The sequence below is a fragment of the Gasterosteus aculeatus genome, chromosome 21 (assembly GCF_964276395.1).
Source record: "Gasterosteus aculeatus chromosome 21, fGasAcu3.hap1.1, whole genome shotgun sequence".
Classification (NCBI taxonomy): Eukaryota; Metazoa; Chordata; class Actinopteri; order Perciformes; family Gasterosteidae; genus Gasterosteus; species Gasterosteus aculeatus.
In genome coordinates, this window is record NC_135708.1 from 14634162 (window position 1) to 14778340 (window position 144179).

General features: G+C 45.1%; 2 protein-coding genes across 7 annotated transcripts in view; one reads left to right on the forward strand and one right to left on the reverse strand.

The window, feature by feature from the left end:
• Nucleotides 1-11066: 11066 nt before the first annotated feature.
• sema5a (sema domain, seven thrombospondin repeats (type 1 and type 1-like), transmembrane domain (TM) and short cytoplasmic domain, (semaphorin) 5A) lies at nucleotides 11067-103851 on the forward strand. 6 transcript variants are annotated; one of them, XM_040167027.2, is made up of 22 exons: nucleotides 11067-11602; nucleotides 37515-37732; nucleotides 44392-44491; nucleotides 46502-46547; nucleotides 54058-54120; nucleotides 56516-56614; nucleotides 59713-59926; nucleotides 61013-61298; nucleotides 63158-63293; nucleotides 67067-67271; nucleotides 70471-70678; nucleotides 72385-72502; nucleotides 74523-74707; nucleotides 75461-75604; nucleotides 78776-78923; nucleotides 86631-86856; nucleotides 94115-94324; nucleotides 96425-96595; nucleotides 96799-96954; nucleotides 98541-98585; nucleotides 99060-99271; nucleotides 102008-103851. In XM_040167027.2, exons 2-22 carry the CDS (start codon nucleotides 37585-37587, stop codon nucleotides 102125-102127), a joined length of 3240 nt encoding a protein of 1079 aa, XP_040022961.2. In that variant the 5' UTR covers nucleotides 11067-11602; nucleotides 37515-37584; the 3' UTR covers nucleotides 102128-103851. The 6 variants fall into 6 exon arrangements, with proteins under 6 accessions (XP_040022961.2, XP_040022959.2, XP_077952683.1 ...); XM_040167025.2 differs by having other exon boundaries at nucleotides 11079-11602; nucleotides 99057-99271; XM_078096557.1 differs by having other exon boundaries at nucleotides 11079-11602; nucleotides 98544-98585; nucleotides 99057-99271.
• A 31996-nt stretch (nucleotides 103852-135847) lies between these two features.
• The window catches only part of mtrr (5-methyltetrahydrofolate-homocysteine methyltransferase reductase), a 19626-nt gene continuing 11294 nt past the window's right edge, over nucleotides 135848-144179 (reverse strand). Inside the window, exons 13-15 of the mRNA XM_040167041.2 lie at nucleotides 141503-141595; nucleotides 137692-137892; nucleotides 135848-136629 (exon numbers count right to left, since the gene is read on the reverse strand). Of these exons, the coding sequence (XP_040022975.2) occupies nucleotides 136485-136629; nucleotides 137692-137892; nucleotides 141503-141595 (439 nt within the window). The 3' untranslated portion in view covers nucleotides 135848-136484. The remainder of the gene's footprint in view (nucleotides 136630-137691; nucleotides 137893-141502; nucleotides 141596-144179) is intronic.

Sequence of the window (144179 nt, forward strand, 5' to 3'; positions counted from 1 at the left end):
AAAACTAGGATCTTAACTCAAATAGCAGTGAATCCCAAAACTTCCCCCAGCATTAAACTCCGCTGCATGAGGGCACAGGTCACACACTAACAAATGCCCTTTTTATGAGCAGACAAGGAGGAGTTGGAATGCAGCTTCTTGCTGATGTCTGATGAGGGGCGATGAGGCCTAAAATGTCAAAACGCTTAGGTGACAAAATTGAATATTTTACGAATAAATATCGTCAGATTTCCACGTGTTCTTTTTCTCCATCACCATTTGTTTAATTCGCTGAAGGGTGATTCCCTCAAGCAAAGTCAGCATCTAATGCTGACCTACAGAAGGGGCTCAAAATGTCAGCCAGAGAGCCCTCCAGCAATGCATCAATGATTTGGCAACGGGACAGAACTTGACCCTCATGGAGTTAGCGGGGGCGCGCCTCGAAGTCCGTCAGGGTGCAGATTGGTTTGTGCCTCAGAGCCTGGCTGAACTCCGTCAGGGGAGGTAACACCCTCCTCCACTAAGAGTTGGTGCAGAAACAGAAATTGCGGTTGCATTTTCCCTTCAGCGTACGGTAATTGACGTGATGCGCGTATGCCGACTGTGGTTTTTTTCCACTAGTGGAAGAAGCGTGTCAGCTCCTTTCAAACAATCAGTCTCTCCAACCTGTGCAGTTTTTGGAAAGGACTTCAAAAAGGTGCAGGTGCAGAGCAGATTGAGTTTTTGTGGGAACTGTCGATCCACCGAAGGCGGGTGTTTGTGCAGGAAGCCAGAGATGCGGCGAGGGGAACAAACGCAAATCCCTCTGAATGGCCTGAATCCTGCCGACCTCTGACCTCACGCAGACTTTGCATTTTCCCTCTCGCTGCTCGCCCGCTGTACGCCTCTGCAACTTCTAAGTCGCTCTGTAAAAAAAGCCTGAGAAATGGAGAGGACTGTTGTTTCCCGTGTATCAGCTTAGTAAGAATTTACATTTTAATTGAATCCTGATGTTTGGGTCGAACTTTCTGCACGTCGAGTAACTGGAACTCCCTCACAGAAACTACTTACAAGCCTGAAGTGAGTCCACACAAGATGACAGGCCGTCAGACACGTTCACATCGGCTGTGCAGAATTCAACTCCATGTGCCAAGATTCCTTCGGCTGCCGTCACCAGGAATATTCTTGAAGATATTTTGTGTGTGTGCGTGTTTGGAATGTCAAAAAACTACAGCTGGCTTTATGTTCATGTTTTCATGTTTGCTTCGATTTAATGAGTTTGAATGTGCCAAGATTTTTCATGCCTCCATTGTGAGGGACATAGGCAGAACGTGTGTGTGTGCAGACAGCAGGGATGCCGAGTTAGGATAAGGTGTGTGTGTGTGTGTGTGCACTTGGACACCCATCTTTATGGGGACCATTTTTTGGACATAAACCTTGAGGACAGTTCTCACTTCTTCAGAGCCGCGACCTGGTTTTAATGTTCATGGCCTAGGCGAAGGGTTTGGGTTGGGCCTTCAGTTTTGATTGTTCCGTATATGGAAGGAGGCAAGGAAATAGCTCATGTCACAGTGTTTGTGTGCGAGAGATAGAGCGCTCTATCACACTAATTAGAATGGACGCGTCCAATCTCTTTGATGTGGCATGTTGGCCAACTCTGCTGATGTTAGAGATTCTGTCTTATAAGATATTAGATGAAATATATGGTTTGTCAGCACCTGTCTTTGTTCACTCTACCTTTTACTTTCTTTTTAGAATATTATATTGGACAGGATGGGCGCATACCATTGGCTCCGAAGGGACTTTGCAATGCTTGTTTTTTTTTTTTTTTACCTTGTTACTCTTGCAGTGTATTAACGGAGATGCTGTGAGTTACTGAGATTGAGATGCAAAATGCTTAATGTCAATTCCTCTGCAGGTTAGTTGCTCAATTAATGTACACAATAAACAATAAATAAATTGTTGTAAACAATAAATTGTTTTATGAAATGTGTTCCCAGAGCGTAAAGCTCAAATCATGTTTTATCTATAGTGAAAAGTCAGGCGATCAGCAAAATCATTATGCATCTCCTGCGCACCTTGAGTGTCTTTATAGATAATAGAAAAACCTTCACACAGCCAACTTTCTCATCGACTTATTGATTGATTCATCAACTAGCTCTACTAAGTGTATTAACTACTATTGCAGGTCCAACTAGTCTTTTTTTCCACCTTTTTTACTGAAATAACGATGCTTTAAAACCCAGTTTTCCTTCACTCTTCCAACTTTCTCATTACACTATTTCAAAGGCATTGCTTTGTGTTTCCACGACACATAGAAGCAGGTAAAAGACCGCACTTACACAATGTCTCATTTGCGCTGGTACGGGCCGGAGCCCCACCCGTTACATTGCAATTAAAATGCATTAAAATGCTAATTTGAATTGTCCTTATTTCATTATTTCCAGACAGTGGCACCTGCAGCTTCCATCCAAGTGCCGCGCACCGCAACGAGATGGTGATTAACTTCAGCATTATCGCACTGATGAAGAGCAACTGAAAAGTCAAGAGCGTAAATTGAACGACGGGCTGCCAGCGCCGGGATCCAACAGAAGTCATTAGGATTCCGACTAATTACACCGACTCTGACCTTCCGTTCTCATTGCTTCAACGGGGACAAATAGATAGTACAGTTTCCTCTCTCTGCGTGTAACCCGCGCGTGGGGAAGCGCAAATAACGTTGTGTTAATAAACGACGACATTGTCACGTCTGCTCCGGCGTGATGCGGGAGACCGTTGGCGTAGTAACATCAGGGCAGACGAGGGTTAATTATCTGATAATGGCAATCTATTCATTCAAAGTCCGGGAATAGAAATAGATAATAGAGATCACCAAGAAAATTAGATCATCCTATTCCTCTTGAATAAGTTTGGCAATGCCAAAGAACTCGGAGTAATCTTCCTTTCAGCTGCCACGACAATGAACTAAACCAACAAGTTATGATTGGTAAGTTGTGATTTCATCATGTCTATTTCTGTACAAATTGCACAACGGGCTTCTTGGAGGAAAAAAAAAACACTTGTTAAATCCGAGCCCTTGATTTATTCCACTCCTCTTCTTCTGAAACCCGGCAATGAGACAGCAGAACAAACTGATGACAACAGCCCAGAGAAACCAAAAGACCTGATGTTTTGTGGGGAAAAGCCTCCCCCATGCCTGGAATGTGTCTTACTTGCTGAAGTAAACGTAACTAGGAGGCAAAAAAAACAATAATAATAATCTTGCTACACGTATGCATAGCTTTGATCAACTTTCCAGTCTGGGATTTTATCGGCTCCGATCCTTCTCCCTCGCAGAAGAGAAACAATGTGCTTTATTCCATTACACTGTAAATCCAATCTCATGCTTCACGCTTTGCGGAAGAGTAGCAGAAAGAGGGAACGAATGAGGGAAATGTTGACACAATCCCACAATCCCCACGCCGTCGCCCGTGGGGTCACCGGGCTACCGAGCAATTAACCAATCAATCAGGAGGGGCGGGGGCTGATTGGGCCGCTTGTAGCTGTTATGTTAATACACGTGTCGGTGAAGTAAAGAGCAATGCCCTGGACGGAAGTCGGGTTATTTACTCATCGGCTCGGCTGCAGCCAAGATGCCACGCTTGGAAATCAGAGGGGGAAGCTTGCAGGCGCACGAGGAAATTATCACGAACGCGCTGCTCGGAATGGAGACTTGTGCAGATGCTGTGATGCAGCAGAGCACATCCTGAGCTTCTCATAAGAGAAAATACAAATGACTTTACATGATGGGCTTCAGAATGAATGTCTCCATTTCCACTGTTGACTCCCCCAGACATCAGATGAACACCAGAATCAATAATGGATTGGGAGGGAATGTGTATTGAATTCTTTGAATCTGTTGCAAAAAGCGTGTAATATTCATTGATCCATCGTCTGCATGATTCACAAAGCAATCTTTTCAAAAAGCCCACAAGCTATTTATCACTTCACCAAATGTCTCACATATGGAGCAGTCTCCTTTAGGTGTTGCGTGCAGGGGGAGTTGATTATTCCTACTGATGCACAAGCTGCTTCCACCAGATGAAAAGGACCCAGCTTGCGATCTAATACTGATACTAATGTCAAAGCAAGCTGCGAATATTATCAAACGTCACCTTACTTTTTAAAGTCCCCTCAGTGGTTGATCATAATCTGTAATCACACTCGTGTTAATAATAAAGTAGCAGGAGTTGGTTCACGTGACGCTCCCTTTGCTTTTCCTCTAACGCCACCATGAGGTTCACATTCGTGGCTAAACGAGAAATTTCTTCAAGATGGATTGTGTTACAATTTGGTTCAGGCATTCATGCGCCATCAGCACGTTTCAACGACTTAACTAAATACCTGTGAAGCTAATTACAGCCAGACCTTTGTTGTTTTAGTATGTTATTCATCAGCATAGAAACCAGCCCTGTGTTAAAACAATGCACGCGACTGTATTTATATTGTTGGTTGGTGTTGTTGTACGCAGTTATCTGGAAAATCCCAAAACGTTATAAATACAATCATTTATAATACTCAAAGTTGTTTGAAACAACCATTTTTAGTCACAAGATAAACAGTGACTGTTGTAGGCGACGCTTTGCCAGATTGTTCTGCTGCATTGTCCCTCACGCTGGTTCTATTCCAACCAACGGGAGCACGTGCGTTAATTATTCCCTAGCATAGCTGTATACGTTCTGTTTTTGAGCAAAGCATTCAAAATGAGAAGTCTAGAGCAAAAAGAGATCTGCGAGTAGGTCGGGTTGACTTATATAAAACATGACAGGAGCAGAACAATTGTTTAAAGTACGAAGAAATTACCAGAATTTATTAGTTATGTAACTTTAATATTCAGCAGAGCATCATGCCCGCTTAACAAAATTACCCCCCCCCCCCCCCTCCTGCACAACAGAGTTTTGCTTTTAAAAAATCTTCCACCCAGTGGGGATGCTTTTTCAATTTAGTGCAAAAGTATGCAGTCTGGCTAATGCCATTAACGCATCACAAACTGTTGGGGGTCCCTTGTTCAGGCATTTTACTTCACATGAGCTGTCTCCATATAGTTTGTCCAGCGTATCCTATCCCATACTGAAGTGCTTAGACATTTACTTTCATCCTGTGCAAAGTCATCCCTCAAAGATGGTTAAAGGTGAAAGTCACTTTGGGAGGCGGGAGGCGGGAGGGGGCGAGGGGTTGCTGTTCAAAGCAAAAGAGAAAAAAGCCTTTTATTCCTTTTTGCAGAGTGGCCTAAATTTCTTGAAAACTAGCCGGTGCTTCCATCTCGCGATGCCATTTTGACGGTTCCCGTCTGCACTGCGTGGTGATCTCACCCTCTCGTACCAGCAGGTAAGAGAAGCTCTCACGGCAACTGCAGAGAGAAGCCTGTCCAGACATCCAGACAAAAAGGTGCAGGTATTTCTTGTGATGAATGTAGAAATAAATAACAAGCTCTACTTCCTCCGAACAGCCCCGTCCAGGATTGACTTCTAACCTCCAACTCGGAAGCCGTTAGTAATTAAAATTAATTAAGTTGTCCGAAGTGAGACAAAAATAATCACCCATGAGCATGAGAAGAACAGGCATCTTATTAACGTTTTTTTCTTTTTTCTGTTGGCCCTAACGGGAGACGTAGAGAGATGATGGATGTCTGTATTTACAGTTGTGCCGTCTTTCTAATGAGTTTGTGTGCCATGTCGCAGCTTCATTAATAAATAAAAAGGATCTGTATTACTGAGAATAATAAGAGATGAGAATATCACAGCAATGTTTTGAATCAGTTGATGCAAGTTTTGGCTGCTGTCGTCAGCCTCGTTGCTTATTTTTCTTACATTGGGCCGGTTTATGAGAGCCGATGTTATGAGAGGAATATGAGGATCAGCTCTGTAATATACAAGGCCACCGATGTGCTGCGTTTACTCAGGGAATACAGATTTGAGCAGAAGTTGAATATTTCTCCCAAAGCAGTCTGCACGCTTTAGACGGGCAAACTGAAAGCGCTTCGGGTTTTTCATACGTTTCTCTGCCTCTGCAGACCTAAGAAGCACACATAAATCAGGGTTTCCAAAACCCTGGAGATAGAAAGGCAGCCTGGCGAGAAGTCCAATCTGGATTTCCTGCACACACCTGCTTAGAGTGCATCACGGTTCACACCACTAAAAACTCCCCTTCTACGTCTGAAAGTGCAGCTCCGCCTCGTGTTTGCATGTGAGAGTGAGAAAGACGGAGGCACGGGCAGTATTTCGTGCACTTTAATCTGCTCTTTGTGTACGCAAACTCATTTTGGAGAGTATGATGTGCCTTCCCTCGCCGAGGACGGAAATCGTGCGCAGAGAGAAGAGAAGACGCCGCGCGGGGGGGCGGGGGGGAGGCCCCTTGAAGTCATCCTGAAACACAGAATACCGTTGAAAGGAACTGCTTGTGCCCCGTTTGGAATTAGGGGATTTGAAGCTGTTTTCTGAGACGGCCGGGCCAATGCTGGTAAACAGTCACTTCGGGCCCCCTGCGGCCCCCGAAGAGAAGCAAACAGTTTGTTTGTCTCGCTTAATCTGGGATGTAAATCTCCACTGACTATGAAGTGGAAGTAGGCGCGAGGCTGTGACTGCAGGATGATTTTCTGCAGATGGGGCTTTTATTTTAGCTGATAGTATCCTTTTTCCCCCAAAAATAACATACAATGTGGTGGTTCATATGTTGGACAATGTTGAGCTGTATGAATTAAACATGAATTGTTTAATTGAGTGGTAGTCCCTTTCACACTGTGGGTCTGCCTCCAGAAGATTACAATGCACAGGAGATGATGGTAGTTTTACCCGCTGTGGCTTCTCCGGATTATATGCGCCTTGAGTACTTACATAAGTGGCTTTATTTTTCTAGCCATTTAGCCATGGGTAGCTTTTGCCTACTTTATCCCCCCTTAAATTGCTTTTGGCTTCTCAAATTTACTGACTGGGAATAAAATAAATTCTTAACACGGAGGAAAATCAGCAGACTGCACTCTTTGCTGTGATTGGCGAGCGCCATGCCCCGCAGTCACATACATAATTGTCCTCTACAGCCTCATCCTCTTCATTTTGACATTAATTAATCTCAGGCAATCTCCAAACTGCCCATGGGGCCGAGACCTCACGCCTCCAAACCTTCAATTCCCATGATTGAATTTCACAGAGTTCATATCTCGGGCCCTTAACTTTGCCACTTTGCTAATAGTGATCCAAAAAAAAAATGGAAAGGAGACACTAAAAAAAGAAGAAGAGCAGAAGAAAAAGAAACCTCTCACCGTCAGCCATATTCTTTTTGCTATCCATCATGAGCGATGGAGGGGAGGACAAAGACAAATACAGCCAGCCAGAATCTGGGCAGAAAGCGAGCCAGATGACCCCACTGGACTGCGGCGCTGCATTTCATTGTCTCGCGCAGCCCACTCATTCACTACCGCTGGACGGACCGGGCCCTCCGACACTCGATCACCCCGCTACACGGCGGCGTGGCGGGCTGCCGCCAACCTGTGACGCACGGGAATAAGATGAAGATGGTGTAAACTTTTGTAACGATGTTACTAGTGAGACCAGGGAGTATAGACCTCACTCAGTGAACTATTCTTTTTTCACAGCACAATCTGAACTGGTTTAACCTTCTGTTTTTTAAAGCTAAATAGTCCACCGCCATGCTATCGCCTCTAGTGGCTGAAGGCCCCAGCTGGACTAATGATTGGTACAACACTTGCTAGCATGAGAGGCTGAGATGTTCAAATGTTTTTAGCTGATGGTGGTACCGGATGAAAATTGAATGTAGAGCCGTTGGATACAAATCTGGACTCAAACCGCAACGTATTCCCCAGATATCGTTGGTTATTCATTCAATGGTTGAACGCAGCCCGGGCGCCAGGAAAGGATTTTGACACCTCGGATACTTTTATCGTCAAAGTTTGCTTGCAGGTAGAAAAAAAACGAGTACGGTAGCGAGAAAATCCTTTAAGGATGGATGGGAAACAAACGACTTTCACACACAAACCGCTGTTCGTTTCTCATTTGGAATCAAAACTCAAAACTCAAAAGTTATGAATGTTACGTTGCTTTAATGCTGAGAAGGTTGTGATTTATTTGTGCGAGTTACACTGGATATTATTATTTGAACTATGAATTTCTTTTTTCTAGCCTGAACCAAGCAGCCTAATCCAGCCCAATTGTTTCAAAAGGTTAACACGTGGTATTGTGCACTTCTACAAGGGTTATACAAGGCGAGACAAATGTCAAATGTATCAATGAGACTTATTTTTTAGTTTGGGAACATAGCGTTTGTATTTGCTGCCAGCCAGATGGTTTTTGAAGATAATTTTTAATTTTCTCAGTCTTGTGAGGGATCAGCTTTCAGGATTCATCATCGTTTAACCGTGAAGGTGTGTTTTGGGACGACATTTTGAGATATTTCACAAGTTTCCATCAGTTAAAAGTTGAATACCCTGGTGTAGCAGTGAATCATCAAGGTTCACCCGCTGGGCACCACGAGTATCTCAAATCAAACAAATAAATGTATAAGTATTTCATTGTGGACCAAAGTGGTGGACAACCCCTCAGACTTGCATCCTTAGATTAACACAGAAGAAAAAGTGAGGGGGGTCAATGTATCCTCTCGGATCTAATAAAACTCGTGCTGAGCCCGTCACCTTCCAAAACTGCCGTCCCTGCTGTGGCAGACATACTTCCTCTGACACCATGACAGTTATGGCATCGTTGCCTAATCCTTCCTCCTGCGGAGCGTGGCAGTGAAAGTAGACTTTGTGGAGTCGTGGCTCTACAAGGCCCTGGCTGCTGCTGCTGCTGCTGGGCCCCAGTAAGGCTGAGTAAGCCTGAGAAATCGCACGGCTTTGGCCCTGCTGCATCGTGGGACGGCTCATTGAGTCTGCAGGTATGAAGCTCAGAGTGAGGAATGACTGCAGTCTCTCACAGCTGGCCGGTTTAGCGCTCTATCCCCCCCTCTCTCTCTCTCTCTCTCTCTCTCTCTCTCTCTCACACACACACACCCTTGCTATCTTTTCATGTTCCTTCATTCGCTCCCCTTCTCTCACCTTTCCGAGTCACTCGTTGGCATTATTGCACCAGCGTGCATATGTCCGAAGCATCGAGTCGCGCCAACGTCTCGGCCCCCCCACATGGGGAAGTTTGCCGTTGAGGTGTCAGTGGGCGGGTTTCGCGTGTACCAGTGGCTGGCTGGTTGGCTGGTTTCTCTTAGCGAGGTATGAGCTGACCTTGTGCTGGGTAACGGCAAATAAACTGCACAACAGATGGCGTGTTTTGAGGGAGGCATTCTGGGAGCTCGGCTGCTTCCAACCAAAAGGTTTGGCAACATTGAAAGAGTTTGGGCTGCTGTAAGCGTCTCCCCTCCTTCCATCATTGTAGATAGTTCGTCCACAGATGCCATCACAGGTACAAGAACCGAACGCAGCAGTAAGTGGTCACGCCGGGGAATATATTTTCGTAATAGTGTCACGTCCGTTGTGGCTTTTCCTCTGTGACGTCAGAGTTGGCCTTCAGCTTCTTTCAGTGTGACATTGCTTTGAAAATATGATTTGGTCACTTAGCAGACTACAAAGAATATAAAAAAAAGCTGAGAGATCAAAAAACTATGCAAAGCCACACACCCCACTGAGATCTTATACAACCAGGTGAAATATAGGAGGCTTCTTCTGAGACTAATCTTGTTTGTGTGGTTGCCTGGCAACTTCAGTTTGTTTGCTTGACATCAAGACAAGAATCCCGAGCAACAATGATGGTCACACGCACGCACGCACGCACACACACACACACACACACACACACACACAGAGACACGCCCCAGAGGAGACTTGAAAGAACAGTGTTGGTTTGATTCGTTCTTTCTCAGGCCTCCCGTCGTGAACTGATGGACTTCAAACCACCCGTCACTCAGTCTGACGGGCAATTCAGAGACGCCGCATTATTTTGACTGATGAAAGTTGATCTCTCGCCGCAGCTCAGAACTAAAGCCAAGTTCAGCTCAATAACATCTATTCTACGGCAGAGCAAAACAAGCAGGCGGCAAAGACTCTCCGATCCCAGAAGCGAGAAGAAAGACGTTCTGGTGGTCCCATGGATGACACTGCGTTTGATGATTTTAAAGTTATAGCATTTGAAACTTTAGTTTTGTTGTTGTGCCGGGTGCCGTCGCAGCCATCGGCGTGCCATACCATCAGCAAATCTGTTCCTATTATTTAAGAAAGCTCCCCTCGCAGCGACAGAAAAGAAAAGGTTTCCCACGCATTTCACACGTGCGCCCCTTTGGGTGTCGCGACGACTCGATTTAAATACAGATGTGGATCCAAGGCCTTCCCAGAAAGCACGTTCCTTTGGAACGAAGAGGCAGATCAATTGTTGACTCCACTTTGTGTCTGTCAAAGAGACAGACACACACTCGCTTGCCACAGCCCTAAAGCTCTGCACGGCACTCTTTGGGCTTCCGGTGCTTGACAGACGCTGCCTTCATTAACCAGAGGATAAATAAGGAATTAAATTAGGGATGTCGCAAATAAAATACACAAAGGCAAAGAAACACATTTCAACCACTCCCCTCTTCAAACACACACACACACACACACACACACACACACACACACACACACACACACACACACACACACACACACACACACACACATGCTCCTGTTTTTTTCTGTTAAAGCAATTACAAAAGCCTTCATCGGCACCACTGGACAGCCGTGACAGATATGCATGCCAGGGTTCAAGCCTCTCTTTCGCTAAGCATCCTTGAAACCGAATCCTTATCTGTCACAGAGTGTGCAGTTTTCCAGGATTCACAGAGGGGAGGGGAGGGGGGGGGGGGGGGGTGTCAACACATCTGTCTACAAGCAGGGCCACACGTTTCAAAGACTCCCAGATTAACATGCAAATGCTCTGTAGGCGCTTCAAACGCATATTGGAGGTAAAGAGGTCAAAATGGCTCAACTCGTCCAAATGCCATCCCTCCCGCTGTGAGCGCGCTGCACTCCTCTCCTCCACCTGCAGGACAGCTGTGCGCCGCTGCCACGTCTCTTCCCCGACGCGCAAAGTGGGGGCGCACTCCTCGGCTATCAAAACCCGCGCTCGTGCGATGCGCAGCTGAGACCGGGAGCGAGCCTCGGACACGTCGAAACCACCGCAAGCTCCGCTCGGCCTTTGGACCGTTTTAGTTGAAAGGACAGGTTTTTTTAGGTTTTTGGGGGGTTTTTTTTCGTATTTGCGCCGTTGTTCTTGTTGTTTTTTGGAGGCACAGTGTCCGATTACAACCCGTGCGCGCTGCAGCCCGCCGGCGTGGAGCGCTTCTCTCGTGGAGCACAAATAGCTCACAGGGTTCCGGAGGGGGCGAGAGAGGAATCTCCGCAGAGAGAGAGAGAGAGAGAGAGAGAGGGAGAGAGAGGAGGAGGAGTTTTTTTTGTTGTTTATTCTAACCGAGGTCAATTCCTGAGAGAGGAAGAGACACAGCAGAGCCGAGGATATAAATCTTCTTCAGCTCTTCTTGGTTTTTTGGTTGCTCCGTGCCACTCTCTTCTGCCCGGGACGAGACACGCAGCTTCGCTCCCCGCTAGATGAGCGGGAGTTGGGCACCTTACTTGGTAAGAATACGCGTATTTTATTATGCCATGTGCTTATTATTATTATTATTATTAGGATATAACCTCTGAGTTCGGCAGACATTCCGTTTTTTTAACAGCGAGGTGTTTGTTTTTTCCCCCTGAAGATCAACCTATGACTCGTATACTCTCATTTCACAGTTAAAACGAGTTCATGCATGCGACAGAATGGGAATATGCCAGAGTGTCCCATCTTAAATGAAAGTGATCCACAAACCCTGACCTGTGCAATATAAATAATCACTTTGGAGAAGTTTTGCGTGTCGCTTTGCTACGTCTGACCACTTGGTGGTGCTGGCAGAGTGCAACCCACCACCAGGGTGCCTGCCCATTCATTTCCCTTTCAATATCCATTTTGACGTCCGATCACGCCCTGCTATCATAATTGTTTGTTCCAAAAAGTGTTTCCAAGCATTGGAAATGTGGCCACCTAAATATCGTCTCCTGAAAAACTTCCGGGCCTTGAAAGTTCCGATCGAAGTTGGGAAATGTTTCTGAAGATAATGCTGCTTGTGAAAACACTTCGGAATAGAACAAGTGTTTTCGTCAGTGGCTGCAGATCACTTGTCTCCTTGCGTGACCTTAAAAGTGAAGGTTAAGTTGGGCCTTCGGTGGAGTGACGTCACTGTTTTGGGGGATGAACAGTGTTTGTGCCCTTTACAAGACTTGCTGATTGTCTACCGTTTTTTATACTAGCTTGCATTTCACGTTTAATGAAGGTGAATGGATTAGCCGAGTTTCTTTCATTCTGCACAACCCTTTGTTGAGCTTGAAGGACCTTCCATTCATAAACCTCAAACGCTCAATTGCCAGAGCCGAGTCCTTAAAACTTTCTAAATCTATCCCCGAGAGTTTTTTTTCACAACTATATTCCTTACAATCCAAATATAAGCGGGAACATCTCAGACACAAAAGCCATCCCGACACAGCATCCAAAGTAATATTTTCCGTGGGCGGGTTCAAGAAGAGGACACAACGTAGACACGCAACGGCTTGTGTCGTAGATAAAAACAACGTGATTGGTTTAGTGAAGGAGATCAGATGTGCGGTTGCAGTTGGCTCCTTCCGGTCCCGCATTTAGATGAACGTTAACCTCCGGTCCTGATCGCGATTAACTGGTACAATTGTCCACCTCTGTTGTTTGTTTGTTTGAAGCCCGAGGCGACCACCTTTCTAGAGAACGTGTACGATTCCTTCTCAGACGTCGTGTCCCGAGTTACAAAGCAGCCAGCGCACTCGCTTCCTCTCCGTTGAGATTCGCACGCTGGGTCGCTGGTCGTTTTGGTTGTGCTGGCTTTCAGGACTTGACAGCTGCAGTTGTGATAAACACAGTCAGCTTCCTCTGATCTTCTGGCTTCGGACCCACGAGGATGCCGGGGCTCATTGGTCCTGTCACACTGTGCTTACCATGGGGAAAAAAAAGGGACCCTCAGCCGCATGGTAGAATTACTTTGGACTCACAGCGGCCGGGCCTTTTATTAGAAGCTGGATCAAGAAATACTAAGAAAGAGAGAGAGAGAGAGATGAAGATGCTGAATCAAGGAACCATGTGACATGATGTCTTTTGGCAGAAGTAGCCTGTTTTATATTGCTGCTGGATCTGCAGAATAAAGCCGCGGGAAGGAGGAATAAAAACAGATTTGCTACAAATGATCGTTTTCCTGTTTGCTGGTTCATTTAATGTTATTGTACGCAATATTTGGGATTGAGATTATTAAATGGAATAAACAAGAAAATTGATTACATCCAGTTGGGAAACTGATGGGGATTTCCTGACACTTCACAGACAATAATTAATTGCTTAATTGAGAAAATAATTGACGGATCAATCAATAATGGAAATAATGATTAGTCGCAGCCCTAAACAACATAACCACTTACACTCCTGCCCCGAGATGAGCCGCGGATACAGATGAGCCCGCGGTAATGGATTCCGGCCACACATTCCAGCGCCTCCCCGAAAAGCAGCATATGATTAGCGTGATTGATGTTTGCACTGTGTTGGGAATTTGCCCGAGCCGCTGACACAGAACGCCGGCACAAACACAGCAATTAGTCCTAGCCAGGCGGAGTCCGTGATGAAAGTGACCCCCAGTGGCCTGAGCGGGGCTGTGGGGTCGCCATGGAAACCCGGGTTGAATGACAAGCCCATTGTCGTCGACCTTTGTGATTTGGCGTCCCTTCGGGGGGGGGTCGGGCCCCGTTGGCAGTGAGAGTGAAAGGCATTGTGGTGCACGTGTAGAGCAAACAGCCATTACCCTCTGGCCCCCGGGTGCTCTTTTAAGGCCTTTTGGTTACTTATTTATCTGACACCGCAAGATGGGGCTTTTGGGACAGTTTGTCTCAGTACACACGGCCCCACAAAAGACCTTTGGTTTATTGGCCCGTGAATTGCGTGGAAGCCCCGGTTGTAGGGCCGCTCCTCGGCGGATGATTTAAACCTGGAGACTCAGACAAAAGCTCAAGAGGTTTTCTGTTCCTCCCCGCTGTGCTTTGTCCTCTCGCCGCCGCGGGCTTTGAACATCGCAACCACGTCGCCATTATCTCATCCCTACCCTTCTATTTGCTGCCGCTTATGATTTCAAGTCTGTAACTCCAGAGAATCATCGCCCATGTGAGAAACGTCCAGCGGCAACATGTTCACATTTTTTTGCGAGTGAAAATTGAACAATTCTCAAGTAAGATGATGTGATGTTGCTATGGATACTCCAAGGTTTCCTGCAGTGGATTTGAGTTCCCCGTCACAGCCAAAACTGATCATGTTGAAAAAATGAAAAAGTTAGTCATTCGCAGCACTTCTGTTCTCTAAAGGCCAAATTGTCACAGCGGTTGCCATGGATATCGTAAGGAAGCTATGAAGTGGGACGTACACGGTGACCCCGTAACATCTGTCGTTTATCTATAATAAAGTCTTTGTTACGGATAAAGGGGAGTCTCCTCCCATCAAGGTCAGCTCTCAAAGATTCGTGGCCTGTATGGAGGCATTATTTAAAACGCATAGTGATTGTATTTCTACATAATATAATATTATAACATAATGCCACGCAGCTGGAGTTAAGTGAGGCGAAGTAATAACACTGCACGCACACACAAGGAAAGCAAACAGGTTTATATAAAGAGCCGGAAATTAAGTGTTAAAACACACACACACACACACACACACACACACACAGAGTGGTTCTCTAATGGGAGAGCTTCTTGTATAACAAGACAGGGAAAGATGTGATCATTTCACACCGCATGCTAAACAGCAGAAACAGCACACAGGTGTGGGGAATGATTTGAGTTGGAAAGCATTATTCCCGCAGCTCGGATCCAAGAAGAGACGTCTGTGGTCTGAGTACGACAACCCGAGGGAATTAGCGGCGTTGAAGCGGCCGTCACTCTCCTGCGCTGTTACGCCCCATTTAGCTCCGTCCCTTTCTGCGCTGCAACCTCAAAACCCACTGCGACAGCAGGGGGATCTGTCCTTTTAACCAGCAGTGCAGGGGAAAAAGCGGGATACTATATTTGGGTCACGATTAAATAATCCCCAAATCCTCTTTTTCACTGGGGATTAAAGCCAAGACCATGTTTGAAAGGTTAAACAGAGATGGAGCACAACTTCTGTAACGGGAGAAGAGCCATTCTTGTAAACTTAGTTTGAAGTTTGGAGTTTGTTCTACTACTTAGGCAACTGAGAGAGTAATCGAGGAGAGAGTGTGTCTGTGTGTGTGTGTGCGTGTGTGTGAAAACAAGACACTTTCTCAAATGAGAACTAGAGGAAGAGAGAGCGAAGAGGCTTTGCTGGTCTTTGTTTATCGACTGAAAGGGCGCCACAGGGCCATATGAAGGGTGAAATGAGTCATGAGTTGTCACCAAACACACACACAGAGAGCAACACACTCCCAACCCCCCCCCCCCCATCCCCTTCTACTCCGGAAGATGAATGACTGTGAAACGTGAATGAGAGCATCATTTGATAGTGGCGCTCAGCTCGTATATTTCTCTTTCATAGGAGCTGCTGCATGCTTGTACCTCTGAGGTGAGACTGTGACACACTATGTATATATGTCACTGCAGAATTAGCAGCCTCCACCTATTACTAAAGCGGATGCATGGATTATGTGTGTCTTATTTGTGTGTCGCGCATTTGTTTTAATTTGTTTGCCAAAATGTTTTCCACATCTTTTTTCATTTTTTTTCATCCCTCGCGGGACGCTCATCGCGGCGTCTTATCTTTACGCAGCATATCATCAGACGATAAGAAGCTCGTTTGATGTGATGTGTTTAGAACTATCAGAGCTTCATCTATCGCCCCGCTGCAAACAGCACAGAGAAGCCCTAATTTGATCAATGAGTGGATGTAAATGCAGAGAAATCCTTTAATCTTCAGCAATTGAAAGCATTTATCTGTACTTTGAAATCATTAGGAGGAGCTAATCTGAGAAATACTCTCCGTGCAAGAAAGAAAAAAAAAATACTCAAGTTGCAAAAGGATGTTTTCCTCAATAGATGAATGAGAAAACAAAATGACATCGTGCGCTCTTTTCTTTCCACCCGACCTTATATAAAAGTAGATAGTAGGATAACATCTAAAAAGATAACTGCTTGTAGTTCGGCCACGCGGGAAAATTGGGAGCGGAATGGAGATCCAGAGTGAGATTACAGGGAGAGGTATAAAGAGAGGAAGTGAGATAGAGGTGAAAAGATAACAACTTAAGTTTCACAGACACAAAGCAGGGCGGCGCCTGCTGTTTGAATAGAAAAAGAAAGGGCGAAAAAGGAAAAAGGGAAGAGGAATTAAGCACAGATGGAAGGAACGGGACGAGGATTGTCGAGCGAACGGGCTCACCGGGCGGCTTCAAGGGAAATGATTTCATGCGGCCCAGCCGCTCCCCGATGCATCTGTCTGCTGGATCCGTCTGTCAGTGCCAGAGGGTCCTCGGAGGGGGACGGAAAGACAGACGGACCGGACAGGACAAGAGAGACAAAGTAGGCACAGGCAGCAAGATAAAGGAAGACAGAAGAGGGGAAAAGAAAAAGCCAACAAGATGAAGCGAAAATGTCCCTGTGATTTTGAATATTAGACTCGTTTTTGCATTTGTACTCATGATAAGTGAAAGATCTCAGAGCTTCTTCTAGTCCTGCATTGCCGCCCTTATTACAGGAAGTCTCTGAGGCACCACACTGTCCTTCCTTCTCCTCTGCGGCGTTATGTTGCTAATAAAAACAATCAAAAAGAGCTAAATGTTTAGTCTCTAACAAGGTAAGCTAAATGGTATTTAAGGAGAAGCCGCGTTAACGATGCAGCAGTTTACGAAGCAATTAACTGAAGGACCTTTGACTCCGTTGTGTCTCTCACATCAAACTCCTCTTTTCAAAGAGGAGGAAAAGCGAGTCAGGAAACACAGCCGTGGAAACACACACCTAGTGTTTTCTACCCCCCCCTCCAAAAAAACCCCACTGCCCACACTCCAGACTCGTGCCCCCCCCCCCTCCGTTTGTGGTCTGCGCGTGGCACCAATGTGAATGTGTAGTCTACTACCCCTGTTCGCCAGACACAATGCTGCCTCAGTTCCGACGCTGAATCCACACTCGGGACGCGCGGTCTGATCTGGGCCACCAGCCGCGATACGGCAGACCGCGCATTACTCCTCCAGTAACACCTCCTTCTGAAGAATGAGCCCTCAGCTGCCTTGCCGCGTTCCAGCGGCGAACACCTTCGCTGGTTTATTGCACGCTACTCGCGGCTGACTCGACTTTGACATTTTCAAGCTCTTTGCACAAGAGGTGGTGGTCATTCGGAGTCGAAAGCTTATTATGAACTAGTGGGAGTTTGGTTTCAAGGGGTATTTTGTTATGGCACATTAAGTCTGCTAAAGGTCTTGCAAGGTACCGGCTCTAAGTGTTGAGGGCATTAGCTGCTGTAGGAGACAATGGAGTTATTCTGGCCGTGTTGCAAGGAGCGTGCTTCTCTTGAGTCTGATTATGCTTTTCATGAAAAGACAGAAGCTTTTCTTTACTCCCGCTCGGCCCACTGCGTTACCCCCGGAAAAGTTAGCAAGAGTTGTGCTGACTCTCAAGCGAGTTGTTGAAAAGATTGTTTGGGATGAGATGCCTTTTTTGTGTCTGGTATAGAATGCAGAAGGCAACACTAAAAACACACATCCCAGCGTGCACGCGCCTTAAGGTGGCACGCCGTCTTGCCCCAACAAACCGTCTCACGTCCCACTTTGGAGGAAGAAAAGTATTCATGACGCACAAGCCCAACGTAATTGTTGAATTTTGATTAGTATCGCATTTTGTGATCAAAACCCATCAATCCTGAATAATAAGAAAAAAAACGAAATTGCAATTGCTTTCAAGTAAACTAGATTGCTCCATCAGACGAAAACGATTTAAATGTACAACCATCATAACGACTATTTGGCAGAAAATTGTTTATTGTGGCTGCAATTAACCTGTTTTGCACTGAACATCTTTTCAAGATAATAACAAGAAAGTGTGAGCTGTCAAAAACAAAAAAAGTAAAAATATGTGGCAAGATAAATAATACGGAAAAAACGTGTTTTATCTGTTTTGGTGGCTGCATTAAGCCTGCTTTCCACTATAAATCTTTTTAAAACAGGGTTGCAGACTTGACACGGCCACTCTCAATGCATGCTGGTTTTGAGCGAGGCAAAAGAGGGCCGTGTACTTTGTACTTTTGTAGTATGGAAAGTATCTCAATAGATTCATACTATTCGACTATTCAATAGTCGAATAGTATAAACAGAGATACGCAGGAAGAGGCGGTCAGAGAGACAAAAATACTCCAAATATTAATAGTTTTGCTGCTTATTTCACATGCGGCAGCTCTCGCGTGCATGTGTCAGGCCTCCCGAGGTCAGCCGGGGTCACTGAAAGGAACGGCTCCGGTGTCACTTTCACAGAGACGGGACTGTTGACCTCAGCCTGAGCAGACCTGACCCCCCCGCCTCCTCCTCCTCCACCTCCTCCTCCTCTGACGCCCTTTTAAATAGTTACACATGCAGGTGAGGAGGAAAGGTGCGCCGTTACGAGCGCGCGCACACACACACACACACACTCTCTCAGTGGCAGACTAAAAGAAGAAAAGACAATTGGCTGAATTAGGCTGAGCCGAGATCAGCGCCACTAGTCAGTATGAATGAAGGATGACATGGATTTGGTTGCACCTCGTGTTGGACTCAGTGACTCCTACGCAGGGGATGCTTTTCCAACTTTTTTGGAGTTCACTTCTTGTCATTAAAAACGGACCTCTGCCCTTGCGCAGCGCGGGGCCTGTAGCGCCTGGATTTATTTTGAGCTTCACGCCGTTCCCCTAAGGCTCTCTAGGTGAAGAACACTCTCCTCCGCTGCAGTTAAGGGGCGAGAGGGGATCCTATCCAGCGGGGTCAACGTCTTTTTTATTGACTTGAGAAAAGCACACAAAAAGGAAGTCGTCTCTCACAGGGAGGAGGAAACTGTTGCTCGAGCCCGCCGAGCGGCCGACACTCAGGAGGTAATTGCGCGAGTAAAGACAGCTTGGATGTCTGTTTTTTTTTCTTTTAATGCCTCAGCTGGTGTTGCAAAAAACGGGAAATGTGTACCTGGAGCCCGGCAAACCCTTCCAAAAGAGGAGGGTTGTTGTTGTTTTTTGTTCAACCCCATTACAGCTCCTGTAACCTTCTCCCTCAGCGCGGAATATTACAATATTAACACAATACTTCATTCATCCCCGGAGGGAAATAACCTCCGATGGGAAGGTCGGAACTGCCCGGGCAGATTGATCCGTGCGGGAGGCAGTAACTTACTCAAGGACGCTGAAAACTCTTGTGTGTTCAGTTGTGTTGTTGTCATAACAACTGCACTTTCGGCTTCCTGGAACTGGCTCATCCCCACAGGTGGAGGCATGCAGGTCTATATGAACACAATCAGACCCACTATAACCTATCATTGTCCTCGTCCTCAGCTCCACACCCACAGTACCTCCCTCTCTGCCCCCCCCCCGGGCACCATTCATCCTAATCAACGCATTCTCTTTGCAAGTATACGTTTCTGTCTTGGCTCGGGGTGTTGTTTTATAATTGCATATGAGTGCATGATAATTTCAGGCCGTTTCAGATACCCAGAGTTACCCAGAGTTAATCTGTTCTAGCTGAAGCAATTATAGTAATTGGCAGGTTACAGTCACTGTTTCGGGCTTTGATTCTCAGCCCGTGCCGCTTCTTTAGACGTCTTTTTCCTCTCCAGCGGTGCGAGTTGATGACAGTCCGACTCCTCCCTGAACTCTTTCAACCGAATTATGCTTTAATGCAGCTGCAAATCACCGTTAGGTCAGGTGAAAATGATATAAAAAGCAGCAAAGGCAAGAAATACCTTTTAACACAAGTGATCTTGATCAAATTATCATATTTAGCCACCGAGCACAATTACTGTCAAGAAAATGACGTTAATTGCAGTTTACATTCACATGATTCACTGCTTTTGTTGTGTGGTTGCACAAGCCACCCGTAGAAACATTTACCCAAATCGCTCCGTTATTTCTCCCTCAGCAGCTGGACTGTAGTCTGCGCCAATGAAAATGCCGCATTTCCGTCCTTTATTGTCCCTCCATTCCGTCTCCAACACATGGCGGCCACTTCCGCACGCGCTCTGTGTTCACAGGAAGGCGGCTTGTTCGGGTCCATTAACGCAGCTCAGCTGGCCGCATCGTTCCCTTGACGACAGAAGGCTTTCGCACATGAATACGTTTCAGGGATGGCTCGACGGTGACGGCGACAAAGGGTGGACGAGGTAAAAAGATGGAGGTCCACGGTGAGCTGGGAGGTTAAGAAGTAACAAGAGACGGAGCCCGGCGCACCTGGAAGCCACATGTGCCCTCCCCCCCCCTCTCCCCCACCCCCCCCCCCCGCCGTCTGCCCCCACCGGCATCCCGGCTCGGAAAAAAACGCCATTGTCATCGTTACAGCAAAGGGTGGAGGGGGATCATTAAGTCATTATTTATGTGCTTTCTGCTGTTTTATCACCTCCAGACACAGTCTCTCAATGCACACACCCACACTGCCCCCCCCCCTCCTCCCCCCACCTCCCGCCCCAAAGAATAACATAATTGTACGAGGCAGCCAGGAGATCCCGGCTAATAGAAAAAGTCAGCCAGCTGCACAAGCCGCTAACCCAACTTTTTTATTTCCCTGTTAAGCTCATTTACACCTTGTGTTGTTTATGTTTATTTACACCGCGCTCACACAACGGCCCTCTTCTTCCACATTTCTCCACTTTGAGGCATGTGGCAGCAGACTGGAGGTCTTTACGAGCAATTTCCCCTCTTTTTTTTTTGCAACAGCAGTAGTTAGCCTGATAAAAACAAGGCATAGGAAGCAGGATGCTTTAAACTGCCTCTCACCCAATTTAGGCTCTTTTGCCTGCAACATTTTCAAACCTGGGAAAAGCAGCATTGTTATTAGGTACTTTTCCGCAAGCTCGCATCAATTTCCGCCCGCTCTGTGATCATCTCTCACCGAGATGGACGGTAACAGTCACCGTTTACGCGAAAACAAAAACAAAAAGCCCGGTGTGCAGGTGAAAACACAGATGGAGGCAAAAAGAAAAATTCACAAGGATTTGGAATCTGGTTGGACGTTAAAGAGACCTGTCAAAGGCCGTGTAGAGTCAGCTCTCTGTTCGTCCCAGACCCCCCCCCCCCCCGTGTTTTTCTTCCCTGTAGTTTGAAAGGGGGGAGGCGGGGGGGTGGTTGCTTTTCCAGCTGTGCCTGACCAGCTCGCCCTGAGTCTGTTCCACTGTGGTTTGCGTTCAATTACCTGAGAGGGACCCCTCTCCCGACACACGGCATCCACACGGCACATGTGAGGAACTGGGCGTTTCTTTGGCGCGCGTTGTTCGCGTCGTAGCCCGGCCTACCTTTCCGACCTCCTTTTTCTGAAGTGACTCTAAACTCCTCTCCCCCCCCTCCGTCGATCTAAACTCATCTCTCATTAATCCTCTCCATTCTCCTCCTCACTCAGCTCTCTTTGTGTTCCCGCCTAACCTCTTTAACCCGCGCTCTCCCTGCTTCCCTCGAACCTCCTCTATCCAAACCCGTCCGTTCGTTTAATCTCATCCCAAGATTCTTGCTCTTTTTTTTTCCTCACTCTTCATCCTCCACCGCATCTCCTCGATCCTTTTGTTCCTCTCACGCCTCTCATTATTACCAGCCCTTCTCCGGTAATCTACCTCAAGTGACCCTAAGCGACTTTCTCGAAGCCTCTTCCTCTGCAGTCTTTTGCACCTCACCATGTTTCTGAAGAGCGGGTCAGTGCGAGCCCGAAAAGCCATTACTGCTTCACAGCAGAACACTGCAATCATTCACGTGCATGTTCCTTCTTTTTTTTTTTTTTGCTCCCTTATTCATGCGTAGGCCTACTCTCCCGGACAAAAATAACACACTCACAAATATAATTCATGCAGACATCCAAACACATTTGCCGGAGCGTAAATGGCAGACGAGCGGCGGCGCATTGTCACGGACATATGCATTTAAATTACCTTTGACTGGCCACTGACTGCAGGCAGCTGAACAATACCAGCCAGTCTACCCATGTGATAATGCATTTGGGGAGTTGTGAAAGGCATAATACTACGGAGCCCCTAATAACACACGACAGAAAGAAAGGCGAGCTAAAATGTCTAGCTTCTCATCTGCTTATATTTCAAACTGCAACATTGTTTTAACTATTTACAACAAGGGCACGTGGGTAGTAATCATAGAGAGCAGATCTATTGCGCTAATCTGGAACACATGTGCACTATAAGCGGAATTTTGTTCAGATGTTTTAAGAGGGAGATAAAAAGAAGTTAGGCTAACAGGATGCGAAAAAAAAACGCATTTAATATCTCAGGTTGATAAATTGTTGCCATACAAATAAGAGTAATCCGGTAGTCAAATCCAAATAAACCCCAAACCTTACTAAAGACTGGTCCAACCTAAGCTATTATCTCTCTTTGCCGGGACGTTTTCTCAATTTCTTGGAGAAAAAATGGTCATTAACCACCCTGTCCATAAAAATATCAGTTGTTAAAAAAAAGACGCCTAAAATGTCCACAATCACGAGGTGATGTCATAAAATCCATCAAAAGGTATTTAGTTATAGTTTATATAGAACAGAAAAAAAAGCTTATCCTCACATTTAAAAAAGATGGGTTTAGTGGTTCTTAACCTGTGTTCGATCGAACCCCAGGGGTTCGGTGAGTCAGTCTCAGGGGTTCGGCGGAGGTCAAGACACACACCCGACTCATATGATTCGTGATGACACGCCCCGCTTGGCCATCATTGGCTGCAGGTGATCACGCAACATCGCTTGGCCTATCTGTGCTGCAGGGAATTTGGCGCGCTCAGTAGTCGAATTGTGACTGTCGTGATGGTACGTCGTGTGATTTCTTTCTTAATATTTTAATCCCTTCATACTAACTATGTTGAGCAAAAAAAGAAAGTGGTCGGACGAATATGTACAATATGGATTCACATGTATCAAGTGGCACTTGCCAAGGTGAAGCCACGCATTTCTGAACTGGTCTCTGAAAGGCAACAGCAGAAGTCACACTGATTTGCAGTAAATATTCATTATTATGTTTTTGTTTTTGTGTGAAAATCATGTTTTAATGGTTTTGTTCTTTGAACACTGATGTTGATGCACGGTTCATTTTGTGCACCAGTAAAATATATACCTATGTTTTGAATTTTATTTTTTCAATTAAGAAGGGTTCGGTGAATGCGCATATGAAACTGGTGGGGGTCAGTACCTCCAACAAGGTTAAGAACCACTGGTTTAGAGAATGAGAGTAATCAGTCAACCACAAACACACGAAAAAAAACATGACAGACAAATAAACAGACGCGTGAACACCCATAAATAAGCTAATTCGCGCAGCTGTTGGGATACAATGTAAAAATACACGTAAAGAGGCACAGATAGAAACACGGCCTCACAGAGGAACATGCAAGTAAACATAAACGAGTACAAGTTGGTACAGGCGCACACACACACACACACACACACACACACACACACACACACACTGAAAATGAGCTGTTTGTGCAATAATAGATAATCATGTCGACGTAAATGCAACGCACATCTGACACACAGAAACACACACGTATGCATACACGGCAGGGACAGCTGTTCTTGGCCTTCAATCAAGCCCAGATGGACCTCGGGGCTGGTGCGTCAACACCAGCGCCGACCACACACCAAATACGCCCGGTGTTCTTTGCGACTGACCGCGGGGGGATTAACCAGGACCACAACCTGTAATCGCTATCATAATGATACAGGAAGTTATTTTCCAAACACACGCCATTCATTTGCAGGAAACGAAGGAAAGTCTTGTGCGTGACTCGAGTCTCACAGGTGACGCGTACGCCACGCTAAGGTGCATTGTGCGGAGAAGTCCACCTTTCTCCTTTTCTGTCTGCAGCAGTACGAGGCAGAACCTAAACATTGAAGGAAAAATGAATATATTGGAGTTTAAACGTGGTGGTATGATCTTTGATGTTAAGCCATCAAAGGCCTCATGGAGCTCGGTTCAGAGGGGCAGCTCTGGAGCTGTACCGTATTTAGCCGTGAGCTTAAATTAGACCTGTCACGTCTATAGACACGCGCCTCACCGGCTTGTGTGTCCTTTCATCTCCGCTAGGTTGGTGTAGCCGTTCCGGCTGATTAGATGGTATTGTGTTTGTTCCCAGGTGGCATTTTGGGCGGGGTTGTGGCAGCATGTATGTAGTAAAAAACTGGGAAAAAAAGCAAAGAAAGATGGCGGGTTTATGTCGCTTTGAGTAACTAATGTGTGTGTTAGTTGTTAGGGATTTAAGCAGTAGAGCACACCTAGTGGTTGAAGTTATAATACATTTAGCGATGTTTAGTGTTGGAATTGTAGTTTGTGTGTTATTAGATATTAGTTATTACATTAGCTTGTTAGATTGCAATATGAATGAAAGACAATTTATAGTAATTTAAGTCATATCATTTCTGTACACTGTAACATCCTGCCACAAAATAACATTGAGACCTGGAGACGAATGCTGAATTTGTCTTGGATTTCTCCCAATTTTCTCCCCAAAGAGTTTTTTTGGGGAGTTTTTCTCCTGTCAGGTTGTGAATGAGAAAAGATGTACGACAGATATTCTGATTTTTCCCCCCTGGGAGATTAGAAGAGCTGAGCTGGAGAAGGAGCAGCCAGAAGCCTCCTGTGAACCAATATTGATGGTCATATGAGACCAGGCGACTTCTCTATTTCGCGAAATAATAATATACCATTCATACTTTATTTCACTTTAACTGTATTGCTTATTACTTCTACTAGTTATTAAATTCTTTATCATTTTTTAACTCAAGCCAGTTGACTCTTCATGACTTCTCGTCTCATTTGGGGCGAAACGGTAACCGTAATATTCCTTGATCGGAGGTTCAGAACTTCAGCCCGCACCTGCCTCATTAAGTTAGGAGAGGAGCCGGCAGCATTGGAGAGTTAATACCGGCCCAAATACAGACTATGAAGGATCACTTTTATCCCCGAAACCTTGGAGTTTCCCCCCACAAAACTCATTAAATACCAACATGAAGCCTTAAGCCGCTCATTTAAAGACACACACACAGACACACACCTGCCCACTGCATACCTGCTCTGCTGACAATCGCATTCTTGTAGCAATCATAGAGCTTCCACACCTTGTTCTTGGATAATTCCATCTTTGCTGCTTCACCCGGACCAATATTTTTTTTAAATGCATTCTGCACCTTTGTGACATGTTGCAATTTGCAGGCTTTTTGAGTCACTTCGATACACGACTCGTCCCAACGTTGAACTAACCCCTCGCCGACTGTGACCGACAGGATGTATTTTCTCCCTCTTTGACGCCTTCCATCCTTGTCGCTCTCTCAGTTTTTTGAAGGAAGTGATGACACATTATCAGAGGGATTTCTGTTTGTTACATGGCTCATTCAAGTCAATTAGAGGAAACTTGTTTTTGTGTTGCCTTTGATTTGGGGACCAATGTTTGTCGTGTGGGGTCTTAAGAGGCTTCAGTGTTGCTTCACAGCTATGACAGAGAAGAGACTTGGCTGCCCGTACGTGTGCGTGTGTGTGTGTGTGTGCGTTTGTGTAGGTGTGTGTCTGTGCATGCTCTTATGAAAGCTGTTTTTCCTATTTAGGCACAGGAGGAGCATCCTGTGCGATTAGCTCCTACTGGTAGACTGCTAGACTTGTGTATGCGTGTGTTTGTGTCTTTACTTGTGCACACCTGTAACACCCGTGTATTTACATTCCCTCCGCCCCTAATCTAATGTTGCACTCTGATGATCTAGTAGCTGTCGGAGGTGATTAACTGTGCAGGTCCCGCTTTCTGTCTGAAGTCGCGTGCTTTCAGAGGAGTGTCATTGATCAGAGAAGGAGGCCGCGTGGAAACATTACAGTGAGACCTGATTAGTGAGGGTGCAGCGTGACGCGCCGAGGGATCAGCATCAATAACGTCACCGGCAGAAAATCAGCTTTGAGTTTTTCTTGATGTCTCCCCTCCCGTCCTTGACGGGATCTTAAGTGCACCACTTCTCTGATTCTGTTTAAATATTACGACCTACTGACGCCCCCCCCCCCGTTTTCTATCACCACGAGCACCTTCCTGCCTCATCAAGACCACTGTGTCTCTTTCTGTCGAAGTGTCTCTCTTATTTACTTGCTTCTCTTGACCTTTCAGTTGGCATTCACGGAAATAACCTACCTGCACAAAGGGCTTTGTCACAGGGGCTAATGAGCAGAAAGGGAAGGACAACCTGATCATTAAGCCTTTGGACCTATGCATGAAGATTATGGCTCCCTTTCATGTGGGAGAGAGGATGTCGGGGGATTTTATTGGTGTGGTCTTAAGTCTGAGAGTCCTTGATTGACACTTGAGACTTTTAACAGCAACATTGCTGGAAAAATCTTTTAGAAATTGTCGATTTCAATTCAAATAGTGTGTCTGTGTGTGCGTTTAGAGAGAGAGAGAGACACAACTGAAGGGCACAGATGTGTGCGTGCTTGTGTTGTGCAAGCGGCCTTGTGTTTTTAACGATGTTTGCGCGGGCGACGGGTTCGCAAAGCCGCCGCGGCTTAGTTGTTGCCTCGGCGTGCAACTTTTAAATAGTAGGTGGGAATACCCGGATTACCTCTGGGTATCTGCACATTGTTTTAAGCTTACAGCAGCACAATAGCTTTTGGGGGTGGAAATGAGAGTTTTTAATGACATCAAGATTAATGTGTTATTTTTAAACAAAACAAAACTGAAGAACGCTGAAGCCACGAGGCGGTTTGTGCTGCGTACTGCGGCGGTAATGATGAATAAAATGCGCGGTTTGGATTGAGGTTTTGTGGGCTATCTGTGGGCACACAGTCAAAGCAGACCACGGCCGTGAAGCAGCCCCCCGTTACGATGCACGTCTACCCATCTATTAATATTTGTGATTGTTGCCCCTGCGTCTCCTCGCTTTTGGCAGTTTTACCCCTCAGAGAGTGTGTTGCAAGATGCGTTCGCTGTTGTGCTTCTTCAAAAACAGCCCGGCTGCTCTCCTGGGGAATACAGGATGGATCACGCAGAAGGAAATGCAATTACCGCTTCCCAGCTGAATCTTAATCACTGAGCCCTGATGTTAAAAGTTAGCCTCTTTTAATGCGCTGCATTTCAAAGACACAGCACAAATCATTTGATTTACTCGCCCCCATCTTCACAGGGTGTTAATAAGCTTATTAGCCAGCAATTTTTGATGTGAGCATAGCATGACCTCCAGAGGAGCCAGTGACTTTATTCAAATAGGATCTCTAAAGATACACCAGTGAAATGATTATATTCAGAGCGAATGAGTTTCTCTAAAATTCGAAGAATTATGAATGCAGAATCAATGCGTTTCATATAAAGCGTTTCAACTAATAAAGTCGTCTCCTGGACTCCAACCGGGAACGAAATGCCCAATTAAAGCCTTTCCCCTCAGGCCCTGCTCCCGCAGAAGTGAGGCGGTAGAAGTAGGATCCCTGAACCGAACCACCCCGAATTAGTTTTTTTGCCGTTTCGTTGCCATAACAGGTCCAGAGACACGTCGCCCGGGGCTGAGGTGTGCAGGCCGGATCTGAGACGGGACCTCAAGGTCTCGGGTTCCTCTATTTTTGAGGAGGCCTCACTCTCAGAGTGGACTATCCCATTCAGCTCTCGCTGGAAACTCAATCCTTTTTCATGCTCCTCACCGGCACAAGGAAGAAAGAAAGAAAGAGGCAGACAGACAGAAGGAAGCGTTGGAAAGCGAGACAGAGGGGAGACGCTTCATCCCACACACGTTGGCTCGGTATGTTCGCGATCGCATCGGATGCCCGAGGGCTCCGTCTGCGACTCCGCTCCTTCTGTTGTTCCAGTTAACCCTTGGGAGACATGTTCGGAGGGGGGGGGGGGGGGGGGGGGGGGCGGAGACTCGGGGCGGGCACGCACGCGAACAAATGAGGAGCGCCTCTGCAGCTTCCTCCCTGGTGTTAAGGCAGCTGCTGTTAACCAAACCCATCGCTCCCTCTCATTAAATCTGTAACTTTCTGCTGTTGTGTCTGTCTCTGGCGTTAACGGGGGCAAATTACCAACAGAGTCCAGGCACTCAGACACACACACACACACACACACACATACACACAAAGACACTCACACCCGCTCACACACGCGTAATTAATTGGTTCCAGTGGAGCCGAGAGCTAATTTACTATCCCTCCCGCCACATTTCTTCAGATACTGCAAGACGAGTCATCCAGAGGCGGCTTCCTTGAGGCCCCCTCCCCATCTGTAGGTCCTTTACGTCCTTTACGTATTAAGTTATCTGCTGGATGTTTTTGTTTTCTTTTTGCCACAGAGGTGGTTTTTGTTGTTGTTTTTCAGGCATATCTTTACTGCGCTATAGGGTTTGCCAGCCTGTCATACTTGTTATCTTGGTTATGTTGAACATGTGGAAAGACTGAGTGCAGTTCACGGTCTCCCTTTGGGTTTGACCCATTGGGACTTACGATGGGCCAGATTTGAAAGGAAAAAGATTCGGCCCTATAGTTCGACAACTTCCAACCAAGTAGCAAAAGCAGAAATCCACTCGTTTTGTGAATATAAAGACAGGTAATATCGTCACTGACCTAATTTCTCTATAAAGTATAATCCACTGTTAAAATGGGCAAAAATGAAGTTAGCGTTAGATAATTCCTCCTTTGCATATTGTAATATAAAATGTTCTTAAAACACGTAATCAGCGTGGAAAAACGACACGGCGGAGTTCATCTGTTCCCCCTTTCCCCCCCTGTGGTGTCCTGCAATATCGTTAAAGGTTATTAGACTCTGAGCTACACGTCACCACGTCACTACCACTCGCACTGTACTGTCAAACCCTTCGCCTCTGCTGCAGAACACCCAGCAGCAGTGCACACTTTGTACAATTACAGCAAATAGAACCAAAGAGACTAACCCCCCCCCCTGCCCCTTGCATCGGAATCCATCCGTATGTGATTTCATCCGTCATTCCCCCAGTCATATCCTGTCACCGCTAAAGTCGGTGTGATTGATTATCATATTAGTAATGAGATGATTCAAAAGTGCAAGTTTCTGCGCCAAGCGCCCCCCACCCCCTTCACGCCCACTCTAAATAAAAAAAGTCTCCCTTCGCTGATTTCCCATTCTGAAACCGAATGAGAGGAACGTACCCTTGGATGAATGTCATTTTCTTTTCATTTACAGTCTGGTTAGTTTGCATTTCGTGCTCGCGTGCGGCGCCTCCCCGCCCTTTTTTCGAGATGACAGATCTACGAGGTCGGTCATGTAAGTCGGTCGTCACTCTTGATATTTGCAGAGCAGCGGGTGCAATCACTTTGCTCCTTCGCCCCGGAGGTGCAGGTGTGTCTGTGCGGAGGGCACGTCGGCGCACGCGGCTGTAATACCATGAGGGTCTCATTTTGCAAATACGCGTTGGCCGAGCTTGTAATTGGAGCTTTACAAACGTCGCCGTCACACGTGCTGCCACGACGAGTTCCATCGTTTCGTCTCTTCCGGTGTTCTGGCCATCCCGGGAAACCGCTGCCTCGACCAGACGTCGGGCGACGCCGCTGCTAATAGAGCAAAGGCCCTGAAGTGCAGGACGTCTTTGATGCCAATGCAGCTTAAACATCGAGAAAAATGGCCCGATCCTTCCAAACCGCCATCGGTTGGATCATCTCCAGGGTGGAAAAGAATCTGTTCTTGTGCTCGCAAATCAGTCGAAGGGATTTCAGGGGGGGGGGGGGGGGGTTGTGTTTATTCTTCTGCGCTAGCAGTTAAGCCAAAGCCATCGATCACATTAGCATTGAAGACGTACCCCAAGACTCTGTAGGAGGGAGCTGGTAGCAACCTAACATTTGCTTTTCTGCCAGGCTCGTTTTTTTTTTAGTGCACGTGGATGTGGAAATACTCAACTCTTCCCGAGATTGTTCTTTTGGGACAGAGGGACAAAGTCTCGGCATCTTCTCCGACATTTAAGCCTCCGCACAGCTGCCAGGTTGTTGTGACAATTTGCTCCGTGTGAACAGCGCTGTCGCTTGAAGGGGGCCCCGGCCTGCGTGTTAGGAGGTGGGGGGTAGAGGGGGGCCCTCGCCTCAGCAGGCGATCGGTGCGTGCGTCCTCCACAGGATTTCTTCACAAGTTCTCACTGCGCTGAGTCTCTGGTAAACCGAGGGTCTCGGGGTGCGGTGCTTGTCCACGGATCCCGGTGAAGCTGATGCTTTTGTTCATCTGTCTGCGCGGCATGTGGCCCTTTTTCAATTTTTGTGTCAGGCTTTTTTCTTTGTTCTCAACAGTTACCAGGCAACCGGCACTCGATAGTTACCGGTTCTCCACCAAAAAAAAGTGTTCCACTAATTGTTTTTTTTTTTGCTATTAAAATTAATGATCTACTAAATTTATTATTTAAGTCTGAAGATATTTTAAAATATTCTTATTTTTTAGATGAAATGGGACACTATGTAGTATGATTTTACTCTAATTTAAATGCATATGCAATAATATGCTTTACTCAAAGAATAGAAAGACTTTGCACCGTGGGAGGTGAACAAAGAAACTTTAAATGATCCCAAAATGTTTTCTTATATTTTGTTGTTTTAGGTTTCTCGTTAACCATGTGCTGTAAAATGAGACGTGAAGAGCTTAATTACGACACATAAAAGCTTTACCTTGACCCAACTGTTTTAAAAAGCCACGCTCTTTGTTCAAGGGCCTTTCCTGCTGAAAGCTCTGCGAAGGTTTCATGTCACAGGTCATTTTTATTTACAGCACCTCAAGCTTTCACGGAGTCAGCAGAAGCGGGCGACGTCACGCTGCTGATCTAGTGCCTGGCGAGGGGCTCTTGCACACACACACACACACACACACACACACACACAGATGTTTATCTCTTTCCAGGCGTGATGTCACTTTGTACGCTATATTGCGTGTTGTTGTTGAGGCCCTATCGTGTTGTGCGGGAACGCAGACCACGTTCAGGCGGGTGGTAACGCATCAGCATAAGTGCTGGAGGGTATAAGCGAAGTAAAAATAACAGCTCTGGAGAGTTTGGGTGGAACTTAGGAAGAAATTGCTAGTTGTCTTTCCCAACAAGTCAGCAGAGTGTCAGTGTGCACATCCGTGTGTGTCTGTGTGCGGAATGTCTGTGATATATACGGTAGGGCCGCTCACAGAAACCTGTTTCACTGTGTTTTTCAGCACGAACCAAAAATTTTAAAAAACAAAATACCAGAGAGGTGTTTGCAACCATTAATCAAATACACAGGGTGATGACATTTCAGCTGAATTAGCTTTTTTTAATGTTGATTGTGGTATCTGTGACATTTCGGTGCGAGAGGCGAGAGAAGCTCTCTGCTGTTCTGCCCCAGCGCCTTTGTTTCATCAGCTCCATCACGTCTCCGCATATACACCCGAAACCGAAAACAAGTCGCACCTCTGCTTTCCAAATCATCTGCAGCGATGACAAACTAAACAACGGATCGCACGCTGGGAGCATCATTCCGACTCGGGGAAACTGATCCACTGTTTGTTTGATTTAATGTTGGTTTCGATAGAGAGCTGTTTGTGGAACATATTGGATTCATTGTCAGATTATATGCAGGCAGAAATGGAGCAGAAAATGCTTCTGCATTTCTTGGTCACAAAGGCGAGTTTCCACTGGGCTTTGAAGTTGAACCCGTCTGAGGTTCTACATAAGTTAACATATGTACGGAAACTCAGCTTCAAGTTGCTCTAAAGCTGAGAGGCGGCACTCATCTTCGGTGAAAACAAAAATATTTCTTTAGTGTTCCCGAATTACATTTGTCTTCAGAACACCATGATGATACACGAACACAGAATCGCAATCGAAGACAATAAGCAGCTACCGGCGACATCACGCTCACACACAGACGCAATCAGAGTGACCAACTGGAGCCAAATGCAGAGAAATATTGGGTCAAAGTGAGGAAGCTCAAGTGTGAAATGCATTCTGGGCTGGAGAGGAAACTGAGAGCTTTCTACTCGGGCGCATGTGTGTGCGTGTGTGTGTGTGTGTGTGTGCGTGTGCGTGTGTTTCACAGACAGAGAGAGAGAACGAATGTGAGGATGTTAAGGACTGAAGAGATAAAATGCACATGTGCACATTTGATTTTGCGCTTCAACAGCAACACTGTGCATCGCAGATAAGCTTTCGAAAAAAACAAACAAGCCATCTGATCCAAATGCGCTTTTCAATCCCACTCTTGGTGAGACACAAGCATTTCTTCGCGGGGAATTAACCTGCGACCCCCCCCCAACACCCCCCCGATCCCGGGGTCGTGAGGCGGAACGGGCCCCTGCTGTGTGGGAATGAGCCCTTGATGGCGATACCGTCGCTCCGTCAGTGTCTCGGTCATCCTCCAGCGGACCGAAAGCATAAATAGTGAGGGGGGGGGGGGGGGGGGGGGTCAACGACAGGTGGAAACAGAAGAGGGAAACGATGGAGGGAATCCGAGGAAAATGCTCACGGCAGCTGGAACAGAAGAGAAGTCACTGGACCACCTGGTCCGTTAGTCGTGTCGTGTTTTTGAGCGTCGGTCGATCGCTCATTCGAGGGCCGCCAGCAGCCTCTCCGTCACTCTTGTCAGATCGTTTGTCCCTCAGTGCGATTGACTGACAGTCATCTACTTGTTGGTTTCTCGGGCCAGTTGAACTTCATAGCCATCTTTCTTCTCTTTTATCCATCCATAACTTCAATCATAAACTAATCGGCTGTCAGTCTCGGCCAGACGGAGAGGCGGCATAAAAGAGCAAACATCTCATTTCTCTGTGTGCTTTGGGATTTTGGCCTCTTGTGTTTTGGACAAGAACACCAATTGGAAGACAAAGACTCGGAACAACAAACAAAAAGCGGCGGCAGCTCGTTTGATAGACGAAGTGACAAACAGGCAAACACCCGGGCAATAACACCCAAACACACGCACGCGGCGACACGAAGCTTCGTGTTTATGTGCTCTGGGTCCAAAGCAAAGTCTGGCTTGATTTCTTTTAATGATGTGGCCTGTCTGAGAGAGAGAGGGAGAACCAACCCTCCCCTCACTGTTTGGACAGATGGATCATCACTGCACCACTCACGTTTGACAAACACGCTTGTACGTGAGCCCGTGCGCGTACGCGTCGTGTGTGCGTGCGTGTGCGTGCCTGTGCACGTACGTGTCAGCGTGACGGGTCCAAAGCCGGCGTTGATTACACGGCGTGTTCATTATATATGGTGTAATTCGACCATCATGAAGTCCCCTTCAGACAAAATCAATAGCGGTGTTAATATGATCCTCTCTCCGCTCGTTACTGCGGGGAGACTTCAATTGATTAGTTAGCTGACACTTCAACTTCCACAATGCAAAGATGCATTAGGTTGTGTGTGTGTGTGTGTGTGTGTGTGTGTAACACTGTCTATACGCAGGTCGATGCACTGTTATATAATGTCATTAACTATGCAGCAGCATAGCTGTTGGTTGTTCAATCCATTGTCCAGCTCAAATGCTTTTTTTTTTTTAACTGCAGGTTATTCTGCGTCTACTTTTGTGTGTGTTGGACGTGTATTATGCAGTCTTTAAATGTGTTTTTTAATGGGGACCTTACACCACCGCAGTTAAACCAGCTGCACAGTGGTTCAGTGGATTAGCTTTGGCGTAAATAGAAGAGATATTGAAATACGAATGAATCACCTTTTTATGGATGTTTTATGGATGTGGCTGCAAATATTGAGGAAGATTAATCCGTCATTCGTTCATTAGTTGTTTTTTAATTTCTGAAACTCATAAAACATTTATACTTGACAGGTTCGGCGGTTGATGAACTTGTAGATCATCGGCAGGGACATTTACTCACAGGAGGCGGACGTTTGTGCGAGACCACAAATCATTGTGGATCTCACACCGTTTTTAACGGCCGTTATGCAAGAAGGACCGTTAAGGGCGATTGTCTTTTATTTGCGGTAGTTATCTTGCTACCTTATGGAGCCACGTTGTTATTTTTTCACAAACTAGGATCTTCTTTCCAGCCTTCACCTGTTGGCGGGAGCAAACCGCCGGCTGCACAACACTAATCCCCTTTTCTGCGGTTGTGATACCAGGCTGAGGACCAGGAATCTTGGCTACGAAACATACTTTTGATTCAGAAATACTGACATTGGTTTGCAGAAACCAAAAATGCAAAAACTAATCTGCGCTAACTAATCCTGCCGTCTGGGCTGTAATTAGAGAAGCAGTGTAATGGATCGCTTCAGGAGGCAAATTAGGAAAAAACAAGATTTTCTTTGAAACAGTTGAGGGTTATCATCAAGACTTTAAAAGATATTACACTTTGTTTGCACAGAACAATTAAGATTCAAACATTTTAACCTGATATCTATGACTTGTGATGTTTTGTCTGTCTTGTATTAGTGAATAGTTCTATGAGTCGAATGAATAACTGATGCCTACAGGTGAGACAGTCTCAGGTGTCACCGTCACGGGCAAAACAAAACAAGGGTATTAAAGCGTGCACTTTAGACAATGGAGTTGTGTTGCAGCTCATCTCGGTCCGTGTCTCCTCTTCTTCCTGGGAGGAATAAATGTATTGTGCAGCCTCATCTGTTCTCCACATGCATTTCAAATGACAACATTGTTTGCAGCATGTATCATTTTTTTAGTACGGCTCTGGTTCCCTCTGCTAAGTGCCTGGAATGCGCCGGTGTGTTATGTGTGTTATCCATCACTGGGTGTGCCAGGCGGTTCTCAGCGTGTACGTGTGTGTCTGAATGCACAGGCCCTGTATGTGTGTCTTTGTGTAGAGAGAAGTAGAAGCAGGAGGGAGAGGGTGGGGAGGATGCAGTGGTGGAGACCTACTAATGCCCTGGAGATGATTTAGAGTTTAGACCACCAAACGAGCAGAGAAAGGCTGGTTCAGTTTTCTCCCTCAGGACCAGTCGTTGGCGTGTGGTGAAGTAAAGACAAACTAAGATCCACCTGAGATCGCTTCAGGGGGAATGAAACAATCTAATGTTTTTTTTATTTATTAAATCGAGCTGCAGCTGTCTGTCTCTGCTGCGGTTACTTAAAAGTCATGATGCAAATGCATGTGTGGGCATAAATCAGGTCTTTAAAGTGGCATATGCATATTTCTTTTAATTTATGGCTCATGAATATTCACAGTATTTTAGATTTCATAGATCTTAATTGTTTCACCATTGGGCAGTTCATTGGAATGCAGGAATGGGAGTAAGATTCATTGAATCCAGATGTTGAAGGGGAGGCAAAAACAACCAGGGGTTTTCTTTCATTTTAAGTCTGATATTAAATATTCAACAAAATTGGATTCCTCTTCTTTTTGAATGTTTATTTGTTGGTGAAGTATAGGTGTATTAACACTAGTTTTGTCGTTTTGTTTTTGTTGTCAAATGTCAGAGCACCTTTTTATTATTAAATGAAACTACTTCACGCGGGAAAGGAAAAACATCCCGTGAATCAGTAAAACCAGGAGAAAGCATGTTGCAGCCAAATGTTGTTCTTGCAAAAGAGTTTAAAAGTGAGCTCCAATGCCAGTGTGGAACTTTGCGCAGGTGTTGTGTGTATGTACCTGCGGTGCAGACACATACGTAGAGTACTTTTACCAAAACCATGCCCACGCGACTGTAAAAACAGCAATAATCTCATTTCCTACGTCAAGAGACTGAATTAAAAAGGAGTAATGTCCCAGGTTCAGACTACCTGACATGCTCACTTTCTCTTGCAACGGGTAAAATGGCTTTTTCGGAGAAGGGAATGAGTCAGACTGTCAAGGAAACTAGCAGACAAAGAAAAGTGACGTCCACAAACGACAGGTTGACTAAAGCAAAAGCAGCCAGAGAGCGCTGAAGCTGCCGCGTGAAAGGGAGAGAGAGGGAGAGAGGGAGATCTGTCGCTGACTTTCTCCCGCCGTGGATGACAGGTGCTTTGCATTGCTCGGCGGGTGACGCCAAAATCACACCTCCTCGCCGCCCCGCGCCTTTTGTACGCCGGACTTTGAGCGAATTCCGTGTCGCCCCCCCACCGTGAGGTCATGGATCCCGTCCGCGCACACTGAAGGCAGAATGAACTTTCCCTTCGAGGGGGGAACGGGAAATGAAACCGCCACACCTCACAGCATGAGGGTTTTCATGTGGGAATAGTAGCGAGGTGCCGTACTGTAGCCACCGAGGGCCGCTCATGCTTCAGAGGCGCGTGGAGACTTTGTTCTCAGGCGAGCAAAAAGTTTCCCCACCGTTGTCCTTTTCTGGCTCGGGTTCAATTTAGTCTTTAATCTTCACATAACACATTGCCATGACAAACAGGTTATTCATAGTTTTTTAGCAACCCATTGTCACTTAAAACCAACACTCTTGGATCGCAGCAGATGAAAACCCTGTTTCATAAGATGCTGTTTGACTGCTGAATAATATGTTTCTGTTATGAGCACCAAAGCAAAGCAAAGGCTGCTGCTCTTTACAGCAGCGATCCTCAGTTACTCGACTCACTCCACCACACACAGCCTGGTGATGGAGGGCGGAGGGGGGGGGGGGGAGGGGGGGGGTCTTCGGCGCTCGGTATGAATCATTCCTGGTAATAGCATCACATAAATGATTAACAAGTAATGATGTCGGCGGTCTAGAACACTCATCAGTTCACCCCCACACAGAAAAGAAATCAGGAACAATTGATTTGTGGAAACTGCTTTGTTGTTCTCGCAGGGAATGACTTTTCTGGGAAACACAAAACCGCAGTAAGCATTATATAATAATCACATCCAGCAATTTGAGTGCTTATTAGTGAAAACAAACAAATCAGATTTAAAGCAGCTAAGTGACCCACACAGAGTGCTGTGCACGGCGGCTCCCTGCAAACATCCTTCACACGTTCACACAAACAGACTCTTTGACAATGACAAACCCGCACACAGCTGCTGCACTTTTACACTCAAACAAAGCTCCTGTGCAGTGGAGACACAGACGCGCACAGAGGGCCCGTCGTTTCGGTGACTTCAGCACACACGTCAGGTGTTCGCGGTAACGCAGGGGCCCGTCTGATGATTCATGCGTCTGAGTGTCAGAGGTGTGAAGCACACAGGCTGGTTTCACTCAGCGAGACTCCTCAACACTTTTTAACCCCAATCAGTCACACGTTCTCCCTCTTTACACCTCTCTCCCTCGCTCCCCTTTATTCACAATTTATTTTGCAGGCGTCTCGTCTCCTGCGGTGAATCCGATGCGCTCGTGGCGAATCGCTTTTGCCGCATCAAGCTTTTCAGTGCTTTGATTAAAACTAATGTGAAATAAGGCTCTGATTAAACCCCGAAATCCGGCTCTTTCTGTCCTTTCAGGTGTGTCTCTCCAATGCTCTTGGCCCTTGAGGCCTGAGGAAAAGTGAGCCTGACCCAAGGCCTCCCCCCCATGGGACGACCCGTTACCCAGCATGCACTGCTGCTGCTGCAGTGCATGCTGGTCCTGTGGCCCGCAGGCGTGGCCAGTAGGAGAGGGCCGGTGCTGCTGCCCGAATCTCCCTGTTATAAGACGGAGCACCCGCTCGTCCCACATTCAGGTAAACACGCACAGACTCCCGGGGGACGCCATAATTATGTGCGCTGTATGTAATTAAGCTGTTATAATTGTCTCCCTGCCTCCGTTCTTTCGATCCAACCTTCATGGCATTCTTTCCTCCATAGAAATCTCTCTTTTTACCTTCACAAGGTTAAGATGTCTGAACAGCTCGATGGGACTTTTTCCTTTTGCTAGGAGACAAATACATTGAAGACCACATAAAGGAAAAGGAGAGCAGCGTAAACATGTGTATTATTTTTTTAGTATCCACTAGTTGGTATTTAGCTGTGGAGTTTTTTTGTCTTTTATCGCTGACACAAAACAAGATATTTACTTAAATGCTGCTTGTGTTTTTTCCACAGCTTTACTTTACAACGTTACACGCTAGTTCGCTCAACCAAATGAATCTAAATCACCTCATCTACCACCCGACAAATCGCTCTTACTTACAATCTCTTAAACGCTCCCCTTCCTTTCCCCCGCCCAGGTCATTCGGACAGATTTCATGAATGCTGCTATTCAAAGCAATGACTGTGATTTTCAAACCACTTAACGTCGGCTTACTTTGCAAACTAACGACGTCCGATGCCTCCCGTTGCTTGTTGCTCCTTCCCCCGACACACAAAGCAGACACAGCCCTCCTCGTATGGCTTCACTCTGCAGTTTTTAGGCACAGTGTTTTTCCGCATTAGATTTATCGTCCTCGCCCTTTATCTTTTATTGCTACCGAACAAACTAAACTGTAATGAAATGATGTCAAACTCAGTCAAGAGAAAGTGTCAAAGGCAATCGATGCGGTTCTGTCGGCCCTGTGCGAAGGAGCACGACGTCGTCAAGCTGTTTTTCGGCCCAGCGACGTCCCAGTCAGATAATCGCATAAGGTTCCGTCAAAAATAGGAACGAAGTAGGAGACCAAGGTCGCTGTGTTTGTGTGTGTGTGTGTGTGTCCACAAAACCTCAGGCGCGCCTCATCAGATGGCGCGCCCCTCAGACACAACCTTTGTGGAGGTGGCACTACCCCCCCTCTCCCCCGCCGCCGCCAATCCAGTGCAATGATGATGATGACTAACTGCCCAGCTAACATAATACGCCCGTGCCTGGTGCTTTCGGCGCGAGGGTCGGCTGCGGTTGGCGCGTTTGTGTTCTCTAATATACAAGAATGGCCCATTAAGCTCCTGTGGCTTAATGCTTTGGTTGAAATATAGGAGCGTTAATGAAAAAGGCGGTTGACATTTCAGTAGGTAATCAGACATGGTTCACTGAGACAAAGATAACTGGAGGAGAGAACAGAAAGGGAGGGGAACCCTTCACCGTGTGTGGGCCAGTGGCTGAATGATCAGCTGTGATGATGCAGAGGTCTCCTACCCCAACAATAGTATTGTAAAAGCTAAAGTTGGTAAAGAACATAGCTTCTTTTGTCCGACGAAGCCACGTGGGGAAACGAGAGGCAGGGAACTCCGAGTCCCACAGAGCTGCAATTAGTTAGTTCAGAAAATACACTTGCATGCAAGCACATGCACATGTCAGTTTCATTGGCTAAAAGTTCAGCCAAGCTACTGAGCTCGTGAGCTCGTTGCCCCGGTTTCAGAGGTCTCGAGCTCTGCAGACTTTGCAGAGTTTGTTTTCTTTTTTTTAATGAAGGGACAAATAACAAAAAGTTTCCCTTATGATGCTGGTTTTTATCTGTATGCTTTTTTAAAACTTACATTCCAATCCTATTTACTCTGAACTAAGTTAATAAGCAGCCGCTGCTACGTCGTACCCATGGTCTCATGAAAACAGTCATTCGTCTTGGCCCTCGCAGTTATATTCATGGATATTTATGGCCTGATGATAGTCTTTGTGCACTTCAGACACATCTCATTGTTCTCTGTCGTATAGTATACACACTGCCAAATTACAGTTCTTGCTTTGTCCGAATGAACGCAAAAAGAAAAGCTTTGAGTCATAGCAGAATATGCACACGCACACACACACGCACGCATATGTACACACATAAACAAAGAGTGTGTGAGGACAGAGTAACCTCTCATTATACCTATTATGCTTCTTCTTGGTGTGTCATTGTGCGCCGTGTAATGCAGTGTAATCCCAGGTTGTAGAGCGAGGCGGCCACGCTTCTTCTCCAGCCAAGTTGGGAGGACTACAAACACACATTTTCCCCCTGTGCACCACAACAGCGCAACACGTCTGCACTTTTCCGCTTGGAGCATTATAGCTGGGATGGAAAGTCGATTGAGGAAATAGTTAGAATAATTTTGCTTAATTTAGGTTAGACTACTTGCTGTGGACAGTGTCAATCGTCTTGCCAGGTAACCTCGTCATTCCTTCAAAAGGAAACAGATTTTGTGGCAGTTTGTGGCACAAGACAAATTTGACAACATCACGTTGAACCCACATATTTTTATAATTTTTCCTGACATTGTAGAAGTCAAACAATTACTTGAAAGAAAAGCATAATTGAACTACAGTTAAAATAATCCACTCTGGCATGTGGTGGGAACACAGTCTTTTTATATGCACGGTCGGGCCGATAGTAAAGGAGCCGCTTTTATTTTGTAGTTCTTGGACCTGGTTGTTTGTTCACCTTTCTGTTTCAACGCAATGATTCGATAGTTCTAAAAATAAAATGCTTTTTGAGGCTGTGACCAGAGGTGCCGAGGTCGCTGAGCCTCTGATGAGCGCGTTCTGGTGACAGCATTTCTTCCCCTGTGTGATTGTGGCCTGTCTGTGGAAGGGTGTGCCTCACATGGGTTGTGTGAGGCACACAACGGTGGTTTTTCTGACTCGGCTGACAGACTTTGCTACTGCAGTAGAGTGGATGCTATGGCCCTAAAAAAACACTTTCTGCTTATACAAGTGTAGGTCAGGAAGAAAGTAAACTGTACAGCTCGGTAGTTACGTTCAGAAAGTTTGCACAAAAATGCAGCTTCCTTTTTGTGAGAGGTTTGAATATATACCTTCAACGGGAGCTCCAACATGTCATTTAGCAAATTATTTTAGAAAGGGTTTTTGAAAGACTATCCCTTCAGTCTTGGCTGAGACATTTTTCTTGGTGAAGGTCCTTCTGACCCAACATTTGTACTGCTGTAGTACAAATCTCATGGCCCCTGAGATGCTGTATTAATAAAGTGTTGTCCTGGATAAAGGCTTAAAGGCTTTTAAAGGTTATAAACCGCGATGTAAACGGAAGGCCACGTCTCTGAGGAGTGTTTCACTTGTTTTACACCCAAAGACCGAGCTCAGCTTTTATCATGCCTGGATGGCTAACGCATGGTTACAGAGACGGGAGGGTAAGCAGGTACATCAACAAAATGGCCTCATAGCGTTCATAAACACAACAGGCTACAACTAGTTTTAAAGATTTTTTTAATTGGTCATTCGGGGGAGATTATTTTAAATGAAAAGCCCCCCAAGGTCTTATTAACATCAATCACAAGACATTAAGACTGCTTGATTTTAGCCTGAGGTCAGCTATGTTCCAGACATGTTTTATTTCAACGGATCACAGGCTGTCGATTTGCATGAAGCAGTTTTTTTTAAGTGTCCTGAAGAGCTCTGGTCATCTTCTTAAAACGTTGTCTTTTTCTCCCGAGACCTCGAAAACCAAACAACACCTAAATACACACTGAGATTTAAATATTTTATTGCACGCTTATTAGTGGTTTCACGGTGGTTTGCTGTGCATGATTTACTCGCTGTCCCGGGGCCGCAGCACTGCCCCAATTATAAAGCGTGCTTGTTTTTTCTTTGTTTGAAATAATACGAAGGGCACAGCAGCACGGGAAGGTCTTAACTCGCCCTGCCTTTTGCTTTTGGGCTTTCGTCAAACTGAGCAGGTGCGTCTGTTTGTTTTTCGACCCGCTCGGCCAAATCGTTTCCTCCAATCAACTTGACACAATAGGTCACTCCTCCGACCCGCCCCCCACCGCGCCGGCGCTGCGTTTAACTCCTCCACTCCTCCGCACAGAAAAACCATTCATGTTTCAGAATTGGTTCCACGTGTTGCCATTGTTTGCCGGCCTGAAGACGCTGATGCCGGGGTGTAAACATTTACACATCCTGTCATTCGGTCTTTGCGTCAACCGGCCCGCGACACGGCGTGTGGAAGGGAGGACGGGGTGTGTGTGTGTGTGTGTGTGTGTGTGTGTCTGACTGTGTTTGTTGTTGTTATGTTGGCTCAGAGCTCTGGCTTCTGTCTTCTTTTCCAACCCAGTCTGTCTGTGTGTGTGTGTGTGTGTGTGTGTGTGTGTGTGTGTGTGTGTGTGTGTGTGTGTGTGTGTGTGTGTGTGTGTGTGTGTGTGTGTGTGTGTGTGTGTGTGTGTGTGTGCGATTATTTCTCAGAGGAGTCCAATCCCCTGATTCAACTAGCATGGCTGTGATGTGATTAAGTTATCACATGCATTCGTGTAGTGGGTATAGAGCTGTGTAACATGCAAAGCAGGCCTGACATTTCGGCAGTGAGATTGGAGGTGGGATTTGTTTTTTTAGTGATAATTAATAGCCGCAGGTCGTCGTAATGTGTTTGTTTTCTATTGGATTAAAAAGAAGGTTTTATTTCGTGGGATCATTAAAACCTCCCCGGGTGCCGCTACACTATAAACTACCATTATAGCCCGTCTAAAAACAAATATATATTACAAGTTAGAGTTCACATAATAAGTCTCACCGGTAAAGCAAATCAAATACCCTGCGTAGATGCGTAGAGTTTTAAAAAAGAAAAGAAAAAGTGTGCCACAATATTATATCCACATGTAGTAAACCCAAACCATAAGCTGCTAAACCCCCAAGAGGCTGACTTAGTGAAGCTATGCGTATTTAGTTGCACGGCTCCGGGGGGGAGGAGGGGGGGGATGGGAGGGGGAGTCCGTGCTGGTTTATGAATGGTCCTTGGCCCATGAATCCTTTCAATTGTTGTTCCGTTCAATTACAACCTTTTTTCCCTTTTCCATACCACAAAAATAACCTCTCTTCTTTGCTTCTGTCTCGCACCCAGACTCTCGCACACTCCATCACCCCGTTAGCTACCCTCCCCTGGTGAGTCAGGGAGATTTATGGGGAGACGCTGGATTCGTCAAGCGGCGTCTCCCCCCCCCCCGCCACTGCTACATTTGTATGCCAGAGATCCTCTGGATGGTGTGAAAAACAAGCTCAGCGGAGCCAAACGATTGGCACATCCCAAACTGTGTGTCTCCCTCCAGAATAAGCTGTGCAGCAGCCATTAACCAAAAAATGAAATATTTTGGGGGGTGAAGTTGGTCCCGATCTCCCACATATTTATTCCAGCTCTGCAGATGAAAATGTATCGGCGCTACAAAAACCAGACGTCGGACGTCGTGAGGCTCTTTCCGCTGGCGGATCCCTTGTACCCGTCACTGAGGACTTGAAAGAGAACAGGGGAGCTTTTCTTTGCACACAGCGGTGCTGTCACGCAGCAGACGGCGTTGCTTTGTTAGGAGACCAGGTATTTGGTCCCGCAACGTGAGCTGGAGGAGGCAGATGCTCTTCGGAGGCCCCCAGTTTTTTCTTCTTTTGTTTGTCTTCGTTCTGAATCGCCAAGAAATCCTCCGTTTGTCACAGAAAAGCCCAGAAGTATTTGTGTTTGATGCAGTCGAGGCAGAGCGTACTTTCATTTGAAATGGCAGGTGTGCGTGAAGAGGCGGATAATGTGTTGATAGATTCAAACTGTCATCTCCCTCTGTACCGGCCCTCGACGGAGAGCTCCTTGGTAAATTTAAAAAGTCCCTTTGAATGTTGTAGTCTGCAAATAAATTGGAAATGAAGTGATGAATGTTTTTTACAGTGAATGCACTGTAGCAACCACTACTGGAAATGATGCACGAGTTCTCTCACCTCCCTCAAAGCTACTCATTTCAAGCTATCCTGAATGTTTTTTGGAAACCAAAATCCGTCTACTACTGTCGGGTTAAGTTATTACGACTTGCAGATTTACTACGTGATGGGGTACAACACGACGCTGTCATGACCGACTAAACCTATCGGGTAACCAGGCGGTAGACAGGCCGGCCTCATCGCTCGGCAACCATATGGGGCCTGCGCTTCGATTGGTCACGGGTTAATGGGATGGGCGCCATGAACACAGGCGTGCTGTGGATAAGATGTCAGTGTCTGTCAGAGATGTCTCTCTCTCTCTAGATACATGTGTGTGTGTGTGTGTGTGTGTGTGTGTGTGTGTGTGTGTGTGTGTGTGTGTGTGTGTGTGTGTGTGTATTAACATACCAAGGTCGACTCTTGGAAAAACTCAGACCATCAGAGGTCGTCATCTCTTATCCGTCGTGTACATTTACATGAAAGCGGTCAGTCAACTGTAGTTGTGGTTAACAGTAATCCGAGGACTGCCCGTTTAGTCTTAATAAGCTGGATTTCAGTATTTTGAACATAATTTATGGATGGAGGTGTGAGGTTTGTTTTTGCAAGGCTGAGAAGCACTAATGTAAGAGTCCTTTGATCCGTGAAAATGTGCTTTTTATATAAATGGATTTTTTTCTACCAATAGCACCTCCAAGAGGTTTTGTTATTCATTCAATCTCCTTTACATTTTTTTTTTCAGAGGCCATATTTGTGTCACGGCTGACATAAAAAATAGTAATTGCGCTATGCTAACCTTTGTTATCCCGTGTCCTGTGATGTTGTTGGCAGAGATGGAGCCGTGGATCTTCAGGTTCAAGGCAGAGGGCACGGTGGATTACTCACAGCTGACCTTCGACCCTGGCCAGAATGAACTGATCGTCGGTGCCAGGTAACCAAAACCCGAGCGTGTTTTTTTTCACCTTTTGCTTTTTCTCCTCCTTTTTGTTTTTTGTGTCTCTCTGTCTTTCCTCCCGTCTCTTTCATTTATTCTCTGTTGTTTTTTTTGTCTGTTCTTGATCAGTGATGATCAGTCAGTAATTGGTTTCTGTTGTTGGCTTTGGAGTTTCCAAGTCCGTTTTCCCAGCCAAGTGTGTGTGTGTGTGTGTGTGCGTGTGTGTGTGTGTGCATTCACACTATGTGAGTCCCTGGCTGACTCTGGATGAAGTGCGGTCTGCACTTCTCTTAATGGCTGGCTTGTCAGTAGAGACAAACACTCACCACAATGTGAACAAGAGACAACAAGAGAGCCAGCAGGAAGGTGAGCAGCAAAACAAACAGATTCAAAGTGAGCCCAGGGAATTTACTAATGCATCCTTGGAACTTACGTGGAAAAAGCTAATCAAGAAGAGAGTGTGTACGTGTAGATGGATGAAGATTAAAAGTCGAGGAGGCGAGTGGATTCTCACTTTAACTGCTGACGAAATTGTTTGCTGCTAATCTTTTCTTCTTTAGCTACAATTCTCCCGGTTCTATCAGCACATTATATTTGCAGCACAAAAAAAAAAGAAAAAGAAAATCTAATCTAATCAGAGATTAGATTTGATTCTCTTGCCGACTCAACCACCAACTGTGAAAGGTGTTGTGCCGGGATGGAAGGCTGCGGGCTAGATTACGAGTATGAGTGATAATGGAAGGAAAGAGAGATCGATGCGAATATCAATACAGTAAAACGGGGGGGGGGGGGGGCTGAGACCTGGCTGATAGACACTCATCGGGCGATTGATGGATCTCCATGAAAGTGTTGTATGAAGGTCTTGAAGGTATGGAATTAGTTTTCTATTTCATTAAAAAAAACTATTATTTAAACATTATTTTAAAACAATGGCTGATATAAAGACACGTCATGGGTTGTTGTTCAAGCTATTCCAAGATATCCGCCCGCCAAATAGTTTTTAAGCACTGCAAAGAGAACAAGCTGTCAGGGCGAATTGCGATGAATTTACCAAATGTTAAAGATTATTTTCGTTTGCTTGCATGGAAGTCTCAAAGGGGGAAGGAAGTCACAATAAATAATGCTTATAGTCCAAAATTGTCAGGTTTCGTACGGCATCATTCTGTTGATGATGCATAATGTTTTGGGGGACAGCCTGAGACATCATTATTAGTCGGTACGCTGAATGTTCTTCCTGAGGGGGCATTAATGAGAACCTAAAGTTTCTTGAGAAGTTATGAATGCCAGTGAAAGTTTTTTGTTGGTACAAATGCAAAAGGCTTTCAGGCAAAGCACGATACAGAGCTCACAACCAGGGTTGATTTTTTTATTTATTTGTCTGTTTTTCATACATACACAACTCCCGTAGGGCACTCTGTCAAACCTTTTAGCACTCCTTCATCCGGTCTTCTTTGCGTTCTAATAGTTGAATCCAGCCATCCACCGCATTTGGCCCTTCTGAGAACCCTGATTCATCTCCTCCAGCTTCTTATGCCACCAGTGAAAAGATCACTTTGACTTTTGAGGGGGGAAAACTGAACAGGAACTAGACCAATGTTAGACATAAAGTGTGTTTTGAGGGCTTGGTATGGGGTTATGGGTTAGAAATAATACTTTAAAATGTGACAGTTCAGTCCTGAAATTCAGGCTCTGCTGCAGCAATTTAGATCATATTCCAAACTGTCCCTCATGCCCCCCCCCCCACCCCCCCCAGACCCTCCCTGAATTTCAATTCTAAGCAGTTTAAGTCTGTACGCTCTATTTTTGGAGGTGGAAATCCCTTGGTACTGGTGACACTGGGTAGCAGGTTGAAATCAAAGGAGCCATGAGACATAACAATCACAAAAAGCTGTGCAGAGCTTCGGCGTGGAGTAGAGAACCTGCATTAATCCAAACATCCTGCTTTCTTTGAAGTAAATGGCTCCATCAAACTCACACACGCTCATTTTTTTTTTCTTTTCTTCACAGAAATCACCTCTTCAGGCTCAATCTGGAAGACCTGACACTGATTCAGGTGAGTGCTAATTCGCTCCGTCTCCCTGGTTCTCACCCGACCCGACGCGACGAATATTCCGAGTGACAACACGCGCGTGTGTGTGTGTGTGTTTGCCCTGCGTCTGCTCTCACGCGGTCACACGCCGGCGCAGGCACCCGCCCGCCCGCCTCCGACCCGCTGCCGCCGGCTGCCACGACTTTGAAGCCGTTACGGTAAAATGGTTTAGCGCTTCACATGTCACAACAACTTCCCATCCAGGGGAGTGACAGTGGGTCGGGCCGACTGTGGGGTGGATACACAGAGTGATGTTATGAGGTTTAGACAACATAAATGCCGTGCGTGGTTTAAGTCCAGTTTACAACAGCACATGGCACTTTGCACATGGCACATGGCGCTATACGTTTCCTCATTTTCCAGGGCGTCTTGTTGCAGGTTCTTTTAACATTTTGGTTAAACTCTCCTGCTGTAAAATCAAATGGTCTGAAATATAAAGCAGAAATGGAAGATTAACAAGTTCAGGGAAAGAGCTCTGCTTACAAATTTGCACAAAAAAGACCTAAATTATTATTTTCCCCCCTTCTGCATCCTCTAATTTTTCTTCCTTTTTACCCGCATTGGCCCACATCCCCACTGTAGTGCCACGCATTTTATTACCCGCTGAGTTACCACGCAGACATTGACAGATGTAGGGGTTGTACTGCTCGATGGGAGAAACCCAGTCTGCTTCCATGCTTTTGACAACTCGCGGTGTTTGCCATTTACACATTACAACCATGAGGAGAGGAGACAAAGAGTATAGGATGGAACAGAAGGAGGACTGGAGGGGATGGAAATCCGCCTGTAAAGGGAAAATGAGAAAAACGTTCGGGACCAAATAAGAGTGAATTTCGTGAAGGAGTGGAGGTTCAAGAGACACAAAGGAATCGGGGAGCAGCGACACAGCACACAGACAGAGGGAAGCAACCCGCGATGATTCACGCAGTCTTTTGTGGCCCGCTCAATGGGTCACAAATGCTTTTTAAACATGCTCCGTGCCGTCCGCGCGCACCAATCATCCCTCCTCCCTCACTTCATCTTGCGCTCGGCTGGCGCCGCAGAATCGCAGAGGAGATTCCGCCGACCCAATCAAGCCTTCATCGCCAAGACATCTTCTCTTAAGAGAGTAGCAACCAGTAATCCCTGCCGAGCCTCTGGCGCCTATTTAACGTGACCTGCGCCCCCGTGTCTGCTTTGCATTTGATTGGACCGCGGCTGCAGAGTCAAGGGGGAAGGCTAAGTTCTTCTATTCACCTCCATCTGAAATCCTCCTGTCTCTTTCCTGCTTCTTCATCCCGGCATTAAACGGGAGAGCGATTGCACCGAGATTCGGTTGCCTCCGTGGCCGGATACAAAAGACTTGAATGAATTTTCCCCCTTTTTGCACCTATTGCCCCACTCACATTACACGCTTTGCCTATTGATCACATAAATTGGCGAGGGACAATGGTGCAGAGCGTCAGAGGGAACAAAGGAAGTTTGAGCGCGGCCGTTAGTAGCCCGGCGGATTTTTCTTTTGGTTGCAATGAGAGTTGCATGAGGTGTTTTTAAAAAAAAATTCCTTCCTTCCTCCCTTCCCTGCAGACGGCAAACAAGCTAAAAGCTACACCTACGCTTTCCTTTGTCATTTCACCCCAACCCCAAGCATCAGGCGTGTCAGATAATGCCCACTGGCGGCGATTTGTTCTCAGCATGGCTGGCAGGGTACAGAGGGAGGCTGTGTAGGCTTAGAGTCCGTGTAATACAAACCCACCCTTTAACAGCTAAAGAGGTGGATATCATTACCATGATCGATGACGTGCACAGCTCATCTTGTATGTGCATTCCTGAAAGATTTATGAAATCAACAGTCAAGGACCGATCCCACCCACTTTTCTTGCCCTTGGCTGCCTTTTAGGATGAGTTGTGTTCAAGCATTGTGCAAGGCAGACAATAAACTCTGGATGCTTGGTCGGCTTATCGTAGTGTTATGGAAGGTTTAGAGTGTGATGACACTTAGCGTGGTGGCTAAACACTGCCGGTGTAACCTGCTCTATTGCACATATTGAGTTTGGACTCACGGATCGATAAGCCTGAGCCCGGCAACCCTAATCTCTGCAGTAAATGCCCTCCTCGCTTGAAAGTAATACAAAGTGAACAAGAACACCAGATGTAGGAGAGAGTGAGGGAACTTTGTTGGTGGAGTTGGAAAATAGTTGATGTGAGGCCATATCAGAACTTTTCCGATTCGACGGCTAGCCCTCAATTTTTCTTCGTTAGTGAATCTTAGTGGGAAAAATATGAGTCCCTTCTGAAAGAACCTGTTTACATAACAGGAAGACATTTTGAGCATCACATAAATATATGCAAACTGAATGGCAAGTGTGAAGAATCAGACCTTGAAACGTACACTAAGCAATCGCCTTGACCTTGATCGGAGTTAATATATGGTACTTAAAGTGCGTGAAGAGGCCTTCCTCTCCTTCTCAACCTCAACCGTCCTCCTTACAGATCAGGACCAAAAGCTGGTTAATGGTCTTCTCGCTCTCCTTTTAAACTGGTGCAGCTGAAGCGGAGGAAAAAGACCTTTAAAGCCAACTCGGCCAAAGACAAAGCAACTAAAACACAAACCATACAGCGCAATTTCCTCCCTCCAACTACAGGTGAATCACGTGTCATAGCTCCCATCTGATCTGGATCCTCCCCGTCATCCCCATTGTCCACCTCCCACTGCCTGCTGCAGAGAGCGCACAAACACCGATGAACTCTGCATCAGCAGTGTGTTTAGTTCCCCATTGTGCTTCCGGGGCTGATGAATCACCGAACGCGGATCTGACGGTACACCTCGTTTCCGTCTGCCCAAGTGTTCCTTAAGTAACGTCTTTTGACGTCGTTGAGTATCTTAATGCAGTCACCCCCGGTTACCTGCTTTTAGTCACATCTTTATACTTCCACGCCTGGTATGGTGTACCTGGTTTTACAACTGGCTAAACACATTTCATTCTGGTCTTGAAAGCCAAAGTATCTCATTTGCAGGCACAGTAGGAGCTTGTTAAATTCACAAAGATCCGCTGCAGCGGTGCTAATGTAAGAAGACATTAAATAAGGAAGATGTTAGAATCCAATATAAGCGTGCTGTTTGCGTGCTAAATGAACCAGGAGTTTCAACAGAAACACCGTGGCACAGCGTTAGGCAATAAGCACTAGGATGAGGAGGATCAGTGGCATTGTTTACTATTCCATAACGCACCTGAGGAGAAAAATAGTGGATATTCGTTCAGGCCCCTCACAAAAAAAAGAAGTGTCCAAAACAGCTCCTTTTGGCAACAGTCAATGAATGGTGTTTGGTGCATGTTGTCCCTCCATTTGACTTCACCTCGTATGGTGTCGGTGCGACGGAGGCTTCAGTCACACGTGTCGTATTTCATGCTTCCTGCAATCTTACTTCAACAGGGGGACAATTAGAGCAGATAATCGGGGCTTAGAGAACCTGTTACTGGAAGCATTGCTAATTCAATTACCAGACCCAGTAACTGTGCCATTCACATGCATTGGGGTGAAACGCCACCACGGGGGGATTGGAGATGCAAATACCAGCACATTCAGTTGATATCAAGCAAGTAGTGGGAGGCCTGTGCACGGGGGGGGTCATTATAAATCACACTTATCTTTTTTGCGACGCAGATGCGCAGACCTGCACATCCGCTGAGACGTGACAGAAAGACCAATGTCACGCGTAAATCTTTCAGCCGCTTACATCAGCAGACATCAGTGTGAATAGTACAGGGAATAATATTGTGCCAGCACGTCAAAAGGCAATATCTGCCGTTCTTAAAACAGATTAGGTTTTCCCCCGGCAGGATCGGTCCAGCTCTCGCTCTCCACTCGCTGTCCCCTTGTGTTGAGGCGCACAGCCAGTGGTTTTCGTGGAACTGGACAGCTGTCAGCGGCGAGCGTGTTCGCCGGACCCCGTTAGTACAAAAATGCATTCAGCGATGATGTCTGGAAAACAGTTCTGTTTTACAATTCAACTCCTCACTGCCTCCTCTGTGCCTCTGACTGTTTCACTCGGCCCACACTGTCTCCGTTGTTCTGCCTCTGTTTCGTCTTTGTTGTGTGTGTTTCCCCCCCCGTTATTTTCCTTGTTTTTTTTCCTGTCTTCTGCTCTGTCTGCGTTCTCTGCCTGCCCACACTCCCTCCCCTTGTATCCGTCCTGAACGCACCTCGACCACAATGGTGCCTTCAGTGTGTGAGCGGCGAATGCTTGGTCAGTGGGCGTCACTCCAAACTATGGCGCTCCAAGGAACCCGGCGTTGTGACACAGACAGCGGCCTGCTGGGTCCATCTCCTCCACCCTGACCAAACCGTCTCACTCTTGGTACTACGTCAGTAGCTGTGTGGCCTGATCATGGTGACGGTGGGTTTATTCGGAGAGAAGTAACCCGCTGGTTAGTGGGCTCACACCAAATGTTTCACGTTCAAGTCTAGGCTTGTTTATAATTTTATATTTGGTGATTTCAATGTGGTGTCTTTGAGTACTATGAAAGGCAACATTATTGTCATTACAGCGTTTTTACGACCATCTATGTTTTGGTCTGTTTTTTACTCTGGCTGTTGTCAGTTGTTCACAAATCTTTACATTTTATATACTGCGTGATACTGAGTGAGCAATTTTATCATGCATAATAAAATGGAAAAAACAGTTGCAATAAACCATAATTATCCCCTTTAAGTTGTATAGCTCTTCCTTTTCCTCATGGTTGCTCCTCTCCCGAGAGGATAACCATGCTCAAGTTGGTACTATTCAGTTTTATTATTTTCTTACCGGTGACAAAGGCACAAAAACAGTCTTTGTAATGCAGCTTTCTTTCACAAAGCCAATCATTATTTAACGAGCGGATTTGTTCGAGACATATTCGTCTTCAGCGCAGCGGCCGAACAAAACCATGTTAATGAGATTTTAATGTTTCTTAATGGCACCGGCACATGTGATTCTGTTCTTTAGTTTGGACCATTTGATGCAGGCCGGTGAGATAGAGGCTTCTCGTGGTCAATCACATCGCCATATTCCCACTTACAGACCTACAGAACTCACCCTTTTCAGCCTTCAGGTTGATTTCTTAAAGACGAGATGAAATGAATCATTTCAACCCTTGTATTAAACACATTTCCTCTCATGTTGCGCACTATCGTCATGTATATCAAATAGCTGATGAAAAAATAGATTTCTGCACCACCACACAATCTCACGTATTCATGAAATCAAATCAATCACCACGAGTCAATATGCAACTCTCAGCAAGTGTGTGTGTGTGTGTGTGTGTGTGTGTGTGTGGAGCTACAATCCCCTGTAGCTTCTCTGCCACACAGGCAGAGACCACTAATCAGAGGATCTGATCTCCTCCTGTCCGCATGTTGACATGGCCTTGGACAAGATAGTGAAACCCAAATAGCTCCCGACGGCTGGCTGTGCCGTTGGTGTGTAACTAAGCAACGGTTTGGATGGGTAGTTGGTCAGCTTGTCGGCTCGTGTTGCCATCAGTGTGTGTGTGTGACCACGTGACTGTTGACAGCAATGTGGTTACAAGATTAAAAAGGTTCTATTGTAGTAAAGTCCATTTTACGTTTAAATGTTGAAGCCGCTCGCCCACCGAGCAGCAGCCCAAACGAATTCAAAGCCTTTGACAGGAATCGGTACACAGCTCAAAATATGCCGCTTCACAAGAGAACACGTCATATTAAAGTGGAAGATGAATACTGTTTAATACTAGAAATGACCTGAAACACTGTTTCAGGTGATGATAAATCACATTCTCGCCCCGTAATGATAACATCAACCCCCCCCCCCCCCCCCTCCCCACACACACACACACACACTCCCGCCCCCTCCATCAATGTAATCTCAAGTTGTAATTTTGCGTTGCGTTGTGATTGATTTTCACCGTGAGCGTGAGTGAGTGAGTGAGGTCTCAGGCCATTAACAGGTCCATCCCCCCCACGTCTCCCCCCCCCCCCGTCCCCTCCCCCGGCGATCTGTGAAAGCGCTTTTCAGGCCCTTCCCTCAATTCAGCTGGGACACGCTGGGACTGCTGTGTGCGCAGACTGTGCGCAGACTGTGCTGCTTGTGCCGATATGTGTGGTTTGTGTGTGTGTGTGTGTGTGTGTGTGTTGTCTGCGCAGCCCCAGAATAGCCGGCTTTTGGCCTGGAATGTGAACCCGCCAAACGCGCACACGCCCACAGAGAAGCTCACCAGCTCACATTAATACTCCATATCTTATCCTCCCTGAATAGCCGCCCGCCCCCCCCCCGTCCCCCCCGTCTCCCCCTTCAGCTCTCTTCCTCTGGCTAAGCTCCCTCCTTTTACTGCCTATGTGTGCGTTTATGTGTCAGTCTGCACACACGGGCCGGGTGGCTCCGCTCCTCCCAGAAGGCGAAAGCAAAAGCCTCGTCATAAAACACACACACAGGAAGCTCGAAGAGGAAATTAAATAAGTCTTCCTCAGAGCTGAGAGGGGGGGGGCTCAGCTTTTGTTTTTCCCTTCTTTTTTTTTTTCCGGCACAGAAGCGTCCTGATGCCAAGGACAAATCTAATATTCTCCAATATGTTAGCGATATTTACTATACTCCCACAGGGAGTGAGGGCCTCGCTCCCTTTGCTAACAGCCAGGTAATAACGGCTGGAAACTCTGGTCCACGTGGCCCAAAGAAGCGGCTGGTTCCGGGGCCAACACACATTACATGAATAGAGAACTTTTATCACTAAGAACTTCCCTCCCTAGAGATGATGCTGAAATTAAACGGTAGAAATTGGAGCACGCTGGTGTCTGGACGCGTTGAGGTTTTATCTCCTCATTCCTTTCTTTCCTGTAGTAAAATGGAAAAAAGGCGGCCCGCTGTTTCTTCCTCACATGTAAATCACGTCGACATCCTACTCTGGGGGACACGCGTGTTACGCCTCGAAGACGGGTTTTTTTTTTTTTTTTTTGTTCCCTTTCGCATTAATCAAATCCGGGCATCGGGCTCTGGCGCAACCTTGTCGCTCCTTTCTCGAGGTATCTGCCGGCTATGCACCTTAATTGGATTCTGTGTATTTAACCTGGTTTACAAACTCGGATGTGCTGTAGTTCTGTGTTTGCGGGTGTCTATGTTTGGGATTTGAGAGCACAGTGATGTCAAAGTCCCTCCATGTTAGCTCGTGCTTTAATCCATACCTCCTACTCAAGACAAAAGAACAATCAGCGGCCAGAGATCGATGCTTCACAAGCGCACGACACAGAACACGGCCTTCCGTTACTTTTGTGACTGTGTTTCATGGTTTTTTTTGTCCTTTTTATTGCTTATCATCAGCAGATATTGCATTGATGGAATGGTGGAGAGATACACATTGTTTTTCTTTGGATTTGAGTGGTTTATTAAAGTGGTTCGTGGTGACATTGCACCAAATGCGTCTGATGCTTGAGTCTGCTGGATGGTTTATTTTGAGCCTAATGCTGCTTTTCTGTCTCTCCGCAGGAGGCTGAGTGGCATTGCGATGAGTTCACCAAGGGAGCCTGCTTCAGCCGTGGAAAATCCGAGGTGAGTTTGAGTGAGCTTTTAAAATGTCACACTGTTATATTGTTTCACCTGACACACACATGAGGAAAAACAAGTTATATTGTAAAAAAAATGTCTCGTCCCCTGTAAAAGTACACGTCAGAATTAGCTCCATGTTTGCGACTTTGCAGCTAATGAAATCTATTAGTTTTAATAAAGACAATTATAGGGGTATTCAAGTGTTTCATTATCTTATTAAGTTTGTTGGTGTGTGAAGGACAAAAAGCCTCAATCATAAACATCCTACAATACAACTAAAAAAAATCAATTGTTTTGTTTCTCCCACAAACAAAATGGCTCACAGACATTAAATCCTGCAGTGGTAGTGCAGGTGTCTACAAACATGTCAGCATGTTAGAATAGATTAAATTAGCTCGAGACCACATCAAATCAATTGAATGTCAAGTGAAGATGACACATTTTAGTAAACTGAAAGCAATGTGGAGCTCGTAATACAGCTTTTAAATACAGACTCCCTGGGAATCCCTGCTTTGAATCAAAGATCACCCTCAAAAAGGATCTAAATCAACTTGTTGTGACGTAAAAAAAACTTTCCAAACCAGCGGCACACTCCTATTTATAGGCCTTCTAAAGGGAGTTCCTTTGTTGTTTTTTTTGTAGTTTAGTTCAGTGCAGATGTGTGTGTTTTTGTATGTGGTCAGCTGGCAAACTGTTGTCTACCAAGGGTGTTGTCACCCTTGACTTGTAGGTGAACTGGCCGGGCCCCGATCCCTGTATGTTTGTGCACCGCTGTGTATTTATGCTACTGTGAAAGGTGGTTAGGGGCCCATAATAACCGTGCACGGGCCGGCCAGCGCATGAGATAGCTGCGAATTACAGACCCAAGCTACCTCGGCCCCTTGGAAGTCACTGCTGTCGCCAGGAGTCAAATTGTTTTGCTCACTGCTCCCCTCTGAGACGTCAGGTCATGTGATGCACACCGAGAATAGCATTAAAAGACGCCTTTTTTTGAGGCAGTTGACAGGGGGGGCCGATGGTTTATTACCTAGCTCAGCGTGCAGCAGTATAGCATCGCTTAAGTTGTTATACAGACACCGTTCCTGTGCTCTGAATGAATTTACAAGTCGTTGTTGGGTTTTTTTTCCCCCCCTAATGCACGCGTCCGCTCTTCTCTCGTGTGTTTGATTTATTTCCACCGGGAGAAGAAAGGAGAGTTAAATTGACTTGACGGGGCTTGATTGCAGCTGCAATTTTGTTTTATAATGCAAGAGCCGAGCACAACAGCCTCCGCGTTACAGTACAGACGTGGAACATTTGTCACAAAGGTTTTTGTAAACAAGCCGAGGCTGTTAGGCAAATATTAGATATGCGGTTGTTTACCGCGGAAAGAAACTGCAGGGGAAGAATTTAATCACGCAGACGCCCCACGAACCAACCTCACTCCTGCACCAACGCGCACATATATAGGACACAATGAACTGCACAATCAGCACGGGTATGTAACCGTACCTAACATGTTTTACTACACACACACACTGTTTTCAAAAGGCACACACATCAATGCGTGCACACCAGGGAAGAGTTGTTTTATGAGTCAACCTTCATCTTGATGGAGGGGGGGGGGGGGGGGGGGGTAAAGGCCCACCCCTTCCTTTCTCCCGCCATCTCTCCAAAGGGTGCCCTCCACTAGTACAAAGCAGGAGGAGGGTGGTGTAGCCCCTGGGAACCTCGAGTGGCTCGGACAGAAGCCAATTTACAGGGTTTTAAATGTTCCAAATCCAATAAATTTATTACATGGTTCTGGGACCCCGAAAAAAGAAAAAAAAATCAAATAAACGTCGCTCTCTGTCATGAATACTGACAAGCTGTTGTTTTCCATGATTGAAATCCCCAGTAAACCTGCATGAAAGCCCCGTGGCGATGTTGTAAGTTCATGGCATTCAGTGGCAATTCATCACTCCGTCAATCATTCAGCACTTCTGCACCGCTTTATTTGTCGCATACTTTAAACGGAGCGCTGAGCGGTTTGCTGGAAGCTCGGGCCAAAACCTCAGCGGAGGAGCGAGCCACCAGAAGAGAAAAACTAAAGGGCATAAGAGGCCGCTCCTTCTTTTCACTTTTTGGACCGCTTGAACAAAGCGGGGAGGCAGTTTTCTAAACTAACCCCGAGTGGTCCTCTCTCATGCCTGCTGCTTTTATTCGCTCTCCACCTCTCAACAAATGTTGTTCCCCGTTGCACTAAGATGTGACGCGCCTCAGCCTTGATTTGACTCTCGTCGGGCTCGGCCACGTTTTTCCAGCGGCCCTCCCGCAGTCGCAGGTGTTTTTCTCCTTCATTTGGCGTAACGTGTGCTTTTGTTTTCTCTCCCTTAATGCTGCTGCCCGTCGATGGATAAATGACGATGTCTTTCCACAGGAGGAGTGCCAGAACTACATCAGGGTGCTGCTGGTGAACGGGAACAGGCTGTTCACCTGTGGAACCAACGCCTTCACCCCCATTTGCACCAACCGGACGGTACGAACAACAGCAGCGTTTCCCTTTCACTCACATTTAGAGTTGCTATTTTCCACAAAATAAAAGGTGGTATTTCTCTGGTCAAACAATCCTAGTTTTTTGCCGTCATATTTGGAATGAAGGGTTTGTTAACAAATAATGTATGGTAGTTAGACAGATTATCCTGAAAAACACGTTTTATTTTACTGACTTGATTTCTCATGTCTACTTGTGCTGCTCTTATATAAACCGCCACCACTATCCTATTATTTTAAATTGATGCGGCCTCAACGGTGGCTGTTTAGCGACGTGAAGGACTGAGGAAAAAGGATTTCAGCATTGAGTGGAAGTGGCCGCTCGCGCTGGACGAACTAAATTAGAAAGTCAGAAAGGAACAAGCGTTCCCGCTAACAAGGCTAACCGAACACCACGGCCACCCTGACTAATATAACTGTCAGTGACGTGTCCCTCGCTTTAAGCAATTAACAGCCCCCCCATCAGCGCGGTGCAAGATTGAAGGTGACAGCAGCCATGGTGGCGATTTTCTTTTTTCTATTATAAGCCGCATTTGTTTGTCAGTCACACGTAACAGCCCCAAGAAATAAATCTGGTCATTAGCCTTCAATAGCAATATGATAGTGATATTTCAACCAGGGAGAAGCTTGATCATTTTTGCAGAGATAAATTGAGGTGTTCTTGATCAAACTGACAATGTGAGATGGAAAAAGCCAAGGTTGATCGACAAATTGAATCAAGACGCGACGTTGTTGTGAGCTTGACACCAAAAGGATTTAATGCAGTGGGACTGTTCTCGCTTCCTCTAGTGCGCCGTCAGGTGTGCAGACTAATTACACAATGAATCTCATTTAGTTTGGTTATTTAAAAAGTCTTATTTCCTCAAAATTGTTAAACATCATAATCAAAATATTGCTTTGAGCTCATTACTCACAATAATACATCCTGGTCTCTTCTTTGCGGCTGTGCCCTTCTTCGTGAGTCATTGCCGTTACTTACATTAACTCTATTTTATCTATATAAATAGTTTTTTTGCTCACTGAAGTTCAGTAGAGGCCGCCATCTAAAATGTTAGAACATATGGAATGCGTCCGCTTTGAGAGGAGGAAGCTGCCGCAGTTTTTGTTTTGGATCCAAAAAGCACCGAACCAAAAAGGTCACGGGCTCATAATTTACTGTTTACCGCTGTGAAAGTACATATAGTTGAAATGTCATGACATTATTATAGCAGTATTTCATCGGGGGCTGTCGTACTTATACAACGAACGTTGTTAATGTGAAACACAGATCGTTCGTCAGCCGTGATGGATGGACAGGTGAGCAGCAGAGGATGTTAGTTTAATAAATGTACGGCTCTCATGTCTAAATGTTTGATATGAAGCTACATAATTCATAATAATATGGGACACCTTTGCTCAGGTTGGGATCGTCTTCCTACGCCAGTAGAAAAAAAAATAATTTATGGATGCCTGACAAGAATATAATTCAAAAGAGATTACTTCTCCCCACAAAGGACACAAGAGAGCAGGAAATGAGTCAATCATATGTTAAATATGTGTTTACTCAGCTCAAATAGAGAGACGTTGATCTAAATAAATATTTGAAAACAATTCAGAATGTCTTAAAGCATTACTGCATTATATTCAGTAAGGCTTCAGTAAGGCGTTTTCATGAATAAAGATATTTCTGTGATTGATTAATGCAAAAAAATCCACACAAAGCAGGAAACTAAGATGTCCTAAAGTAGGTCCTCTAGACCAGCTACTTTTTTATGAGGGATTTCTTGTCATACAGTGGCTGGTTGAACAATTCTCTCGACAATCACAGTAGCCTCCGAGTAGCACCGCGGGACCCAACTGGCTTCCACGTCCGCCGTGAGACGTCTCCGTCCAAAACGTCTCAGAGGGAGTCAAAGTCTCCTCAGTGTTCCTCTCACACAGCTGCACCACAGAGACGACCACTTCCTCAAAAGGCGAAGGAAGCAGTCTTTCTATTCGTCACTCCGCCTCTTTTGTGTTTCAAAAATCACCCAGTTGACCTTAAAGCATCTCTTCCGAGGGACGCTTTCATCTCGGGCCGGCGGAGCCCACACAGGGATGCTCTGTTTTGCTGAGGCTCGGGTGGAGCAGAAGGTGGCGGGGAGGGTTAACCGAACCCTCCATCCAAATCCACCGGGCTCCAGGAAATTGGCTAAAGAAGTTGCCCCCCCCACCCCCCGCCCGCCCACCCAATACTTGTGCAAATGGCATCTGGCCTCCTGTGTAGAAGGGTTGTCTAATGGGGAATTAGTCAAAAGACGAAAGATTGACGAAAGATTGACGATGATTTCAGCGAGCAACCGCAATTGCAAATGAAGTTTTCATGATCACTCGCTGATTTTAAGACCTGAGATTAGGGCAATCTTTTTCACTCATACATTTTTCCTGGTTCCTAGAATATATAATTGCAGAATATATATTCCTAGAATATATCCTAGGAACTAGTGCAGTGTGCCAGGAAAGTCTTTTTAGAGTTGGATTTGGCCTCATGTTAAGGCCACTTTTGGACAAGGAGGCTTCTCAAAATGTGGTTAAATAATGTTATAAACAGACAAACAGCTGTTTGGCCCGTAGAGACGCTAAGAAAACGCTGCAGCTGGCCAAGAGTAACTTGCCCCTGCTTCTTAACGTTGCACTGAAGGCAGCTGCCGTGTTGATGATGATTCTCTCCTGTATTTTCTGATTATATTTTGCTGCATCTGAAGGTTTTGCTGATATATATTGTCGCGTGTGTTTTGCGGTAGACTAAACAAAACATAATGAGGAGTATTTGTTTCATTTTTATTTACGTCCGTCTGCAGCATTTGCATATTGGAAAGAACAAACAACATTACCACACCTCTCTTAGTTTGTATTTAAATGTTGCACTTTGATAGTCTGTCCTGTATTTTTAAGCAGTATTTTTTCTGCAATGATCCAATATTTAGAAGTTATTATTCCTGTTCCTTTAACTCAAAGGATACTCCTTTTAAAATATGCACATGTGTTTAAACCTTTTCGCCCCCCCCCCCTCTCCCCCCTTACATCCTTACATCAACCTCTTCTTTTTTTTCCCCTGTGCTTCAGCTGACAAACTTGACAGAGATTCACGATCAGATCAGCGGGATGGCTCGGTGTCCTTACAACCCCCTCCACAATTCCACCGCCCTCATCACCTCCAGCGGGGAGCTTTACGCCGCCACGGCCATGGACTTCTCTGGGCGGGACCCCGCCATCTACCGCAGCCTGGGGGGTCTGCCTCCTCTGCGCACCGCCCAATACAACTCCAAGTGGCTCAACGGTAAGGGGTTCAGATATAATAGAGGCGTTGTAGACATGGAGAAGCGTGGTTGATGCTTATCTACCACAGAGTATCTAGTCTCTGGTGGAATATAGCAAATACTGGAGAAAAAAAAAGAAGATGTTCAATTCAAATTGCTCTTTTTCATTTCATCAGCAAAATTGATTACTGGTAGTTGCTAAGCACCTCTTTATATTTATCTCAACCTTTCTTTGAGGCGCATGAGAAAGTGGAATTGTCTGAAATCAATGCATCTTTCCCTAAAAGTTCGGGCGCACTTCAAGCACAAACCTCCCGAGTGCTGATTGGAGAACATCAGACAGCTTAAGGGGTCCGGCCTACAGAGGAGTGGGTCAATCCGTATCTTGTCAGCAAGTGACTTTTATCTGATTCACATTTAAACTAAATTGAAAAAATAAATTAAACGCCACCACCTACATTGCTTTACAGCAACCTTCTGGGAAAAAAAGGTTTAATAACTAATTTTATGGGGAATTGATTTCTTTTCCCCTCTGTCTCCCCGTGCGCTGCCCTCCAAAAGGTGCAGGGAAGAGGAGGTGGGGGAGGGGGGGGAGAAGACACTTTCATTTAACAGTGGATTAAATCACTGTCAGCGGGAATAAAGTATGCGGATTCGATCCAATAATGTCATACATAAAAATGAACGCCGTAGCTGTAACAGTGTCGTGGAGGTCGCGTGTTTCAGACAGGTTGAAAGCTATTACGTTACACCTGTTTTGGTCCTTTCTCATCCTGACCTTTGGGCTTAGGAAGTGAAAAATGAGTTTTCTTATTGCAACACAGCGCCATTAATAACATGGCCCGTGGTTATTAATCCTGATCACCTGCTGCTGTGTGGGCCGAGCAAACCCCCGCGAGTCAATCGGTCATAACACAGCCGCTCTCCCACTCACTCTTTCTCCCACCGCCTTAAATATTATCCTTCTTTCTGTGTTTCTTCTTCCTCTCTCTGCACTGCGTCCATCTTTCGGAAGCTCCCTTCATTTGTTTAAAACGTTTGTTTGTTTTTTCTCTTTCTTTCTCCCACTCATTTTTCTCGTCTCTTTCCCACTTCTCCTTCGGCAGAACCAAACTTCGTCTCCTCCTACGACATCAGCAACTTCACCTACTTCTTCTTCCGGGAAAACGCGGTGGAGCACGACTGCGGCCGGACGGTGTTCTCCCGCGCCGGGCGCGTTTGCAAGAACGACATCGGCGGCCGCTTCCTCCTTGAAGACACGTGGACCACCTTCATGAAGGCCAGGCTGAACTGCTCCCGCCCGGGCGAAATACCCTTCAACTACAACGAGCTGCAGGGGACCTTTTACCTGCCCGAGCTGGAGCTGCTCTACGGCATTTTCACCACCAACGTGTGAGTGAGAGGAGATTTTACAGAAGAGTCAATGACCATAATTACCGCTCGCTCTCGTCATTATATGCCGACAAAATGTATGACAAGCCACAACTGACTGTTAGCATGACCTGGGAGCTTCTTGAGTTCATTGAGTCCGCAGTAATGATTGTGACATTCATCTCAGCGAGAGGAGGACAGCAGAGGCTTTTCCTTTATTATTTATTTCCATTGCATTGAGCCGAAGTGTTTTATCCGAGGCGACGGACATTAAGTGCATCCAACCGTGAGGGTACAGACCCAGAACAAGTAGTATCAAGAGGGTGCAATTTCTTTAAGAAAGATAAACCACAAAGTGCTATAAGTAATTGCAATGTAAGTGCTACTAAAGTGCTACCTATTCGAGGTATAGTTGGAAGAGGTGCGTTTTTAGTTTGTTGCGTAAAGCATATTGATTTCTTGCTGTCCTGATGGCATCTGGCAAACAGTTGTGTGATACTGACTGAACCCAGCAGGTTTTATTAGCTATAGATGGACAGCAGATTAAGCTATTGCATACAGAAATGTTTATTTTGTTGATCAATTTGTTCAAGGTTTTATTGTGGTTTGCGTACAATTTTTATTTAAAGAAATTCAGTCGTCGCAAATAATCAGTTAAAATCAATTATCAAGTTATTCGCTTCATACTTTTAAAAAGGTTTAAGTCCGTTAAAGTTATTTTGCACCGTCACCCCGGTTCTGCTGGTGTATTTGAAAGTCTGTATTATTTGCAAACCGAAGTGAGATCCAGCAAGCGGATATCAGATAAAATGGCAATTTAAATCATCTCATCTTCCCCTCATTCTTCGTTGTTTTATTGCACCGGCAGAATAGCTCCATGTATAATTCACAGTGTTTTTGGCATCACATTGTCAATTTTTGAAAACAAACCCACTTTGACTGCATTAGCTTGGCATGTGACCCTCTTTGTAGCGCGCAGAATGATCATATAAAATGGAGTGATGTGACATGTAGAATTGACAGGGCCAAGTGCATCTTAAATATCATTTTCAGTTGAGTTATCCTTGTATAAACACTCAAACCAGTTCCAAGGATTCCTTGTTCCAATACCATCTGACAAATAAATCCCATAAAAGAGGCGAATTATCACGTATTAGAGTGTGTACTGTATCGTGCACAGAGGCTGGGAGGCATCCATGGATGAAAAGTATTATTTTCCTCACCCTTTAATCTTTTTGTTGCTCCATCTTTTTTTTTTTATTATCATTTTTTCTCTACAATACTTTCTCATACACACACGCACACACACACCGACCATTACTACTGTAAAAGCTGAGTAATCTATTCTTTATGGTCAATGCCTTCACATTGCCGAAAAAGAAGTCTTTTGAAGGGTATTGGAAACATTCCCCCCTGCAGGCACCGGATCTAATGAACAGCCGCACAGCATTATAATTCACATCGCCCAAGTCACTCCGTCTAAGTTGAAAGTTAATACTCCCATTCTTTACTCTCTCTTCGGAGAGCAGAGACCGGTACATGTTTAAACTGACAGCTTGAAAAGTCAAAGCTGTATTTCAGGCCCCAGATCTGTACAGTTAATCGAGACAGCTTAATTGTGTCCTCTGGCTGGATTTATAATCCAATAATGGCGATCATTTACGCCGGAGTCTGCGTCCGTCTGTCCTGTGTTTGATTGGTATTGTCGGCCGGGAGAAATAAAAACATCGCCGGGTCAGAATCACACATTTTGCACCAACAGCCTCTGTACAGAGTCCTCTATGGTGTCCTTTTTTAAAATGTTTAATCCAATACTTTCTCCTTCACTCATCCATCATTTCGCCCCCCGCCCTCTTTTTTCCCCCATTCCCGACATTAAGGAACAGCATCGCTGCATCTGCGGTGTGTGCCTTCAACCTCAGTGCCATCTCCCAGGTTTTCAACGGGCCCTTCAAGTACCAGGAGAACTCTAGGTCCGCGTGGCTGCCCTACCCCAACCCCAACCCGGACTTTCAGGTGACAAAGCTCCACGCAACAGCCCCAAATAGACTACACACATCTATTTAGCAGATATTTCAGTCTGTGAGTGTGAAGCTGATGCTTGACGATCACCCAATCATGCTCGAGACCCGACACAATGCTGGACAGGCCAAATAGTATTTGTGGCTACGCGTGCGTGTGTGTGTGTGTGTGTGTGTACGTGTACCTCATTAATTTCCTCTCTCGTTGAATCATCTCTCTCTTTACTCCTGGAGTGACACACTACGACTGCTCGTTTTTACAACGGTACAATCATCCCCTTTTTCGCTGAGTTTCATAGCCTTGTTCTATAAATACGCTGTCCTTGATTTGCACGAGTGGAACTTTTATGTTTATTCCCTGTCCCGGGAAAACGTATGCCGATTTTAGGCGCGCCGCACGCTCTACGCCGATGATTCCGGGGGAAGGTTTTATTAGCCGAAGTGCCTCTCAGTTGCAGCGGGCTCAGCAGATAGCGAGGGCGCTAATCCACGCCGCTCTGCGTGAGGGATTGAGTTCCCTCTGAGGTCTGGCTGCCAACGCGTGACACGCGCCTGGCTTCCACACATTTCCCATCACGGGCCCTCGATCGTGTTTCCGTCAAGCCAGCAGCTGCGTGAGCGTTTGCGACGGCCCGCTATCGAGGAGTCTCACACACATTATCTATAACGACATGCTCATGCAGAAGAAAAAAAAAGCGGATGAAGTGTTCATGCAGCAAATGCAAGCTGTGGCAGTTTTCTTCTGCCTGCCGTTATATATCAATACGTTTTAAATTCACCTACCGTCAAGGGAAACCAATTCCTTCCAGCTGGTAATATACTGTAGGTAAGATGCTTCTGTATCCCATAGGCTTTTATGAGGCTGTTTTCCCCCCCACGGATGAAACAGCATCAGTTCTTCTGCTCCATCCTCATCTTTCCATTTAGGCTCGGGCACAATAGCTGCTCCTCACCACTGGACCGATGCGCACTTTATCTAGGTTTCTGTGACATCTTCATCAAGCATTTGTCAATGTTGGAGGATTAGATTTACGAGCGCAAGATTTACGGCCTGCACGTTTTGTTTTTTTCCGCAGCCCTTTGTGCAACACGCCTACAATCATGCCACACACACCTAAGGCAGACAAGCACCTATAAAAGCCAACGACCGAGCACACATCTATTCTACAGAAACACGCTCCCAAAGATGGATTGTTGTTGATTGCTGCCAAAGAGGGATAATTATCACACTGTGAACGCATCACTCAACACACACACACATACAGACACTGGTCATTGATTGAGAGCTTAATTCCCCATCTGTCTGCAGAGAAAATCCCCCCATTTATTTGCAGATTGATCCTGGTTGGTTTATTCAGCCTGTGAGTCATGTTCGTTGGCCGTTGGGAGCTGATACTGTCCCAGTGTTGTGTAGGTTCTACTGTACAAACACATTCATTGTTAAGCTCCTTGTGTAGAAAGATACGGTAAATGCGACACCTTCTGCGTGGATGTCCAATCAGTGTTGGTGGTGAATGTCACGGCAGCGCGATGCATCGCACGCAAGCTTCCGTTTCCGACGTTGCCTCTGAGCGCCGAGCTCCACGTGCACCAACTTTCATCTCCGCTGTGCATCCACTTGACGCTAAAATGAAACTCAGATCGCTCTCTCTCTCTCTCTCTCTCTCTCTCTCTCGTCCGATCGCACCTCATTGCTCTCTCTCCGGTCATATAATCCCTGCTGGAGGGTCCGGCCTCTCTCCACTGCATTTCTTCGTCCATAAACTCTGGCTTGAATAATGTGGCTGGATATCCAAGTCAGGCAAAACACTGTCAAATGCATTCTCGTCCGCAACACCCTCTGCGCGCATATTGAATCAAACAAGGTATAGTGGCTTTTTCTTGGAGCGGCACGGATGCCCCCCCCCCCTCGGCCTGCCTGAGAAATCCAAGCTGAAATTGGCTGCCTGTAATCCCGACTTGCATCCAGCTACGTTACCGTCAAGTCATCCGCCCGAGCTGGATGTGGGAAGTGAAAAGAACATTAGATTCTGCAGCTGCGAAATCCGATTTCTGAGTTAATACGGCACACAGTTTATTGATTAAATAGACTACTTTTACCATCGACCAAATGCTGTCAAATGTTTTGCTATCAGATATTTTAAGTGAACCCGAAATAAGAAGTGTCAGTTTTTCTTGGTTTACTTTTAGCTTAACATGAATATTTAGGGACAAAACTGATCAGCTTTTATAATCAGATCCTGCGTGATGGAATATTTAATGATCTATTAAGCGTGCACTCACCACGATCCCGGCCGCTGAGCGTTGGACGGGCCCTCGGCCAAATGATAGTTCCGTCCCTCACCTTGGCCGCGCCGAAGGAAATCACCACATCCGTCTCTCTGTACATTCGCGGGTGTCGTAGACCCTCACTGGTCACGTGCAAGGACGAACCACTGAAGGAAACCTTAGACATATGTTATTACACAGCCCTCGCCACAGACACACTACACGTTTTTAGAAGAAGAAGCACACAAAGCAGCACATACACATTTCCCCGTCCTTCAGGGCTTTTGATTTCCCAACCCCTGATGTGTCGAGGGACGCTGATCCGTTGCCTGTGCCGGGGAAGCCCGCCACGATTCTCATCCGTCAGCCCACGGAAGGCCGGGGATTGATTTCTATGAAGTGTCCGTGCCGATTCTACCGTGGCTAGTCAACAGGAAGCCATCGCCACCCAAGGTCCCGTCTCAGCTCGGTACAACGAGGCAGCGTGCGGTTTAGCCGGATGTGCATGTGCAAATCTATAAAAAAAACAAAAACTGTACCAGTCATTTTGGGTCAGCGTAATTGTAGAGCAGGGCTTATTTTGGTTTTCTCTTCTCCGTTCCGTGGACCAGGACCATTCTTTGTGGACTGTGCCTTAATCTACAATGGTCCTGAACCCCTGAGAAGTGACCCTGCTCTGCCTCTGCTGGACTGGCGTTTGGCCTTGTTTAGCGCAGGGGAAAAAAGCACCAACTTTAAAAGCATGAATTTTGACAATGGACGGCATCAACGTGTTTGATTTATTTTAGTATCCTATTTACACATCATATATGTATAATTGGAGCAATATAAAAAATGACCCTTAATATTTGGTTCCCCTGAACACAAATACCATTTTTTTTTAAAGCATTTTTATAAACCTCCAGTATCACACAAGTAGAACTCTATATTGTAACATTTCATTTTAAATCCCATTTCCCTATTGAAATCATTTTAATAGATGTTATCAACAATCAACAATGAAATCTACCTATTAATATCAGATTCTTGTGCCTTCTTGTTTGCAGGAAGTCCTTTGTTTGAAGGAAATTGTAGATTTTTTTTTTCTGGAATATCATGAATTACAATAATGAACATCTGAAAATACTTTTTCTTTTAATATATCAGCTAAGAGGTTAAAATAAGAGTAATCCGAGTCATTACAATTGGTGGCAACAAACAAAACTCCTCATGCTTATGAGGAAAAATCGAATAAAAAGCTGCTCAGTCAAACATTCCTTCAGCTTTCTTCCATCAGCGTATTGACTTCAAAGCCTTGAGGTTGTGAGGATAGCAAACAATCACAACGGAGCCAAAATCAACTTTATAGCCCCGTCCATTTAATCATTCAATCCCTCTCTTTTCTCAGCTCTCGTGGTTCTGCTGGGCATAAAATGAACCAAATTAAGATGGCTGTTCATCCGAAAGAGCTTGAAGTCTTTATTACCGTAGTGAGTCCGCCATGTCCTTCTCTCTGCACAGTGTGGCACCATTGACTCCGGCTCCTACGTCAACCTGACTGAGAGAAACCTGCAGGACGCTCAGAAGTTTTTGCTGATGCATGAGGTGGTCCAACCCGTGGTTCCAGTGCCCTACTTCATGGAGGACAACGTTCGCTTCACCCATGTTGCAGTGGACGTGGTGCAGGGGAAAGACGTACTGTTTCACATCATATACCTGGCTACGGGTAAGTTTTGGGTGAATATTTGACTACATCGCGTTCGTATTTGTGTCTCTTTTGTCATATTTGTAGCATTTGCCGTCTGTGATGAGGGAGGGGGGGGTTGATGTCATATACGGCGGGGCAGAAATTGGGTCACGTGATGAGCAGTAAGAGTTTCTGCTCCTCGCTCACGGAGCCGTTGATTCCCGCCGAACCGCCCGCTGAAAGCCGCGCCAAGCCACCTGCTCCATAACGCGCCGCGCTCACTCGGATTTCACCCCGCTCGCCACTCTCCTCTCAGCTTTCTTCTGGAATGACTTTGTGAACGAGCTTGCAACGGCCGCTTTCCTTCAGAGAAATAGTACGGGTGACACGTACGCAAATGCATTCTGGGCCCGGGCTCGGCCATGCTTCGGGCCCAAGGGCTGAGTAAGTAGGTAGCGGGAGAGGGACAGAGAGAAAATGTGAAGCTCTGACTGAAAAAGGTCTGCTCTATACTCCTGTATGTATATGCCTACACAGTTATTTTCCCTGCTTGTTTGCCCTCCGCCCATATGATCAGGATTCGAACCTACACAGTTTTGGAGCAGCCGATTAGCATAGCATTTCTGTAAATTGAACCCTGCATTCTTACTCTGTTTTTCAAATAAAAACCATGGAATAATCGATCTTTACTTCTGAGGACGCTTGAAAATGTGTTTCTGACCAACGTGATCTCCAAAACCTGTTCGTAAAAATGTATATGAAAATCTTGAACATCCAAATTCGTAACAATACATACGAACTGGCGGTGGTTAACCACGCCGCTTGGGTGAACAACATGGCGGACCATGTTGGATTCTTGAGTGAACGTCTCTCCGCCATGCTGGATTTTTTGAGGGGGTTAGGGTTAGTATTCTATTCCTACAATTTAACATTGATTTCTCGTTAAAAATGCAACCATAACACGTTTATTTTACATCGTTAGACTTCACGAAGTGTGTTTAACGGGGTGCAGGTCCCCATTCACTTTGAATAGGGTGACGTCATCAGTTGCAGTCCGTATTTATTTAGTATGTATCAGTATATGATTTTCGTAAACATTTTTACGAACAGGTTTTGGAGACCAAAAGTTTGATCCCTCTTTCCTCCCAGATGTCCTCCACATGCACTGACACCACACACACTCATCACATCGCATGGAGCTGCCATGCAATCCCTCGCTGAGGTGTCGTTGTCACCGTGATAAAGCCGACAGCCATTTGACAAAAGGACTTAATTAATAACACACACGTAAAGCTCTCACTTTACCCTTCCTTGTTTCCCCTGTCTGAACTGCATGGTACCGCCTGCTTATCGGCAGACTGTTTGATCGTGCCGGTGTGACAGCGCGTGATGTTAGACTTGGCAAACTGCTGAAAACAGTATCAGCTCGACGCCAGCTACACACACACACGTTTGCCGTCTGCGCTGGATTATGATACAACACACAGTGTAGATTATATTCAGATGTACTGAACGTATTCTTTGTGCTAATACACCGGAGCCCCTCTGGGAAATGTCAACGTGATCTTCCTGTTGTTAGTCTGTGTTATTTTAGGATATCACACACACACAGAATCGCACGCACACACGTACACAAAGTGTTCCAGTTCACTGGCTCTATGTTTGGCATCTCCCTTTAAAAACTCCCCTCCCATTGTTTGCGCGGTGCTGTGATCAATGTAGCATCGGAGCAGAGCTGCCCACTCTGCAGGTTCCCCAGACACTAACCAGACGCTAATGAAAACATCTGAATCCCTGCCAAGGCCATTGGCCAGCGCACATACTGTACCTAATCACGGGCTATTATTAACGCTTAAAAGCACCCTGCTCATTGGGGCCATTTCGGAAAACCTAATAGCTCCAACCGAGGGTCCAAAGATGTCAAGGTGTAGGGTTATTTTATTCAAACATGTGGCTTGCAGCAAATTTAGCCTAGCTCGTTATTCGGCACTCATTAGCAACTCCTGCCCTGCGGCAACATTTTGTCTTGCAACATTAACAGATTTTCCATTATTAAATCCATTTTCTTGATGTTTCTGGTTTCTAACCAATTGTGAAGCTTTAAGTTAGTAAAGGTAAATGCCCCAGGAGAAAAACACTTAAATAAAAAACTTGTTTCTCGTTAGGGGTTAATAATTGAAAAGGTAATTACATGAAGGCTTAAAAGTGGAGAGGTAGAAAATGATTGATGAAAATGTATAGAGTAACTGTTGTATAGACGGTGCAATAGAACGTAATGTCACGCAAACCTCCAGATAACCTTTTCACAATGTCTTGGTGAGCATCAACATTATTTTCTTATCCTTATTTACTGTTAACACACATCTCTCCATAAGTCCGTCATAAAGGTGAAGCTTCATGGCTCTCACACCGCTTGTAAATAAAAAAAAATATTCAGAATGTGACTCAACAGCGGCTAACGTCATCCGGCTAGCTAAGTAAGCTTGCTCTCCTAGACCGAAGACCAAACTGAAATCCACCCTCCATTAAATGAAATAATCGGATTATGCAATGCAATGCAATTGTTAAAATAGTAATACATGAAATGGCAGTCACATTATTTTTGCGCGTCACTAAGCAATGCGTTACTGTGCTACACTGCTTTTGGGCAATGCTTGACTTTGAAACCCCATATTAGCGATTCACCCTTTTATCTTATGCATTACTGTGCACCTAATTACCTTTTTTCTTCACCCAGCAGATTGTATATGTGATTTTTTTTTTATGCTCTCCCAAAAGAAATTGCGCCCAACTTTATCTCCCAGGGCCTTTCCTTATATAAGATCAGGGTCATGACGCATTAACATTGCCATGGGTGTCCACACTGTGCACTCGCAGAACTACAAAGCGGTTTCCTCCCGTGTAACATCCCTTCAAAATAAGCCAGAAATCATGTATCAATGTGCCATATAGTACCAGTTCCCGGGGTTGCATAAACAATACTCCATTTTGGCGGCGTAACCGAGCTTGACAAAAAAAACGGTCTTATTTCAAAACCTCTGTTAGGATGATTGTTGTGAGTTCACATCGATCACCCGAGATGTATTTTTTGGTTGTTTTTCCCAAATTAAACTCGGTGCTCTTTTGACCGTTCCTCTCAGCTACTTTACTTTTTCTTGTGAGGATAAAAAGAAACGCCTCCCTCTTTGTGAACAACCCCCCCCATCCCCCCTTCTCTCTCTCTCTCTCTCTCTCCCAGATTACGGTACTATCAGAAAAGTGCTTTCCCCTCTCAATCAGTCCACGGGGAGCTGCCTGTTGGAGGAGATTGAGTTGTTCCCGCTCAGGAAGAGACAGCCGATCCGAAGCCTGCTGATCCTGCACAGCCGCAGTGAGCTTTATGTGGGTGTTAGGGACCAGGTCATCAAGATCCCGCTCAAGAGATGCCGTTACCACAAGAGCAGAGAGTGAGTAAATGCACAAACCGGCACCATTAATCACCACGGAAGCGGTCAAAAATGTGCAAATGTGTACCCAGCAAAGTTTTAAAGCCCCCACTTTCCATAAGATGCTCTTTATCTTAGAGAGCCAGGCCGGTTTGTTGGTCAGGGGCCCTGGCTGATATTTTAAACCCTTTTAAATCTGCTTCCGTTTGAACCACTGGAGGTGCCCACGGCTGGCCTCCATATGTCTGCCTCAATCTCTTCCACTCGCCGTCATCGCGCTGTGCGTTTTCTGCCTGGCGTGCACAATTCTCTTGTAGCTGTGTGTGTGTGTGTGTTGTGCAGATGCATTGACTTCTGTTTGTCTGGAAGACGCTTCGACTGGGCAAAAGCCTTTTCCCAAAGGAAAAGGGCGTGAGAGCAGAGGCCCGAGTGTCGAGACCCACCACGAGATCGGTATCCCCTCCGTCTGCCGCACGCAGGAATCACACCCGCATCCCTTATCTCTCGCACAATGAGCTGGAATACACAAAAGAGTACAGGCTTCATATTACAGCTGTCGCTTCATTACCTTTTGTCGTGCATTTCCTCCTTTTGGAGGCTAAAATAACAACGCACACTGACTGGCGGCTGCAGCACTGGGGGAGGGGGGGCGTTACTGGCTTTTATCTCCGATAGGTCTTTGAGGTTTACCTGCTCGATATTAAAGGAGGCCGCCTCTGTCTGCGGTGTGGCCCACTCAGCTGTCGTCCCCTCTGATATCTTTGTCGGCGCGCAGGTACATAACGCTCATCTTTTCCAGAGCCACATAGATGTTATGTCAGCCACCCCGTGTATTCCCGGGTGTGTGCGCAAGCAAGCCAGTTTTCCTTTGTTCATTCTCACATGGATGGGTGCTTATGATCTTGCGCCTTCACACTGGTGTTTGTGTGCTCAGTTCGTTGTTATGAAACCCACAGACAACCTCAGTCATATATGTAACTAGGGGCATGTCATGCTGCGTCGATGTGGCTCTGATATAATTGACCTTGTGCGGTCACCGCAGACTCTCGTACTTGCAGAAAAAAAGTGACATCAGGCTTTTTTATTGCGTTCAGCAAACCACGTGAAGCAGATGCGGCCAGAAGGGAACCCGCTTTCTTTCCTACAATATACTCACGTTGAATCTTCGTTGGGCTGATGCGGCGTTTCAGTCAGAGATGCGTGCGTGTGTGTTTGTGTGTGTGCGTGTGTGTGTGTGTGTGTGCGTGTGTGTGTGTGTGTGTGTGCGTGCTCCAAACTATAATCCTGGTGCTTGGCTGCAGATTACCTGAGAAATCAGTCAGCACGTTGCGTAAAGACATGATTTTAGGCTGCTGATCCAACGTAAGCATTGTAGAGCATCGCAAGATACTTATTAATGTTCTTATTAATGTTCTCCTGCCTTTCCTTATCTGTCTCCTCTTCTGACACTTGAGGCTGACAACTTGCTTTGTGCTCTTCTCTTTTCTACACATTTAAACGTTGGCCTTCTTCCCCCGTTTCTGTGCTCTCTCTTTTATCTCATCTCTCCCATTTCATGCTTTTTCTGTCCATCACTTCTCCGAACACTTTATCTCCCGCTTCCCTAATCTCCCGGCTTTGTCTCAACCTGATGCTAGATACCATATCCTGCCGCCATACAGAGCTATCTGTTTTCACATGACCGCTTCATAAGAGCCCGTTAAAGTGGAACTTTGCTGTCTTCTCAGAGCCTGCGTGGGGGCCAGGGACCCGTACTGCGGGTGGGACCTGTTGTTGAAGAAATGTACCACGCTGGAGGAAAGTGTCAGAATGAGCCAATGGGAGCAAAGCATCACAAAATGCCCTGTGAGTATGACGGAGACGCTGCCTGGCTTGTATATGCTTACTTTGAAACGTTAAAGCCGGTGGAATACTCAGTTGTCACCGGCCTTCACGGTCGCTCTCCCCTTCACATCACTCGCGTTCATCGTGGCTCCGACGCTTTGAAAGCTTCGGCCTGCTTTGTATTCTTTCCGCGCGCTCGCTCGCTCGCTCCGGCAACATCCCCTAAAACCATCCAGACAAAAATATGTGCGCCAAAGGAAGGCACCTTGGGATTGAACGACTTGACTTTAAGTGAGCGACACGTCCGCCGGGGATGTGATCCGGGGCCGCAGCCTCAATCGTTCGCCTTCTGACTGCTTCTTCGTTAGCAAAACAGCTCCTCCGTTATTATTTTAACATGCACCACATTTTGGAGCAGTATTAGGGGGACGGGACCAGCTCTGAGTGCTACGTGGCTGCGTGCTCTTTTATGTGGATTCATGTCCAGAAGAATATTTGGCAATGAAGCCACTGAGCTGCACCCAGCAGCATCTGTCTGCAGAGCTCTGGCAGAAACGCTGTGTTCTCATATGCCTTCAGATGGAAATGGAAAACACAGAATGTTACATGCATGTGCGCATGAACAGACACACATTATGAATTTGCAAAATCACGACCGGCTGTAGCTCAAAATTATTTTCTTATGTCAGATACGTCAAAGCATGTGAACATGTTTAGGATCCGCCAATCTCTTTCTGTATTTCCATGTGGCAATACTACTGCTCACGCTGGTAATAGAATATGTGTTCATGCACTTAACTCTTCTGGTCTGGCTTCACAACAAGGCTTGTGAAGCCAGACCAGAAGAGGAATGTGGTGTGCAACATTTTGACGTGACAACTGGAAGACAAGAAGTTGTCATTCATCAGTTAGTGTTTCACTCCCTATGAGTCCGTTAACAGTTTTATAAATACAGCTAAACACGCTGAATGTTTGCTCTGTTGCTTTCTCCTGTAAAGTGGGGAAGTGTTGAGCTGCAGTCAAGATTTCACACACACACACACACACACACACACACGTTGTGTAGGCAGAGATCAACATCTTCACATATGCCATCTGGCATCACAGATTCCCGTCTATATTTGTGTGGCCAGTAACAAGTAGTTTTAACTAACCATCACTCTACAAACAACATGCGTAGAATAACAAATAAACTGTTATAATTTCAGCAATGGAGCCTATGGGCTGTATAAAGTATAGTGCTTTTCATCATCCGTCACCCTGCTTTACCATGCTGATGAAATTAATAACACACGTTCTTTTCCCACCAGTAGAAAATACTTAATTTAGATGTTCACCTATTTTTAGTGGCAAACATATACATATATATATAGTTACAGACACATCTTTGGTGTTTTTAAAGATGCCGTCTGTCTTTTTCAAGGGCAGCCCATTTATGCAGATGTTCTCTTCTCTGCAATTACCAATAAGGGAAAAGGGAAGATATTATTTTTACTTCGGCCAAAGCAGCTAATGATCATGCTCTCTTTTCTCCAAGTACAAAATTGTGTTCTTTGCATTTGTAAATCACCCTAAAATGTAGCAGCTACGTATCTCATCATCTGCACCTCTGAATCACACACAAAGCTTTTTTGTATCTGGTAATTCATAGCTTCTGTGATATCTGAGCCTTCCTGTTTCATTCTGTTTTGGTTCAGATATCTATTTATGCTGCCACTTTTGTTTCCTCCCATTTCTTTTCTTGTAATGGGGCCATTCGCAGTTTTCATTTGCCTGTCTGAATATCGTTGTGTTCTGAGACAATTGTCATATAACGTCCTCGTGTTTTCAGCACATCCTGTCCATATAAGTGCTCAATTTGGGATTTGCTATAGTTGGTAGGTCATGCAGTTATTTTTGCATCTATTTGAGGAAAATTGATTTCTGTTTGCATCTAGCCGTGAGCTGCGTCTCCCAGAGCAAAACATTCCTGAGAGCATCAGCCCAGACAAAAGCCATTACTTACCCATTTTATTTATTTGTCCCTTTTCATCTCTAACAGATCCGTAATGTGACCGTTGACGGAGGCTTTGGCGCCTGGTCTGGCTGGTCCACGTGTAGTCATAGCGACGGAGGCAGCACGGGCGGGTCCTGTCTGTGTCGGACGAGAACCTGCGATAGCCCCGCCCCTCAGTGTGGAGGCGAGCACTGCTACGGCGTCAGCGTGGAGGTCGCAAACTGCTCCAGGTACGTTCTTTGTTGATACACATCTGCGCTTTTTTTTTTGAACACGCGCTACAAATATTAATGTACAATAGAGAAGATGATTGTGGGCTAAGAGCTCCACTCTGTCTGATTGGCCAAGTATTATTGCAAACACGAGGACTTTGACTAGTATTAGATAGACATTACTGTTTATTTAATACATACTAAGTGGTTAAGTGTTGTAGCAAATCGGGTGTTGAACAGATGTGGTTCCTCTCAGCTGCAGCCTGATTGTAATGCTTTCAAGGTTGAATTTACTAAGATGCTGCTGCTGTGCATCAAACATACCCTTGCATGAAAGAGGCAATGTGCACATGACAGAAGAACCTTTAGGGATCATCTTCATCAAAGCGCTTTGAGCGGTTGGAGGACTAGAAAACAAATACATTTACCATCCATCAATAATTCATCAAATTCTTTGAGTCTAATTAATAAAGAAGTTACCAGAGCCCAAATTAAATCATTCAAATGTAATGATCTGACTAGCAATAAAGAAAATAGACAAAGAAAACAGAAACAGAATATATATGAAAGCCATGACATAGAACTGCTTTGTATAGATCTTTTATTCATCACTGTTCATTGTTTTCTCGGCTCGTGGTGTGATTAATCCCTGAGATGCACCTAACAGTTGGTATCTTCTTGCCGTAGTCTCCTTGTTGTGTTCTTCCCACCACCATCACCACTCTTACCTGAAGTTGATCGGACTGATGTGGTCCCTGTGTGTCTCCATAGAAACGGAGCGTGGACTCCCTGGACCTCCTGGTCTCCCTGCAGCACCAGCTGCGGCATCGGCTTCCAGGTCCGTCAGCGCTCCTGCAGCAACCCGACCCCTCGCCACGGCGGGCGAGTATGTGTGGGCCAGAACCGCGAGGAGAGGTATAACACACAAATGCACACGCGGATCTATGAATGCATTCACGCATACCAATTAAAGCAAATACACGCTGTGATGCGCGTTCGTATTTCTGTGCAGGCTATAAAAAAAAAGAAGACTATTCCTCACTCAGGAATGGCATGACTTTTTTTTCATCATTTCTGACGAACTTTGTGACAGGCAATTAATGAATGAGTGGGATTGGCCTGGGCTTGGGTAATTATCTGGCTTTCGCACACAGACCGAGTATACGTTTTTGAAGCTTTTGAGGCTTTGCAGTAGAAATAATCGCCTTTTTATATAAGTGTTTGTGTGGTTTCTAAGCAACCTTCTAGGGCTGAAAAAAAATCTGTTTTCCAAGGACTAAGTATGTGAAGAAGCACAAAGAGAAATACAAAGCAGTCCAGGTAGATCAGGTCAAGATACGCCTATTTCTGAAGTTAAAGTTTTATTCGTCCCTCAATTTTCTTCTGGTTCAAACTTTATTTCTGTGTTTGCCAAATCATACAGGGGCTGAGGAAAGATGTGACATGTTCCATGGTGTTCGATAATTAGACGCCAGTGGCTATATGACATTATTTCCATTCATGTAGAACTGATATTTCTCAATGAGCTGAGGCATCCCACTTCTGTATCTATAAAGGCATCCTACGTATGTTTTTCATCCAACTCCTGTTGTGAATCAGAGCCAGAGGCAAAAAAAAGTCCAAATAAATACAGTTGATAGGGTACAGGAGAGCAAAAAGCAGAAATTCATTTTAACCAATCTTTGCCACGGCAACAGAAACAGGATTGTGATGGATGAGTAATAAGATATGGCCTTCAAGGATGGACCTTATGTTACCACCCTTCTTCACGCCTTTCTTTGCACTTTTTCATTTCCCCTCTCCGTCTCCTAACCTCCCATTTTCCCTCTTTCTTCCTCGCTGATGCCCCTCCTTGTGGGGCAGTGCTTTTGTCAAGGACTGCTCCGCCAGAGACTCTGAGGAAAATAAATGGAGTAGCCCGCACAGCCCTGTTTCTCACGAACCACACCACGCCACTCCCTCGCTCCCTCCCTCACTCCCTTCCTTCCTTTCTTTCTCCTGAGCTTTAATCTCCTTTGTTTCATCTCCCCTTCCTGCTCTCAGTACTTGCTCTGTTCAGTTCTTTAAGACACCTTAGGCCAGTTAGGCGGCAGCTGTGAGGGCTGGAAAGAGATCGTTGTGAGGGAGGACTGAGAGTCTCTCTGTGTTTTAGTGTGTGTGTGTGTGTGTGTGTGTGTGTCGGGGAGAGATAGAGGGATGGACAGTAAGGCAGAGCGATCGAGAAAATGTGTTAACAGATGAACTATGCCGTGTTAGAGTAAGTCTGCCTGAGGGAGACAAGGATAAGATAGGGATGCTGAAATGTTGGGTTTTTTTGTAGGCATGTGTACCACCAATGCTGCTAGAAAAACTGTGAAATCTTCTCATGAATGTTCAACCCGTGTAATGAAGTCCAAAAACATCTGTAGCTCATAGTTGCCCATGTGGGAAACAGCTCATCTGTACCAGCTTTAAAATGCTGTGAAATATTAATAAGCCTAACTAACTCACTTTGTTCTTCTCATGTCGAGCACCCCGTCCGGATTCACTTGCAAGACTTATGTTCAAACTTGCATGCGTTTGGTGTGTGCTCATAAGTACACATGTTTACAAAAACGAAAGGGGGAAAAAAATGAGAAATACTAAATCTCTCACCTTTTCTTTTTGCCAATAAGCTTTTCACAGGTTTGCCCTGATTGTTTGCAGCTGCAAGAAACTTTAAAGATAAACCTGAGAGCGGCCATGCAGGACAGCGCCACCGGCTTAAATCTGGCTTGTTAATGCTCACATTTATGACCCGACTGTTGATTTTTCCCTCAGCGCACCGACATCGTCCGAGTAATTACAGTTTTAGTCTAATCAGCTGTGTATGTTTTGGGGTAAACAGAAGAGGATGATTTCGAAGCTCTTACGCTTGATAACTGCGGCTTTTTATTCAGTTATGGTGCAGTAGGGTGTTTTGTGTCTGTGCACAAGCCTTGGTGCATTAATGTCTATACGTGTAAGTGTGTGCGTGTGTGGGGGTCCACTTTCCCCACTGTATTATGCCACTACAAGCTTGTAGATCAGTAAAGTAGAGATGGATCACAGTGCTCCGAGGATCTTTACAACCAGGAGTAAACAGGGAGTAGCTTTTGATTTGCCGTGAACAATCACAGAGTATTTGGACATTTTTAGAACCACTGAGCCTCTAGAGAAATGAAATAAAGTTAAAGCCATCAAGAAAACTCAGTTTCCCTTCAAATGCACTGATGTGCCAAAACACGACACAATAGCAGTAAAAGCAATTTTTATAGAATGCGTACAAGTTATAAAATAAATTGTGTGGCTCTAATATGGCTGGCAGTTGTCTGTCGTTATTCTATAATGAGGTACAGAGTAATTAAGTATTTTGAGTTTCTGCTGTATTCTTGTCTTGTTAAAACAACGTAATTAGGGCTTATGTATGCATCTAGATGGCTTTTTTAGTGGCGCGCATTGATCAATTATGCAGAATGCATAGGCACGTTCATTGGGATCTGAGATGGAATTTTAGCTGTAGTTTTATGCAAAACCAGCCATTACACCACGCACAGAAACATACACGACGCCGTCTCTGGTGGATTGATTCAATCAAGTTCTGGTTCTAAGAGCACCGTTTTCTCTCCACATCAAAGCTTTATGTTGGGTTCGTTTGAGTTTTTTTCTTCTTTTTTGTTATGTGAAGTTTACACACCTTTTCCAATATCCTTGCCTTGTGATGCTCTTTGTAGCTATTTTTATTAAATTCAGTGGCACCGTCTCAAAAGTGTGGTGACATCTTCAGTTCCCTCCACATATAATTTTAGTGCCCCGTTGGATAAAGGAGCATTTTCCACAGACCACTTAGAAGAAACGTTTTTACAGTTCACAATCCAGTTTTATGTACCCAGTATAAATTAAGCTCTGTTGTCAAAGCTCGCTAACTACCTCGTATATCTTCTGTCGTGTAGATCTTGTAACTGCAACGCACCACTTAATTAACAGATGCACTCATCATTATTTTAACTTTAACAACGTATCAAAAGGGTGTCCGATAAATCTTATTGAATGTGCTGATCTCATGTGGTCTTTGCTCTCGCTTCCCAGGTACTGTAATGAACACCTGCCCTGCCCACCGCACGTCTACTGGTCGGCCTGGTCGGCATGGGAACGCTGCACCGTGCCCTGCGGCGGAGGCGTCCAGTCGCGACGCAGAACCTGTGAGAACGGCAACGACTGTCCCGGCTGTGGTCAGGTGTGTTACACCAGACAATAAGCGCTCGCGCAGGAGCCGTCCATAAACCCGTCTTTGTCTCCGCGGGTTCATTGTTTAGGGACACGCGATTTAATCCGACAGTTGGTGGTGACAAAATTGGTACATCTTACACGACCGACTCCCCCCGGCTATATTTATCCGGTGGCAGAAGCAATAACATTTATTACCGAGGCATATTTAATACCACACGCACAATGATCGCTCCACGTATGAATGGGCTTATTTTTTTGCCAAAAAACGCCTTCTCCAAAGCCCGGATGATGCAAGGGTGTGTTGAAATATGAGCGTTCCTTTTTGTCTGCAGAATTATGTGAATGATGCTTGTGTTATTTCTGATGCTATTTTCACACACACACAAACAAACAAACAATCTATAATCCACATTCCTGGTAAAAACATGCAGGAATGAACATGATAGCTGTAGCTCCCTGTGTTCCTGGGATGAGATGGATTGAAGAATACGGATAAATGGGATCCCTTTTGTTTGTTTGTCACTTTTCTTTCAAATGTTGGCTGAGAGTTATCCCTGTTTAGGATTAGGGATTAATGCCATTCACACTGGCAAATTAAAAAGGATGAAGGATCTTCTTTTTTATCTGCAGAATGCTAAAGAAGCATTGAACAGTCACATCGCATTCAACCCCCCCCCCCCCCCCAAAAAAAACACATCCTGCAGGTCGTGTGATGGCCTGTTGTGAAGCCAAGTAGCGCAGTGGCAGTATTATGAAACTTCCCACGCAAGCAATCCACCCTCAAGAGCATATACCATTTGATAATTACCCATGACACATTAGCAGCTTCAGAAAAAAAACGAAAATAAAAAGAGCAGACTTCCCTTCACGTTGTAGCTCTTCACAGACAAAAACACAGCGTGGCATCAGACGGCAGCTATCGCATTTCTTTCATTGCACATCCACCATTATCTCCGCCGGGCCGCATTGGGAACGCAGCAGCGATTCTTAGGAGTAACTCCGTCACTCTGTGTGTGAAGATGTGATATTTGAAGTAGTCGCGGTGGTGTCGGGGGAAGAGGAGAGTCTTCTCCTGATCGCAGACCAGTTGCATTTACTTAGTTTCACCTTTTTGGGTTTGTTTTGTCACCTCGTTCACCCGCCTCGTCTCTTCGGCCATTTCAGTGTGAACCTAATTGGGGCCGTGTTACCACGGCGGTTGTAATTATGCAGATTTCTTTGCCTGGGAGAACTTTATTTGGACAGCTTGGGTAACCGGCGTTTGTAGCTGGATATTTACTCAGATCAAAGAAACACTTGCTATCTTTCATTTAGAACTCTAATAAGGTGCTTGAATGACGCAGATGTCAATGTTTAAGCTTTGATGTGTTTTAAACCCACTAAAAAAGAACGCATGAAAGACAGGAAACAGTTTTTTAAACGGGCATGCATCTTCCCAATAAAGTTGATTTTGCCCTCAAACATTGAGTAGAAGGGAAAAATATTCTTTTGATTTCTTTAAGGACTCCCCCATTCCCCCCAAAGTAGTGAAGAGGCTGATGGAGTCATTTTTTTTATGCACCATCTGTCTGTCATTACTTTCCCCGGACAGATCTTAAATTAAACAGAAGGAGACCACGCACGCATGGTAACACACACACACACAGACCAACACGTACATACACACAGGTTGCAGCTTCTGTCATCACACATACCGTTTTAGACTGACCCCCTACTGAGACCCGAAAAGATGAACGCTGTGTATTTCTTGGATGTTGTAGCGCAAAAGGTACATGTGCGCGTTAATGTTCAGCTGTCACGATGTGCTGCTGCCAGACATTAATCAACAGTGACGAGCCAACATCTGCTGCCTGTTTTACTGGGATTTCATGCAGACAATTTGCAATAAACTCGACTTATTTTTTAAAGGTTTTCAGCGATGGACGGAAGTTTGGTGACAATATTCTGGTCAACACACCTTTTCCTTTGGTTCTCTATTGATCCCTGAAGCAACGTCGTCTAAGCTTCCATCCTCTCCACAGTACACAGCCAAACACCGAGTAGCGCAAGTGAAGCATGTAGGCATTTAGGTCAAGGGCATTTTTCATTTTAACAAAAGTTTCTATACTCACTTTGCCCCCCCCCTAAAACAAACAAAATGGTGCTTTGCTTCGTGGAAACCTGCCGGACGTTTTCCCCGTGTGTCATTGACAGACGCCTCGGCAGTCTTATCATCGTGGAGGTATTTAGTCCTGGGGGGGGGGGCTCATTTTGCTGATGCAAAAGGTCACATGACTGCAACCTCATCAGTCTGAGCTCCATGCAGCGCTGCTCCGTCTCTCCCGTTTCGCCGTATCTGCATTACGGGTTCGTATCCCCCAAGGAGCGAGAAAAAGCGGTGGCTGTAAATAAAACAGGCAAGCAGTGAAGTACTGCGCTCTTCTTCTGCTGTTAGCAGAATAATTTGAAGAAAGGTTATTTTGTTTTCACAAATAAATAAGGCAGGATGTTATTAATAATGGTCAGACTTGAATGGAGGGTATTAATAACTACATTTAAGTTGATAAACTTTAGTGTTGCTAAATAAATGTAATTCATTCGATCCATCTTGATGATGATCACACAGCGTGAAGCTGACTGAAGAGTTGATAAGAGGATGAATCATTATTAAAAGGAAAATATTTCTATTTACTTGTATTATAAATGGTGCCAGAGCCATTTTTCAAGTAGAAATAAGCTCAGAAAACATGTGCTGTGTTTTTAAACAATTTTGCAAAGAAATATGTCTAACACAAATTATATTAAAATGAAGATTATACCCTTCAAAACTTGTAGAGCTACCAATTCCACAGCTAGATATCAGTTGTGTGTTGTTAACAACTGCTGCAGCAATAAAATCCATCTTTGGGATTAAGTAAAAATTGCGTGCCACTCCTCCAGCAAATCAATATTCCTTTCTTAAACCTCCATTAAATCCTCATATTCTGCACCATGGTTGGTATTCCAGTTCAGGGCCAACCAGGGAACGCTAAACACACAATGGTCTTCCTACATGGGAAGCTCATATATTGCTCTACTATATTTTTTGAAAATAAATCCCATTTTTTCATTAAGTAATTCTTGGAAGCCTTCAGCTCCAGTGTAGCCCATGGACGTCCCGACCAAGACTTCCTTTTTCTCTGAATTGCGCAATTTGAGATACAAGACAAGATTCCGATTTTAGACAAAACGTAATTGAACGGGATATTTCAATATTAAAATATTTTCAAATTGGATTTCTGCCAGTGCATCCCTGCACATTTGCTCTCCATAGGAATGTTAACCTACATTCCACCCAGGTCTGTTTGAACATCATCGGTCATTACGTCTCAAAGCTCAGCACAGAATATTGTCCTTTTGCCTGAATATTTGAATTTCAAATCTGTAGATCTCTGAACTCAATGACAATTGAAAGTGAAACACATAAATCACTTGCTGATTCATTGATTTATCGCAATGTGACTTTCACCTCACTCACGTATTTCGTATTCGGAGGAAAGATACATTTAATTCAGAATGGTATTTCCATTACTTTACATCAAATACCTCTTACATCCGAGGACCATAAAGGACCACCATCCTCAATCGAACAGTACAGCTTGACTCTGCCTCTCAGAGCTAAATAAATCAAATATGGACCATGCAAAACCGGCGATGCACAGAGCTGCTTAATGGCACCGAGAGCTGTTCTATTTACCTGCCGGTCGTGCAGCCAGACTGCAAAATGAAAGTTAAGCACCCAGTGTTTGTGTAGCCACTGGCAGACTGACGCGTGAACACACTGGTGTCTTTCTGCACGGTTCATTGTTGTGTGCGTGCATGCACGGGTGCACTGGTGTGTAGCCAGGAGACCTGCTCCTGGCCGACAGCGGGCTTCATTACAGAGTCAGACTGTTGGGGGGGAGGGAGTGGGGGGGAGGAGGAGCGGGAGAGAGAAGTCACAGTTTGACAAAGTGTGCTTTGGTCTGTGCTGCTAATTGAAGTGATGTCTCACGGAGACTTGAAGAGCATTAGGCCTCCGTTTCTGTGCACCAGATGAAGATGTAAGCACTCGAGAGGATAAGTCGCTTTCATATCTCAAATATGAACCGCTCACTCAGATGTTAGAGTACGAGTGGTAAATGTAGGCATAAACCAACACACGCTCTCCTCTCCCTCTCTCCCTCTCTCTCTCGTACACGCGCACAGCTCTCCCAGTCCAATAAGATGTATAATGACTGTAATAATGGTGGGAGGCTTGAGAAGCACGATTCTGTGTTATTCACCTCCCACCGCTGGCCGGACGCAACAGAGATCCTTTTAACGCCCACGCATACACACAACCGCCTCTCTCCGAACACACATACACACTCATGCATACAAAGTACAGAAATAAACACATGCACTGTTCACTCTCCACTCGACATTCTCACATTTTCCAATAAAAATAAGGAGAGGCTGATAGCTTAAGGTTCCACAGCACTCACGCACTATAATGACACACACACACTCTCAATTTCCTTTTTGCCCTTTTTCCGCCGCAATTTGTATCCCTTCCAAGTCTATAACACCTAAAAAATAAGCAGGAACGTGTGCGGATGGAGGCAGCCTGAATCCATAACTCAGACATGCATAAAGTTACGCAGATGCACGCGCATCACACACAAACACAAACACACACAAATCAGTGCAAAAGTGCAGCTAAAGTCAAACTTTCCCGATGGTCGACTTGACACGTTCATACACACACGGTCTCGCACACAAACAGCCCGAGCAACACTTCCGTACTGAGCAGCCAGGCGGTAAAATGGTACCGGAGGTCCTCCCACCGAGCCCTCCAGACACACAACGCAGCGCCGGCCGTCTCTGAGCAGCTGCTTGTTAAAAGGACGCCGCGCGGCATCAAATCGCTGCCCTCCATTTGCCCACAATGCACATCGCTGCATTGTGGGCACGTATTCCAGTCGACATCAACAGACTAATTGAATCCAATTTTGTGTTCCACATGCCACTTGTCACATCCGACTGCTTTCCGCAATGTTTTCAATTTCGGTTAATTTCACGAAAATTTTAATATGAGTGCAGCTGAAAAATCCAGGAAATGTTTCCTGTTTTTCTTTGTTCTTTTTTATTATGATTTTATTACATTGTTTCTTTTAGGAGCTGGAAAGACTGATGAAACATTTAAATAGTTTATTTTGATTTGTTTTTGCCTAACAGTGAATCAAAGTTGAATTACCGAGTAGCTGCTTTGTTTTGTTCAGAGGTGCATTTACATATCCAACATGTAATATATGCCTAAGATGACCTATTCACTGTTCTGGCTCAGTGATGTCATTTTAATGGAGTTCTTTTATTTGCTTGTGGCTGCACGTGTGTGTGTGTGTTGGGTTTATGGGTTTTCGTGGGAAGGGCTATACTGATGTTTATTTCAGATCCTGGGGTCCATTTTTAATGCATTATTCAAAACGTGTTATAAAAATTGCCACTAAAAAAGCAAGGGGACTGTTTTTGTTTTTGTTTTTGTTATTATGCCACATTTACCACAAGGCTCTTTTATTGCAAGAAAAGACAATAAGCTGTCTGCTGTCCTGCAGCCTTTGTTATTCGTTGAAACAGCAGGACTCAACGTTTTTTTATACCCCGGACACCCGGTTTGTACCATTACTCCTGTGTCTTCTTCACATCATTAGTACTTTTTAACTTACATGAAGTTTTCTAAATGAAACTCAACAAACTGACCACCACTCAAATCAATGCCTATTTCCTTCTACACATATATAAGTAATTATGGTATAATATTAGTCCATTGGTACTCACATTTAAAAACTCAAGGACTACTTTGAAAGTTGTTCTACAAGGTCGGTCCTCTCGACAAGCCACGGAGCTTTTGGTCCAATCAGGGGGCACCTTTGTATCCATGTGGATACATTCTGAGACTTTGACTGAGGTTTAGCATCAAACCCACTAATTATCTCCTCGGCCCTCTGCATTGACTCTAATCCTCAGAGAATGCAGGAAGAAACGCTTACCAGACAAGGCTCATTAAACATTTAGTGTGTTTGGCCACCATCAACCATTCACAGAACAAACACAGACAGATCGTTTGCCTCTTACCCCTCTTCGTGCCATGTGATGCTTCACTTTCTTTCTTTTTTGCTCCATAGGCAGCTGCGAGACGCTGAGGTTGGCTTTTTTTTTTTTCCTTTTTTTTTCTCCTTTCCTTTTTATTATTGGCTGATAATCCCAGATTGCGTGCTGGCCTGTGAAGTGTGATGTTGTTAAATATTAATGTCCGGAGATGATTACCGCGCTGGATGTGAGTGAGACAGGAAGTGCGGTGGAGGTGACACCCTCATTCATCACGGGGCCCCGAACAGAATCTAAATCCTTCCTGTGTTTTTAACCTTGGTACCCTGGGGGGGAGAGAGGGGGGAGGAGGAGGAGGAGGCGGGGGGGGGGGGGTGGGGGGAGTGGACAGAAACCAGGGTGGATATGGAGCGACACAGAGGGACGAAGTGGACGCATGGAGGCAAAAAGAAACTAGGAGCGAGGGAGAAAAGGAGCTGACGCAAGAGAAGTTATGATGAGGAAGAGGGGGAAATAAATATGAAGATGGATGGGTGGCTGGAGAGCGAGAGAACAAGAGAGAGCTTTAAAGAGGAGGCGAGTAGGTGAAAGATAGACCTGCACACTGTATAATGTATAGTGGTCCTCTCCTCACTTGACCTGTCAGCCGATCTTATGCGACAGGCTGACGGATTGCAGAAAGAAACTCTTATCTTATTTTGTCAAGGTTTGGCAGTCACTCAAGGCCTATTCAGCATAAATAAACACACGCTGAGGAAAATGACCCCCCCACCCCCCTCTTTTGTGCTGTCATTTTCTCCATACACACCACTACCTCCATCCCCTTATTATATTAGCATGGCACAAACAGGGTCTGATCTACCTCCTACCCACCTATCAGCATCCTGAGTGTGGACCAGAGCTATCAAATACAGCACCACGGAAGATTCTTTTAAACATCTCATCCAAATAAAAGTTGGTTGGGAGAAGTAGGGGCGAGATATATATACCTATGAGACTCACATATCATACCGTTGGTGCCTCTGCGTTGCATTTTTTCATTTTTATTGCCGGGCTTTCAAAGCTAGATGCAGAGAGGAGGAAGAGTTGCCATTATTTTGCTCCTTCTCTATCCCACATCCTCCACTTACCTTCTCCTCTCCTCCATCCTTTCCCGTTGGTTATGAATTAACTTGATGAATGACCTTTTTTTTTCCTGCCTGGGTGGTTTGTTGGCCTCCTGCAAGTGGCCTAAAGATAATGCCTCCTTAGGAAGTGCATGCGGGCAGAATGACAGGTGTGTTGGGACGAGGCAAACATTGCTTAGTTGGTTTCTGAGGGGTATTTGGGGGGATGAGCGGTACAGGATGTGGCAGCACACAGTGGGGTAAACCAGGCAGAACGGGAATCAAGAGGCTCTTAAGGATGAAGGATGATGAAAGCCTTTAAAAAGAGTTGTTTATTCCCTCATAAAGAATGTCATTTTGTATCAGTCACTTTCAAAAGCCATGATCCTGCCCATTATTATGCTTGGAAAAGACATCACGCACTTCTTTCCGAGCTTGTCACGTTTAATTCTTGCTGTAATGATGCGGTGATCCGATGATGAACGAGTGAAGCTAAATGACTGTCTTGTCTCTGATTGCAGGAGTACCAGTCATGCAACACGCTGCCGTGTCCTGACCTAAAGAAGACCACGCCCTGGACCCCCTGGACGCCCGTGAACATCTCGGACAACGGCGGGCACTACGAGCAGCGCTTCCGCTACACGTGCAAAGCTCGCATCCCGGATCCCAGCCTGCTGGAGGTGGGCAGGCAGAGGATCGAGATGCGCTACTGCTCCAGCGACGGCTCCACCGGCTGCTCCACTGACGGTGAGGGGCAGAGCGGAGGAGAGTGGGCGATGGTTAAGGATGGTTATTGGCCCCTTCGCCTCAAGCCATTCCTTCTACGTGTCTGTTTTCGGGTTGTTGGTCGGATCTCTCTCTCCTTCCTCTTCAAAGTTTCGTCCTCTCTGTCCCGAAAAGGCAAACAAAAAAACTAAACAGCGCCACCTCAAACCGCCTCTCGTCTCTGTGGTCTCGTCTTCCCTCGGCTTTATCAGAAGATCAAAGCGCCAGACTTGTTAATAAACTTCCAATCCACAAAGCGGATCGGCAGTTTGAAAAGTAATTTCAGAGCTCTCTCACACCCGCACACACACCGAGGCGCGCACAGAGTTCAATTATTGTCTCGCTAAGAAGCACAAACACACCGCTCTTTATCCACCATCGCACATGTTCCCTTCTGCCCGTGTGCGCACCACACACAGCCACTCCCCTGGAGAATTAAGAGCCGTAAACGTCTGTACAAGCAGGCTACTAATTGACAAGTTGTTTACGTTGTCAAGTGGAAGGATGCATATTAGGGGGGAGAGAAGCGGGGTGGCATAACACCCCAGGGGAGACATAAGATGCATCCGTTTAAAAGTTTGTTCGTGGCGCTTTCAGTTCCTGGAGCCACGATGTGCCGGCCTCTTAACTGTGACTTCCCGTGTGTCTCCGGGTGGTCCCTTTTAATACGCCGCTGTGGTGTCACACGCCTGGCCCTAATGTACAATACCAGTGGGGTTTCCTCTCTTTTGATATCACTTGGGATTATTCATCACGGCCTTTCCTCGTGCGTCTGAAGGGGTTTTCGGTGAGCGCGCTGCTGGCAGGAACAGAGGAAACCGTGACTGGACACTCAAAGCCGCCAGAGTACTGACAGCCCTCCGTCCAAGACGTTATTAATGAACAAAGACGTGAGCTTTGAATAGTTCTCTCTTTTCTTCTGACTAGTGGGTGACACAGTGCGTTGTTTCATTAGAGGTTGTCACCACAAGCCTGACTTCAGATTAGCTTTGGTGCTAATTAGACCGATTGAAAAGCGTTGGCTGCAAGGTTCGCCGCTCACGGTTGGGTGTCTGTGTTGGTTGGTTGCACTCGCGCGTTTCATCTAGATGACTATCCTGCAGGCAATATTGCGGAGCGTGGCTTGTGAGAAAATATATGTTATGTGAAATCTAGAATATGTTCAATTTCTTTGAATGTCACTCCAGTTGCAAAGCAGCACAGCACAAGTAAAACATACCTGTTGGTGTACGTGTGTACTCCCCTGCACTTACATCACGTTGATTGTTCATCAAAAGGATTCTTCTTCTCTGTGGAGTTTTAGACCATGACGATTGAAAAAAGAAAAGAGGATGGAATCCCGTGATCCCTTTCTTCATTTGAGCCAGTCGGGATCCATCTGCGGAGCGCCGTTGTGTGTGCGTGTGTGTGTGTTGGCCTGTTCTGTGAGTGTTTTCTTCTAATATGTGCATGCTCGCAGGTGTGTGTGTGTGTGTGTTGGCCTGTTCTGTGAGTGTGTGTGGATCTTTTCTTCTAATATGTGCATGCTCACAGGTGTGTGTGTGTGTGTGTGTGTGTGTGTGTGTGTGTGTGTGTGTGTGTGTGTGTGTGTGTGAATACACCGGTATCCGATTTGTCCTCCTACCGAGAATCCAGCTGCCGGTACGTCCCGCTGCAGTCTGTCTCTCGCGTGCACAGCAAAGAAAGGTATTCAACCCCTCATTAAAATCCCATCAAGACGGTAAACAGGTCGATACCCCAAATTGCTGCAGAGATTGCATGGGTAATGTTGAATTTTAGTGTGTAATCCCCTTACTTGACTTATGTGGTTGTGTCGTATGAATGTGTTCATTTGTGCAAAGACTGTATGCATTTTTTTAAATGGTGCCAAACATCTTAGGCGATCAGGGTTGGAGACTTTTCGCATCTCCCTTCAGCCGTCCTTTTTGTTTTGATGCAGGTGCGTGAACTTTAAAATACTGAACTTTTCGCTGCCTCGCCGTCGCTCTGATGTCGCTCCCCCGCTACTCAATAAAAAGCCCCCCTCTGCCCCGCCGTCTTAAATCTCCTACATCTCTCCCTGCGCAGGCAGAATGTCACCATGTTTGTAGCTCGGAGCATCAAAGCTATCAGATCTACCTGACATTTGACGGATTGGATTGGATTCTGAGACATGGCGCATGTTATTGACAAACACTTGGAAGTTTCATCTGTGAAGCGCAGATATGGAGAAATAAATCCCCCTGCCGATCGAGAGAATAAATCAATGTTTGAGATATGTTGGCAACTTTTTCAACCTCTGGCCACAATCTCTTTTTCTTTGTGTCTCCCATATTAAGATCTCTATCTGTCTTTATTATGAGTTGTATTAGGAATATAGGACTTAACCAAGCATTTACAGTGAGGTTTTATACAACATACTGACTTGTTTCACATCAGTGGTCATAGCTTAATGATAGCGATGAGTTAATTACTTCATATCCTCCGTGATTTAAAGACCTATCTTGTCGTGTACACCCGATCATTAGTCTTGGAGCAATTGGCGCAAATTTTCCCTTTTCATCACGTTTTACATCCCTGAATGAATTAAACAAAGATTTGATATTAAATAATATTGCGTTGATAGTTGTTGATGTTAGACATCCATATAGCAATTTATTAAACATGCCTTTCCTTTTCCTGCCCATGTTGTGACTCTTCTGTTCACTAAACAATACAGTGTTAATAAAAACATGTTGTATTGCTGGGGGGCTTAAACAAGACATTTGCATGCGTCCTACTCTCCATTTTGCACACTGCCATCATCATATTTGTTTCTCTATAGATTGCACAAACAGGAGACCTCTGCAGAATGAATGTTACTGGCATAGTTCCCGCTCTGGATGCGAGGCTGCATCCCTTAAAGTTGTGTGGTCAAGATTCAACGATTGGAGGTGGACTCTGTTGAACAATGGAGTTTGGTTGTAGAGTTAAAACATCCATCATCCAGCTTCAAAGGGGAACTGTAGTGAATGAGCCTCAAGCCCCGTAAAGGCGCGCTGCGACGACATGCTCGACTCTGTCAAGGCCTTATTTCTTATTAATATTTCACTTTGACACTGCACGTCCTTATGCAGCCAGCAATACAGGCAGCAAGGGTGAAAAAGATTGGATAAACAGTCTATATATAGACTGACAAACTCTACTCGTAACTGGTTTTACGATGCAGAAGCAGTAAAATCAACCTTTAAAAAAGTATTCCCTCCCCCCATTTACATCTCACACAAACCGAAGCAGACACATTGAGGGGAAAGAAAGCACTGGAAAGATAGAAGAGATTCCTGCAGGAGACAGCGAGTGTGTAATTTTGCCGGCTTGTGACAGTGAGTGATGGCTTCATCTTTTCTTTTTTTTTTTACCCAGGGAGAAACGGTGGACTGTCAGCGGCTCGATGTGTTTCACTTCACGCTGATCCCGTATCAAGGCCGCAGCCTCCTCGTGGGCAACAGATTAATTTCTCCTGCACGGATGTCACGAGCCGACACCGAGTAGACGCGGGACAGTGTTGAGGGAGGCCTCTGACGGATGGCAACCATCCTTATTGTCTCTCTCTATCTCTCTCCTCCCTCACGCGGGGCTCTCTTTGTCTCTGTGGGACTTCTCACAGTCCATCAAGGAAGAGGCAGATGCAGAAGAAGTTTGGTAAATGAGTGAATTTAAAACACGTCTGGTCCCCGGTGGAATGTATCTTTGTAATTAGATACTAAACAGAAATGTCTTCCGATTATTTGACGGTGACAAAATACTTCTTCGAGCTGTGGTTTTTGTCATGAATAGTATGATAATGTTACATGGAGGGCGGTCAGCTGACTGATTCGGCTTTGAGCCGGTCTCTGGATTCTGTTGATCAATCTGATTGTCCCCCTGCTGTGGAAGGCGATCCACCACAGTGAACATTTAGTTATTTTCTGGTCAAAGTCGTATTTGCTGCGGGGGACGCGTTTTAAAACTCTCCTTCTTGCCGCATTCAGGGGTGAATCAGTCAGAAGCTGAAAAGGCGAGCAACGCTTAATTAAAATGACAGAAAAATCCATGGATGATGTGAAAACAATAACGTGGGTTCGGATGTTTGTTGCATTGGAAGCTTGCTGGTTTTTGCCGCTGACTAAATATAACTTTGGATGAGTCAGTCGGCAGTGACGGAGACGTTATGTGAGTTGAAGTTCTTACCCTCGAATTGCAACGCTGCACCAACGTTTAACCTCCTGCAAATCTGTTTCATAACAGTAAAACCAGCGAACGCAACAGCGTAAATAAATATAGCTGAATCTGACAGTAGTTCTGATATTGTGCTTTGAGTCCTTGGGTTCTTATGAGCACAGACATCACAGACACACAGTGAATCGAACTCCTTCACCACAATAAATCTCTGCAATCAAACGAGCAAGCAGAGGACACTGAAAGTGAAGGAAGGGCCTTAAATCCTACTTTTCTAAACCTCTCACTGAATTAATGAAACATCCTGTAAAACGCATACCTGGGCTCACATCAGGTCAACATGAACATCGTTGTTATTCTCGTGCGCTTGTGTCTCTGTGCATTCATCCCAGGTTTTGTTTGCACCTTTTACAAAGTTTAGGTCTTTTGTCTCTTCCATGAGAACGTCCCCCGGGAGAGTTTCGTAGACCTTAGAACAGCTCAGGGAGCAACGTGCCATTAAGCCGGGCACCAGTGATGCAAAAGGAGCCATGCACTTTTAAGATTTAAATACAGAGTTTATGTACAAACACACATATTTGCAGGGTCTCTGCTGATTTGATAAGGAAAGTGGAGGAGAAGGAGAAGGGAGGGAGGAAGAGTAATGGAGACAAAGTGTGCAGTTTTGAATCTAGGAAAATCTCTCCTGTCTGTCCGACTGAGAGCGGATTTGTCTCTCCGGCTTGCAGACGTCATCTCATCTCCCATCTATCGTTCTTTTTCCAGCCTCTTTTTTTTACAGTTGCCTCAGGTGTACATTCGATTGCACGGAATTGCATTTCCCTGTGGCCTCGTAGGGTCCCTGTCCCTCTTTTTCCACACATACGTTTGAATCTTTTTTGTTGCTTTCACACACACAGAAGTTCAAACATTTTGTTTACAGCGTATTCCGCCTTTGAGGATGGTGTGAGGTTTGGGGCGAGGAAAGGGAGGAGGGGACTCCTTTCATGTCCTAGTTTCTTCGCGGCGGGGACTATTTTGCCGTCCTTTCGAGTCTTGGCTTGGGCCGAGCTCGCCAGGAGAGGGAGGGGGTTGAATTCTGGCCCGGCCGTGTGCGGTTGAAAAGGGAGGGCTGCATGCTGTGTGTTTTGTGGGAGGGCGACGGCACGAACACAAACCAGAGAGCGGTCCACGGTATTTGCATAGTGGGCACCGGTGTACGTAAAGTGTTTGTGCACGCGTGTGTGTGTGTGTGTGTGTGTGTGTGTGTGTGTGTGTCTCGTCTGATGTGTTTGCTTTTTGAGTGTACGGGGGCTGCGGATGAAGGCTTCGGGTCACAGCGGCGAGGGGGAGCTCGTCCGTGCCACCGCCTGCTCAGAATCGACAAAGAGCGAAGGAGCCTCGACGGGCCTGTCGGCACTCGCGCCGGCTTGATGGTTGGGGGGGAGAGAGGGGGAGGTCGGGCCGGCACGCTACCAAGGTCGCCCGTAGTTATGAAGAGGTGGAGGGTTTTCGGCGAGGTAAACACGCCGCTGTTCCGTGAGAATACAAAGCAGCAGCAGCGCGCTAACTGTCAGTGAAAAGAACACGCCGACAAAACCAACGAGGCCGGGTTGGAGGACAGGAGGGAGAAGCAGGGGGGGGGGCAGCGACATAATGTGAAAGAAGGTTAATGGGAAAGATAGACAGAGAGGCAGAGAAGGGTAAAGAGAGGCTGTGAGCATAATAGATGAGATAGTGAAATAACAAAATACAGATCAGAGATTATAGAAGCAGACAAAATGGAAGGTCAATGGGTTTACATTAAGGGCCCAGATGTGATTCGGCTATTGGTTTCCACACTCCAAAATGCTCTTTCCTCTTTCCTATAAAGACAAATATAGATAGACGTGGCAGAGTGGCGCAGAGTGTTTAATGACATGAAGCAGAAGCTGCATAGACACACAATAAAGACCACTGCCAAAAAAAAAGTAGATAAAAGTCTGGTTTGTTGAGTGAGTGACTCATTGGAGAAGTGCTCGGTGATTTCATCTAGTTATTATCATTTACTCTAACAGATTAGTTCACTCTCTTCGTTTAAAATGGCCAAAAATCTCTCCTCGCCCCTTTCTGCTCATTTCCCCAGCATTGATTAATGCGCGCAGTAATTACAGCGTAATAGAAATGACGGTTTCATATTTCATTAGGAATATTCTGTCCGACTTGTTCCAGATGAGTGCACACAGATTAGTGGACTGATTTTGTTTGACGAGGGGGAACGTTTCATGTTGAATGCATCTTTAGAGACTGAGAAGAGAGAATTAAATGATGGATGACATCAGTGCCATTCATTTTTGACAGCATCAACGTGGTATCTGTCCATCCGTCTAGGTACTGATTGTAAATAGTTACTTAACTTAAGTGATTACGCTTAATACATATACTTAAAAATACTTTTACACTGACAAGATGTATTGTGTTGATGGAAGATCAACATGCTATGATGTCATCACAGTGACAAGGCCAATCTTCAGATCTTTGGTATGCATTTTCTATGTTTTACATCATGCCAACAGTTGCTATTTAACACTAAAAGTACTGCTTAGGCTGAATCTGGAATGTCATACTACAGGTATTTGGTATTAAACCGAAACTTTGGCCTGATGGCGACACAAAAGTTAAAGGTTCAAGTTAAGACAGTAAATCCTAAATGAATCCAATCATCCAATTATTGTTGAGTATTCAAAACCACAAATTGAAAAGAAAATTAAACTACATCCACTTGGAACCATAAATTAGCAAAATCACATCCAATTGTTTCTGAAACATTTAAGTAAAATATAATTTGATAACCCGACAGTGAACATAATGTTCCAACAGGTGATTTTTAATCAAATCCTAATCGCTTTGCAGCACAGATCACTTAACAGCCGAACATAACACTCCAGAGTCAAATCTCAACAGCGATGCCGGTCAGGGAGGACAAGTATTATCCGCTTCACGGGAAGTGAAGGCTTAATGCTGAGAAAAGCGAGCGATACCACAGACATTCAGCAGAAATAGCTCTGACAAAAATCCACGTATTGTCTCGATCTACTCACCACAGGAGAGGTGCTTCGTCTCGGGAGAATCTCAGGCCACGCGATGAACGGCGGCTGGTCGTCCTGGAGCTCCTGGTCCCAGTGCAGCAGAGACTGCAGCCGGGGAATCCGCAGCCGCAAGAGGACCTGCAGCAACCCGGAGCCCAAATACGGAGGTCAGACCTGCTTGGGTCCAGCGCAGGAGTACCAAGAGTGTAACGTCACTCCTTGTCCCGGTGAGAAATCTGCGCCATTAACACGTTTACGAGCCAGTTTTAGAGGCGAAAAAGAAAATAAGAATATTTGCAAGGCTGGAAGTCATTGAGATGGCCAGCTGTCGTTGTCACGCGCACATAGATAATAACATACTCCTCCACATCATACTAAAGATATTGGTTTCCCGTGATCAATGGACGAGGGGGTAACGGGACTAAATTACTTCAAATCATCAGGAAAACACAAAAGAGATCAGTTCCAGATAAGAGGTCTAACAAAGACCCTAATTTGCACCAGAAATCAAAGAGACAATCCCCATGGCGATCCAGTATGTAATTACATTGCAGGGTAATTATGCAGCCGGCTATGGGAGGCCTTGTTCTGTTGTGAAAAGCCCCTTAGACAATGCATTTTCAACACTGCTCTAGTGAAAGGCTGAAGGAGGAAGGTTTCCAATTAAAAGAATACTCTGTCTGACTAAGGAAGCAAGCTGTCTAAATGGAAATCCAATGCCTAGTTTGCCATAAAGCACACCATAGTATCCTGCACGGGCGCCATGCAGAGAAGCAGCAAACGTTATCGTAGATGATCTTTAATCAACCCTTTTTCGGAGTGGAGCAAGAAGCATCTCACAAAAAGCCCGCATCTGCATGTCATCTCCCAGCCGCCGCAATTAGTCTTCATAACTGCTGCCGCGGCGTAACCAAGCAAAAAAATTTTAAAAAGCCACCGAGGGTGTGCAGCCATTGACACAATTTCTACAGACGGTTAATTCGCTCTGTGAAAGTGCAATCCCGCTCGCCAACAGTTTGAGTTCGGCCCCTTAACACGCTGCAGCTGTTATCGGCCGCACGCACAGATGAAGTCTCTGGATCTAAGAGCATCCGAATTGCTTTGTTCGGGGGGGAAAAAGCTCTGCCTGTGTGGTTGCCACTAATATTCCCCGTGAGTATAATGTAGAGTGAATGCGCTTTGATTTTCCCTGCCCCACATCACTATGCTAATGCGTGTAGTACACCTATTCTGGGATGTTGACTGTAATAATACCAAATCTACAGTTGCGTGTTGATGAACAACCCCGCACTTCTGCTCCCCTCAAAGGAATGGACTTAACCCAGCGGGGGAGTAGTTATGAATACTGATGAGTACTCAATTAGCACCCCTGTGAAAGTGAGACATTGCACTGAGGCAAGCTGACCGTGCTGGTCTTTGCTAATCCAGTGCTTTTTAAAACGTGAGGAGAAGGTGTTTCCGCCGCCGCCGCCCCGTCTGTTTTGGAAACGCGTCCGCGCCCCGAGATGAGACGATCCGTCATCGAAGGCCGGGAATCGACTCATGTGTCGCTTTGCGATAAAGAAATTACACGACAAGATGAGAAAAAGCGGTCGGCAACTTTCAAATTACGTGCACTGTGCTGCCAGCCGTCATTAGGTCTTTAACGGCAATTCTCAAGTGGTTCCGAAAAGGTAATATTTCTCTGCCACAATCAAGTAAAGTTTTAGCGACACGGTTGGCAAAAGGATATTTCCCTATGTTGCAAATTCACGGCCAAAGATTCCCACCATTTTATTGTTCTTTTTCCTCCCCTCTTTTAAGTTACTCCCTTTCTCTCTCTCTCTCTCTCTCTCTCTCTCCTCATCTATTTTACGGCCATCACCGCATACATTTGCGAACCACAACAAAGGCAGATTGTGATGCCTCATTTATCTTTATTAATCGGAGGAGACGGTGTTGAGTTGGCGGACGGGGGTCAGGCGCTCGGTGTAACAGCTGGTTGAAGCACTCTTCCTGTCATTTCAGAAACACTTTACGCACACACACACGTCTCCAAATGGCTTCGTATTCCTGCGTCACGCACCGCTGTTTGAAATGGCTCGGAATGACTTCCACTCATCACTCGACGTTCAGAGGAAATTGTGTTTTCAAATGACCTGGAACATACATTTTAGAAAACACAAAAGCGCACATTATGGGGAAAATTCTCCCGGGAAAACAAGAAACTTTGAAATCTACTGACCTGTTTCCTGCATCCATAACAGGGCTTTTTTTTTTTTTTACAAGAATCATTCAGTTTTGTGAGCAATAGTTTAAAGAAAATGACCCCGATATCCTTGATTTAGTGGACGGCAGCTGGTCGTGCTGGTCTTCATGGTCCAAGTGTTCTGTGACGTGTGGAGGGGGACACTACATGAGGACGCGCACCTGCAGCAACCCCCCGCCAGCTTACGGAGGGGACATCTGTCTAGGCCTGCACACTGAAGAGGCACTGTGCAACACACAATCCTGTCCAGGTAAACACACACACACACTCACCTCGGTGATAAGTAGCTTCGGGCCTTGACCCGGCCGCCAATCCATCCCAGGTCCAACCTCTTATTTTCTTTAGTCTCATGCATGACTAAGATGCAGCTGAGGGGGGGGGTCACGCCACTCATTACACACGGACACACACTTCACAAGGCTGCGAGATAAACCGCCTGTCTGCATTTCCCAGAGAGCTGGTCCAGCTGGTCGGCGTGGTCCCACTGTGACTCCAACGGGGCCCAGATGCGCGTGCGTCACTGCGACGTCCTGTTTCCCACCGGTAACCAGTGCTCGGGAAACAACAGCGAGAACAGGCCGTGCTCCCCAGACTCAAATTTTATACCAGGTGATCTTTCGCACACACTCACACGTATAAAGCTGCCTGCGCGTCTGTGCAAAAGCGGCTTCTCTTCTGAAATGTCTCGGCCACTCATGCATGACTTAACGCACACACACACACACACACACACACACACACTCCTGCTCCATCACCCACCACCATATGCCCTCAGCGGTAATTCAGTCGCTTTCCAGGAATCCCGTGATAATGAAACACATAAGTGATCCCTCTAAGGGGCTGGTATCAGGTCGGAGGTCAGGTTCAGCGGCAGGGCAGCACTTTGGGGAAAGGTAGGGAGAGTGTCTCTTCCTGAAGGACTCCCGAGTGCGGCAAGTGATTACATGCAGGAGTGAACCCGGGTGCTTCACTTAAGGACAGTCCCCCTCCCGACTAACTCCGACTACCTTGCTGCAATATTAGTTTCATTACGAGTGTAAAAACCACTTACACAAGCAGTACTTTGGTCGTTCAAGTCTTTTTTTCTGTACTATTTCATCTCATCCAATTTCTTTGTGACGATTTTTCTTTTTATCATTTTCCCCCTAATAAGTCATTGTAGAGTTAAATGAAAAATTTGGAAACTTTTTCGGTTTATCTGTTAAGTGCAAATACAGTAACTGTGTGAGATACTTTTGTTCAAAATGATAATACAAGACAAAATCAACTTTATCAATTCCCTCCAGAGGAATTGAATAAACCTTAACCTGATTTCTTTTGCTTTTTGTTTAAATCTGTCCACTAGACATTAAACCAGCTACACCTAATAAGCATCACTTGTGTTTTTTTCTAAATAGAGTGCACCTCTTTGACCTCTTGCTCACATGAGAGCCATGATCTATATTATTTGATCTACTTTTCAAGATATAATAAATCTTGTAAAGGCTGAAATAAAAAGGGAATTCCAAAGTCGAAAAAGAAGAAATGTTCAGGTTACAGCTGCAGCGAAAAGCCTGTTGAACAGATGTTTAACTAAACTTTCTTAAAGAGTTTCTTAAAGTCCTTCTAAAAAAAAAAAAAACATACACACAGATATGTGACACAAAGAAATATTGATATGTATTCTTGGACTAGCGTGTCTTTATTGACAGCCAGTAGCGGATCACTGCCAACACAAGAAACGCTATAAAAGGCTTATAAATATTCTGAAAAAAAGACCCATAGTTCTTAAACTTTAAGAATCATTAGTTGTGGCTTCAGAATAAACATTTGATTAAAACAAAAATCTGTAACCTTTCCGTATTAATTAACAAGGATATAATAATTATGAAAAGCCTTCACAGGTCTTTATAGAATTACCCATTTGACATTACGCCTTATCATCCATCCCATTTAATGGGATAGGTAGTCCATTAAGGTTCATTAGATACGTCTTGTACTTCATTTCCTTTAATGAGAGCTGATACTTTTCATAAACCACTCCAGGTGCTACAGCCTTGATTAGCTTTTCAGGGTTTTCATGATAATCTGTTCCATATTGGGTACAGCTTTCATTTCCACACTTAACCTTCAAAGGTACGATTTCTCATGCTAACAGGGCTGCATGTGTAATGCACGTGGTGTTTAACCCTAATTCTGCTGCTGTTTGCCTTCAGAAGTCTCGATTGCACGCTCCAGTCAGGAGGAGAAGCTCTGTGGAGGTAATTGATGCGTTTTACATGTCGAATAACAACACTAAGATAAATGCACTTTACTTCTTAAATATGATTCACTCCAAAACTGAAGAAAACGACATCTTAAAGGGAGCACAAAAAACAATTATATTAGACTACCATTTTAATATCAGAATTATTCCCTTATTGCTAATTAAATCTGTGTGTATGTATATCATTTAAAGAATGAATTATTTTAAATATATAAATATACTCTTTTTTTCTTCTTATAGTTTTTTGCTGGCATCATACACTTTAATACACAATCAGAAGTAATAACGGATGAGAACAATACTGTAAATAAACAAGGTTGCATGTGAACAGAGAGTCAACGGTCTTCTATGGTGCAGGACACACCATCATCACCGTTCAAATTGCAGCCACAATTACTACTTTCCCTTGCGTGAACTAATGGAGGATTTACCTGCATCCTACTTCTCCCCCTCGCTTTCCTTCCAGCAGACTTTAACCTCCTCCACATGATCGCCGTCGGCCTCGGCAGCTCGATCCTCGGCTGTCTGGTTACCCTGCTGGTCTACTCGTACTGCCAGCGCTTCCAGCGGCAGTCCCACGAGGCCACGGTCATCCACCCCATTTCGGCGGCGCCGCTCAACACCAGCATCACCAACCACATCAACAAACTGGACAAGTACGACTCGGTGGAAGCCATCAAGGTCCGTGCACAGGGTTCCACCGCGGGTGACACTTGAGCTGATGTGCAGATGTGTAGACGCAAGGCAGCAGTTTGTAACATTTCCTCGCGGTTTGACCTTAATCGATGGATGTCACACTCTCGCGCCCCCCCCCCTCCTCCAGTGTCAGTTGTGATTAAATACACTTCTTACTGCATGACTCTCACTGTCACACCTCCTCCTTGCGTGCACTGACACTCTTAACAGACAGACAGGTGTGGGTACATCTTCTCTCCGCGTGCTCCTCTGCTGTGTGTCTCCGTGTGTGACTTTGTTCTGTGTCAGTGGTCATACGCTGCTTTCTCAAAACACGCTAATGCAATTACTAATCGGCGGGTGGGAAGGTAATCAGCCGAGATGCTCGGCACCTTCACATTTCCCCGCTTGGCTAGGTTGCTATTTCAAAACTGATTGCTCTAAACATCCCGTACAGCAGTTATTTATTAGCATTATTACTCGTAGAGCCCAAAAAGACAATGTCCACACACATAACATTCACCTCTGCAATGGCCTTCCGTTATTGATCAAGACGTTTCTCGTGGTAAACTTTTACATACATACACAAAGTAAAAAAACGCTTTACCCTCCAAGCTCTTTCACTTTGCTTCAGCCTCCTCCACATGAGGGGAAATGCAAAGCCATACACCGGTGGCTCAGGGTAGGGGGTTAAGGCGTAAATTGTTATTCGGTAAAGTTTTGCATTGAAACAGTATTATAACTTTTACTGCAGTGCTGATAAAGCTGCCATTTTTGGCAGGTTTTTTATTTGCTTGTGTTTGATCCTGTGAGAGGGAGTCTTTAAATTTAGACACATGTTAAAAACTAAGTGAATGCCTCGATCTCCGTTTGCAAAATCTACTTATCAGATATGAGAGTCCCACAAAGTGAGAACAGATCCTTTAGCTCGAGGCAAACATCTCTAAATATAATTTCATTGCAGAATAAAGGTGTGAGGAGCATTCATCTGTCATACAATTAGAGTCAGATGCATGGAGCACAATTCAGTTGGTGCAATTGCAAAGACAGGCGAATATAAATAAAGACAGACTGTGATGAAAAACAAAATCACTGTCTCATTTTCGGGAAAGCACATTCTACCTCCAACCCTGAGTCGCTGTGAGCCTCAACCGTTTTGTTGTTGCAGTAAATATTCAACAATCAAGTGTGCAAAAAGTATTTTGTTGTGTATTTCCAGGTGTGTAGTTCAGTGAAGTAGCTGAAGTACCATGTACAGCTACACGTTGACTGTTTTAGGCTGAGACAGAATATGGCCTCTGGGTTTCTTGGAGGATGATTCTTGCCCATTCCTCTCCTTGCAGCCAGATGTGTCGGTACTCTTGCCATTGGACGACCCGGCCATGCACCAGCCCCTCTCTGCTAACATGGGGGTGTCAATGCGTGGCCTGGAGATTTTCTACTAACCTCTACAACATCACGCCTCTCGATTCTCCCCCCCCCTCCCCTCTCCCACAACTCTTTGACCCCCCCCCGCCCAACCACCACTACTTCCTCCTCCTCCTCCCCACCGTGCCCCGCCCTTCCACTTCCTGTGGCACTTCCTGTGTTTGGCAGGTTGGAGTACAGACTCTAGTTTCTCTTTTTCTGCTCAGACCCCCTTCATCCCTCCGTCACCCCCCCCCCCACCCGCACCCTCAAACCTTTCTCCCACCCAGCTTGTGAGAAGGCAGTGTATCCTTCCTCTTTTTCTCCCCCCCCATTTGCATGTTTTCTTTTTTCCATGTTCGTCCTTCGTGTTTTTGTCCTCCGTTTTTTGTCGACAACGAAAAATCCACTTTTACGTTGTTTATTATGCTCCTCTGTTACCTCTATCGCTAATGTCACTTCCTTGATCAAGCGCATTTTGTTTACCGCACCAAAATTGCAATCCTTCTTCGGCCAAATAAAGAGGTTTAAAGCCGGAAAAGACAAAAGTCGATCATGCTAATAAAGCATTGTAAGCACAGCCGTTTAAACGCAGCGGCGGGGCCACCCGGGGAGACACATAACCGCCGCCGCCGGAGCTGCACTGGTGTTGATTGCGTTCCCTCTGTGTGCAAATCACATAATGGGAAGAAGGCAAAAAATATGAGGTTATTTTATATATTTCTTTTGTCCGGCACACTCGTTCCCCATCGGTGTCGGTTGGAAACATCCATCAACGGCAAATGCAGCATCATCAAGTGTTCAATTACACCGCCCCAAGGGACGCGGACGCGCACACACACTCGCAGGCTGCCTCTGAACGGATCCATTTGGCAAATTGCTGATGCTGTATTGAGCACCACATCAGAAGCTCATTCCATGTTTACTCCGTCACGTGGGGACAGCGAAGATACCCCCGAGGCCTCTTTCTTATTGTTTAACAGAAAGAGACTCGCTCTTGATCAATTGTTATGGCTTGGATTGTCCTAAAGGACCAACAACTGGAGAGCCATAAAAACCGCTGATGCCGGGTATTAGAGATGACAGAGGTGGACATACGCACATGCATCAAACAAATGTAGCCCCTGTGAAGCTCGTCATTTTTTCCCTGTTTGCAAACGCTTTTGACCTTGCTCTGTGAAATGTTTGTTTCATTCACTGAGCGGCCTCCCATTGATTTGTGTTGCTCCTCCTTTAGTTTTTTGGGCTAAATGGATTTGCTTTGACCTTGCTATCAGGGCTGAATAACCCTTTTATCCATACTGACTCTGCCTCTTGTTTCTTCCCCCCCCACAGGCCTTCAACAAAAACAATCTGATTCTGGAGGAAAGAAATAAGTACTTCAACCCACAGCTTGCTGGGAAGACCTATACCAACGCATACTTCACCGACCTCAACACCTACGATGACTATTAGGCCTCTATCTGGCAGTTCAGACTCACCACACCATAGCTGGGACACCAATCCTAATCATCCGTTTCGACCGTATTCTTTTTTTTTTTTGTGCTTTGTATTGAGATTCGTGACACCATGCGGGGGATATTGCCACTCTGAGACTCCATGGCAGCTGGGATGCGGTGAAAACACAGACACGCGGTGTTGCCAACAGAGTGAAATGCCCACTTTTCTCTCAGGTGCCTTGGGGCACACTCGGAGAGTTCAAAAATTCTGTGGGCTAACTTGCCTTGCCTCTCTGCTCGAGAAACTGACAACTGGAATTCCCAACGTGGACAAAAAGGGAAAAATATAACTCCACTCAAAGAGACTGGGAGACGTGATCCCCTTGAAGGTTTTCTGTGACGCCTCTAAAAACAGACCTGTATTTGTAACGATGGGAAATAACCACACAAAACCGCTTTGCATGACTTCATCTGATGTGTTTCCTCTGACGTTCTGTTTTGTTTTTTTGCATGGTTGATCGCATTCCAGGGTTTTGGAGACTCGCAAGCAGCATTTGATGTTTTGCTTTGATTCGGTGCTGGTTTGGTAAGTCATGAAACAAAGACTGTGCCGAAGGCTGATGGCTATTACCATTTAATGCTGCAGCGATCTACAGATGGATCAAGCCCACCCGAGTCCTAAAACCAGGATGTAGATATTTTAAATCTGTGGTTTGTCCACTTATTTTTTTTTGTCCAACGCTCTAGCAGCTAGCAGTTATTAGCGTACCATTTATTTTGCTTTCCCTTTTCTTTTTGTAATTTGTTTGCTTTTAAAAAAAAGGTGCATACGTTTTGTACAGAATGTTACGTTTGAAGCCTTTGTCGGTAGTTTTTCTAAATACATTTATTCAATGTCTTAAGTGTTTAAAAAGAATAAAACATTTCCTTTTGAAAAGAAAGAAAAAGTTTATGTGCATTCTGACAAGTAATCTGTAGTATTCATATCAGCCTTCATCAAGTTCAGTCTTTGTCAGCGTACTTTTTATATTTTTTGTAAAACAAAAAATAATGTTTTTGAATTTTGATAGTGTTTGCTATTCCTTTGGCTTCTGCATTAAATACTTAATTTGTGAGTCCATTACTGTACAGATGGAGCATAGCAAAGGCTTCTCTCCTGAACCCTTCTTTGAGATGAAAATCCATTCATCAAGTTGAGTTATTTCTGTTAAGAATGTGCAACCAAATATATGGTTGTTTGATAGTTCAGTTGCAACTAACTCTTTTTTAAGTTTGCTTTGTGTTCTGTGCATAAATTAAAATCTGCTTCGTACACAACAGACTTGTTATAAAGATTCATTTATAGAACATCTCATTCGCGGAGCTTTGATGCCCTCGGTCTTGATCTCTGCAGCTCTTTTAAGCGACTGAAAACACGCCTTCGGCCAGGTACAAGTGTGGGACACTTTACTCCTGTGTGGTTTTCTCCGACAACTTTAAAACCTTGATGTAACTCAAAGAAAGTATTGTTGTACCACAGCCGAGCACGCTGCACACCAGCACTCCGTAAATCACTCACAACTCCAGGTAATCCCGATACCTGACTTTTATAGGAGATTCAGCAAGCTTATCAGAAACACGATTCCATGCAAAAGTTAAACGCTTTGCTTTATCAGAAGGAGATGATGAATGTTTGTTGCTTTGCATCTATGACAAACATATAATTAATTTACTTAAATAAAGATGAAATGTGGCTATTAACTTCAGTCTTTGTTGTTGATTGATAACTATTATTGAATAAGAGCCAGTACGTAAAGTAAATATACCTCGTGCGAGTAGGTATCAGATCCACTTGCCCGACTGACCAAGCAGATAAAAAATTAATCAATAACAAAGCCCGAATGCCCGCGGGCTACCCGGCATCCCTGCCAGTCTACTCCAAGGTGCTGGAAAGGAAGGTTGAGCCCACAGTCGAACCACGGATTCGACTGATTCGATGTGATTTGAATATAAAATGCATTTACCGTGAATTGCTTTCTCCAAATGAGCCACGTTTCTCCGCGCACAGACAACCCTTGCGGCCATGCAGCAGTCAGGAGCGTTGTTAATTAGCGGCCCGTATACAGAAGCCGCTGAGTCGCAAACAAGGTGAGTGAGGCAGAGTGTTCCTGTCAGGCGGGTAACAGAGCGTAAACGACCCATTAAACCCTCCTTTTCCCTCTGGAGACCGGATTTTCTCTCATTCACACCGCTGTGCTCAAGCTGGCCTTTCAGAACCTCCTGAGCACATCTGTCCCCCGACCCCTCCTTCGGTCATCTAATATTAGCAGAAATAACCATGCATACCCCAAAATGATGTCGCCCAACTACCAATGCATTGGCTGTTATTATTCAAAGCCAGTTGCTAATCCTGCGAAAACTTTCCATCTCTTTGATGAAGGGAGAATTTTTTTTAAACTGATCGCTGAGTGTGGGACGAGATCCCCATGCAGGCAGCACAGTGAATTCTGAAAAAATGATTACCGGAGGAATATCCAGTGATGAATGTATGTTGTTTGTATGAGCTCTCGCATGAGAAGGGATGGATGAAGATGTTGACTAAACAACCCGAGGGAAGACCGATCAACAATTTATGAGCTATCATGAAAAGTTTCTTGCTGTAGAAAAATAACAGTGGATTACCAACGCCTGTCGTGCAGCGGAATCCGCAAACAGCACACCGTCATCTGTGCACAAACACACGCGATGAGACTCTTTGAATGAGAAACCCTTCACAGCGTTGCATGTGGCAGTTACACTCCCTCGGTTTCCACCTGCAGTCGAAGTGAAGCTCTGTGGATTTGCCACTGTTGTTACTATGGAGGATGTAAATAGACGATTCGTAGCGATCCCCCAAAGCATTATATCATCCTCTTAAGAATATTTTGTATGTTTTGAAGCAAACATTCCTTAATGCAGCTTCAGTCCAGATTACCATTGCTACGTATTCAAAGCAAACAGATGAGAGGTTTTTCAAAGCCTCTTTAATCTCTATAATGCTCTGGCTGCATGCCTGAAGATACATCATTTTTTTATTTCTGTGACATTTTAAATGTGTTTTACTCCTCGCATTTGGAATCCTTACTCATTACATTAGTATTTGTATGAATTCCAAGTTTTCAGAAGGAGCAGCAGTCTCGGTTTTCTGCACAGACTCAGCACAACTAGATAGGAAGCTGCCGCAATTCTGCCAAGTCCGGTCGTGCTTGACTGAAGAATGAATGTCACCGTAGGCACTGATACCAGCTGAGAGATGCCACCATAGATTCCGTCCCAAGACATCTGGAATCCCAGGTGCCCATCTCGCCGATCCAGGTCTCAGCTGCCTCATTTATGCCAGGAGCCTCGCAGCGCCGGCCAAACCACACTGCAGCTTATCATCTCCACCGCGAGCCTTTCATGGGCCTATTCACCTCTCTCAAAGCTGCTATTTAGGTAACGAGCCAAGATGGCGGATGTACCGCCGGGCTCCAATTACCCTGTAGGTTTCCTGCATTTTCCCCTGCCAGCTTCCCCCCCCACAAGTCCTGATTCTCCTCAGCGCGGCCAGCTGCTCTGGCGCTGCTCAGCTTCCTCGGTGTCCGTACAGAAGGGGACCTTTTCGGAACAGGGGGGCTCTGTTGGGGTTAGATCCACTCACAAGGGGCAATTGATGGTGCAACAGGTCTCTTCAGTGGTTGGATGGTGTCTTTCAAAGTGCAATATCAGTGGTCGACACTGGCGTCCAGAGACAGAGAGCTGTTGTTCATTATAAGTGTTAATTAAAGTATAGAAGTCTGAAAGCAGAGCTACAAGTGTAATTTTAATTTACTAATAATTTGCCACCTGGAGGACATGTATATTTCCCTTTACTAAATTACAAGTTAAAAGTCCTGTTCATGAATATATTAAAAATAAATCTGGATTTGGCCCGTCTTGTTTCGCAATATCCCTTCTTTCTCAAAAGTCTCAAAGTCCACTTTGCCCTTCGTCCAACATGAGAGGACAGGCATGTCACGTTGAAAGCCCACGGTTCATGTATGTTTTTATATTTAGTTAGGTGTATTTTAACCAAAGTGGCAGAAACAAGAAGACAACTAGTTGTTTGGTTGTGTCCTCACGCTTCATGAGGAAAAAACTTTTAATAAATCAAAGATTTCCCATAAAGAAGGAAGCACAGGGCCAGGAACTGCATCGGAAACCACCGTCAAGGTCAGAGGTTAACACACGAGTCAATCGCGAGGTAACCAACAGGCATGGCTTAAATACACTGGCACGGTGCAGGTGATTGGACACAGGTAGGAACAACAAAGGACAAGGCAGAAAAACTCACCAAGGGAGGAAGTAAAGCAAACCCAGGGACACGAGAGGCAGGGAAGGAAACTTTTTTTTGTTGAAACTTACACCGTGACAGTGTGTCTGTGAAACAGCCTTTTTGCAGACCGCAACAGAGAAAACCATTTTCCCTTTGAAGATGAGTAAATACTACATCCTTTTTCAGGCGATTCTCAAAATTTGAAGGATTTTTTTGTGTGTTTATATTTATTTATTTTATAACCAGTAACATATGAACTGATTTTTACACATCAAAACTCCCACAGGGGTTCCCCTTTATCCTGACAGAAAGGAAACTGTCCAAATAGACAAAGTAGTTCCAGAGTTATGGAACACCTTTTATCACGGGTAGGCCATTTTCAGAGCAGGAGCCAAAATAAAGCCATGGCACGGAAAGGTTTTAAGACTTCTATGGACATATTTCAGTCATCCAACTCGAAGTGAAAGTATCTCAGTCAAGGCCTGTAGGTGACTTCTGAGGTGAAAGCTATGAAAAGTTATATGAATAGCGGGCAGCAGGTGCAGCACCAAATGGAAGGAGCAGATCGCTTTCGGTTGAGCAGTATTGATGTGCAAAATCGGTGCGGTTCCCCTCCAAGCACACTCACATTCTCAGAGGGTGAATTGAATTTATGTTGCACTGAGAAGAGTAAGTCGGAGTAGCAGGGGTCTCGAGCTGTCAGCCGGAATAAGCTTCTTTTACATTGCATTACATGTCATTTAGCCGACGCTTTTATCCAAAGTGACTTCTTCAGTGGTTGTATCTCAATATATCGTGTGAGCGCGCCCACTGCAAGAATGAAAGCATGTGTTGTAAAACTAGTCTATTTTTGTGTGTGTGGTGTTGATGGACACCTCAGTCCCGTGACATGAGAACTGCTACCGCAACAAAAAAAGTGATACAGGGAATAAATACTCGGCAATGGAGGGAAAATTACATTTATTTTAACAATATTGTCAACATATTTGTAGTTATACCATGTATGGAAATTTAAGCAATTCAATAAAACATTGTCCTATATCTGCACATCTCCCACCTGAGATATCACGACTAAGTATAAAAAGTAATCTAATTAGGCTTCAAATAGTCTTTGAAATTGTGGTACAGACATTGACAGTAAAATGTACATTCGGTGACTCTCTTATTCTTTACATCAGATCTAATTTACCGTTCAGAGTCTTCCTGCAGTAGATGTATTTCATTGCTTTGGATCTGTCGTGGTGTTGTTCAGCTTCACTCGTACACTCGCTACTTCCACCTTCTGCTCTTTCGTATTCGCTTTCATTCTTCATCCCATTTTATTTAATTCAGTTTGTCGCGCTGAGAAGGACATTTATTATCTCTTTGATAATAGAAATAACTACATTGAATATTCGTATATCAGAAAACATGTGATTATAAAAATAGAACCTTATGAAACCTTTTTGTGACAAATTAATTCGCACATGAGTTGTTAGCAGTACCAGAGATATATCCAACTGTAAACACATGAATATGACATATTTGTACCTGCGTTTTACTTGTTCAGCTTGTTGTTCAGACATTTGTACCTGGCGACCGGCAGCTCTGCTCTCCGCTCCTTTCGACGTGTTTCCCAGTTCGGTTGTCATTACTGGAAGCTCAGCGTCGCTCACTGTGGTCTGCAGGCTCCTCGGCTCTTCCCTCTGCTCCACCACCACCACCACCAACCGGGCGCCAACGTCGTGCAGCGTGTCCCTCAGCATCCTCAGTCAGATCCAGGCAGCGCTGGCGCCGTCACTGAAAATAATAGCACCTGGTGTGAACCACCGAAACAAATTTGAGAGATGATTAAATGCCATCTGTGCAGCTCACCTGCCTTATATAAAGTCAGTCAGTCGAGGTGTAAAGACTATAACTTTCTAGCAAACAATGTTACTGACAGAAAAACACCAATTTAAATGGCAACAAAACAGGGACAGGACACATGAGTGGGTGGTTAGTACTGCTGTTTATTATGGCAGCAGTGAACCTTCCACACTGGAAGTTTTAATACATTAAAGGTGACGGGGCAACGAAGGGGGGGGGGGGGGGTTACAATGACAAGGGAATCTTATTAAAATTAAATCGTGATGCACAATTCAGCAGATGAAATAAACTAGAAGTAATACAATAATGTTGTAATAATATCTTTCCAGTTTAAGGGAAGACTAGATTTCCTCCCTCGTAGGGTAAATTGTTACTGTTTGGGTCTTTGTTGTACAGAGGTTGGATTTTGTCAGGCATTTTCTCACAATCCGCTATCACAAAGTCTGTGACATTTCCGTCCGTTTATTTTTCACTTGAGTTTATAGTTGATTTTAAAAAAGCCTTTTCAGAAGTTCTGTAAAACGACGCCGACAACGTGATACCTCGTCGTCCTTTTTAGAAAGCGCCGACTATGACGAATGACAGCGACAGGTACGCCGTAAACACGCCGCGTGTCATGGTGAGTCTCAGTGGTGGGAGCACGACGCAGCGGCTGATTCAAAGGGAAAAACTAACGGAGTTCCTTCTATTATTGCCTCTTCCATGAAAGTACCTTTCATTGTTAGACCTTATTAAGTTCTTGTTTTACTGCCATTTTTTAGAATATGCAATAGAGGACTAAGCATCCCTCCAAGGTATGGTTTGTCCAGTTGATTAATGGAAGCCCTCAGAAAAGGCAGTGAAACAATTAAGGGATTCATGATCGTAAGAAAATGGATTATCTATCATTACAAGGTCCAGGAAAGCAATCAGCATATTTTGTAAAAACTCTGATGTTAATGGGTCATGCAAGCGAGAGTAAAACATCTCTAAAAAACACATATATTCCGGGAATAACGGCATCATAAAACGAAATGAAACATTAACATCACAAAGACAGGAGGCTTAGTTCTTAAAAACTCGGACGACCTTGCAATTACATTGAAAATTGCATATTTGGCTGTGAAGACGAGTCGGCCGCAAAAGCGGTTTACTGGAATAATCAGTGTTCATTTGTGCCCGACTTAAAAAACAGCCCGTAACCCGTCCTTCTCTACCTCTTCTCAACTAACAATTAGAATCAGGCTCAACAGCTTCAGATTACACCAACTCCTCATTTCGCCTCCCCATTAGATTTATCCTCTTTGCTAATGGGCCTTGTGATGAGCTATTGATCTCCTTCAGCAAGGTGTCTCGGGAAGTGAGAGAGGAAAAAACTAAGGGGAAAACCAGGGCTTCTCAAAAAAAAAAAAAAAAGAAATCATCATTTTTTGAGTGATGATTTCCAATTTAGCATATGATTGAGGGCCGCGAAGGAAAAGTGCAAATATAAAAACAAAATATTTTTCCCATCTCGGTTCCACATTAAACTGCAGAGTGGTCCATCCATAACTCTGACATTGGCTAACAGCAACTAGCAATGATGGTGTGCACCCGAGGTGTACCGCCAGGCGCTTTCCACATGTTCCCATTCCTGAGCCGAAAGATATTTCTTAGAGGGGGGGGGGCGCAGTTATGAAGACGCTGGGAAATGTAATGTATTGAAAGTAAGCCTTTAAATGACCTCGGCATCCCTAACTCTTGGTTATTGCCACGATGATACATATGTGATGATGGTACATCAGGATGTACTCCAATCAGCCAAGACTTTCACAATTAATATTTATGCACGGTCAATAAATTATTGGTAAATTCTAATGTCTCTGCTGATTGAAAAAGCCCTGCAGTGGACTCCAGTTGGTTAAAATGTAACACATGTATTTCATGTGAGGGCCACCACACACCACACGCCCACACGTTTTCACAACTAGAATCAGATGTATGGCATATTTCTTTTCATCAAAATAATATGACATGACATTTTTTTGTGCAATTTGGATGACACGATTTTTTTCCACATTACACAGCGTGACTTTAATCAGACATTTAAACTATTTTCATACTTATACTAATATTGTATACATAATATGCTATAGGATGACTTTTTTCACATTGAAGACACTTTTTTCACACTTGTATCCACACAGCGGATAGATTCATGCTTTAAAGTTTTACTTTTTCTGGAGAAAAGGCGTCTGAGGAATAAGTGATGAGTCACATTAAAATAGGGCAGGAACAATGCGTCACCAAACTGGCCATAACAAAGAAGGTCACCATATAATAGGTGATAGCTTACCTTTTATAACTGAATGTTAATGAATCATGAATCTGTTTAACTAACTAATTGCTGGTTTGTCAACATTCCATTTCCATTCCGCAAAACAAATGGTGATTCACTTTATCACTTACTGGCTTGACGAAAGAATGTGATAGAATGTCAGAAACAAACCGTCCGTTGTTGGTGCTGAGGATTTACATTTTCTGAAGAGTATCAGATACATTAAGGTCAAGACTGAATGATGATGGTAATTAGGCCGGAGCTGTCCTTTCTCATCTCAACCTCTGCTCTTCAACCTTCTGCAGACCTTTACGGACTTTATCCTGCATTGTCTCAGACCTTTTCTGAATGAATGATTAATAGCATCAATCCGGAGGTTGTGATTAAGAATACGCTTTAGACTTGTATGAATTATCCGGGAAAGGAAGACCCAGGTATTTTTTATTACCTATACAGCGATGTTAACAGGAAATAAGCCTTTTTCATCTACAAAGAGACGCAAAAATGATACGCAATTTTGCCGAACAATCATCCTGTAATTATTCTAAATCTCATTGATATATTTCACGTCCTGCATGACCAGACCCCTCAGATAATTCACGGATACGGACACCCAGGATCCCTTCGCATTCTAGTGCTTCAAACACAGTTCTATTACATTTCCCCACAGTTCTCCATGTATTCACTGTGTGCCTCGCCTGCTGCTTGCAGAAGATTTGCAAGGCAGAGGAATTTGATCCTCCCAGACCCAATTGAGATGTACTGTACTTGCAGCGCTCAGCAGTAGGGCTTTCCAGCAGCTCGGAGAAGCCATGTTGTGCTGACTAGCGCTCACCTTACATACCTACACAATGGACCTTTATTCCCACGAGCTGAAGAGATAAGCAAAAAGTGTGCATGTGCATGTTCGGTGTGGTGTGTTTTGGGTGTTTTTAACGTGCTTCGGGGTTTGAAGATTGTAGAAAATGTCACTTGAGGAAAAGGGTTGTTCTGTATGAGTACACATTTTATACAGGCACCGGGGTTACTGTCCTGCAGTATGGACATGCTGAACCAGAGAGGAAAGGTTGGAGCGTGGGCAGAGAAAAAGCAGCATCGCTCCCACTTTTTCTCTCAGACAGTGAGAGCGATGGAGCGGATTATTCTGGATTTTAGACACCTAAACACCTCTGAGAGCCAGTCGGAGGCCTCTGAGTTCATGGGATTGATGTAGCAGAGCCCTATAGCTCCCACTCACTCTCACGCACAGACGCACACATACATCCAACGGCTCTTTTTCTCCCCCCCCACCTCCATCTCTATTTCTCTCGTACCTTCCCCACTCACTTTTTTTCTCCTGATTAGATTGAGCGGCTTTGTTTTGGACCCTGCGGCTCGGGGGCTAAAGAAAGCACCGTGAAGGGGAATTGCCTGAGATGAGGCTGCTGTCGGCTCGGCTTTCTGAGCCACAGGTTATTGAGCTTACATCGGAGCGCATGCCATATTCCTTTCCAGGTTACACACACTTTGAGGGGGACTTTATTTGTATTGCAAACCCCCCTTTTTTTTTTAAATCTACAAAGGATACGTCAGTCAGAGCCACGGAGTTTGGTCATCAACCCTGCATCAGAGAAAGAAAAAGGAAAATGGAGTAGACGGAAAGGGGGGGGTGAGGGGTTCCTCCTCACGGAGAGAGTGTCTGGCCCTGTAACGAAACGCCAGCCAAATGAGGACAGATGGGGGGGCCGAGCGTAAGGCACCCTGAGCCCCCATTACAGGGCGCGGAAGACGGATGGCGCCGCTCGTCTTGAAACAACAAGAGTAACGCACACAAACGTTATCACACACCCTCACATTTAGAACCATGTCCAAACAGCCTGAAGGACACAGACGCACGCACAAACGATTCACACGGACAGTCTACATTCAGATCTCTCCGTTGAGGATGCACGTCATTAAGTGTCAGGCAGCTCACAGAGGAACAGACACTGACTCCCTGACTAATACTAATACACATACTTTGTTACACAAGTTGGCTTCGCTAATATGCAGATGGAAAATCATCAACCATGCAGCCAATACTGTACCCAATCATGATGAATAATGAAAGATAAAATGATACATTTGTATCTCAAAAAAGCTCATTTCAAATACAGAAATTAGTCCTTCAGAACACTAAAGAACTTTCTCTTGTTTTCCAACAAACTCTGTGTTGCGTGTGAAAGTATCCGCATCAAAAATCCGACGCACGCTTTCCTCCCCGTGTTCTCTAACGTACTCTATGCACAGTCTATCTTTACGGGGCATGACTAAAGCACTTCCTCTCATTAATGTTTCTGGTCAATGGCTTCCATTATCAAAAGAAGAGAAGAAATTATCAGAGGAGCAGAAGCAGCTGAACGAGGGAGATTTATGGAGCAACCCGGGCGGTTAGTAGACCCGCATTAAACGGCACGGCAGCAATCAAGCCTTTTACAATGGCTGAGCATCAGGCAGTTCTCACAGTGTAATACTGTGCTAATATCCCCCCTGCTGTGGGGGTAAGGAGGTCGGAGGCGTTTCAACTCATACAGTACCTGTTCTAGCACTTACACTAACCGCTGTTTGTATTAAGTTTTTAATGGACGTGGGCCATTGGCATTTAATGTTTGCACACAAAGGATCATGTAAAGTCAGTAAGGTGCAACTCCTATTGGAACTGTAACAAACTCTTTATTCCTCAGTGGGATGGGATGCTGACTGCGGAATCTGGCTGTTGAGACGCAACTTGCTAAACGATAACCTGTCGTCCTAAATTTACATGTGATTTCGTCAACCCATGCCCCATCTTGAAGATTAAGGCCGTGGTAATTGACTAAGCCTCCCGCAAAGCAGGTCAATCTCTGCATTACCCCACATGTTGGAGTGGTGTGAATGGGGCTGTGGTGAATGAATGATGCCCGAGAGTTTTATTTAGGCTTTCGAAAAATGCTAATTGGAGTCTACTGTGTTTGTCTGTTACAATGTAACCTGCGGCATGTCTGGCTTACTATTTATATGGTCTTCACCGACGTTCAACGCAACGCTCAATTTCTGTAAACCTGGTAACGATTTTATGATGAGAAAAAAAAAACACGCTGAGGTGTGTGCAGGCAATCGGCCTTGAAGTCATCGTATAAGACCCTTGCATAAAACAAAATGAAACTCACCGAGGTACAGCGGTGCACTTCTGTTGGCTGGTAGTCGAACACACATCACAAACAGCCCCCTCCACTGCGTCTCTGCATGGGCACAGAGAGGTGAAAAAGGATTTGGAAGATGCACTCAGCCGTGTCATCACCAGTTAATAACGGTGAGAGAAGAGTCAACAGGCAGTCCGTGGCGGTGAGAAATAGAACGTTTTTTGAGAAAGTGTCAGCCATCTGAAATATAATGCAAGCAGAATCCCAGAACAGGCGCGCGCGTTCTCACTTGTTCTGTACTGGCGTGCAAACAATCCACATGAGCTGCCTGTGGGAGATCAACGTTTGTTTTAAAAAGGCCGACGTGTCAGCCGGATTTATGAGTTTTCAAGCAAGGAGAGCAAACATCATGCATGCTGGTTGTTTTGTTCTTCCACCTTTTGATGAGAGCGTATTAGGGAGGTAGAAGCAAACCAGAGATAGCAGCAGAGAAGCCGTGTGACCCCTGTTATTTCCACCCTTCTCCCAGGAGGCCCGGTTCCTATTTTGATTAATTTGTAATCAAACTGGGAGCGGCGAACATGATCTGATTTGGCCTCCTCACATAGGAATGCTCTAATCAATTTCCACAACCAAACGGGAGCTGAAGGTCAGAGGACGCGTGTCTCGTCCCGTTGTTGAGAACGTCCTCCCAAGTGTTATCAAACAGCGTGACATGTCCTTCCCGGAGACTCCCAGACGTGTCTCGCATAGGGCAGTGTCACCACGCATAATTAGGCGACTGAATGAGAGGACCGGCGGTATTCTGCCGGCGTTACCTGCGCTCAGGTGCGCTGACGGCTCTTGAGTTTAAACAGGGCCAGATAGTGGGAGTCTCCTGCCGGCTGCATAGTAACCGAAGAGCCAGAAGCCTGTAAACAAAAAAAAAGGTGTCCACCAGGTCCCTGATGTTGTCGTACGCGGTGACACCTCCCATCTGCCGGCTAATGAGTGTGACTGCGACAGGTCCACCTCATCAAGGGCATCCTTCGTGGCCCCACTGCGGGATACAAAAGAGAAACGGCATCGCCTCAAGGCCGAGCTTCCGCCGCGATGAAGAACAACAGGCAGCTGCAAAGCACCGGGAGAGCACTTAGATAAATCCATTAAGAGGCAAAGACTCGGCGTGTGTGAAGATATAAACAGCGTTGAGAGAAAAGTGGGGAACAGTAGTAAAAGTAAAGGTAAAGAGGCACAGAGAAAGGGAAGAGGAAGCGATGAAGAACAGAAGCCTGCGTAGACATAACAAGAGCAAAAAGATTTGGCCCAAAAATTCCACTTAGGAAGCTTTAAAAGCGACCGTACTTTCAACAAATGATTCCTGCAAGGACACAGAGAGCAGTCGTGGTGAGAATTTTAATGCTAGCAGGACTTTTGTAATATTAAATAATGCCACCTTGGTTAGATGAGTGTGGAAATGCCAATAGAGTGTCTCTTCACCGTCTGGTAAATTAAGATGACCTGAGGTTAATTTGGTACCTCGGTGCCCTCTGGAGGTCACTACGGCATTTTAGCACTTTAGTAACCAACGTTGACATTTCTCCAGTATTACTTACGTGGTGCACCTATGGGAAAAATACATTTTGTGAGCATACGACCTGCGACTTTAAAGTCTACATGATTCAAAACATATTAGTAATTCTTTGCAATATTTAATATTCAGAAGTTAGATTGAAGTTTTAAGAAGAAAAAACTTTGGGGTTAAAGTTCATCCTTCAAAACTTCAGCTGCTTCATCGGGTCTATTAACAGTGAAAGCAAATGATCACACAACTGGCAATTAGATTACATGAAAATACAAAAGCATATGAATTAACTAAAATTGCCAAATCCTTTTTGCGGTGGGTGTTCCTTTAAGTGCAGAGAGCCTGCAAACATACAACCATCGTGCATTTTGCAGGGGTTTTTTTTTTTTAGTTGTGTGCATCAAAGCGTACTTTGCCTTTGATTAAGTGCTCTGGAAAGCAAACACCCCACTTCCATCAACTCTAAAAATATTAAGCAAAGAGGGAGTGAAAGTAAAAGGAGCACCTCATTTATCAAACCCCAGTTGGCCACCAGTGGGTGGGCTTCACTGTCAAAAGGCCAATTAACAAGAAACCCATTGTGAGCAGCACAGGAGCGACCAGCCATTAGCAGAAATTCATCATTATGGAATAATGGGTCCAGAAGAGGAAGCAACGTCGACGGCTTCAAATACCGCCGGACATGACGGCTCTTTCGATTCTCATCCTGCTGCTGATTTTCCACCATTTGCACCATTTCAGGGGCTCAGCGTGAAGCTCAGGCGCTCCACGTCTTCACCTGAGAAGTAAATTGTGAAGAAAGATCTCCGAGCACAGATATGAACACAGGCAGCCGGAGACGCGTGGAGATTTCCGATCAATACATCACATCTTAAGGGAACAGATGGGCCTTGTTCAGGAGAAATGTAGACAAAGATGATAATGTTCATTCAGGCCACATATACTGAATGTGCTTAATTCAGATGAATCCGTCTGGGAAAATATTTAACTTTTTAATGCTTATTTGGCGTGAAAAGGCCTAAAAGATTCAGCAGAACAATTTTACATTGCGAATAGAAAAAAAAAAGTGAAATTATTTGCCGAGTCATCTTTACAATACTCTGAAAATTATACTGTAACCTGATTGATGGTTTCAGATTCAAAGGTGAAGAAACTGCTCAGTGCATATTTCAAGTCTCTTAATAATTCATCCAAGTAAAACCTCAAAGTAAATGTCAAACACCGGAACCAACAGCCCTCAACAGAAGGAGAAAAGGCATCGTTCTTTTCTACCGCTCTGTTCTCTCTGCTCTCGCCTTTTATTAACTCACTTGATTTTCCTTAAAAATGAGCTTTTCCGTTAGTGCTTTTGTGTGTGTGTGGGGGGGGGGCTTTGATGGCGCTCCGGGTCGAGGTTTCACCGGCTGATTAAGAGGCTTTCTAGTGTTAATGGCTCTGTGGGCCAGCGGTTCCACAGCGGCACAGACGTCCCACTCTCCTCTAAGGAGACGCATTCCTAGTGTTTGTGGCTCCTGCAAAACACTATTACCTCGACAGTATTAGCCACCACACAGGGCATGAAATTTACAATGCTATTGTTACACTGCACACAGTCAATGGCCTCTGACTGGCTTTTATCTCCGTCTCTGTCTCGTCCTTGTCTTCTCTCGCTCTCTTGTTGTTCCTTCTCCTCTTCCTGTCTCTAACCATGTTTCTTTAACCTCTGTTTCTCTTGTCGGTTGTATCACTCTCTTGTGATTGAAAGCAGGCTCATAGCTGTTCATGGTTTTTATATATATATATATTTCCAATGCAATGGAGTTTAAAATGAGGAGTGCTCAAGAGGTGCAAATTAGGCTCACTCTTACGGGTACACACATCGACAGTGGTACCTCATTACTGTTTGTTTGTCTTTATCGCATCCATTCCCTCTTTCGGATGCGTACACCGTGTAGGGCAAGAAGGGAAGAAATCTCTTTATCTCCTCTCGCTCCTTAACACGCACACACATACACACACACACACATTAACACCCGCAAACACACACACACACAAAGAGAAATCAGCCTTGAGGAGGCGTTGCAGTGGGTATCAGTGTTAACACAAGTAATTGCCTTCCTGCTAGGGAGCTTGTGAGTGTTAATCCAGCTTGACAAAGTTTGCTCCTCGGTGTGTGTGACTCAGAGCCTGGCGTTTTATCTGCGCTCTCGCTTTAGCTTCTGCAAGGATCGATGGCGGACGCCGCGCTTGTCCTACAGTGAAGGCGTCTGCAGAGTGCAACTCCCACCAGAAATGAAGTGAATTTGTCATCTTTGGCAACAGATAAATAAGTCGTGTGAACCGCCTAAAGTCTTCAGGTGATGTGTGAGATAAGGAATAAAAACAAAATCTTATGAAATAAATGCATTATCACATTCCCCTGTTTAAAAGGAGGCAATGCTGCCATTGCCATTTATGCCTAAAGCAGCAGCAGCAGCCGGGTTCCTTATCTTTTATCCTCGTGATAAGATGAAACACTTTCTCATTTCCTTTGTTTTACATTTCACGCGCCGGAAACCAGGAGATGTCTCTTGGAGGTGTGAGTTTCCATGTTAAGCAGCGAGTTACTGACAGGAAAGATATCATTCATTATAAAACATGCTTAATGAGATCTTCCCGGATACCGTCTTGTGATTCCCACCCCTACATTTTTAATGACAATATTAAATATTTAAGATTTGAATAAAGACTGAGTTGACGAAGCAATTTAGATATTGACTGACCTTTTCAGAGTCTTTAGTATTCTGCATCCCTCACTTAAGGTTCCTTTTACTGGCCTACTGAGCGGCGAGGAGAGGACGCGGTGGTAAAAGTGCCACATATTTATTCCAATCAATCGACACCTGAAGGGTCTGGGGGACAATCTCAAATGTTTTAATGTGCTAGTTAAAGATTATGCAACAGGGCACAGCGGTGCGCGGTGGAGCTGTGCTACCTGAGAAGAGAAGCAAGCAATGAGAAGCAACGGAAAGGACAATTGGAAAGTGGAGAGGATGGCGCCCGGCCATTTCCATGAAGAACACTCTCCGCATGAATTTAAAAGCGGCGAGAGGCTGGAGGCAAAATGCCAGGCTCATTATTTCACATGTCTTTATCACGCCGTACTTCCAAAGACAACAACAAGGCTTTGAATTTCATCAAATCCTAGTTTTGTACTGAAAAAGGTGGCAGTGCCTGGACTGCTGAATTGGTAAGTCAACCCATGAAATAGAAATAAATCCCTGCCATCTGAAGTATAATTCCCATTGATTGTCTGCGGTCTTCTTTAATAATTAGTATAGAGAGCTCAGTCAAGGATACTCCATATTCTTTTTGTTCGGGTTTCACCAACATTGATTACACGTACAAATTATGTATTAAATAACCCTTTCAGCCATCAAAGGGGAACCATTTTAAAGCCAATCAATTCTATTGAGAGCTTTTCTAACCACTGAGTGATGTGCTTGTGGACACTGGAATCAACTGGATTGGCAGCTCTCCAGTTTTCGGTTCTATGGCAATTACAGTAAAGTCCCATCATCTCCTCTGCCCCCCCAGATAAGGAGCTGAAGAAGAGAAAAACCGCAAAATGTCTGAGTGATGTCTGAAGGTCATTACACACTGGCTGGTTCTATAGCGAGAGGACTAATACAGCAATATTTGACCCGGACTTGAGATGGGATCAGTTAGATAAGGGAGCGGGGGACACACCGATTACCACGGACATGAAGAAGACCGCTCATAACACCGGACCACCTCACCGAGTGTGGGGGGAACTATGGCCCCCTTTATCTGCACGGCAGCAGCAACTGTGGGACAACAGCAGAATACTCACCTGTGAAATGCCCATTGGGAACGTGCCCGGTATCAGCCTGACAGACAATGAATGCATGAATGAATTAATCTGTTGGGGGTTTAAACAAAAAAAAAAAAACTGAACCTCAAGGAGCTCTTAATGCCTTTTGGAGTTCATCTCTGAGCGTGCCATTTGGAGGACGTCACGGTACGCAGTATAGCGACAAAAGCTTCAGGGAGTCCCTACAGAGGACATGGAGGTCCACAAGTAGCCACCACCCATGTGTACCTGATCCTTACAACCTGAACCCCGGCAAGAAGAGATAGAGCAAGACCGAAGGATCTGTTCTCCAAAACCAAAGGAGAGATGGTTAGAGACAGATGCATTGTTTGGTCAACACCTTCCACACCGTTTGTTATAGATGTGCCTTTAATCTTAAAGACCTTTGACAGTGTGGTGGGAAACAGGGCTGAATGAGAGACTGTGAACCTAATAGTTTTAGCATTTTAGATGCAGTTTATAAAAGCAAAGACAGGTTTTCTTTATTTATATCTAATATTTAAGCAATGCATACTGTCACGGCTCCTCCTCGGCCTTGCAGGGGCGGTTCCTCCTGCAGGCAGAGGAGGGTCTTTAGCGATTGGAGCCACCTGGGCTCTAGGTATAAGAAGGCCTCTAACCACTTCTGTTTTGCTCTCTGCTCCTCCAGGTATGTTCCTGTTTTGTTTGTTCCTCTGAAGGTTTTACGTTGTTCACACTCAGTCATGTTTACACATACAGATTCACTCAACCATGCACCTTACATACACCTTACACTATGACATTCGCACACCTCATTCCTTTTCTTTGTTTAAAGTTACTAGTTTTCGATTTATAATAAACTCTTCTTTTGATTGGCCTATACTTGGTGTTTGTGTCCCCTCATTCTTGCCACAGGCTATGAGCCGGCCTGTGACAAATGGGGGCTCGTCCTTAAGTTAAAGTTAATTATACTTTAGTCGTTAGTATTTGAGTATTCTAATAGTTTGCCTTATTTGGTTAAGGTTTTGTCTAGATTGTTTTGGCTTTGTCATTGATTATATTTGTTTACTTGAAGTTTGGTTCATGTTGATTATTGTTTTGTAGTTAGCTTGGGTTAATCATGTTAGGTTAGATTGCCAAACTTTTTGTTTGAGGGGATGCTTTAGTTTGGCCAATATTGTTGGAGAGAGCATTGAGAGCCAGGTCTTCCTTTTGTTTGGTTAGCTTTATAGTTTGAGTTCACAATTCACTCTGCTTTTTCTGGGGTTTTGTTCAGATGGGAGTCCTCTCCTTTTGAGGCTTATCAGCGAGTATCAATAGGAGGCTCGTGGTGTTTTTGTTTTAGGTGGCAGTGAACGTGGGTAGAGCTTCCCTTGTTTCCTTTTCCCCTACATCGGCTCGGGAGCACCTCCGTGGATGTGGGGGGGCAGCCAGCTTCTGGTTGTCTTTCCACTCTGCTGGTTTTGTGTGCATAAAAACCCACCACATGTGACTGCACGAAGACTAGGGGCCAGTTAGTTAGTTTTTTTTGGAGAATAGTGGGGTGTGGCTCCTGTCCTTAAACCCAGACTGGCAGTAGGTGAATTGTGTACATTTTTTTTTTCCCTCAGAGATGGTAATGGTTGTATTGGTTGAGGAAAATGTCTTCTATTCTAAGTGGTTTTGTTCAAACTCCTTCAGAGGTAGCTTTGGAATTGTGTACTAAGGAGCAGTTAATTGAAATTGCTGACCATTATAAGATTGAGATTGATGATGGAAAACTTAAAGAGTCTGTCAAAGCTAGATTAAAGCAGGGTCTTAGAGAAATAGGTGTTCTTTGGGATAACTCTGTTAGTGAGGGTGCAAGTTTTCAGTCTAGCCTTTCATTAACTTTTGAGCAGCAGCGGGAGCTGTTGCAAATGCAGTTAGAGATAGCACGATTGCGGAATGTCAATAGACCAGAAGGAGTACAACAGTTTGACGTTTCACAGAATCTTCGTTTGTTGCCTAAATTTGATGAGTCAGATCCAGACACATACTTTACGCTATTTGATCGTATTGCAGAAGCTAGAGCTTGGTCAGATCTGGACATGACTATGTTGTTGCAATGTGCACTTACAGGTAAGGCACGTGAGGCTTTTTCAGCACTGAGTGTAGCTGACAGTAAAGTTTATGCTAAAGTTAAATCGGCAGTTCTGAAGGTCTACGAGCTCGTACCAGAGGCATATCGTCAACGTTTTCGTTACAGGAAGAAACAAGATTCGCAGACTTATTCTGAATTTGTTCGCGATTTGACTTCTGCATTTAATCGTTGGTGTACAGCTTCTGAAGCTAGTACTTTTGAGGATCTGTCTAACTTGATCGTGTTAGAACAGTTCAAAAACTCTGTATCTGACCAGGTTGCTACATACATTAATGAGCGAAAAGTTAAGTCGCCAAGTGATGCAGCAGTCCTTGCAGATGAGCACAGGTTAACACATAAAAGCCATTTTGAGTCAAATAGTGATATGCACTTTAAAAACTTTACTCCTAGGAATAGTAAGTCACCTTTTTCTGGAGCTTCGTTCCAAAGGCCACAGAAGTTTGGTTTTGGGGGACCTAAAGCACCATTAAAAGATAATACCTGTCGCTACTGTTTAGTTGAAGGACATTGGAAGAAAGATTGTCCGTTACTTAGATCAAAGAAGTTAGCTCAAGCTAAACCGGCTGTGATGGCCGTTTCTGGTACAGCCTCTGACCATCAGGGTGAGTTTTTTCAGCCAAAAGTTGAGTTTGGTTCTCAATCTCACCAAGGTGACTTTTCAGCTTTTGTTTCGGATGGTGTGGTGTCGCTGGTAGATGGCAACCACAATGTTCCAATTAGGATCTTGAGAGACACTGGAGCTTTGGATTCTTTTATTTTGGAGTCCATTTTGCCTTTCTCTAAGGTGTCGGATACTGGCAGTTGTGTAATGGTACGTGGCATGGGTTTAGTTCCATTCTCTTCCCCTTTACATGTAGTAACTCTAAAATGTGGTCTGGTAGCGGGTGATGTAGCGGTTGGGGTTAGACCCCAGTTGCCAGTAGAGGGAATACACATGATTCTGGGGAATGACTTGGCAGGTAGTAAGGTGTGGGCGGATGGCAAAATAAACATTAAGAAGCACCCTTCAGTGCCCCCTGCAAAGGTATCTCCAGAATACAGTTGTGTGTCTCCTGAGGTATTTCCAGGGTGTGCTGTTACCCGCTCTGCTGCACTCAAGAAGATTGAGAGTAAGCCAGAAAGTCTCGAGTTGCCAGTTAAACTTCAAACTGAACAGTTGACTAGTTCTAGAGAGTCATTGATAGCTGAGCAAAAGGCCGATACTACCTTAACTGATCTGTTTGATAGAGTTGTTCCTGAGGCAGCGGTGAGGAATAATGCTCAGTGCTATTTTCTTCTTGAGGGACTGTTGGTCAGGAAATGGGTTCCACACTCTGTTCAGGGTCTAGGCGAACCAGTTTTTCAGATAGTTGTACCTACTGTTTTGCGAAACAAAGTGTTGCAAACTTCACATGGTGAGGTGGCAGGTCACATGGGTGTTCGTAAAACTTATGATCGCATACTCAGGCATTTTTTCTGGCCTCGTTTAAAGCGAGCTGTAGCTCAGTTTATTAAAACTTGTCCTACGTGTCAGCGCACAAGCAAGCCAAACCAGGTTGTGAAGCCAGCTCCTTTGTATCCAATACCAGCCATAGGACAACCTTTTGAGCATCTTATTATCGATTGTGTTGGGCCTTTACCACGGTCTAAGTCAGGTCATAACTACTTATTAACTGTTATGTGTCACGCAACGAGATATCCGGCAGCTTTTCCCTTGCGTACCATAACTTCAAAAGCAGTAGTTAAAGCATTAACTCAATTCATTTCTACATTTGGAATTCCAAAAATCATCCAGTCAGATCGGGGTTCTAACTTTACCTCCCATTTATTTGCTCAGGTTCTCAAACAGCTAAAAGTTAAACACAACAAGTCTACTGCGTTCCATGCCCAGAGCCAGGGAGCTTTGGAACGATTTCACCAAACTTTAAAATCTTTGCTTCGTTCGTACTGTACAGAACTGTCTGCAGATTGGGAGGAGGGGTTACCTTGGTTACTACTATCTGCTCGTGAGGTAGTACAGGAGAGCACAGGGTTCAGCCCAAATGATTTGGTGTTTGGTCATAAGGTACGGGGGCCTTTAGCAGTGCTGCAGGCTGGTTGTTTGCCTGAAGAACCACCTCGGAACCTCATTGACTATGTAAATGGATTCAGGCTGAAGTTGTATAGAGCTGGAGAACTGGCGAAAGAAAAGCTAAAATGTTCTCAAAAGAAAATGAAATTGAGATATGACCGACAGGCGGAGTTGCGTGAGTTTACTCCCGGTGATCGTGTACTTGCTCTTTTGCCTCTTGTAAGTTCACCTTTTCAGGCAAAATACTGTGGTCCTTTTAATGTGTTGCGCAAAGTGTCAGATTTGAACTATCTTATTGAAACTCCGGGGTATAGGAAGTCCTCTAAATTATGCCATGTGAACCTGTTAAAATGTTATCACTCCCGTGATCAAAGCAAAGTGGAGGGCACTCGAGTAGTGAAGTCAGCGTTGACTGCTGCTCCAGTCCCTGTATCTTGTGGCTTAAACTTTGTGGATGGGGGAGAGGAGGAGGTCATTAGGGTTTCTGATGAAGTCCTGCAGGGTCGGTTGAAAAACTCCCAGACTTTGCAAAACCTTGGGGTTTTGGTAGATCATTTAGATTTGGAGAAACGTGATGAATTGGTAACTCTAATTAGAAACTACAATGTTTTGTTTTCTGACAGTCCATCACAAACCCATTTACTAGAGCATGACATAGACATCGGAGATGCGAAGCCTATCAAACAGAGATTTTACCGTGTACCTGAGGAGAAGAGACTAAAATTGGAAACAGAGGTACAGTATATGTTGGACAATGGTATTGCTGAGCCATGTTGTTCCGATTGGGCTTCCCCCTGTCTTCTTGTAAAAAAGTCTGATTCCACTTTCAGACCCTGCACTGATTATAGAAAAATTAACAATGTTACCAAAGCAGACCTTTACCCTCTTCCTAGGATGGAGGATTGTATTGATCAAGTTGGGTCTGCAAAGTTTGTTAGCAAATTTGATCTTTTAAAGGGATATTGGCAAGTGCCCCTTACCAAAAGGGCTGGTGAGATTGCTGCTTTTATAACACCATTTGGCTTATTCTCGTACACAGTGATGCCTTTCGGTTTGCGGAATGCTCCAGCCACCTTCCAACGGCTGATGAATCGTGTGGTCTCAGGTCTGGAAGGCTGTGCCGTATATTTGGATGACGTGGTCGTCTACTCTGACTCATGGGAGGAGCATATCTGCAGAGTGCAAGCCTTGTTTCAAAGACTGGTGTGGGCCAGGTTGACCATCAATTTGGCAAAGTGTGAGTTTGCCAAAGCTACAGTCACATACCTAGACAAGGTGGTTGGTCAGGGTTTTGTTTGTCCCGTGGAAGCAAAAGTCCAGGCTGTGAAGCAGTTTCCACAGCCCTCTACAAAGAAGGAACTCATGCGCTTCCTGGGAATGGCGGGGTACTACCGTGCTTTCTGTAAAAACTTTTCGGTAGTAGTGTCCCCACTGACAAATTTGTTGAAGGCTAAAGCTGAATTCATCTGGTCCACCCACTGTCAAGAGGCATTTGATGCAGTTAAGGCTCTTCTGTGTTTGTCGCCTGTGTTGGCAGCACCAAATTTTGAGAAACCTTTTAAATTACAGGTAGATGCCAGTCAAATCGGTGCTGGGGCTGTGCTTCTCCAGGAAAATGATGACCAAGTTGAGTGTCCAGTCAGTTTCTTCTCCCGGAAATTTAATAAGTATCAGCAGAACTATTCTGTGATTGAAAAGGAGGCTTTAGGTCTCATTTGGGCTCTACAGCACTTCGAGGTCTATGTTGGTTACGGTTTGACCCCTTTAACTGTTTTCACTGACCACAACCCCCTCATTTTTTTGAAGTCCTTGCAAAATCCCAACCAGCGTTTGATGCGTTGGGCTTTGTTCCTGCAACCGTTCAACCTTGATATTAGACATATTAGTGGCAAGGATAATATCATTGCTGACGCTCTGTCCCGTGCTCCTGTAGCCTAGTTGGTATGTTCTTTCTGTTGACCCCTACGGGTTGTCTGCGCCTCTTTTCTCTTAATTTACTCCCTAGGTACCAGGGCTGCAGAGTTTGAGGTATGGACAGTCAGGCGGGGTACAGAGGGTGACTGTTAGGAGCCAGGACGGGTATTTCTTTTGTTGTATTTTGAGGGAACTGTTTGGATTGTTTTCAATGTGGGCCCCTCATCTTAAGGAGGGGGGTGTCACAGCTCCTCCTCGGCCTTGCAGGGGCGGTTCCTCCTGCAGGCAGAGGAGGGTCTTTAGCGATTGGAGCCACCTGGGCTCTAGGTATAAGAAGGCCTCTAACCACTTCTGTTTTGCTCTCTGCTCCTCCAGGTATGTTCCTGTTTTGTTTGTTCCTCTGAAGGTTTTACGTTGTTCACACTCAGTCATGTTTACACATACAGATTCACTCAACCATGCACCTTACATACACCTTACACTATGACATTCGCACACCTCATTCCTTTTCTTTGTTTAAAGTTACTAGTTTTCGATTTATAATAAACTCTTCTTTTGATTGGCCTATACTTGGTGTTTGTGTCCCCTCATTCTTGCCACAGGCTATGAGCCGGCCTGTGACAATACCTGCTGAAATAATGACTCAAGAGTCTCCTTCTCTGTCTCTAGCATGCACAATCCCACACACATACCATGTGAAGGTAGAAAGGCCAATGACACCAGCGGCTAATTAGTGACTTGCCTCATTAGTCGCTTAGTCTCCATCTCTGGCCCCAGCAATTATCTCCCTCAGGACCACACCAAGGTTGAACCAACCTGTCTTCCCCTCTCTCTCTCTCGCTCGCACACCCCCCTCACATACTCTCTGGCTGTATTCAAACCACATACTTAACTAGTAGTAAGAATATAGCACGTAGATTACGAACAGTCAGTATCCACCAAATGCTTAAAATTCCCTAGTTTTAATAGTTTGGGAAAAAAAACAGTTTGCATTGGCGCCGTCTGTCTGGCCTAATTCATTGTCACAACAAGAGCAGCCCAAAGGAACGTTTTTTTTTTTTTTTACAATTTCTGTGTGTGTGATTTCAGACCCCGCGGGACGCTGGCTTGAGCAGTATGCTCTGATTGCACCCCTCGGCTGCTAACAGACCGGCCTTTCAGGCAGAATGGTTTTATTTCCCCGTCGGCGGATGGTTTGTTAGAACAAAAATGTCCATTCTGAAAATAAACAGGGACTTTTCAAATGTGAAAAGCTTCAGAGTGGCGAGGGACTGCGACAATACTGTGAGACAATCAACAACGTTTTTAAGGTTTGAAGTCTTAAATCTTTGAAATTGTAGGGATGGCAACACACTGTTGTGTTATTGTAGATGGTTTTTGTTTAGTGGTTTAAAATAGTACTTAAAGGTCCATCATCTGGTCCTATTTGCATTCATTAAATAATGACCACTTCTTGGGCATTTTCCCATCATCCAAATCCAAAGTTTGCTGACACACTGTTGGTTATACCGGCCTCCAAAAAAATGCCGAAGAAGCAGGACATGAATCCATTTATACAGTTCGATAAAAGACGTTATACAATGACTGAGTTCTGTGGGGTAAAAGCACCTCGCTTCGTTAACCTAAAGGAGTAACCCACATAATAATTAGCTTTGTTCTACAATTAGCGTCATGTATTTAGCTTTTTGGCTTGTCAATATTACTCCTATAACATATCTGCAAGTATTTATTTATTATTTAAAATAGTGATAAATGAATACGACAAAGTAAAAAAAAGTCTGAAAAAGCTTTGAAAAATAAAATAAGTATTCTCACTTAATTCAACATTTTCTTTTCCTCCTAATTTAGAAGGCCGAAGCGTATTGACATGGCTGGGACCAGGTCTCTTCAAGCTGGATGCTCAAGGTCTTTGGTTGCAGATGAAATAATAAACTGGAATATTACCAAAATATTATTCCACAATTTCAGTAGGGAAAAACAATCTTCTGATGTAATTGCAAACATGAAACACTTATGATTATTATTTTTTCATTCCCTCTTCTGTGGTTCTTTAATCTTTGAATTAAAACTCAACGTTCAGTTTTCTTTCAAAAAGATGGATGTTGGCCTCTCCCCCCCCCCCATGACCAACGAAAAGCTAAATTTTAAAATAGGCCATTAAATAGGCCGCTGGAGAGGTCCACGTTTCAGGTATTTGAGTGGCATATTATTTGGAAATCTCTCTATGCTTGTCTGCCCTCCCATCTTCACCACTCGCAGGAATGCATAATTAGCTGACTCTGCTCTGCATGCTTCAACAGAAAGTAGTTAGATGAGGTCTCTCTGTACAGGCCAAGTTGGTGTTAACCAATAACACCGCGCTCCCCTTGGAGCCATTCCAGTCAATGAGAAGGTTGAGACCGGAGAGAGGGAGAGCTCAATAAATCATGGAGATGTTTGCCTTTAAGAGCCACAAGCCTTTGTTGTGCAAGGTGGGCACGGCCTCCTCCGCAGAAGGAAGCGGCACTGGGTCATGTAGCAACCAGTATTATAAAAGGGCAAATATCACAACCTTCTTGAGGTGACATGATGCAAAAATATCCTGCCTTTTATTTTTGCAAGATATTGGACGGGGCCGAGGATGCCGGATTTTGGAGGTATAACTGCTTGAAGGGCAAGATCTAGGATCTTTAATGCAATACTTCAAAAATGTGCATAATAATACATTTTCGCTTTAGGTGCAATGTGTGATTCCTGGCAACATGCTCCAATTCACCTCCGCTTCTGGGTCCGTACATAATTTACAGTCATTAGTGGTCCACAAAAGTGAACAAATCCAACTTTTATTCTGCACTGATAACATCACAGAAACAACTCCTCTCTCGCCTCAAAGTTTGGTTTCCGAGGCCAAACAATAGCTTCAAACAATCCCAATCAAACAGAACCAACCGGAGGGATGCTGAACACCAGAGAGGACTCAAGAAACTCGATGTACCCTCTAGTTGAAACTTGAACAAAGGGCTTGATAAGGGATGATCTTTGTCTTCATCTTACCCTGCTTTAAATGCAATGCTCAAAATGCTCACACGATTAATCTCAAGAATTATCATACAAATTCCCCTTTGGATTTACATTAAATATTCTCAACACTCAAATGGCTCACTCAGTGCCTTCACTCAAAGTGATGGTCATGATATTGCATGAGATGACTATATTTAGGCGTCAGCAGTTGTCCCGAGGCAGGCGCGTGCGTGTGAGCGCGTAGCATGTAAACACGCATACGCAAGTTTGTCCGACAACTCTTGTGGGAAATATATTGTGGACACATACAGCAAATTACTTTTCATTATAAAGGATTTTATAAAACATGGTAGGCCTCTCAATTTATTAATTTCATGACACGCTCTACACGGACGCGGTAACCTTGGATCCCAAGTCCCGGCGGCCCAACGGCGCGCTGCTTTTTATCCCATCCACTCAATCAGGGACAGATTAAGGAGACACCTGGACACACAGGTGATCACAATTAACTCAATTAGCTGGCTGGTGGGAGAAAGAAATGAATCTGTGAGAACTGTAGGATGGAAAAACAGGGTGTGAAACTGCACTAGACACAAGAATAATAATTGCAATAAGGTTTCATGAGAGCACATTGCTGAAGTTAATACGCAGAATGAGAACTCAACGCGAGCAAGCGGACTGAGAGTCGAGCCGAACCAGAAGGGAATTATCTGCCAGGCGTCGGCTGCACTTTTAAATTGGTTGCTTCTGGGCATATTGATTAGCAAAATCGTTGTTGACTTAAAGAAATCAATCATCTGGAAATTGTAACCTGCAGATTGTGGCCATCATGGAGGACCCAAATATATCATCAATTACTAAACTGTCAATGGAAGTATGCTGTTAGCCAAGATACATGAGCACTTTTTATTCTAATTTATGCTCATGAAATAAGTCCCCCTTCACAGATAACGTCACAGATGTAAACGATCAAGTGAATAATGGCTGAATTCCAATTAGGTGCTTCAGTTTGAGGGTTTTTGTGCATGTTGGCCGACAAACAGAAGTTTGATATACATGATGCAAGTGAGGTAACCATTACTTGAGTTGCACGTTTAATCTTGTTGCTTTGTTGAATAGTTGAAAACATACATTTTGAGAGCAGCGCTGCATTATTAATTTAAAAAGCTCTCCAATATTAGAGTAATGATGAAAAGATTAATTGCTGTACCGGTTACTTAGCAACAGCCTCTTCAATGCATTGTAGCACTAAGACGGCTCACGAAGAAGAAGACTGCATTGTGTAAAGTCTTCTGAATCACCGGAGAGATGGTTCTCTGGAAAGATGAGATCCTTAACTAAGTGTGTGGGCGTGCAATTGGTTGGTCGGTCGATGCAATGCATTCTGTAATGTGATGCTCAAACGGTTTTCTCACAGCGTTGCTCTCTGAGAGAAGAGGCTCACTTGGTCCATCTGGACGCAGTATCTGAGTTACAATTGTAACTGTAGTAAATGTAGTGTTCAAGTGGGTTGGGCTTCCAAATACAGTATATATTCATTCATTAATATCTTTTTGACGGGTTTTCTTTATTTTTATTTCTTTCTACATTGTAGATTAATATGAAGGAACACATATGCGGTAAACAAAAAAAAAAGTGTATTCTAATAAAGTTAATCCTCTGTTCTTGCGATAATCCTTATTATGGCAAGAACCACTCAACTGAGTAAAGATAAACGAGTCCATTACTTTAAGACCGGAAGTGGGAGGTTTAGCAGGAGAAAGTAGGACTTCGTTTTACACTCAAAATACTTTAATCAAAAGAAAAAAATTGCCTAGAAGCAAGTGAGCCCGAGGTCTATGCACCCCAATAAGGGTCACCGAGGAAAACCAAGAAATCCCAGGAGATGGTTACAGTGGAGGACGGGAAACACACAAAATAACAGACAAACCAACAATGAGACAAAAGAAACGAGTTGGAAGGGGCAGGTGATTGGACACAAGAGGGACAACGCAGACCATCACAAGGGAGGGGAAAAACACACCAGGGGAGAAAGTAAAGCTAACACAGGGATAAAGGAGGCAGGAAAATACAAAATAAAACAGGAAATAACCCAACACCATGAAGTGAATCAGCCCTTCATGGTCGAATTGCTGCAAAAAAAAGACAATAGTGAGGAACAACAATAACAAGAAAAGACTTGCTAAGGCCAAGAAACACAAGGAATGGACATTAAACCAGTGACAATCTGTACGTTGGTCTGATGAGTCCAAATTTGAGGTTTTTGGTTCGACTCGCCTCGACGCAGAAAAGGTCAGCGGATGGTTTCTTCATCCATGGATCGTGGAGGAGGTGAGATGGTGCTTTACTGGTGACACTTTTGGGGATTTATTCAAAATACAAGGCATACCTAATGTAGGATATTAGAAACAAATTGACAATCCGGTTCATAAAATTAATAAAAATGCATATAGTGTACACCAAAATACAGCCATGATTCTGAAACTGTGTAATCAATAAAGTAATGACAATATTGTAAAACCACTGTAAATCTGCAACTGTAATAGAATAATACAATGCAGTTATGATTGTATTTGATGTAATGTAATCAACTGGAATGCATGCATGTGATACTTGAACAACAACTGATATTGACTAAGGATCATTCGAAATCCGAGTTACATTGAACTCACCAGAAGACCACTCCCAGAGGTGTGGACACTAACTTTCACACCTCTAAGCATTGTTATAAATACCTATAGGAACCATTGTTCTCGAGTTCGCTGGTGGAGGCGACAGACGGGCACTAGGGATGGTCAAAAGGACTGACCTGGGGCCTGTTGGTGGCTGAGACCAGCGGCTCCTCAGCTGAGATGTTCTTTTTTAACACAACGCCATCTCCTTTATTAAATACATTTGATTTTAACCTTTTGATCAGCGATGACCTCTGTCCATCCGGCGTTTCTTCATTTTTGAACACAACACTAACCAGCAGGGCCACCACAGCGTTCTAGAGCGACATGCCATCCCATCTGGTTTGTGCTTAGTGGGACCACCATTCCTATTTCAACAGGATAATGACCCCAAACACACCTGCAGGCTCTGTAAGGGCGATTTCCTAAACCCAATTGAGATTGGGACCGAGGAGTGAAGGCAAAATAGCCAACAAGTGCTCAGCAATCCTGGTTAAAGGGTGGAATGCGTAGCAGCCAAACGGCTAAAACCAGAGTTAATACTTTACTTTGTCAGGTAGTCTGGAACATGAAGGCCAATTAGTGTCTGCTTGATGCATTTTTATTTGCACATATCAGAATATGTCTTGGCTGACACCAGTATCCTCCTGAGGTTTTGGCACTTTGAGGTTGCCAGGCAACCAACGGCGTGTTCAGCAGAAAATGGCAAGTCATTTCACTCAGGGGTAGGCAACCTTTTAGGCACAAATGCCACCATTGGTACCCGGTAGCTTAACCAAAGGCACTACAAGTGCTCTCTCATCCGCACAAATCTGCTCTTTCACTACCATGACAGTAGTTTTAGTGATTTCTTCCCTCACCTGCATCCGATTGGCCTCTGCTTGTTGCTTTCTTTGCATAGTTTGTATTGTGAATCGCTGAATGATGATAGAGGTGAAAAGTTGGTAGCCGTTGTACTACAATAATAACAATAATATATAATCCCATTAAGCACAATGTGCTGATACGGGAGACATTGTTTTTAAAGGTCGCAGTACACAGATGGATTTAAATTACACATCCTTTGCAAATTTACATTCTGCTGTGCCATGATTATTAATAAACTGTATCCAAGTGGTTTAAAAAAGCTTAAAGTTCAGGTGAACAAAAAAAAAAAGTACTTTGTTTGTTTTCCTAGTTTTTAATCTCTGCTTTTAAGCGATGCCAATACCTCTTTATATCCAATTGAATTAATGCCCAATCTCTCAAATGAACAGGAAACATCAGTCACATGTGCGGTTAAAAGCAGTACTTCATACTCTAACCTGCAATTCTCTTGTAGGTAAAGATTTCTCAATAAAACAGTAATTACTGAGTAAAATCCCAGATGTCCCATTATATGCTCGCCGCAATAAGAGCAGATGATTAATCGTACAAACAGTTGCTCATTTTAAATACATCCGTAATGCCTTTAGAGGCAACATATCACTTTTCCACATCCTGTGCTTGATGTATAAACTTTTTACGTTGCTCTTGGACCCTTGTAACGTGAGAGGCCCATCAATTCGAGGTGTGAAGTCTGTGTGTGTGTGTGTGCGCGTGTGTGTGGGTGTTTTTCTGAGGCCATCTCTGCGGGAGTCAAATCCGGAATAGGGTCAGGCGATGTCGTAACTCACCCTGGTTCACCTCCCACTGTGCAGAAAGCGCGGTAATAAATTCAGAGTTAGGGACCTTGCACATCCTGCCTGTTCCCGTTGTCGGAGCTTGTTTTTATCCCCACTAACCCTCCTCCATTCATCTTGCCCTCCTCAAGAGGAAATATACTTTTTTTGTAGATCTCTCAATCTCTGCTCTTTGTCTGAATTTTACCCAATTTCCAGGCACCAAGAATCAATCTTTCCCTCTTCGCGATGTTCTACTTTCCGCCTCCCTTTTGTTCACCTCTTTTCCCAGCGTGGTACAGGCAAGTGCAGATGGACATTAATCTGCCACTGATGAGCCCCACTCACCGAGACAGCTCATGGCTGCTTATCAGGCATCGGGTAAGATGGGGACGGTCACCGGTGCCAGCGACGTTTCAGCAGGAGGACGATGGAAAGACTCGGGTAAAAAGCACTCTCATTACCATTCACAGGACTCCTGAAGAGTAGAAGCCCGTCTCATTTAGAACGATGACTGAAATGGCTTTTTTTCAGTTTTATAGTACACTTGGATTTCTTTGATGAAGTTCCGCAAAAATGAAATATTACAGCAATCTGCTAAAGCTCTTACGAGTCTTCTTTCTTAGAACTTTACCTTGATCTTTTTTTTCCCCTCAGTTCACACCTGCATTTGCTTTAGAGAACATGACTTTTTCATGTGAACTTCTTCGTATGGATATCTAGGATTTAAGAAGAAGCTCTATGGTAACACACGTTCAGCATCCCGCACAACAAGCGAAGACAAATGCCAAGGGCACACAGTTTTTCCCTCCATCCATCCATCCTTGTACACGCATCCCTTTTTATTCGGAAAAATCTCAACTCGGTACTTAACCTCCAATTTGCATAAGTCATCATGGCCGAGGACTGCGGAGGCTATAAATCCTGCAAAGTGTTCATCCATCGTTGTAAATTTAAAAAAGCCCAACTAATTTTTTTAAATATCTTTGACTAATGGGGACATAAAAAACATCAATCACTGTGATATCATTAATACATTTGATGAGTCGAGCAGTTTCTACTTGGTTCAATGGAAGAAGAAAAGCACCTGACTGGTAAAGGAATCTTAAAGTCAGTGAATATAAATTAAATTGATTCAGATATTTATTTCCCAGTATTTACTCATTGGCTGTTAGTTTAATTCCGCTACAGAAATGTTTCTTCAAAGCCTCGGGGAGAACAGTACTTTCTTATTAAACGCGTTCTCCTCCTGCCAGCATCAAGTACAGCAAATGTTTGTTTTTCCGAGTGGGAAGCAGGGACATCTCTCCTGCTCCATCAACGAAAAAGGAGACCAGAACAACACTGATCTCACCTCAGTGAAAACAGGAAACTCGATAGCCGCGCTGCTGCCTTTTTTTTTTTTTTTTTTTTTTTTTTTTAGAAAAACATAGATTTTCCTCCAGCACGCCTGACAGATGCTGATGTTAGAGTGTTTGAGCACAGCTGGGACTGGAAAGCAGGCCCACTGTGGCTCTCGGCGTGTGTGTGTTTTTTGTGCGCTAGACGGGCAAGTCATCAACGCCACATCAAAGGAGCTGAGTTGACATTGTCGGGTCGTCGTTGGCGGCGGACTGAGAGACGGTAGAGACGGAGCGGAGGTGTCCTTTTTAATGATAAAACACAGGTGAGAACTTACGCTTTCTGCTGACTGCACCGATGCAAGCAGACGTCGGCGCTGTAGAACCGCTTTCAAAGAAACGTCTCGCCAACGGGGCTGTTTGGAAATCCACAACAGGGATGGTGCGAAAAGATGGATGAATAGCTTTCGTCATTTTTGGTCAAGTTTTATAGAAACGGACACACGGCTTTCTACAAAATCTACAAGCTGGAAAAAAAGATGTGCACCCCAAATACCTTCCTTGCCTCTCTACAGCTTGCACACAGGGATGTTTGCAAAGTTCTATCTCCCAAAGTTTTGCCGTGAGCGCCAAAAACTAACCCCCAAAAAACCCCCAAAACTAACCCCCAAAACCGCCACTACGTTGCCAGAACTGCAGTCGTTGCGCACACACCTAAGAACTTATTGTCAGTCCTCCAAATTAAGGCACACAGCTCGCGGCGCTCAGGGGAGGGAGAGCGCGGAAGGTTCCACTTAATTTCCTCATCATCACCACTTGTACTTTCTGCACCAAGAAGCTGAATGTTAAGCAGGTGGGTTTCTCAAAAAAAAAAAAATCTCTGAGCTCATTGACATCGAGTGCATCTCCCCACTCGGCTCACTCAACACTTCCGTAATAACCGTCATTACCTTGAGCACACATCTTTCTGCTTCATTTAAGCCGTCCTCAACAAGGGGCATCTATCACGAAGGTGCTACCGCTCTGCGGTCGCGCTGACCTCCGGCGCTCTGATTTATTCCCGACGACCTCGTCGTGTTTTGCTCTTCGCTGCGGGACAAGAAAAAACATTTTAATTATGAAGACACCATTTAAAGCTTCGTCAGTCCCGGGTGGTCGCCGGACAGGGCGACAGGCCGTCCGTCTTGCAGTTGGGATGCTTTTTTTTTTTTACACCGGAGACGAGGGCATGATAATTGGATAGGTAAATAAGGGCAGCACAGCTCGAGGTGTATTTTTTTTTATTGTCCCTACAGAATGCATTGCAAGTTGTTGTAATTTCCACCACAAATTGGGAGTCTCGCATTAAATGGAGGCCGCGTATCCTGTGTGTGCGCGTGTGAGATGACATAGGTGGGGCCGCGAGGCGCACACACACACCTTCGTTATTTTGACTTCGTCCTCCTCTGCTCCCGGCGGCCTCGACACTGAGAGATGAGGGCGAGAGGAGACGCGGCCAGCTGCGCCTGGACAAACACGAGGACAGCGCTGCCGTGGACAGCAGTGGATTAAACCAATTATTCACCATCAGGCATTGTTTTCTGCGACAGTAGAGGTTTTGTTTACCCCACCCCCCTGCTCAAACATGTAGCAAGCGGGGGTCTTGTCTACGGTGAAGGCAGCAGAGATTGTAAACATGTTTTTTTTCCTCCCCCCCCTCCCCCTCCCATCCCTACGAGAGGATAAATAAAAAGACTGCTGTTAGAAGATTTAATTGCGAGGCGCCCCTCTCTAAGGCCCCGCTGCGCTAAGAAGCCCACTGCGAAAAGCCTTCAATTAGCAGAATTGCGCCTTCATCTTGCGACCAAAGTCACCTTGAACAATCAAATTATCTCCAAAGTTCTACGAAACAATCTCTCCCGATCAATCGGGGAGATTTGCCCGCATGCTCATTCACACCCACACGGCCCGAATACATTTGGGAAAAGGTCATCCAGGGGCGCACCTGTGTGCACAATTAAAATGAAAACCACAGACAGCAGCAATTTACTCCAAACGGTCTTTTAATTCGTGATCACACCAGGCGCAGCTGCGTTGGTTTTAACCACAGTTTGGGAGATTTCAGTCGGGTTTGCAGGACTTAGAAAAAGTAGAAAAAGTCACTGCTCTCGATGCTGGCAGCCTGCTCAGTATGCGGTGGCCAAAAAAAGCACAACAAAGTTGGTTAAACAAATTGCTGGGGTCGGAGATGCGCGTTGCCGCTGCGAATCCCTCCCTGCGGGCTCATAATTGAACACGGTGAAGTGATGAATGTGATAACCGTTCTCATCTCCGAGGACTCGAAAAGATGCAACTTTCTTTTTAGGGTTGCATGTATTAAAAATCTGTCTTCATTACCTCCAAAAGCAAGATTAAAAAAAGTACCCAATACCCCTCAGACAGGACTAACCGCGGAGGTTTGTCTGCACTAACCTCTCCAGCCCTTCTGCTCTGACCAAGCTTATTCCCGTGCAAAACAGCAAATCCCCCGCGTCAGCATGCTCAATTCCAGCGTCGGGTGGTGTAAACTACCTCCTGGCCTCCGCATTTCACAATGTTACTGTTTGAGAGGCAACAGCGGAGCGTGCGGATTATTAACTTCCTCGTGGATGCTCCAAAATGCTCCGATCCAGACGTCTGCCGTCAGCCCCAGATGTCCTGCAAGTAGCGCTTCTCCTCTCGCAGCGCCGCCAGCGTCTTCATGGCCTCCAGTTGGTCCACCTGCAGCTCCGTCTGGATCATCTCCATCAGAGCGTTGTTCACGTCTTTAGCCATGTTCTTAGCATCTCTGGGAGGGGGAGGAGGGGAGAAAAGAGCGGGATTATATATTCAGAGCAGAGGGCCGTGCGATCTATAAGAGATGTTTTCAAGGATGTCTGATACGCGAAAAGCACAGCGGCTGTTTAGTAAAAACCAGCAGGTGCTGCCAGCCAGAAGTGCATCCTGCGAGGAAATGACTGAAATCTCTATTTTACTGTTGCAGCATATCGGGAAAAATTCATCATCTTGTGGACCTAAAGTGATGTTGTTTTGACTCGGAGGAATTGACACAGTTCTGAGGTTTCAAAGCATCGCCTCAAAAAGGCACGTCGAGCGACCTGCCGGTGACGATAAGAGAGAGGAAGCTAAACGAAAAAGGTGTTTGCTCAGCCATCCGGGGCGTCGACAGGACTTGACTGCCGTGTTCCGTGCACGTCGTCTTTGCAACCGACAGCCGCCACTGTCGCCACGCGGGGGAGCGAAAAAATGCTACGTTTGCTCCAAACTGTGAGCGGCGTTGCATCAACATGACGTCGTAAGTGGCGAGAGACGTCACGCGAGGCAACTTTTTCGTTAAGGATTAAGTGCCTTGCTCCGAAGCAGAGGTAGTCATTGACCTCCACGTGAAGCCGGCAGCTGCTATTGGTTCACGGCCACGTCATATCTCCTCTGCAGGGAAACATGGACTTCAGTCCCTCCCGCCTCTTATAGTCAACTTACATCGGTTACGTTCGTAGGTAGCCGAAATATGGGGTTTGTTTTCATTTCATGATCAATGACCAAAACATGTACGCCGATAAGATGTTTTGTTTCGCCTTCACTGAAAATACAAATATATTTGTACTCTCTCATGCTTAAAGTCGTTCGTCAATTTCAAGTGTTTCACGTAGCTACGCACTCTCAAGACTAAAATGATCTGGGAAACCTGCATTGATATCAGATGTTGATAAACACAGGCCCTATAAGACTATAAGACTGAATGTAGTAAATGTAATCTTTGGTAGTTAAATACTCTACACTGCCAAGAAAAGCAAGACCCAGTTATCGCGATAAATTCAAACCGACGGCTGAATTTTTGTCACTGCCTTACCCGCAGACGTAGAGGTAACCGCCGCGTCGGAGCAGGATGTCGGTGACGGGCCGGCTGGCGAGCAGCAGGTTGTGCTGCACGTATCTGGGTCGCGCTGACGAGGCGCCGGCGCCGGCCTCCTCCTCCTCGTGTCCATCTCTGGAGAAACACACCTTGAGTTGGCTCAGCGTACCGCTGGACACGAAGCCTTCCAGCTCCTCCCTGGAACAGAGCGGGTGGATCCCAAAAGTCCGGTCAGTACTGGCTGGGCTTTTACGTAGAACCAGGAGAGCCACAATTCAGTTCAACGACGCGCATGGCCGTGATTTCACGGGGAAAGAAACGCATTAGACCGGGAAACGACGGCATAAACTGCTGGACTGGACATCAAAGCGACGTTCTTGTCTTTTCACGTCGTTTAGCAACAGCTTCAACCGCGTCACAAGAACTCGTACCGCTTTTCCTGAGAACAAAGTGCATTCTGCTCCATCGGCGCGCAAAAGGTCTCAGCAAAACTGTGCCGAACAACTCATTTATCTTGTTCAACAGGAGAGGTGCAAAAAAAAATTATGCATTTCAGGCAAGGTCGGGTGACTATTTGTTTTATACAATAAATCCCCCCCCCCTGCCTGGTGGTGGGGTGTAACCTCGCTCCCTGTCGGTGGTTTGCTTGCCAACTTCTCCTCCTCCTGCCGCAGTGTTGTTTTGCAGGGCCCGAGGAGCTATTGGCGGATAAAGGAGGAGGTGAGGGAGTGAAGTTTACAGAGACTCAGAGCATCTTGTTTAAAGTTAAGCAGTCAGAAGGAGAAGAAACCCACATAGACACTCGTAACGAGCCGCGCGGCTCGGAGATCACGGGTGAAGGTCTTTGCCTCGGGAGTCTGGTTGTGCAGCAACCTCCACACTAAAATAAGGTTGTTGTTTTTTTTATAAACACACATACGCCGCGCTGTAAATACTAAAAGGAACTTCCATGTGAAACATCCAGAGCTGCTCCTAAACTCTTTACTGTTTAACCTTTTGATTCGAGAAGGAGTGATTAGAAAAAATATTCTGTGTATGTATCAATAAGGTGTGCGTTTCTGCTAATTATGGATCTCATTACTGGCAGAAAACCACAGCTGACAACCTTTAAGATAAACTAATTGAAGGGCTGGAGACTTTACTGGGGAAGTGTCCCTTTTTGTTCCTGACATTGCACTCATTAGTAAAGCAATTATATAAAATATATATATATATATATAATTATAGTGGTGGTTTCATGAGCACTGTATGGAACCAATACCAGGCTGATATCTGTGCATTCCTAGTTTGACATGAATTTGTCATGTCAACTTGATTTTGTAATTGAAATACTTGCATTTGCATTGTGTGGCATGAAAAACCACAAACGTGTTTGACGTCTTGATCTCTAGATCCGCCCTTATCAGAAACTGGAGGATGACAACAGGAGTATTTGTGAGAACAAAAACCAGCCGGACTCCCCGGTGGGTTTATACGCGCACACAAGGACACTTTAACCGACACACAATAGCCTGCGGCAGCCACGGCGTCGTGTCGATGCCGTCATCGTGTCCCGTTAGTGACGGCGTCCGAGTAGCTGGGCTGAAGCGTTGTGTCCAACATCGAAACACGTGCAGTCACTTCACGCAGTTACTGTTTTTATAAGGAAGGGACGTTTGATCATACAGGATTTTCGTTGATTTAGTGCCAAATGAGTCCACTGGGGATTAATAAAGCTTCTTTTGGGGGTCTTTTGCTGTCACCTGGCCAGGCTCTATTGAAACAATATGGTTATTCTGTGTGCTGACACATGAATCCCAGACCCTAAAGGCAAACCCAGCAGGCCTCCCAGTCGTGTTTTCTCCTGCGGCATGAAACCACTTCGCCATCAAGAGGCTGAGAAATGGGGAGGGCGGGAAAAGGAGAAGTGCAGCAGGGAAGAGTGCAGAAGAAGTTTGACGTGACACGCTGGCAGATTGGCATCAATCACTCGCAGGGTTGTCAAGCGCTGCAGGTGATTGAGGCGACGCGAGGTTTGCTTGTTTTTGCTGAAAGCCCAGAACACTAAGAGAGACTGGGTCACGACGTGTTGTGATACTCACAGTAGCAGTCAAAAGTTTGGACACATTTTCAAATTCAGCTCAATAAGGGAAACTTTTGGGTATATGAACATATTTGGATGAAATACTCAGATTTCCCTGCACAACTTCTTGATCTCTTGATTCTCGCTGAATATTTATTTTCAAAGTAATCTACAAAGTTGAAAAAAAAAGAAAAGAAAAGAAAAAAGCTCAGCTATGCTAAGCAGGGTTTTTTCAATCCCAGGCAAAGGCAGACGTCAGATCGCATTTACCTTCAGTGAAATCCAACAAAGACGAATGCAGCCCGGGCAAATTAACTGCCGGCAGGATGTTATTCTTCTGCAAACCTACCTAAAATCGAGTGCAACTCTTCGCAGGTGGCTCATAAAACTAATCGCTTGGGTCACCCCTGTGTGTGCGGCGTTCATCAGAGGAGCCCACACTGTGAGCCCACCAGCGCCTGGCTGTGAGCCGCGGTATTACGAGGGGATAGGGGGAGCAAAGGGGAACAAACAACAACCTCTGTGATCTGTTCATGTGTGATTAGGGATGCTAATCCACTCCAACCGTTTCATCCTGGAGAAGAACTCGCGCTCGCTGCACCGGCGACGGCAACGTGCGAGCTGCTCGTTTTAAAATGATGATGACGATGATCAGAGCGATGGTGAACTCGCAGGTCAGTGTAGGATAATTGAATTAAACAGGAGGGCGATCAAAGAATGGCAGTATAATATTAGTATAATTCTATTTGTAATGACACACAACGGCAAACGGCGGCTTTTACACACGCAGTTGTTGTTTTTTTTAATGTAAGCCGATAAATGTGAGGTCCAATGTTCTGTCTTTTGGGCTCCATTTGATCTCCACCAACCCATGAGAACAATCGGAGGCACCGTAACGACTAATTGAGGCGTTACGATCACTGGCGAACCTTTTCTGCCTGCTGCACCGCAAAATCACGCCGACGAGAGCAGAGTGGATCCAAACAGGAGGGGCGGCGGTCATAAAAACAAAATAAATTGACAAAGGATGCTGAAATTCTCAAAGGGCTGAGGGGTAACTGGGCGATAAATCAGTGTGGTTGCGTCGGTTGGCTTCGACAATAAGCGCTACAGAGATTTGTTCGCCTCGGAGATTAACAAATCCAGATATTCTATCCACTTGAATGAAAACGACCTTTATGCCACTACCTACCTTGAGTCACCATCCATGTACATTTCAAGGCAACGGGATGCTGCTATACTTCCCGATCGCGTGGCCTCGACTTTTCTAGCTCTGTCGGTTTGTTTTCTTTACTTACATTTTGTAAAACAGGCCTATGGGAATCACTCCCTAATTGCCTGCTCGCCATTATTTCCGCGGACCTCGATCATTTTGCCGGATCATCGGTTTCCACGATCAAGGGAATTTAAAGCCAATGTTACAAATGCAACAACAAATAGGAAGTGAATCAGGTCCGTATTCATCCGCTGAGTAAATAAAGCGTCTGCCCGAGCACGGGATTTCAATGTCAGGAAGGAAAATAAAACATGGAAGAGAGCTTGGCTGTAAAATGTACCATAAAATTAGCAGAAATATCTAATTAAATCTTAAGTTGCAATTACTGGGAAGACAATTAACCGTCAGCCCAAAGATCTATCATCGCGACGGACCTACTTATAATACATCCTCGAGCCGAGTGCCCACAGGGCCGATGTCTACCAACGAGTGCGCTGCCTCTGTGAGGGACAAAAGAAACACCGGCTCACCTGAAAAGGAAGTCTCCGTCTCTATGGCGACAGCCAAAGAAGAGCCACGTCTCGCCAAATACGGCCTCGGGGTCGTCCTTCCTCTGCTGCTCTCTGAAAGTCAAACGGCGGACGTCAGCGGTCACTCAAACGCCGGCCGCGCCAGATGGAGGAGAGGGAGCCTTTTCCTCGCGGCGGAGGTTATAGAAGCGCGGTGACACCATTAAGCGCCGTCACAACGGCCAAAATCGGCTAATGCATGTAAGCGACTGTGTGTGTCGGCAGCCAGGACATTATACGTATTATTAAATTGCATTCCAAACAGAAGGATGGATCCCATCAATAATAAACAGTTAGTGCAAATGGAGCTTGCTTGTGCATTGTGTGTGTGTGTGGGTGTGTGTGTGTGTGTGCGTGTGCAACTGTGCTCGGGTTGCAAAAGAACTGCTCCAGCAAAAAGTGAATCCTTGTGTGGTTCGCGAGTTTGGCGAAGCTCCCAGAATCCTTTTGCCGGCGATGGCAAAACGCAGCGGCACAAAGCGGGCTGTGAAGATGCCCGGTATCTGTGCCGCGCACCTGCCGCAAAAGGGTGACGGCTCTCTCCCAGATAACAATTGCCCCCCCCCCCCCCCCCCTTTACGCCGTTACCCTAACCTTTCATGATGCCATCAGTCAGATAGCTCTCCAAAGAGCCCGGCGTTATCTATTACCGCTCGTCTGGTGGAAGCGAGGGATGGGGGAGGGAGGGGACGGCGGGGGGGGGGGGGGGGGGGGCGGTGAGGAGAGAGAGAGACAGGTGTTGAGGTGAGCGACCGCGGCGCCGCGCTGAAGGATACCACAGCGAGGATTGAGACTGGGCCCCTTTGTGCTGCTGCGCCCTGAACAGCGGCGGGCTGAATCCTGCTTTGTGTTTCTCCAACGGTTACTAAATCACTCGGGTTAATAGAACAACGGATTCAAATACACATTCAAATACTTTTTTTGTTGTTTTTTTAAATCATCAAACCAGCAGACGCCGAGACTTCTCCCGAGTCAATAAAACTCCGGCTTAGACTTGAGGAAAGTACGGAGTGACTTTGCCCCGTCGGCAAGAATGTGGAGTGAAACTAAAGTTGGATTAGTGCGTTTCTAACCATTTTCCCTTCGCAGTCCGGTATCCTGGAGATACATTGGCCAAAACTATCAGATCAGAGGTGTGGCGGGTGAGGGAGAGCCAGAGAGCTGGAGGAGGTAAAGAAAATAACGTATATTCGGATGAGACTGAAGAAGAAAAAAAAAAAACGAGAACGCTGGAGAACAGTGTGGATGACCTGATCTCCAGTAGGAAGGAAAAACGTATGTTATGTCAACCCTTCTTTCTTAACATTATGTAGACTAAAGGATTCATATATTTACTATATAGATTTGCATCATTGTACTTCTAAGGATCAAATCAGTGCAGAGATGCAAAGTAAAGAAGTCTAATTTGAAACTAAATCTTCTTTAAATCAAAAGTTTACTAATTAATTCAAACCCTTTGCAGTTTGTCTGAACTTTCCGTCCGTGTGTGTGTGTGTGTGTGTGTGTGTGCGTGTGGTCCGATAACAGAGCTGTCTGGCCCGACTCAATCCAAAACTCTCAGATCCCGGGGCTCGGGGCTTAATCACTGAAATTACAGTGCAGAATTGGATTCGTTGGATTCAAAAATGTTTCGGTAGCAAAGGGGACAATGCTGAGTAGCTGCGGTCTAATTGGAATCAGCTGTCTGCTTCCACTGATGAATAGAAGGAGCTCGATATTTGTTCACGCTAACTTTAATAAACCCGTCCCGGTGTCGGTGCCTGCTGGCAAACCCGAATATCAAACTGATTTTTGTTGTTGTTTTCTTTTCTAAAAGGAAAGCCGGTTGGAGCTGGTAAGGAGAGCAAGGCTCCGTTAAAACACAGTACTTTACTGTCACAGCTCGCAGCCAAATAGAGAAACACAGAAAATCTCATTCTCCATAAAATCCTTCCGCGGGAATCGATAGCGGACTACGGGACGGGGGGGGGGGGGGGGGGGGGGGGGGGGGGGGGCGCGCTCCTTTTCAGAGACGCTCCTCCTTCCTGCCACCAGCGCTGCAAACTCATACAAAATTATTTTTGAGAGTAGCATCGATTAACCGCGGTGGGGGGGGGGGGGCGGATGTTTTCGGGCCTTCGGGGCAGATACGGCGTCCCGTCGACAAAATGGGGTGTTATCTCCCAATCGCAGCCACGGAGGCTTTGTTTGGAGATCAAGTTAGATTCTGTACGCCAGCTTTTTATTAATCCTGCAGGAAAATAGGCCGCTAGCAGGGGGAGAGGATGAGAGATGCTCCATGAGAAAACTTATTGATTTAGAGGACAAGAACTTTTTTTTTTTTTAAAAGATCGTTTTTGTTCAGCCTGCAACAAACAAGTCTGTGAGGACATGGTATTAACAAATGTGTTTTTTGATATCTATTTTTTAAGAGGGATGTTTGGGCACCTCTGTGAGGATCAAAGTAACACCGATAGTTTTATACTACAGTACCGCTCTTACACCCCCCCACCCCTCCCCGGCTCGACCTTGATCATCCAGAAGAGAGGTCTGAGGCATGAATAAATATGATATATATATATATATATATATGTGTGTGCGTGTGTGCCATCTTCAGTGCTGCTGCATCCCAGAGGCACAAACACCTCTCAACCCACAT

Coding starts and splice junctions, on each gene's coding strand:
- sema5a (XM_040167025.2), top strand. CDS start 37,585: ATGGGACGACCCGTTACCCAGCATGCACTGCTGCTGCTGCAGTGCATG. Junction 54,121..56,515: donor TCAGCCGTGGAAAATCCGAG/GTGAGTTTGAGT, acceptor GTCTTTCCACAG/GAGGAGTGCCAGAACTACAT. Junction 78,924..86,630: donor ACTGTCCCGGCTGTGGTCAG/GTGTGTTACACC, acceptor CTCTGATTGCAG/GAGTACCAGTCATGCAACAC.